At 47.2% G+C, this 142,807-nt stretch overlaps 3 protein-coding genes across 4 annotated transcripts; 1 reads left to right on the forward strand and 2 right to left on the reverse strand.

The window, feature by feature from the left end:
* Positions 1 to 6,681: 6,681 nt before the first annotated feature.
* SOCS7 (suppressor of cytokine signaling 7) lies at positions 6,682 to 62,825 on the reverse strand. Of its 2 annotated transcripts, XM_008012940.3 has the most exons (10): positions 61,651 to 62,825; positions 52,963 to 53,027; positions 49,852 to 49,956; positions 49,303 to 49,404; positions 48,299 to 48,429; positions 46,673 to 46,841; positions 36,545 to 36,673; positions 16,822 to 16,957; positions 16,266 to 16,416; positions 6,682 to 12,760 (listed from the first exon to the last, which is right to left on the reverse strand). In XM_008012940.3, exons 1-9 carry the CDS (start codon positions 62,628 to 62,630, stop codon positions 16,296 to 16,298), a joined length of 1,938 nt encoding a protein of 645 aa, XP_008011131.3. In that variant the 5' UTR covers positions 62,631 to 62,825; the 3' UTR covers positions 6,682 to 12,760; positions 16,266 to 16,295. The 2 variants fall into 2 exon arrangements, with proteins under 2 accessions (XP_008011131.3, XP_008011132.3); XM_008012941.3 differs by lacking the exon at positions 49,303 to 49,404 and having other exon boundaries at positions 61,651 to 62,823.
* Positions 62,826 to 70,766: 7,941 nt separating this feature from the next.
* Positions 70,767 to 89,430, forward strand: GPR179 (G protein-coupled receptor 179). Its single transcript, XM_008012945.3, has 11 exons — positions 70,767 to 71,560; positions 75,178 to 75,286; positions 76,996 to 77,083; positions 77,504 to 77,739; positions 78,581 to 78,649; positions 79,027 to 79,136; positions 79,456 to 79,694; positions 79,876 to 80,014; positions 80,671 to 80,776; positions 81,312 to 81,458; positions 83,149 to 89,430. The coding sequence occupies exons 1-11, from the start codon at positions 70,767 to 70,769 to the stop codon at positions 88,189 to 88,191; spliced, it is 7,080 nt and encodes a 2,359-aa protein (XP_008011136.3). The 3' UTR covers positions 88,192 to 89,430.
* Positions 89,431 to 92,369: 2,939 nt separating this feature from the next.
* Positions 92,370 to 120,009, reverse strand: MRPL45 (mitochondrial ribosomal protein L45). Its single transcript, XM_037993926.2, has 8 exons — positions 119,887 to 120,009; positions 118,521 to 118,698; positions 117,669 to 117,786; positions 111,853 to 111,951; positions 96,807 to 96,855; positions 94,803 to 94,952; positions 93,297 to 93,470; positions 92,370 to 93,081 (listed from the first exon to the last, which is right to left on the reverse strand). Exons 1-8 carry the CDS (start codon positions 119,950 to 119,952, stop codon positions 92,995 to 92,997), a joined length of 921 nt encoding a protein of 306 aa, XP_037849854.1. The 5' UTR covers positions 119,953 to 120,009; the 3' UTR covers positions 92,370 to 92,994.
* Between the last annotated feature and the right edge of the window lie 22,798 nt (positions 120,010 to 142,807).

The raw sequence follows: 142,807 nt of genomic DNA on the forward strand, positions 1-142,807 counted from the left end.
CACACAGGACAGCTGTTGCCAAAGAACTTCCTACCTGTTTCTAAACCTTCTCAATGTCCCCCACGCTCAGCCATTACCATTCCCTCTTACTTTTCTCTCCGAGTATAAACCTAGCTAACCTCTCCCGTTCTCCCATCATCCCTGGATCTGCAGAATAAGGGCCCAGAAATAAAATCAAATTTCTTAGCAGTGCAGGGACCAGGAAGCCAGGCCTTGACACCCACCCCCAACTCTGACCCTGATGAGATGAGAAACCTGGGATGTAAGCCTGGGATGTGAGAAGGGGGTCTGGGTTGAGCTCTCTTTAAATGCAGGGTTTCTGTTAAGTGATAACTCAGCAGGTGGCTCAGTGCAATCTTTGGCCTCTGGACCAAGCTGGCTGACCCTAGATCAGTAGCATCATCCATCCAAGAGCAGCAACAGCTCTATCATCCTCTATGACGCCAGGAGGAAGCAGTCTATAGCCCACCTCTGGAACATCTTGGGTTACCGCTGTGTCACTTCTTTCTTTCTTTTCCCTCCCTCCCTCCTTCCCTCCCTCCCTTCCTTCCTCCACTTCCTTCCTCCCTTCCTTCTTTCCTTTCTTCCTTCCTCCCTTCCTTCCTCCCTCCCTTCCTTCCTCCCCTTCCTTCCTCCCTCCCTCCCTCCCTCCCTCCCTCCCTCCCTTCCTCCCTTCCTTCCTCCCTCCCTCCCTCCCTCCCTCCCTCCCTTCCTCCCTCCCTCCCTCCCTCCCTCCCTCTTTACTTTCTTTTTTTTTTGGACGGAGTCTCACTCTGTCACCCAGGCTGGAGTGCAATGGCATGATCTCAGCTCACTGTAACCTCCACCTCCCGGGTTCAAGCGATTCTCCTGCCTCATCCTCCACACACAGGCATGTGCCACGACGCCCATCTAATTTTTTGTATTTTTTAGTAAAGATGGGTTTTCACCATGTTGACCAGGTTGGTCTCAAACTCTTGACCTCAGGTGATCGACCCGCCTCGGCCTCCCAAAGTGCTGAGATTACAGGCGTGAGCCACTGCGCCCACCTTGTATCACATCTTTCACACTCCTACTCCAACCATGACAATTTCAGTCTCTTGAGAAAGTTTTGCAGAAGACTCACATTTGGGGCTGGGCACTGTAGCTCATGCCTATAATCACAGCACTTTGAGAGGCCAAGGCAGGTGGATCACTTGAGGCCAGGAGTTAGAGACCAGCCCGGCCAACATGACGAAACCCAGCCTGTACTAAAAAATACAAAAATTAGCTGAGTGTGGTGACACATGACACGCGCCTGTCATCCCAGCTACTTTGGAGGCTGAGGCAGGAGAATCACTTGAACCTGGGAGGCAAAAGTTGTAGTAAACTGAGATTGCACCACTGCACTCCAGCCTGGGTGATAAAGTAAAACTCCATCTCAAAAAACAAACAAACAAAGCAAAACAAAAACAGGAAGAAAAAGACTGGCATTTGGTGACTAAAAATCCCCACCTCTAAACAATCCAGTTGTCCAGTGTGAAAGGTAGAGGTCCAGGTTCAAGGACTGGCTGACCAGAGACCAGGGAATATTAGCAACATTCCTGGGGGGCTGATCTCATCTCCTCAACTTATCACCACCTTGGCACGGCCATTCAACTGTGCCAGGCCCTGGGAGTGGGGAGAGAGATGAATAGGACACTATCGCTTGCAGAGGTCACAGTCGGAACAAGCAGGCAGAGATAGATGAACAAATGTCATAAGAGAGGAAAGATCCATTTGTTTGTGGCTAGTGACAATTCCAATTCCACAGAGTGACCCTGGGGCAGGGCCCGAAAGGATGAGTTCAGCAGGTAGAGAGGGTGACAGGTAAGGGTCCTTCAGGCACAGGGTGAACCATGAGGGAAGGCAGAGTGGCAGGAGGAATGCCATGATCACAGACATCAGGTCACACGTGTGGCCAGACTGAAGCCTATGTTGTTAGGGAAGGAGAAACAGCACTGGAAAGCAGATCAAGGGTTAAGATTTCAGTGGGGATTTCTCTTGGTTGAAAGATATCAAAGATTGCAAACTAAAGAAATTACACCATTGGGTGTGGTGGCTCATGCCTGAAATCTCAGCACTTTAGAGGCCAAGGTGGAGGACACTTGAGCCCAGGAGTTCCAGACCAGCCTGGGCAACATAGTGAGACCTCGTCTGTACAAAAAGATTAATTAGCCAGGCATGTTGGCTTGTATCTTTGTCCCAGCTACTCAGAAGGCTGAGATGGGAGGATAGATTGAATCTGGGAGGTTAAGCCTGCAGTGAGCCGAGACTGAGTCACTGTACTCCAACCTGGGCAACACAGTGAGACCTCATAGAAGGACATTTTGAAGGACTAGAGAGGAGAAACAGGAAGTAGGAAGACCAGTTGAAATTGTCCAGGTTCACAAAGGAGAATGCCTAGTGAGGACATGGCAATAGACAGATGTCTGGTGAAATCACAGCTTCAACAGGAATCTGTGCAGCAGAGGTAGCTGCAAAATTCCTCTCAAAAACCCCCTGGGGAGGCGCTCTGTTAGGGATCAGCTAGTACCTCTCCTGAGCTGGAGTCGACTCTTGTGCCTTTGGCTGAGCACCAGTGAAAACAGTTGGTCTTCAGAATCCACGTGGTACAAATATGCACTAGAATCCTTATGTGCGAGATGTTCACACTATGAGAGGCTGGAGGGAACCAAGAGACATAAAACTTACTGTTTCCGTCTCACCTTCAATCAAGGGGACATACAATGGAATGAACGAGGAATCTCTGGCACTATTACTTGCCAAGTGCTTATCATTGAATTCAAGTATGTGTGTGAGGAAACTCCACTGCAGAGATTTGACGGAACAGCCTTTGTGATGAGGAGATGAAGCAGGTAGTTTCAGGTTTTGGAGGTGAAGACAGTGGGAAGGGGTTTTATTTGGGGCCCATTGTTTCCAAAAGAATGCTAGGCTGGACACAGTGGCTCATGCCTGTAATTTCAGTGCTTTGAGAGGCCAAGGGGGGAAAATTGCCTGAGGCCAGCAATTCAAGGCTGGATTGAGCTATGATCGTGACACTGCCCTTCAGCCTGGGCATCATAGCGAGATCCTTTCTCTTCCAAAATAAAAAAAAAGTTTTTAAGTTAGCCAGACATGGTGGCACATGCAGTCCCAGCCACTCAGGCAGCTGAGGCAGGAAGTCAATGCAGCTGGTCACCTAAGAGCTCTGATGGAGCTGCGCAAGGAGATGAGTGTTGTTTTTGTGCCTGCAAACACAACATCCATTCTGCAGCTGATGGATCAAGGAGTAATTTCGACTTTCAAGTCTTATTTATTTTTCTGAGATGGAGTCTCTCTCTGTTGCCCAGGCTGGAGTGCAGCGGCATGATCTCAGCTCCCTGCAACCTCCGCCTCCTGGGTTCAAGCGATTCTCATGTCTCAGCCTCTCAAGTAGCTGGAATTACCGGCATGCATCACCACACCTGGCTAATTTTTGTATTTTTAGTACGGACAGGGTTTCATCGTGTTGCCTAGGCTGATCTTGAACTCCTGATCTCAGGTGATCCACCTGCCTCAGCCTCCCAAAGTGCTGGGATTACGGGCATGAGCCACCGTGCCCAGCCCCAGTTTCTTTTCTTTTTTTTTTTTTTTTTGAGATGGAGTCTTGCTCTGTTGCCTAGGCTGGAGTGTAGTGGTGGTGTGATCCTGGCTCACTGCAACCTCCACCTCTCAGGTTCAAGCGATTCTCCTGCCTCAGCCTCCTGAGTAGCTGGGATTACAGGTGTGTGCCACCACACCCAGGTAATTTTTGCATTTTTAGTAGAGACGGGGTTTCACCATGTTGCCCAGACTGGTCTCGAACTCCTGACCTCAGGTGACCTGCTGACCTTGGCCTCCCAAAGTGCTGGGATCACAGGCATCAGGCACTCCGCCTGGCCCTCAAGTTTTATTATTTAAGAAATACATTATTCCTGGGCGCAGAGGCTCAGGCCTGTAATCCCAACACTTTGGGAGGCCAAGGCGGGCAGATCACGAGGTCAGGAGATCAAGACCATCCTGGCTAACAAACACGGTGAAACTCCGCCTCTACTAAAAATACAAAAAATTACCAGGGCGTGGTGGCAGGCTCCTGTAGTCCCAGCTACTCAGGAGGCTGAGGCAGCAGAATGGCTTGAACCTGGGAGGCAGAGGTTGCAGTGAGCTGAGATCACACCACTGCACTCCAGCCTGGGCGACCGAGTCTCACCCTGTCTCCAAAAAAAAAAAAAAAAAAAAAAAGGAAATACCTTCATAAGGCTACAGCTGCCATAAATAGTGATTCCTCTGATGGATAGGCAATGCAAATTGAAAACCTTTTTTTGGAAAGGACCCACCATTTTAGATGCCATTAAGAATATTCATGTTAGGCGCGGTGGCTCACACCTGTAATCCCAGCATTTTGGGAGACTGAGGCCAGTGGATCGCCTGAGGTCAGGAGTTCAAGACCAGCCTGGCCAACATGGTGAAATCCCGTCTGTACTAAAAATACAATCAGCCGGGCATGGTGGTGCACACCTGTAATCCCAGCTACTCGGGAGGCTGAGGCAGGAGAGTCGCTTGAACCCAGCGGGTGGAGGTTGCAGTGAGCCGAGATCGTGCCATTGCACTCCAGCCTGGGTGACAGAGCGAGACTCCATTTCCAAAAAAAAAAAAAAAAAAAGATCACGCATAATTCATAGAAGGAGGTCACAGTATCAACATGAACAGGAGTTTGAAAGAAGTTAATTCCAACCCACATGGATCACCATGAGGGGTTCAAGACTTCAGTGGAGGAAGTAACTGCAGATGTGGTGGTAACAGCATAACTAGAATTAGAGATGAAGCCTTGAAGATGTGACTGAATTGCTACAATTTTATCATAAAACAGATGGGAGTTGCTTTTTTTAAGGGATGAGACTGGGTCTTGCTATGCTGCCCAGGCTAGCCTTAAACTCCTAGGCCGAAGGGATTCTCCTGCCTTGGACTCCTGAGTAGCTGGGGTACAGGTGCGTACCATCACATCTGTCTGGAGTTACTGCTTATGGATGAGCAAAGAAAGTAGTCTCAAGATAGAATCTACTCCTGGTGAAGATGCTGTAAACTTTGTTGAAATGACAACAAAGAAGAATATTACATAAACCTAATTGATAAAGCAGTAGCAGGATTTGAGAGGGCTGACTCCAATTTCGAAAGGAGTTCTACTGTGTGGAAATGCTATCAAACAGCATCACATGCTACAGAGAAATCTTTTTTGAAAATAAGAGTAAAATTAATGCAGCAAACCTTATTGGTGTCTTAAGAAATCGCCACAATAGGCTGGGCGCAGTGGCTCACGTCTGTAATCCCAGCACTTTGGGAGGCCAAGGTGGGCAGATCACGAGGTCAGGAGATTGAGACCATGCTGGCTAACACAGTGAAACTCTGTCTATACTAAAAATACAAAGACTTAGCCGGGCGTGGTGGCGGACGCCTGTAGTCCCAGTTACTCGGGAGGCTGAGGCAGGAGAACGGTGTGAACCTGGGAGGCGGAGCTTGCAGTGAGCTGAGATCGCGCCACTGCACTCCAGTCTGGGAGACAGATCGAGACTCTGTCTCACAAAAAAAAAGAAAAAGAAATTGCCACAGCCACCCCAGCCTTCAGCAACTGCCACTCTAATCCATCAGCAGCCATCAACATCGTGGTAAGACGCTTCACAAGTGAAAAGATTACAATTTGCTGAAGGCCCAGATGATCGTTAAGTGTTGTTTAGCAATGAAGTATTTTTAAATCATGTACATTATTTTTTAAGATTACACACAACAGCGTAAACATAACCTTTTTTTTTTTTGAGACGGAGTCTTGCTCTGTCGCCCAGGCTGGAGTGCCGTGATCTTGGCTCACTGCAAGCTCCACCTCCCAGGTTCACGCCATTCTCCTGCCTCAGTCTCCCGAGTAGCTGGAACTACAGGCGCCCGCCACCATGCCTGGCTAATTTTTTGTGTTTTTAGTAGAGGCGGGGTTTCACCGTGTTAGCCAGGATGGTCTCGATCTCCTGGCCTTGTGGTCCACCCGCCTCGGCCTCCCAAAAGTGCTGGGATTACAGGCGTGAGCCACCGTGCATGGCCTAACATGACTTTTATATGCACTGGGAAACCAAAAAATTTGTGCAACTTGCTTTATTGTGATGTTCACTTTATTGCGGTTGTCTGGAACAGAACCCACAAAATCCCCGGGATATGCCTATACACAGGTTGTCAACCAGAGGAACAACCTGGTCCTTTTCTCTCCGAAAAGCACAGCTTAAGCAACAGTAGGCTAGAAAGGCGGCAGGAGGGCTATGGGTTAAACTTAGGAAAAATCTTGGTGCCAGCCACGGGGAATACTAGGAATGACTGCTATGGTAAAATATGAACTCTCCCTAGGTAGAGCCCCACGCTACTGCTCACCAAGACAAAAAGGCCACAGGCAGCCCCAGAAAGCTCTCTGGAATGCTCCTGCACTTCCTAGGGAAGGAGAAGGTAGCTCTGAGCAGTAGCCATCAGCCTCAAGGATTTTTCAGCACCTCTAATTCTGACAAGCCTAGTGCTGCGTGCACTCTGCTTGGCTGACATCACGAGGATCACCCATTCCCCGGGGCTGGGTCATCAGATCCTATTGGGGCATATCAGGAGTCACATGAGATGGGAGAGGGAGTGAAAAACACCAACCCAAAGAATATGAAATAATTTCTAAACATTTTTATTTCAAATCTCTTTTCACCCCTCCCCAAAAAGACATGGGTAGGTACAGCAATCATAAAAAGGAGATACAAACACAAGAGTCAAATGTCTCTCGCACTGACACTTACAAAAAACTGGGAATTGTACATGGGGTTTCCAAACAGGACCTGCAGCAGCTACTAATGTCCCTTTACGAGAGTCAAACATGCCTATTAATACAGTATATACAGACACCCCATTCTGGAACTAATCTACAGGGACATCGCTAACCCCGCCCCCTCTATCCCCAGAAAAATACCAAAACACACCCAAAGTGCATTTGTTTTGTTTATATCAAAACCTCTTTCCCTTTCCCCATCCCACCCTCAGACCCCCCACCCCATTTAAGATTGGCCTGCAAGTCTATTTTAACCATTTAGTATTTTTTTATAGTTTATGAAAATAAATTATACAGCAACTATTTTAATAAATTAAGCACAAAAGGAAGGGCAAAAGAGGAAAACTAAATGGGAAGACAAAAGCCAGGCCACGCTTTGGCTTGGAGGTCAGAGGGGGGCTAACGGGGACAGAAGTGGTTGCAGGGGGTGGCTCCCTTTCTGGTGAAAAATTGGCAACCACCCCGAGCCAAGAATGGCACCCCTCTTCATCGAGTTTCTTAAAAACAACCAAAAACGTACAGCAGTGGCTATGCCACAGGCAGCACCAGTTTAGGCATTCCAACAGCCAGCTACCCAAAGTGGCACCTGGACCCTACCTGTCCCTTGGACAAGGTTCTGGGCCTAAGAGTGAGGGGCAGGTCCCCACCCAAGGGAGCACCAGAGATGGAGGAGTGAGACCAGGCTTCTGCTCCACCTGAGCTGGTTAGGGAGCTCAGGACGAAGCTCTGAGCAGGGCAGTGTGGTATGTGATGATCCCAGAGTCTGAGGAAGAGTGTCCTAAGTTCCTCACACTCGATCTCCAGGAGGAACTACGATCACAGTCCAGCTGCAACCAAACATGCCCGTCTTCCCGCTGTGGCCAGCAGCTTTCTGTCTGCCCCTCCAGGCCTCTTGGCATTGAGGAGGAGCGGGTAGGAGAGGGAAAGGGAGCAGTTCCAGGTCCCCTCTAAACCCTCTAGAAATGAAATGGGAGTGAAGCAGGTCATGAACTAAGCATGCAGGGCTGGCTTCCCGGGAGGTAGATGGGAGTGGGACAGGATAGCAGGTGTGGAGAGGACAGGAAGGAAAACAGGAAGAAACTGAGCAACACCTACCAGGAAGGTCAAGAAGCAATGAAAAGGACAAAGACAATATGAAATCTGCATGTAAAGAAAAGTCCTTTTCTGGCAGACTAGAGAATCAACATTTTCAGTACAACTCATTACGCTACTTTCCTAACTGCAGTACCCGAGTCCCCAGTGCCTGTCTCTATGATCCAACCCCCATTTCACTGCTCCCAAGACTTTGCTCTCCATTTTCTCAAGGCCTCCGATTGTTTTGTGCTGAGCGAGAAGGCTCCAATATGAAAGCAGGGTCTACCACGGGGACGTGCAGACTTGACCTTTGTGGCCCAACCATTCTATAGCTATCATGGCGAAGGAGGGGGGCACACTTTTCTTCTTTTTTTTTCTTTTTCTTTTTTTAATAAAAAAGGTTTTACTCCCCAGGAGCAAATAAATCATTTTGAACTACTGATAAACACTGCTGCAGTGAAAAGAAAGATGGCTACATGTATGCAATAGCACAAATTCAGTGGAAGAACAGCTGTGTTGATGATTAGAGATAAAAATCACTTCTCCATTCCCTCCTTTCCCACAAACCAAACCCAGGATTCCCATAGGGAAAATGTCTAACTCAATAGCTCCTCCCTTACATGACAGGGGGCGTGTCATTCTCTTAAAAGTGGAAACAAATGCCAGGTCTCCGCCCAGTGGAGATGCTCTTAACACCCCAACTGGTAGCAAGACTTCTGCAAATGACACACAAACACACACACACACACGCATACGCATATGCACACACACAGACTCAGACCTTCCAGCAGCCATAGAGCTTTATCCCAGTGTCTTGTCCACTAACTTTAGGGCTCCAAAGCTAAGGGAGAGAGGCAGCAGGGAAGGGAAAGCTCTTAACTGAAGGAAAAAGCTCCTCCTCTCCCCACTTTCTGCAGGGAGCAGAGGGCTTCAAGCATGCCATGCTTTCCTGGGAGCCCCGGGGTGAGGACTGACAAGGCTGGATTCCAGGGCACTTCTGGTTCTACTCCCACCACTCACCTCTAGGCCTGGGAACTAGAATTACCCCCACTCCCCAATTCTTCCTGGATGTCTGTTACAAGGGTGTCTGCAGCTATCTCCACACCATCCCCAACCTCAAGGGGGGCTTACATGATTAGCCCAAGTGAAATGTAGGGAAGTGGAAGGAGCAGGAGCCATGCAGGAGCTTCCCTTGGTCACACCTTTCTCCTCAGGGAGGTGGTGCCACCTCCACGGCTCAGGTTCCAGGATGTAACATTCACTTTACCTAGGTAAAGTAAAAGGTGACCAGGCCAAGGTCAGCACCAATGGTTCCAAAGAGCCAGCTGCCACCCACTTATCTAGTGCCCACACCAAAACCCCCACCCGCCTACTCCTATGCTCCTAACATAGCACACAAATTTCAAGTAACAGCAAGTTGTAGCAGTAGTTGTCACTGGCTCACACTGGCTCTCAACCTGAGGAAGGTTACAGTAGATCAGTCATAAACAGGTGAGGGTTATACAGGCACTGAAGCTACTAGTCTCACCCACCCACAACTTAGAAATCAATAGTGGGTCTCTAGATGTAAGCCTTTTCTAATTTGTGACTTGAAAATACAACCAGAAAGGAATTTTTTTTTTTTTTTTGAGATGGAGTCTTGCTCTGTCGCCCAGGCTGGAGCGTAGTGGAACGATCTCAGCTTACTGCGACCTCCGCCTCCTGGGTTCAAATGATTCTCTTGTCTCAGGCTCCCGAGCAGCTGGGACTACAAGTACAGGCCACCATGCCCAGCTTATTTTTGTATGTCAGTAGAGATGGGGTTTCACTATTTGGCCAAGCTGGTCTTGAACTCCCAACCTCGTGATCCGCCCACCTCAGCCTCCCAAAGTGCTGGGATTACAGGCGTGAGCCACTGCGCCCAGACCTAGAAAGGAATACATTTAAATGAGCTCTACACAGCACTGGTGAAGGAGGGGTGGGCCTGGTCGGGAAGGTGAAGGGCAGGTGCTACCCCAGCTGCTGCACCTGTTCCTCTGCTCCATTTACTCTCTGACCAGGCTGCATCCCAGAGAGCTGGTCCAGCCCCATGCCTCCTCCTCATCTTCCTCTAACTGCTCTGTGCAAGGCCACCCATGCAGGCACCAAACACCCACACCTGTCTCCTCTTGCACTGCTGTTTTGCAGCCCACTCCACAGAGGAAGGACTAGGCTGCAGCCAGGGCTGGGACCAGTGCACCGACAGATCACAGACAGTTCAACACAACCCTCCCCAGGAGAAGAAAGGTGGGTGGTGAGGTTGGGTCACACCTCCTCAGTTGGTTTGTTTTGTACCTGAGTGTATGAGTTCTCCAGAAGAAACCCCAGTAACATAAGGTGTGTGCAGGTTCTGCCTCCCTCACATGGCCTGAGCTGACCATAGTGAGGCCCTGGCAATGGGCAGAAGCCTTGCTGACTCCTCTGGGCTTTGGGCTCCACCTAACCAGCATAAACCCTCGGCACTCAGGTCTGCTTGGTGGCTGAGAAGCTTCCATCTAGACAACTGCACTGGAAAGGATTCTTTAACCATGTTGCTCTAATAGGACTGTGCACTGTTTAGTACATGCCATGCAGATTTCTGTTTCCTTGCTTTTGTTCATGTGTTTCTCATCTCACTGTCTGTCCTGCCATTAACTACAACCCAAAACCTCAGAGGCACAGAACTTTCCCAGACCATCTGTTCTACCCTGATCTTATCTACTATAAATGTCTTTAGATGGTCCTTGATTTTCTGCTTGATGTGCAGCAGTCACCTAAAAGCTCCCTTAGGCCACAGATTACGTCTTTTACCTTTTTTTGTTTTCTACAGTATCTAGCACAAAGCCAGGCACACACACACTAAAAAATAATCTTAAAATTATGAGTGGTTGAAAAGGAACAAAAAAAAGAAAGCTCCCAGGCTGCATATCCGCCACCCAAGGATCTCAATGGATTCCAGACTTCAGGCTCTGTATCAGGGTGGCACTTCCTGCAAGATGGCGAGTTATATCACTTGTACTCTCAAGAGGCAACACTCACATGCTAAGCCAATTTCTGGGATCATAATCTTGCTTAATTGGTAATAGTTGGTAATACTACCATGGAAGCCAAGAAAAGAAGAGGTACCATATGACAAATCAGAGGTGGGTTGTGTTTATGGTGCAAAGCTCATCTTGTGGGCCCCCCCTCTATGGTCAGGTAACGGTGCAAGTTTCCTCCCTGTTCAGCTACAAGGAGGAAGACTGGTCATTACATGCAGGACTAAGGAAGAAAGCAGTGCTCCCAGATGAGGTGGTCCTATAAATTACCAAGACACTGGGGCCCCACCCAAACCATCAGGAAGCCACAAACCTGACATTAGTATCTTGTGAGATGAGGCAGCTATAAGCATGGGGAACCCAGAAAGAGTCTCACAGAACACACGCAAAGGAGTCATGAAGACCCAACAGCTCCACTGTTACATCTCAATAGCAAACCTCTCCCCAGAGCAGCTCTACAAGAAAGCAAACTCACAACATCATATGAATTGGCCATGGCCAGCTGCAGAAACCATTAAAGACCATTGGAGTTTTTCTGCCCGCTCCTCCTGAGAGCCAGAAGACAGGCAGCTCTCAAATCGGCACCTGACAGACTTTCCAGTGAGTGGAGACCAGCAAGATCTGATCTGGAAATGTCTGGGTTGCTAGAATGAACACAGGAAAATATAGAAGCCCTTGCTACCTCCCATCTCAGAAGTGGGACAGCAGTGATAAACCTAAAAACATGAGATGCGATGCTCTCCTCTGACCTAAGGAAATCCTGTGAGGGCTGCGTTCTGAGAGCTTTCTCTAGGAAAAGCACAACTGTGGGAGCTGCATTTCTCACCTTCCTCCACATTCCCCCTCATAAGCTGACAGGCACATGGAAGTAACACTGACTCCTAAGTCATGAGTACAGTTTGCCATGAAGAACCTGGAAGCACGCTCCATTAAATTCAGCAGCCCATGATTGGCTCTGAACCGCCCAGGTGATGAGAAACACGATTGCCTTGACAGCCGGCAGAAGCAATAGGGATGCCGTTACCATGACCAGAGTGACATGTACAGTTATCTCAAGGGGGAATGGGTTGAGAGCAGAGAAAGAATGGGTTAACTTCAGGTCATGGAACTTAAGGAATTAAGTAAATGACAACTAGTACAGCTTCCATGAGAGGTGTTTCTGAACTCAGATTCTTAAACCTTAAAAAAGGGTGCAGGAGTCACTACTTCCCCCAGCTAAGGCCAATTGCCAGGTTTTGCCCAATATTCTTTTCGAGACCACCTACCCTCCTTTCTCTCCTGCTCCTACCACAGCTGCCCATGGCAACAAGAAACAGACTCCCCCTCCCTTAGGAACTCTCAGTCCTTTGCAAACCTCAGGCCTTTCCTCCCATCTTCCAGGCCCACGGCACAGACTCTAACTCTGCCTTTGGCACCAGCTGAATGGCCGTCCCGTCCCCTCCTCCCACCCTTTCTTTGGACCTGCTCACACTTCATACCACTTTCAATCTAATGGGCACAAACCCCAGCTGCCTTCAAGGTGAGTTTTCCATACCAAGTAATACAAATATCAAAAACAAAACTTCTGAAAAAGAAACAGTGTTGAGACTTATTCCAGTTTTCCAAGGAGCCCCTCCAGTCCCAAGATGCCCAGGGGTGGGTATGAGGTGCAGCCCCACGCAGAGTACGGTCATGTGCTTCTTCCAAGCCCCAGGGCTGCGTGGGGAACCAAAGTCTCTGAACAGAGAATCCCAACCTTCCCGTTCCTTCACTTTTCCCCTTCTTTTCATGGTAGCTTAATTTGGTTCTTCAAAGCTGGAGCTTGGCAACCAAATGCCTAGGTAAAAAAGGAAAAAAAATTAAAACAGTTAAACAGAATAGAACCAAAACGGAGTGAAAGAACAGCCAGGCACTGGAGGTGGAGCAACACACCTCAAAAGGAGAATGGAGCCTGGAGAGCTGAATGCTTCCACGAGGGCCACATGTGACTAGGGATGCAGCAGTGGCCTTTGTCAGGGGACCTGAGCAGCCTATGACTTGGATGACAAAACAAGGTCCCGAAATAACTAATAAATATATCCTACCACATTGCATAAATTCTCTCTTTCCCTTTCCCTTACCCCTTCATTTCCTACCCACTTTTTCCCTGAGGCTGAATTGCTCTAGGGACTGAAAAGGGAAGTGAGCTCCTGGAGTAATCCCTTTTGAACCTGGCTAGAAAGAGCTCTATATTTCTTTTTTTGTTTTGTTTTGTTTGAGACGGAGTCTCGCTCTGTCACCCAGGCTGGAGTGCAATGGCATGATCTCGGCTCACTGCAATCTCTGCTTCCTGGGTTCAAGCGGTTCTCCTGCCTCAGCCTCCCAAGTAGCTGGACAGGCGTGCGCCACCAAGCCTGGCTAATTTTTGTATTTTTAGTAGAGACAGGGTTTCACCAGGTTGGCCAGGCTGGTCTCAAACTCCTGACCTCGTGATCTGCCCACTTCGGCCTCCCAAACTGCTGGGATTACAGACGTGAGCCACCACGCCTGGCCAGAGAGCTCTATATTTCTGCAGCTTCTGTCAACTCAACAGGGTTGACACAGAATCACAAAGGCCACTGTTGCGTCCACCTTCCAACTTGAGACAGGCACTGTTCTCGCCATTACTCTGTAGCCTGACTCCAAACCCCCTGGCATGAAATTCCACAGGTAACAGCATACATAGACCAAGCAGGCCATTCAGAACTCCCAAATTAAAATCAGTCTGAACAACCAGAAGTCATAAAGACCAAATTTCATACCCTAAAGACCTTTCCCGACGGGGCACAGTGGCTCATGCCTGTAATCCCAGAACTTTGGGAGGCCAAGGTGGGTGGATCACTTGAGTGAGGTCAGGAGTTCGAGACCCACCTGACGAACATGGAGAAACACCATCTCTACTAAAAATACAAAATTAGCTGGGTGTGGTGGTGCACACCTGTAATCCCAGCTACTTGGGAGGCTGAGGTGTGAGAATTGCTTGAACCCAGGAGATGGTGGTTGCAGTGAGCCAAGATCACACCATCGCGCTCCAGCCTGGGCAACAAGAGCAAAACCCCATCTCAAAAAAAAAAAAAAAAGACCTTTCCCTTGGGAAGTGTTACATCCCCCCTTTCCAGGGCTCCTAGGGTCTACAGCAGGAGCAAGTTCAGCATTACGCTTATTCTTTGCCACAGGCATCAATCCTGATGTCACAGCAAAAAAGGATCCTGGGAGTTCAGTTCAAACCTTTGCCAATATATGACTGCCCCCAACACTCAAGACAAATGGCTACCCACTGGCCTGTTCCTGATCATGCCACGTCCCTCTCAGCTGAGGCAGGGCCTTTATACCTCTAGGTCCCCTTGCCCAGAATGTTCTGCTCCAAGGCACTCCCATGGCTGGCTCCTTGATAATCGGGTTTCAGCTGAAATGGTGCCTCCTTGCAAGTCTCTCCCTGACTATCTAAACTTGAGGAGTACCCCACTACTAATCACTAAACTTTACCCAGTTTTATTTTCCTCACAACACTGTACAGTCACCTGAAATTAGCCCATTCATTTATGTTCGTGTTTGTTGCCTGTCTTTCCTTAGAAGGGAAGCTTAGTGAGAATAGGGCCTTTGCTTTGCTCAGCACTCTATTCTCAATGGGTGCCGAACACACACAAATATACAGCTATCTGCTGAATGGAAGCTCTTGAGGAAAAGCATCCCAGTTTTGGACCTCTCTGTTAAAAAGGTTCTTCTAAAGTTGGACTGAAATCTAGTTCCTTGTAACTTACACTCATTTTGGTCCTTGTCCATGTCTCCTTTTGCTGTGATATGGGAAGGCCTTGGAGCAGAGCATTCTGGGCAAGGGGACCTAGAGGTATAAAGGCCCTGCCTCAGCTGGAAAGGGTGTGGCATGATCAGGAACAGGCCGGTGGGGAGCCACTTGTCTTGAGTGTTGGGAGCAGTCATGCACTGGCAAAGGTTTGAACTGAACCCTCAGGATCTCTTTTTGCTGTGACATCAGGATTGTTGCCTGTGGCAAAGAATAAGGGTAATGCTGAACTTCCTCCCCACTGGAACCACAGAGAGGAAGTTAATCACTCTCTTTCTCAGGAAAACCCATCAAATGCATCTTTCAGCTATCCCTCCCTAAAACCTCCATGCTCCCGGTTAATCACATTTCTTTCTAGGCCATTTATTCCTATATGATGAAGTTTGAGCTCTCCAATGCTACAAGGCCCTTCTCTGAATGTGCTCCCTGTTTATGTGGGTTCTTCTATAGCACTGCACCCACAGACGTGGTCCTCTAACTGAATGGCCTAATTACTCTTCAAGGGTAGTCAGGTAGGTGGACCTCCCTAGTGCTCTCTCTACCTCTCAGCCTAATCTCAAGTGCAAAGCCATCATGCAGAGAAATCCACCTAGACACCAGACATTAGATGTTTAGTCACTTCCAAAGGCATACAATTTGCATATAATTGAAGAAATGATGAGACTGTACATCTACTCCAGGATTCACACCGGAAGAAAGCAGTCATTGCACACTGGCAGTCAATCTTGCTTTTCACCACCACCACCAAAGTCACAGCTCCCTGGCAATTGTGTTCCCTACTCAGGAACTTGGCCCCACAATGTTCACTTTAGTGCAATTTAAAAGACTAATTGGAATTCATCTGCACAAACCAGTATTGCAAGATATTTTATGGGGAAATAAATGAGTAGAACTGTGTAATGATGGGAGAAGAGTCTCGTAGATAAATGAATTCCTTAGTTAATTCACTTATTCTCTTCAACAATTTACTTTGTAATGGCCCAAATGGAACTCTAAATAGAAGAGTGGGCTGTTTTTCTTCATCCCCATATTCCAAGCTGTGGGACATGGTGGAGTCTCACTCAAGTGCATGCCTGTTGCAATTAAAGGCATGTTTGTGTTCTCTTTGATGAAGCTTCCTTTCCCTTTAGCTTCCTGCTTTATATGACAATTGTGTGGTATCAGGGAGATCAGCCCAAGTCCGCATGAGAGGAGGCTGCACTCTTCTTTTTATTTTTTTCAATTACCCTCTCCTTGCCAGAGGCCGCACTCTTAGCTACACTTGGGTGTCCCCCTCCTTGCTCACATTCAGTGATTAGCTTGCACATTTCCTGGCAATCTGCTTTCATGTCTGTCTGCTTTTCTCCCAAATGGGGTGTGTGCCCCTTGGGGACTCCACAGCCAGATCTTGTCATTCTATGGGCAAATGCTTGGATCGGGGCTATCCATGTTGGGAGATGCAGGGAGGGGGCCCAAGGCTCAATGCATGATGATGACTGCCCAGTAAGAAATGTGGCTGGGCAGTGAGGCGGAGAGCTCATACCCTTGGTGGCGACCAGCAGGGAGCCCCTCGCTATGTGGAGGGTTCCACCTCTTGCTTCTGTTTGGAAATGAGCTGCGCTTCCTTTAGAGACAGGTATACCTCTTCCTGAGGATCATAGTAGTAGAACTTCCGGATATAAGAGATCAGAGGTCTGTGAAAAACAAATAAGGGATATACACAAAAGGTTTTTATGCAAAATATAAAAGAAGTAACTCCTTTGTTCAACTCTTCTTCATTCCCTACATGGTAAGAGACCTAACACAATTCCCATTTTCTCAGTTATTATAGTTCTGTCTTCCTTACCCTTACCACTTCTACTCTATTCTTCAGAGAGACTGCAGAAGGGAGGCTGACACACACACCTTCCTCCCTCTGGCTGCAACATGACAGTTCTAAAGTTAGGTGCTAAGACACAAGAAATGTGAAAGAATGATGTCTGCAAATATTTTATGCCAGACTCTGCCTGTGAAGGTGGCTTGCAGGCCTCACTGACATTTGTTACCTCCCCACAACCCCCTTACTCATTCCTGTCCCAACCCTAAGAACCCCATTGTACTTAGGCAGTGGGAGATCTGGGATGTGATCTATCCTGACGAGCTGTCGTATCCGGAATCTGCAAAGGTGCTGGAGGGATTTGACATTGCTGAATCGGGACACTGGATAGAGCAGCTGGACAGGAGTTGGTGGCAGTCCTTCAAGAAAGAAAACAAAGGAAAATATTCAGAGAAACAATGGAGCTAACTACCATTTCTTGTATGAAGAGAACCTAGGGAGGGGAAATGGGACTTCTTTATGGTTCATATATGTATTCTGTGCAAAAGCCCCTCCACAAAGGGCTGTTGATTTCCATTTCCAGAAGAACCACCACCACCTTCACACTTAAGGAAGTCTATTCTCTGCCAAAGGCCTCCTTAGCATCACTTTTGTGTGTGTGAGTGGTTTTTTTTTTTTTTTTTTTTGAGACAGAGTTTCGCTTTTTTTTTTTTTGAGACAGAGTCTCACTCTGTCACCCAGGCTGGAGTGCAGTGGCCGGATCTCAGCTCACTGCAAGCTCCGTCTCCCGGGTTTATGCCATTCTCCTGCCTCAGCCTCCCGAGTAGCTGGGACTACAGGCGCCCGCCACCTCGCCTGGCTAGTTTTTTTGGTATTTTTTTTAGTAGAGACGGGGTTTCACCATGTTAGCCAGGATGGTCTCAATTTCCTGACCTCGTGATCCGCCCGTCTCGGCCTCCCAAAGTGCTGGGATTAAGTGCTGGGATTACAGGCTTGAGCCACCGCACCTGGCCTGAGAGTTTTGCTCTTTTTGCCCAGGCTGGAGTGCAATGGCGCGATCTCGGCTCACCGCAACCTCCACCTCCCAGGTTCAAGCGATTCTCCTGCCTCAGCCTCCCGGAGTAGCTGGGATTACAGGTATGTGCCACCACCCCGGCTAATTTTGTATTTTTAGTAGAGACGGGGTTTCTCCATGTTGGTCAGGCTGGTCTTGAACTCCCGACCTCAGGTGATCCACCTGCCTCGGCCTCCCAAAGTGCTGGGATTACAAGCGTGAGCCACCACACCCGGCCTGGTTTTTTTTTTTGGAGACAGGGTCTCGTTCTGTCACCCAGGCTGGAGTGCAGTGGCCCAATCTCAGCTCACTGCAGCCTTGACCTCCCAGACTCAAGAAATCCTCCTGCCTCAGCCTCCTGAGTAGCTGGGACCACAGGTGCATGCCACTGTACCCAGCTAATTTTTGTATTTTTAGTAGAGACGGGGTTTCCCTGTGTTGCCCAGGCTAGTCTCAAACTCCTGGGCTCAAGCAATCCACCTGCCTCGGCCTCTCAAAGTGCTAGAATTATAGGCGTGAGTCACTGTGCCTGGCTCCTAGCATCACTCATAACAGCTGAGAGTCCTGCTCCTTGGAGTAGTCCAATGATGCCAAACTAGAGACACTGCTTGGACCCAAGTGGCCAGTCCCAGGCCTGAGGCTCTTGGGAAGGCCAAGAATCAAAAGGATCCCTGCTGGGAATGGGAGATACTTGTTGGACACATCTACTAGTATCCTGAGAGTGAGGACTCAGAAAAGCCGTTCAGAGGAGTCCCCACCAAATTCCAACTGGTTCAGCAGAGAGGCTGGTAAGTAGAAGGTAACAGCTGGGATCAAAGTTGACAAGCCTATTATTCCCGCTATTACTTCAAGCCAGGACAATCAGGTTTAGCCCCTCTTATACTCACCATCCACAACCCCCACTTCCTGCTTCTGAAATTTTAGGCCAGGAAACCAAAAAAAGATGATGCTTTTAAAAGAACAACCACCACAATAACTTGGGCAAGCTGGGTTTAGTACTACTCAGTGCAAACCTGCCTGCTGATTGATGCCAAATAGACTCAATGGGAGTACCACCTCCTTATGTATTAGCAGGCTATGTGCTGGGGAATCCCACCCCAAAAAGGGCCCCACGCCACAGCACAGAGACATCCAGAATGGCAGGAACACTGGGGTTCAAGGGAACTAAGAATATTTTGCTTTCAATAAACAAAGGGGCTATGGAAGGTAAACAAGATTCTTTGAGAAAGAATCTGAGTTGTAAAACCTGTCAAAGAATTCTCAGCCATTGTCATATCAAAAGACATTCTGTAGACAATTCTGTAGACACAACTGATTGGAAAATAAAATATCTACTATTATTGGGGTTTAAGTTCAAACAGTTTTTTTGTTTATTTGTTTGTTTAAGACGGCATCTTGCTCTTGTTGCCCAGGCTGGAGTGCAGTGGCGTGATTTCGGCTCACTGCAAGCTCCAACTCCTAGGTTCAAGCGATTCTCCTGCCTTAGCCTCCCGAGTAGCTGGGATTACAGGCGCCCACCACCATGCCCAGCTAATATTTGTATTTTTAGTAGAGACGGGGTTTCACCATGTTGGCTAGGTTGGTCTCGAACTCCTGACCTCGGGTGATCCACCTGCCTCAGCCTCCCAAAGTGCTGGGATTACAGGTATGAGCCACCATGCCTGGCCCAGATAGTTTTAAAATTTTGTTTGAAGGCATGAAAACAAAACAAATGAAAGCTTGCACACTGTATCCTAAAGCTTTTTCATGATCACTGACAACAGACTTTCTGGAGGGAAAAAAAAAAAAAGAAATCAAAATATATTATTTTATTGTTACTGAGCAAGTAAGCTCATCTTAAAAACATACTCAGGCTAGGTGCAGTGGCACATGCCTGTAATCCTAGTACTTTGGGAGACAAAGGAGAAAAGATCACTTGAGGCCAGGAACTTGAGGCTACAGTGAGCCAAGATTGCGATGCTGCACTCCAGCCTGGGTAACAGAGCATGACCCTGTCTCTAAAAAAAATAATAGTAATAATGATAACTTATTTAGTCTTTAAAACTATACTTTGAGGCAAACACCACCATCCCCATTTCACATATAAAGAAACTGAGGCCCACTGAGCTTAGAGAACTTGCTGTGGCATGGAGCCAATAAAGTCGGCCTGCCTTGAACACCTGCCCTAAGGAAGAATTATCGGTGGCTCTACCATAGCCGAGAAACCTCTCAGCAGGGTTCTCCAGGAGGGTCTCTAGAGTGCCTATACCTCTGCCCATCTAACAAGGAGGTTGTCCAGGACACAGCACTCTGGTTCATGACCAGCCTCTCCTAGTCCTCTGCCTGGCACTCCCACCCCTTCAAAACTAAGTCTTGTATTTTGAAGCCCTACTGCTCTCCTCCAGCCACATGGTTAGTCCTCTCCATTAAAAGAAAAGAAAAAGAACTCATACGTGAATTTTTCCTTGAATATATTTAACTCAAGCGGTTTTAAGAAATAATTTTGGGTTCAAATGCCTCTTTGAATTTATCCTGTCCCTCACTGGTATTTATATATTCTTTAGTAAATTAAACTATGGCAAACAGAAAGCTTTGGGGGGTTGGCTGTAATATTGGTAAACTCAACATGATGTTTCAGAGATAAAAGTAATTTATATATCTAATAATTTATTCCCAGAGATAACACTGTGCTAAAAGAGATCAGGATAATATACAACATACAATTATCTGATTGTTTGCCTACTTAAATTTTAACGACCACATATACTTGCCTATTTAATCATATTACTTTTAGCCTTTAGGTTTACAAATAGCAATTTGAAACCTGTTAATTTTCTGATATTCTCTGGTGTTTATCTGACCATTTACTGTTTGCCCACAAGCGCAGCAAACGATTAAAACTCTCACATTTAAAGCATGCTAACAGAAGCAGTTAAAAATGGAAAGAATCCAGGATAAGACCCAACTGGGGTTAAAAGAGTAAGGGTAAAGTCGAACATTAATCATCAGTAACTTTCTTCCAGTTCTCATGGGCACAAACCTAGTCTGTAGCCATGCACTATTTTTCATTTGTCTCAACAAAGACCATGTTAGGGGTAAGAAATCTCTTCCAGGTATAAACACCCAAACACCCATGTCTTTCTGCCACACCAAAGGTTTTTCTGTCCCCTGAAGACAGAATCAGATCAGGAATCACATCTGTTTCACATTCCAAGTCTCATTTTCTTAACAGTATAAGTAAAAAGAGAATAAACTAGGGAGTCTAGTTGACTTATATATAATCCTTCAAAAAGAAAAAAATAAGCACAAGGGCAATAGTAAAAGGCGGCCCAGTGCGGTGGCTCACGCCTGTAATCCCAGCACTTTGGGAGGCTGAGGTGGGAGGATTGCTTGAGCCCATGAGTTCAAGATTGGCCTGGGCAACACAGGGAGACCTTACCTCTACAAAAATTAAAATTAAAAAAATTAGCCAGGCATGGTGGTGCACACCTGTGGTCCCAGCTACTCAGGAGGCTGAAGTGGGACGACTGCTTGAGCCCAGGAGGCTGAGGCTGCAGTGAGCTATGATTGCACCACTGCGCTCCAGCCTGGGTTATGGAGTAAGACCCTGTCTACAAAAAAGATATTTAGCTAACAGTGAAGTACTGTTTTTTAATATCCCACTCCTTTCTTCAGCTTGAAACAGCTTAAGAAAAACTAAACAATAGTTTAGTTGAGTAGGAACAGGGGTGAGAGGGCAGAAGATTCACTTTTCCTTATATTCCCTTGGGTACTATTAGACCTTTTTATCACATACACGTTATTTCAAAATTTAAAAAGAAATACATGTTATAACTAAAAAATGAGTTATGCAAGGTTACAGGATATAAGATGAATATGCAAAAAGCAATTAAATTTCTACATTCTAGCTATAAAAAATCCAAAAGTAATTAAAATTAAGAAAGCAATTTACAATAGGATCAAAAACAAATACTAAAAAATAAATTTAACAGAAGAAGTACAAAACTTACATTATGAAAAAATACGGGCCAGGCACAGTGGCTCATACCTATAATTCCAGCACTTTGGGAGGCGGAGGCAGGTGGATGGCTTGAGCCAAAGGGTTAGAGACCAGCCTGGGCAACGTGGTGAGACCACATCTCTACTAAAAATATAAAGATTAGCCGAGCATGGTTGTGTGCGCCTATAGTCCCAGCTACACAGGAGGCTGAAGTGGAGGGCAGATTGAGCCAGGGAGGTAGAGGTTGTAGTGAGCCATGATGGCACCAATGCACACCAGACTGGATGATAGTGGGACAAAAAAAAAACCTGAAAGACAGAAAGAAAGATAAGGAAGGAAGGAAGGAAGGAAGGAAGAAAGGAAGGAAGGAAGGACAAACAAAAGAAAAAATACAAAACATTGTTCAGAGTTTTAAAAAGACCTAAATAAGAAGAAAGACAGCCTATGTCCATGGATCAGAAGACTTAATATTGTTGACATGTCAATACTCCCCAAATTGATGTAGAGACTCAACTCCACACTCTTGCCAACACCAGGGTATTAAAGGGTATTAAAATCTCAGTAGGCTTCTTTGCAGAAATTGACAATCTGATCCTAAAATTCATATGGAAATGCAAGAAATCCAAAATAGCCAAAACCATCTTGAAAAACAACAAAGTTGGAAGACTCACACTTTTCCATCTCAAAACTTACAAAACTATAGGAATCAAGACAGTAATGGCATAAGGATGGACATACAGCTCAATGGAATAGAACTGAGTCTGGAAATTAACCTTCACAGTTACAATCAACTGATTTCAACAAGGATGCCAAGACAATTCAATGGGGAAAGAATATATTTTCAAAAAATGGTGCTAGAACTGAATAAAAAGAGTAAAGTTGGACTCCTTTCTCATGCCATACACAAAAATTCAAGGCTGGGTACAGTGGCTCACACCTGTAATCCCAGCTCTTTGGGCGGCTGAGGTGGGAGGATCACTTGAGGCCAGAAGGCAGAGGTTGCGGTGAGCCAAGATTGTGCCACTGCACTCCAGCCTGGGTGACAGAGAAAGAGACTCACTCTCTCTCTCTCTCTCTCTCTCTCTCTCTCTCTCTCTATATATATATATATATATATATATATACACCAAACAAAAAAAAAGAAAAAACAAAAATTAACTCAAAATGGATAGTAGACCTAATGTAAAAGCTAAAATTTTAAGTCTCCTAGAAGAAAATATAGGCATTAAGCTCCATTGCCTTTGGTTAGGCAAACTTTTCTAAATATAACAAGCAAAAAAAAAAAAAAAAAAAAGAAAACAGGTAAGTAAGAATAGGAACTCATCAAAATCCTCATGCTTCAAAGAATACCATCAAGAAAGTAAAAAGACAACCCACAGAATGGGAGAAAATATTTGTAAATCACATCTGACAAGGGACTTGTATCTAGAATATATAAAGAACTTTATTTATTTATTTATCTATTTTGAGATAAAATAAAAGCTGGAGTGTAGTGGCGTGATCTTGGCTCACTGCAACCTCCACCTCCTGGGCTCAAGCAATCTTCCCATCTCAGTCTTCCAAGTAGCTGGGACAACAGGCATGCATCACCACACTGGGCTAATTTTTAAATTTTTTGTAGAGACAGTGTCTCCCTGTCTTGCCCAGGCAGGTCTTGAGCTCCTGGGCTCAAGCAATCCTCCTGCCCTGGCCTCCCTAAGTACTGGGCTTATAGGCACCATGCCCAGCCTGTGAAGAACTCATAACTCAATAAGAAGACAAACAGCTCAATTACAAAATGAGCAAAGGATGTGAACAGACACACAGTAGCCAATAAGCAGATGAAAAAATGTTAACATCATTAGTCATTAGGGCAATGCAAATCAAAACCACAGTGAAGTACCACTTCATACTCACTAGGATGGCTATATTCAAAAAGATGGACAATAACAAAGTCTTGGGTGCAGCTGTTTTGGGAGTCTGGCATGGGGTTAAACATGGGATTACCATATGACCCAGCAATTTCATGCCTAGGAATATATCCAAGAGAATTGAAAAGATATTCACATAAACAGCTGTACATGAATGTTCAAAGCAGCATTATTTATCTCATAATAGCCAAAAAGTGCAAACGACCTAAAGAATGGAGAAACAAAATGTGGTATATCCAGAGTGGAATGTTACTCAGTCATAAAAAGGAATGCAGTGCTGACACATGCTATGACACTGGTGAACTTTGAAAACATTATGCTAAGTAAAAGAAACAAGACATAAAAATATTGTATTATTCCATTTATGTGAAATGTACCAAATAGTCAAATCCGTAGAAACGGAAAACAGATCAGTGGTTGGTAGGGGCCAGGAGGTAGAGGGAATAGAGAGTAACTGCTAATAGTCTGAGGTTTTCATTTTGGTGTGATAAAAACATTCTAAAATTGACTGTGGTGATTGTTGTACAACTCTGTGAATATACTAAAAACCACTGAATTGCACAGTATTTTTTCTCTTTCTTGAGACACAGTCTTGTTCTGTTGCCCAGGATGAAGTGCAGTGGTGTGTTCTCAGCTCACTGCAACCTCTGCCTCCTGGGTTCAAGCAATTCTCCTGCCTTGGCCTCCTGAGTAGCTAGAACTGGGACTGCAGGTGCTCACCACCGCTCCTAGCTAATTTATGGTTTTTTTTTTTTTTTAATCAAGATGGGGTTTCGCGCCATGTTGCCCAGGCTGGACTTGAACCCTTAGGCTCAAGCAATCTACCTTCCTTGGCTTTGAATGACACATTTTAGATGAGTGAATTGCCTGTTATGTGAATTATATCTCAATAAAATTGTTAGATAAAAGCAAGGAAGGAAGGGAGGGAGACAGGGACAAAGAAATACCCCAACATGAAGAGCCTTCTGCTGGCCAAAGGTGAGACAATACGAGCCTCAATAATTGTAACTGTAATGAATTAAAAGCCATTAAGTGGGCCAGGCACAGTGGTTCACACCTATGCCTATAATCCTAGCACTGTGGGAGGCCGAGGCAGTTGGATGACCTGAGATCAGGAGTTCAAGACCAGCCTGGCCAACATAGCGAAACCCCATCTCTACTAAAAATACAAAAAAATTAGCCAGGCGTGGTGGCACGTGCCTGTAATCTCAGCTACATGGGAGGCTGGGGCAAGAGAATCACTCGAACCCAGGAGTTGGAGGTTGCAGTGAGCCGAGATTGTGCCACTGCACTCTAGCCTGGGTGACAGAGCGAGACTCTGTCTCAAAAACAAAAAAGAAAGAAAGCCATTAAGTATGTTTAATTCCATGAATTTTATATATATTTATATAAAAAATATATATATATTTTTTTGAGACACAGTGTCTCTCTGTCACCTAGGCTAGAGTACAGTGGTGCGATCTCGGCTCACTGCAACCTCTGACTCCTGAGTTCAAGCGATTCTTCTGCCCCTGCCTCCCAAGCAGCTGGGATTATAGGCACATGCCACCATGCCCAGCTAATTTTTTATATTTTTAGTAGAGACAAGGTTTTGCCATATTGGCCAGGCTGGTCTCCAACTCCTGACCTCAGGTGATCCAACTGCCTTGGCCTCCCAAAGTGTTGGATTACAGGCGTGAGTCACTGTACCTGGCTGAATTAATCACATATATATATATATGATAAAAAATATACATATTATTTTTCTTTCTTTTTTTTTTTTTTGAGACCGAGTCTTGCTCTGTTGCCCAGGCTGGAGTGCAGTGGCATGATCTCAGCTCACTGCAAGCTCTGCCTCCCGGGTTCACGCCATTCTCCTGCCTCAGCCTCCCAAGTAGCTGGGACAACAGGCGCCCGCCACCAGGTCCGGCTAATTTTTTGTATTTTTAGTAAAGACTGGGTTTCACCGTGTTAGCCAGGATGGTCTCAATCTCCTGACCTCATGATCTGCCCGCCTCAGCCTCCCAAAGGGCTGGGATTACAGGCATGAGCCACCGTGCCCGGCCATTAATTGTAATTTTTTAAATGATCACCTTCAAAGGATGATAGGGAACCAATTCATTATCTTGAAAATTAGTAAATAAAGAAAAAGAATCAAGCATTTATCCTGCTTTTTCTATATGAATTTGGTAAATAATAGTTGAGGAGAAATGTCTCTAAAAAACTATTCCATCTAATAAATAAAAAGTGATAAAATTAGAGTATCATGATTTTGCAACTCCCAATGAACAGCTGCTAAGATCACAAAAAGAGACACAACCAGATATCATGCGTTTCCTATGGGCATGCCAAATACTACCTATATAATCTTGCTAAAAGGATCAAGCCTCAGTTTTTTTGTTTATTTTTGAGATACAGTCTCATTCTGTTGCCCAGGCTAGAGTGCAGTGGCATGAACATAGCTCAGTGTGGCTTTGACATCATGAACTCAAGCGATTACCCTGCCCCAGCCTCCTGGCTTTTTTTTTTTTTTTTTTTTTTTGAGACACAGCCTCCCTGTTTCGCCCAGGCTGGAATGCTGTGGCGCAATCTTGGCTCATTGCAATCTCCGCCTCCTGGGTTCAGGCAATTCTCCTGCCTCAACCTTCCAAGTAGCTGGGATTACAAGTATGGGTCACCATGCCTGGCTAATTTTTATATTTTTAGTAGAGACGGGGTTTCTCCATGTTGGCCAGGCTGGTCTCAAACTCTTGACCTCAGGTGATCCACCTGCCTCGGCCTCCCAGAGTGCTGGGATTACAGGCCTGAGCCACCGCGCCTAGCCTCGGCTAATTTTTAATTTATTTTTTTGGTAAAGACAGGGTCTTACCATGTTGCCCAGGCAGGTCTTGAACTCCTGGGTTTAAGCGATCCTCCTGCCTCACCTCCCAAAGTGCTGGGATTTTAGGCATGAACTACTATTATATGTTCAGCCAAGCCTGAGTTTGAATCAGACTCCTGCTAATTTGTAAGAAATACAGAAGACAGGACAACATGCTAAACTCCAACAAGAGTATGTAATTAGTAAAATCCAGGGAAATTCTCCAGGTCAAACAGCCCAATTATTCAATAAGTAAATTGTAAGGAAATGAAAGAAAAACCCAAGATTAAGAGATTTAAAAGATACGAAAATTTTTTGTTTTGTTTTGTTTTTTTTGAGACGGAGTCTCGCTCTGTCACCGAGGCTGGAGTGCAGTGGCGGGATCTCGGCTCACTGCAAGCTCCACCTCCCGGGTTTACGCCATTCTCCTGCCTCAGCCTCCCAAGTAGCTGGGACTACAGGCGCCCGCCACCTCGCCCGGCTAGTTTTTTGTATTTTTTAGTAGAGATGGGGTTTCACCGTGTTAGCCAGGATGGTCTCGATCTCCTGACCTCGTGATCCGCCCGTCTCGGCCTCCCGATATGAAAATTTTTTAAAATGAGCAACATCAAACTATAGTGCTCAGGGATACACATTTGGGTGATAAAAGCATTCATGGAAAAATGAAAGGAAGTGATTATTATAAAGACAGTTGTAGAGATTAGTATGGGGAACACGGAAGGATTTCTGGATCGTCTGGAAAAGTTTTGGTTCCTTTGCCTGAGTGGTATTCATCTTATAATAATATTAAACCAGCCAGGCACTGTGGCTCACGCCTGTAATCCCAGCACTTTGGGAGGCCGAGACGGGCGGATCACGAGGTCAGGAGATTGAGACCATCCTGGCTAACACGGTGAAATTCCGTCTCTACTGAAAATACAAAAAAATTAGCCGGGTGTGGTGGCGGGCGCCTGTAGTCCCAGCTACTCGGGAGGCTGAGGCAGGAGAATGGTGTGAACCCAGGAGGCGGAGCTTGCAGTGAGCCGAGATCGCGCCACTGCACTCAAGCCTGGGCAACAAAGCGAGACGCCATCTCAAAAATAATAATAATAATAATAATAATAATAATAATAATAATATTAAACCATGCATATGATTTTTGTGGTTTTCTATTTTATTTAAAAAAAAAAAGAAAGAAAAGAAATTCAGATGAAGTAGTGCTGTCATGCCGCTCCCCCTCCCCAGCGAATCCAAATTGGGTAAGCCTTTGGATTCAATTACCATTTTACAGAAAATTCAGAGGACAGAGAAACATATTAAACGATGCCATGGAGATGCAATAGGTAAACTCCAGACAGAACAATATTTTAAATATATAAATTGCAAGAAAAAAAAGGGAAAAAGAAATGGAGGAAGAAGAACTGCAAATTAAAAAAGAAGTGCTGCCGGGCCTGGTGGATCACACCTGTAATCCCAGCACTTTGGGAGGCTGAGGCAGGTGGATCACAAGGTCAGCAGTTCGAGACCAGCCTGACCAACATGATGAAACCCCATCTCTACTAAAAATACAAAAAATTAGCTGGGCGTGGTGGCGGGCACCTGTAATCCCAGTGACTTGGGAGGCTGAGGCAGGAGAATTGCTTGAAACCAGAAGGCGGAGATTGCAGTGAGCCAAGATTGCGCCACCACATTCTAGCCTGGACAGTAAGAGCAAAACTCCGTCTCAAAAAAAAAAAAAAAAAAAAAGAGCTGGGTGCAGTGGCTCACGCCTGTAATCCCAGCACTTTGGGAGGATGAGGCAGGTGGATCACGAAGTCAGGAGTTCAAGACCAGCCTGACCAACACGGTAAAACCCTATCTCTACTACAAATAAAAAAATTAAGGCCGGGCGCGGTGGCTCACGCCTATAATCCCAGCATTTTGGGAGGCCGAGACGGGCGGATCACGAGGTCAGGAGATCAAGACCATCCTGGCTAACATGGTGAAACCCCGTCTCTACTAAAAATACAAAAAAAAAATTAGCCGGGTGTGGTGGTGGGCGCCTGTAGTCCCAGCACACGGGAGGCTGAGGCAGGAGAATGGCATGAACCCAGGAGGCAGAGCTTGCAGTGAGCCAAGATTGCGCCACTGCACTCCAACCTGGGCGACAGAGCAAGACTCCGTCTCAAAAAAAAAAAAAATTAGCCAGGTGGTGCGTGCCTGTAATCCCAGCTACTCAGGAGGCTGAGGCAGGAGAATCGCTTGAACCCAGGAGGTGGCTGGTTGCAGTGAGCCGAGATCGCACCACTGCACTCCAGCCAGGGTGACAGAGGGAGACTCCATCTCAAAGAAAAAAAAAAGAACCTGGGCATGGTGGTTCATGCCTGTAATCTCAACACTTTGGAAGGCTGAGGAGGGAAGATCACTTGAGCCCAGGAGTTTATGACCAGCCTGCACAACATAGAAACACCTTGTCTCAACAAAAAAATTGAAAAATTAGCCAACCATGGTGGCCCATGACTGTAGTCCTAGCTACTTGGGAGGCTGAGGTGGAAGGATCACTTGAGCCTGGGAGGCCAAGGCATGACTGCACTACTATACTCCAGCCTGAGTGACAGAGATCCTGTCTCAAAACAAAACAAAAGTATATTTAAAAACAAAACACTAGTATGCAATGAAGAAGTGGACAGGTATACAAACTGGGCAGGAGTGGCCATGGGCTGATGGTTGCTGGGGCTGGGTGATGGATACATAGGGTTTATTACACCATTCTGCATACCAAACAAATAAACATAAAGAAGGTAATAATCCAGGAATAAGTCTAGTTTGCAAATACACTCAAGGGAGTCTTACAGTGTTGCTGGAGGGGGTCGTGCAGCCAGAGCAAAGAGGGGAGCCCAATCAGTGGCATGACCCTGTACCTATAAAATAAGGACAAACCACTTACTGGGGAGATGCCCAGAGACACTGGTCACAAATCCCCAGGAAAGGACTCCTGGCTTCCTTCTTTCACAAGCATAAGTGTAATAATCTCTTCTTAGTATGCCTAATACCTCATCAGCAAATGTTTGAGTGTTCTAATATACAAAATAATATAGAGCAGGCTGGGCGCGGTGGCTCACCCCTGTAATCCCAGCACTTTGGGAGGCCGAGGCGGGTGGATCACCTAAGGTCAGGAGTTCGAGACCAGCCTGACCAACCTGGTGAAACCCCGTCTCTAAAAAATACAAAAAATTGCCGGGCGCGGTGGCTTAAGCCTGTAATCCCAGCACTTTGGGAGGCCGAGACGGGCGGATCACAAGGTCAGGAGATCGAGACCATCCTGGCTAACACGGTAAAACCCCGTCTCCACTAAAAAATACAAAAAAAAAAAAACTAGCCGGGCGAGGTGGCAGGCGCCTGTAGTCCCAGCTACTCGGGAGGCTGAGGCAGGAGAATGGCTTAAACCCAGGAGGCGGAGCTTGCAGTGAGCTGAGATTCGGCCACTGCACTCCAGCCTGGGCGACAGAGCGAGACTCCGTCTCAAAAAAAAAAAAACAAAAAAAAAAACCAAAAAATTAGCCGGGCGTGATGGTGGGTGCCTGTAATTCCAGCTACTCAGGAGAATTGCTTGAACCCAGGAGGCAGAGTTTGTGGTGAGCCGAGATTGCGCCACTGCACTCCAGCCTGGGCATAACAAAGCAAGACTCCGTCTCAAAATACTATAGAGCAAAAGAAAGACAGTTCTTGCTCTGGATAACCTGGCAATCAGATAGGTAAGATAAAATAACGACAAAGGGCATCTCAAAGGATATCACAAGGATATCTGAGGGGCAACCCAGAGTATCATTCAACACATATATCTTGAGTACCACCTTTATAGGGCCAGGAGAACACCAGAGATACCACCTTAAACACTTCCTATGCACCTACACCTTAGAGACCACTGAGAAAAGTAACATCTGTTGAGTGCTTACTCTGTGTCAGGCATTGTCTTAAATATTTTACATGAGTTAATTCTTGCATTCCTCAAAACAACCCTATAAGTTATGTACTATAATCATCCCCATTTTACTGTTGAGGAAACTGAGGCAAGAGAGGTTCAGTTCATGCCTAAGATCACAGAGCTAATAACTGGCAGGACTTGGGGTAGCACTCGGTGCTCTGGATCCAGAACCTGTACTTTTTAACCACTATGGTATATAGCAATGGTTCCCAACTGGGTATGATTTTGGCCCCCAGGGACATATGGAGACATAATGTGATTGTCACAGCTTTGGGGGGGTGGGTGAGTGCTCCTGATATTTAGTGGGCAAAAGTTAGGGCTTCCTCCAATACACAGGACAGACCCCACAACAAAAAACTGTCCAGCCTAAACTGTCAATAATGCTGAGCTGAGAAACCCTGATAAACAGGGAAGACATGTCACTGAACAAGTAATTATAAACTTAACAAGCGTTACAAAAGAGGAAGTAACCAATTTCCTTAAAAAGCTGTCCAATTCGGCCGGGTGCGGTGGCTCACGCCTGTAATCCCAGCACTTTGGGAGACCAAAGCAGACAGACCATGAGGTCAAGAGTTCAAGACCAGCCTGGCCAACATGGTGAAACCCCATCTCTACTAAAAATACAAAAATTAGCTGGGCATGGTGGCAGATGCCTATACCATCCGAGTACGGGAGGCTGAGGAAGGAGAAACATTTGAACTTGGGAGGTGGAGGAGGTTGCAGTGAGCCGAGATCATGCCACTACACTCCAGCCTGGGTGACTGGGGGAGACTCCATCTCAAAACAAACAAAAAAGATCTGTCCAACTCAAAGCGTGTTTTTTGTTTTTGTTTTTGTTTAAGATAGGGTCTCGCCGGGCGGATCACGAGGTCAGGAAATCGAGACCATCCTGACTAACGCGGTGAAACCCCGTCTCTACCAAAAAAACACAAAAAACTAGCCGGGCGAGGTGGTGGGCGCCTGTAGTCCCAGCTACTCGGGAGGCTGAGGCAGGAGAATGGTGTAAACCCGGGAGGCGGAGCTTGCAGTGAGCTGAGATCCAGCCACTGCACTCCAGCCTGGGTGACAGAGCGAGACTCCGTCTCAAAAACAAAAAAGAGAAAAGGGTCTCGCTCTGTCACTTAGGCTGGAGTGCCGTGGCGCAATCACAGCTCACTGCGGCCTTGACCTACCAGGCCTAAAAGATCCTCCCACCTCAGCCTCCCAAGCAGCTGGGACCAAAGGCGCATACCACCACGTGTGGCTGTTTTTGTTTTGTTTTGTTTTTGTAGAGATGAGGTCTCTCTTTATTATCCAGGCTAGTCTAGAACTCCTGGGCTCAAACAATCCTTCTACCTCTACCTCCCAAAGTGCTGGGATTACAGATGTGAGACACCAAGTCTGATCAAAGTATGATTTTTTAAAGACATTTTTTGTTCATGAACTTTACAGATGAAGATTCTCTCAATTAAAAAGGGTATGTTTGCTTTTAGCCTGGCTCTAATAGGATCAGAGGTTTTGTGTGAAATCAGTCACACTCTCACTGCTCTCTGGTGTTAGGGGTTTAGTTTTTTTTGTTTTTGTTTTTGTTTTGAGACAGTCTCTGGAGTGCAGCGGCGTGACTTGGCTCACTGCAACCTCCACCTCCCAGGTTCAAGCAATTCTCCTGGCCTTAGCCTCCTGAGTAGCTGGGATTACAGGCGCCTGCCACCATGCCCAGCTAACTTTTGTATTTTTAGTAGACACGGGGTTTCACCATATTGGCCAGGCTGGTCTCAAACTCCTGACCTCGTGATCCAGCCACCTCGGCCTCCCAAAGTGCTGGGACTACAGGTGTGAGCCACTGCGCCCAGCGGGGGTTTAGTTTATAATTGTGAAATGGATGAGGCCAGACTGAGATGTAATCAGTGACCCCAGATCTGCTGGGACCAGGATTCAGTATTACAATAACCCCAAACTTCAAATTTAAAAAAAATTATATATATATTTACATTTAAAAAAAAAAAACAACAACAACAATGAGAAGGGATAAGGTCAAACCAAACTCAGGCACCATTATTTTACCAAGGGTTCCTCCCCCAGATGCTAATTATTCAATTTATTCTATTCTACTTAATTTATCTCTGTTCCTTATTTGTCACCACTCAGAACCTTCCCATTAGTCCTAGCTTTGCAACTCCTGTGATCCCTGGTATCCCTTTGACACCAGTCTTTTTTTTTTTTTTGAAATGGAGTCTCACTCCGTAGCCCAAGATGGAGTGCAGTGGCATGATCTTGGCTCACTGCAACCTCCAATTCCGGGGCTCAAGCAATTCTCATGTCTCAGCCTCCCAAGTAGCTAGGACTACAGGTGTGTGCCACCATGCCCAGCTAATTTTTTGTATTTTAGTAGAGATGGGATTTCACCATATTGCCCAGGGTGGTCTTGAACTCCTGAGCTCAGGCGATCTGCCCACCTTGGCCTCCCAAAGTGTTGGGATTACACGCATGAGGCACCATGCCCAGCCTGACACCAGTCTCAACACCTTCCTACTACATCCAGCTCTGGGAACTGAGCCAGAAAAGCCTGAGATCGCATCCTAGCTCTGCAACTCACTGGACCTCAGTTTCTTTTGCTTTTCCAAAAAGAAAAAAAAAAAAAGGAGACTGTACTGTCCTCTCAAAGGATAACACTTGGTTAAATGGAATAACACCTGGCTCCTTGTAGGTGTTCAGTTTTCATCATTCCAAAGTTTGAACACACAGGATCCTTTCTGAATCGATCAAGTTAAAATCCTTGACGCAGACTAACAGAGCTCAACCTAAATGCTAATACCTACCTCCTTCCTCACCCCAATCCTCTCCTCTAATAAAGTCAAGCTTATATAATGCCTTCCCCTTTATGATAAGCAAAAGAAGGCAGCAAACAGTGGTAAAGGCTTTGTCTTCTTTGGCCCTATCCTCCAAAGTGAGGTCACTTAGGGTTGAGAGGCAACAACTCTGCTTTGCCCTCTCAACTTGATTACAATTTTAAGTCTACACAGATCTTTAACTGGAGCATTTGCACCCTCCTGCCCCCAATAAACATGGTTCTACCTTCTTCAGGTAGTTTCCATAAATGCCAGCAAACTTTCAATCTGATTACTACTACCTCTTCCAATAACAGACTGGTGGGAAATAAAGCCAAGGATTTGTAGTCGGGCCCAGGTTTGAATTTTGGCTTCAGCACTGATCAACTGAGTTAACTTTAGAGTACATAATCTAACTTTTGAGCCTCAGCCTCAGTTTCCTCACTGGCAAAATGAAGTCTTATGTATTATTTTATTTTTAAATTTATTTTATTTTATTTTTTTGGAGACAGAGTCTCCCTCTGTTGCCCAGGCTGAAATGCAATGGCGCAATCGTGGCTCACTGCAACCTCCACCTCCTAGGTTCAAGTGATTCTCCTGCTTCAGCCTGCTAAGTAGCTGGGACTACAGGCACCCGCCACCACGCCTGGCTAATTTTTGTATTTTTAGTAGAGGTGAGGTTTCACCATGTTGGACACATTATTATTATTATTATTATTTTTAGACAGAGTCTTGCTTGGGGGCCCAGGCTAGAGTGTAGTAGCACAATCTCAGCTCACTGCAACCTCAGCCTCCTGGGTTTTAAGCGATTCTCCTGCCTCAGCCGCTGGAGTAGCTAGGATTACAGGCGTGCGCCACCACGCCCAGATAATTTTGTATTTTTAGTAGAGGCAAGGTTTCACCGTGTTGGTCAGGCTGGTCTCGAACTCCTGACCTGAGGTGATCCACCCACCTCGGACTCCCAAAGTGCTGGGATTACAGGCGTGAGCCACCGCGCCAGGCCATATTATTTTAATAGATTGATCTGTATTACCTAACTTTGAGGTTGTTGTAAAAATGTCAATATCTTTAAATAAAGAACCTGGCCAGTACCTGGCATCTAACAGGCACTCAATATTAACAGTGGCAAACACTATACACTCTAGCCCTTAATACAATGCTAAGAATCTTGGTTAAAATATCTGCAGACAGGGTACATTTGTAGAATGAAATAAGCTGTATCTGAGGAGTCCAATATTCCACGAAGTTTCTCAATATTCTACCAGTAGAGTGATGCTCCAGAGTCCAGAATACTCTCTGAGATTTTCCAGACTTGCCCACAGGCAGAGCTGACTACCCTAATTTTGCTGGTCACCGCCACATGCTTTATACTGACTTGAACATGTGCTCTCACCTTTGTCTTCCTTCCTGTCCCCTCTTTGAGACTATGACTTCTCTGAAGGCAGAAATGTAGCTTTTTTTTTTTAATAATAAATTGCAAAATAAATGTTTGTTAAATAAAAACCCCCCAAAAAGCCAAAAACTTTAAAAACTGCTAAGCAGAGTCAACTCCTATATGGAAGGAATCTAACTTTTCCCTTTAAGCAAGTCAACTGCACAAGACCCAACTGTGTTGACAGCACTGAGGCAAAACTAAATGAAGTGAGAATTAATACAGTTCACACCCTGTCATGCCTTATTTAAATCACCAAGATTACAAGAAACATTCCTGTCACCTGGCTCAATCCTGTTCCTAGTCTTCTGCCTGAGGCTCCCCTGAGCTCCTACAGTTTAGACCAATTTCTTGGCATTCTGTTTAAGAATCTTAATTTCATTCAATGGTAAAGCATGAAGTTCTCATTTTAAATTGTTTATTTTTTTGTTTTGTTTTTGTTTTTTTTTTGGGAAGAGTCTGGGCTCTGTCACCCAGGCTGGAGTGCAATGGCGCAATCTCAGCTCACGGCAACCTCCGCTTTCCCAGGTTCAAGCAATTCTCCCTCTTCAGCCTCCCGAGTAGCTGGGATTACAGGCACCCGCCACCACGCCTGGCTAATTTTTGTATTTTTAGTAGAAACGGGGTTTCACCATGTTGGCCAGGCTGTCTCGAACTCCTGACCTCAGGTGATCTGCCCTCCTCAGCCTCCCAAAGTGCTGGGATTACAGGTGTGAGCTACCACCCCATGCCTTTTTTTTTGAGACAGGGTCTCACTGTGTCACCCAGGCTGGAGTGCTGTGGCTTAATCTTGGCTCATTGGAGCCTCTGCCTCCCAGGCTCAAGTGATCCTCCCACCTCAGCCTCCCAAGTAGCTGGGACTACAGATGCCCGGCATCACACCCAGCTAACTTTTGTATATTTTGTAGAGATATGGTTTCACCATGTTGCCCAGCCTGGTCTTGAACTCCTGGACTTGAGCAATCTGCCCGTCTCAGCCTCCCAAAGTACTGGGATTATTATAGTGTGAGCCACCATGCCTGGCTTAAGTTGTTTGTGTCTTACAAGTTCCTCATATTAATGTCCTTGTCGTTTTGTCTTACCAACACTATAAAGGCCGATTGCTCCAAAGAATCCCCTCTTGCCCTCCACAAACTATACAGACACCTCCCTAACTTAGTGGGCAGAAAGACTATACAATCACACCAGCCAGAATAGCAACTGCCCAGTGCTCCCAAATGGAGAGAGGTCTTGTATTCATCAATGGTAGGGACGGCAAGATACAAAACAAATAATTTACTGTTCAGCAGCAAGTTTAGTACAACATGGGCAAACCCACAGCAGATACTTCCTAACAGAGTGCAATGTGCAATTGGATTTGGCCCTTGTTTTTTCTTTTTTGGGGGGAGACAGGGTTTTGTTCTATCACCCAGACTAGAGTGCAGTGGCACTATCACGGCTCAGTGCAGCCTTGACCTCCTGGGCTCAAGTGATCCTCCCATCTCAGCCTCCTAACTAGCTGGAACTACCGGCATGTACCACTATGTCTGGCTAATTTTTTAAAGAGATGGGGGTCTCAAATTCCTGGGCTCAAGCAATCCTCCCACCTTGGCCTCTCAAAGTGCTAGGATTACAGGCATGAGCCACCACGCCTAGCCAGACTGAGCCCTCCTGACACTCGCCCTGCCTTTCTGGTAAACATTCTCTTACCTTTCCCATTCCTATGGGTAGGACCTGAGAGTTCTCACCTTTCTCCTTCACTTATAAATGTTGACATGCCTAGATCAGGGACACCTCCAAATGTCAAATGTTCACATGATGCCTGGACATCAGAGGTGGAAGCAGTTTTCTCATTCACGTGGTCAGAGAAGCAAAGATTCTTCCTCAGTATGCTGAGAGATTAACGTACAAAGGCAGGGGATTAACCACAGGACCAGGAGTGGTGGCTACAACAGCCAGGGGAAAGAAGCTTAACCATGGCCTTTTGTGGGGGTGGTGTTTTTTGATACTAAACTGGATCATACCGAAGTTAAGTTAAATAATTAACAGAAGTACAGCCTTACCTGGAACCCTGGATCTTAAGAAATAGAGAAACTTTCCATTCTTGGAGTGCATAATGGCTCTCTTAATAAACTCTACAACAGATTGACAGCGGTCCTCAAACTTAGGATGACACCACAGGCTGAAGGTTCCTGCCATGGAAAATTAAGAAGTAAAAATTTTAAAACTTACTTTAGAAGATAGGAGAGGCTGGTTTGAATATTTTAACAATGATTCTCACTTTTGGGAGGGCAGTTTGGGGGCAAGCTGGCTCAAAAGTCTCTGAAGCTACCTGTTCCTGCTTATCTCACAGTTAACTGTAAAAAGATGTTGCCTTTTGTAAGACATAAATTAGATCTTACAAAGTTTTTGTTAAGTAAATACAAGTTAAGTACTCCTTATCCGAAATGCTTGAGACCAGAAGTGTTTCAGATTTTGGATTTTTTTCAGATTTTGGAATATTTGCATTATACTTACCCATTGAACATCCCTAATCCAAAACTCTGAAATCCAAAGTGCTCCAATGAGCATTTCCTTTGAGCATCATGTCAGTGTGCAAAAAGTTTCAGACTTTTAAGCATTTTGGATTTCAGTTTAGGGATACTCAACCTTTAATAATTTCAAATCAGAAAAAAAGATATGAAATTTTTCATCAAGTATGAACATTAATCTTTAAATCAGAGACTTCCTCTCTCTCTATATATGTACTTATTATGTATATTAAGTATAGGTACAGTCGTGCATTACTTAATGAGAGGAATATGTTCAGAGAAATGCATCATTAGGCGAACATCAGAGTGGACTTATCCAAACCTAGATGGTGTAGCCTACTACACATCTAGGCTATGTGGTAGAGCCTATTGCTCCTAGGCTACAGACCTGAATAGCATGTTACTGTGCTGAATACTGGAGGCAACTCTAACACAATGGTAAGTATATGAATACTTAAACATATTTATGTTTAAATATGTATCTAAATATGTATCTAAACATATTTAAACATAGAAAAAGTACAGTAAAAATACAGTAATATAATCTTATAGAACTACCGTCATATATGTAGTCTATCATTGACCAAAATGTTGCTAAACAGTGTATGACTGTGTGTGTGTGTACACATATAAGCAGGTCTTTGAATAACATTTTGTTCAGTGTTGTTTCCTTATAACTTTTTTTTTTTTTTTTTAAAGACAGGATCTTGCTCTGTCACCTAGGCTGGAATGCACTGGCGTGATCTTGGCTCACTGCAACCTCCACTTCCTGGGTTCAAGTGATTCTCCTGCCTCAGACTCCTGAGTAGCTGGGATTACAGGCACCTGCCACCACGCCTGGCTAATTTTTGTATTTTTAGTAGAGACGGGGTTTCGTCACATTGGTCAGGCTGGTCTCGAACTCCTGACCTCAAGTGATCCACCTGCCTCGGCCTCCCAAAGTGCTGGGATTACAGGTGTGAGGCACCATGCTTGTTCCCTTATAATGTTGATAAGAAAAAAAAATTGATTTCCGGCCAGGACAACTGTCTGTGTGGAGTTGGCACATCTGCATGGGTTTTCCCTGGGTATGCTGGTTTCCTTCCATATCCCAGAGATGTGTGTGTAAGGTGAAATGGCATGCTAAGCTGTGTCAGTCTGAGTGAGTGTGGGTGTGTGGGTATACACCCCCCGATGGAATGGTGTCCTGTCCAGAGTTGTTCTGCCTTGCATCCTGAACTGCCATGATAGGCTCCGGCCACTTGTGATCCTGAGCTGGAATACTTGGGTAAATGATTATCTAATTTGTTTTCATTAATCTTTCTTACATGTGTGTATAGTTTACATATATTTCACTGTTTAATATTAGAAGTGTTTTGGTCTTTTTTTTTTTTTTGAGATGGAGTCTAGCCCTGTCACCCAGGCTGGAGTACAGTGGCGAGATCTCAGCTCACTGCAAGCTCCGCCTCCCAGGTTCACGCCAATTCTCCTGCCTCAGCCTCCTGAGTAGCTGGGACTACAGGTGCCCGCCACCACGCCTGGCCAATTTTTTGTATTTTTAGTAGAGACGAGGTTTCACCATGTTAGCCAGAATGGTCTTGATCTCTTGACCTTGTGATCTGCCCACCTCAGCCTCCCAAAGTGCTGGGATTACAGGCGTGAGCCACTGTGTCCAGCTGTGTTTTGGTCTTTATGTAGAAGTTTGGTCTTTATTTCAGCCTGACCAACGTGGAGAAACCCCATCTCTACTAAAAATACAAAATTAGCCGAGCGTCGTGGTGCATGCCTGTAATCCCAGCTACTCGGGAGGCTGAGGCAGGAGAATTGCTTGAACCCAGGAGGCAGAGGTTTCGGTAAGCCAAGACTATACCATTGCACTCCAGCCTGGGCAATAAGAGCGAAACTTCATCTTAAAAAAAAAAAATTGGTTTTGTTATGCGTCATTTTGCATAAAGTCAGTTTCTAAGAACCTATTCATGACCTTTAAGTGAGGACTGACTGACTTATGTACGTACACTGATCCTTGAATAATGTCGGGGGGGCATGAACCCAATCCCAATGGCCCAACATCCTCCTCAATCCCACCAAAATAAAAAATCCACATATAACTTTTGACTCCCCAAAAACTTTACTAACAACCTACTGTTGACTGAAAACCTTACCAATAATATAAACAGTTGATTAACATATGTTTTGTATGTGACATGTATTATATACCGTATTCTTACAATTAAGCTAGAAAAAGGAATACTATTAAGAAAATAAGAAAATATATTTACTATTGATTAAATGGAAGTGGATCATCATAAAGTGATCATAAAGTGGATCATCATAAAGGTCTTCATCCTCATTGTCTTCAAACCAAATAGACTGAAGAGGAAGAGGAAGAGGAAGAGAAGTGTGTCTCAGGGTTGGCAGAGGTAGAGAAGGTGGAAGGGGAGGCAGGAGAGGAAGGCACACATAGTATAAATTTATAGAAATGTTATAATTTGTCTAACTTTTTTTGCTTTTTCTATTTTTTAGAAACAGGGTCTCACTCTATCACCCAGGCTGGAGTGCAGTGGTGTGATCACAGCTCGCTGCATCCTCGAACTACTGGGTTTAAGTGATCCTCCTGGCCTAGCCTCCTGCATAGCTGAAGCTATCAGCCCAGGCTGGTCTTGAACTCCTGGCCTCAAGTGATCCTCCTGCCTTGGCCTCCCAACGGCTGGGATTACAGGCATGAGCCTCCACACTCAGGCTTGGTTTTTCATTTCTCTAAAAATGTTTCCATATGGTACCAATTCTTCTTCCACCATTTGCTTTGGTTTTAGTGCCCATATCATCGAAGGGTCCAAGTCTAAAATAGCTCAAAAGCAGTCTCAAATAACCTGAACCCTTCTGCCAGATTGCCTGACATCAATGTTTTCTGGCACTGTTTCTTCTATGTCTTCTTCCTCGTCATCTGGCACTGGCTCAGAAGAACTCATCTCTATCAAGTCATCTTCAGTTAATTCCTCTGATGTGCTGTTCTTGAATTTCTCTAAAATCCCTCTCTTGAAATCTTTCACCCCTTACCTTCTATTTTTGCCATATCTCTTTCATGATTTCCTTGATTGGCTCTGTCACAGATCCTATGAAGTCACACATAATTTCTGGACACAGTTTTCTTCAGCAGGAATTTATTGTTTTCGGCTTGATGGCTTTCACAACTTTTTCTTTTGAGACAGGATCACACTCTGTTGCCCAGGCTGGAGTGCAGTGGCATGATCACCCGCTCACTGCAGTTTTGACCCTCCCAAGTACCTGGGACTAGAGGTATGCATGACCATGCCCAGCTTATTTTTGTATCTTTTGTGGAAATGTGGTTTCACCACATTGCCCAGGCTGATCTCTAACTTCCAGGTTCAAGTGATCTGCCCACCTCGGCCTCCCAAAGTGCTGGGATTACAGGCATGAGCCACTGCACCTGGCCCACAACTTCTTCTATAACAACTACGGCATCTTTTTTTTTTGAGATGGAGTCTCACTCTGTCGCCCAGGCTGGAATGCAGTGAAGCGATTTTGGCTCACTGTAACCTCCACCTCCCAAGTTCGAGCGATTCTCCTGCCTCAGCCTCCCAAGTAGCTGGGATTATAGGCATGCGCCACCAGGCCTGGCTAATTTTTGCATTTTTAGTAGAGACGGGGTTTTGCCACATTGGCCAGGCTGGCCTCACACTCCTAACCTCAGGTGATCCACCCACCTTGGCCTCTCAAAGTGCTGGGATTATAGGCGTTAGCCACTCCACCCGGGCAACTATGGTATCTTCAATGGAGAAATCCTTCCAGACATTCATGATGTTCTATCGGTGTCTTCTTCCACAGCACTTAAAATCCTTTGCATAGAGTACCAAGTGCAATGAGTGTGAAAGGTCCTTATGACCCACCTGATCTAGAGGCTGAATTAGAGACATTGTGTCTAGGGGCAAGCAGACCACTTTGACACCTTCAGTGTTGAACTCATGGGGTTCTGGGTGGCCAGGGGCATTGACCAATATCAAAAGAGCTTTAAAGGCAGTCCCTTACTGGCAAGGTACTTCCTGACTTCAGAGACAAAGCACTGATGAAATGAATCCAGAAAAAAAGGTTCTCATTGTGCATGCCTTCTTGCTGCACAACCAAAAGACTGTAGCTTTATAGGTAAAGGTAGTCCTGATTATTAACCCAATTGCATTTGCACAAAACGAGAGAGTTAGCCTACCCTTTCCTGCCTTAAATTCTGGTTCTTACTTCTCTTCCTTACTAATAAATATCCTTTGTGGCATTTTCTTTCCCCCAGAATAGGGCACTTTCATCTTCATTAAAAACCTGTTCAGGCAGATATCCTTTCTCCTCAATGATTTTCCCCATGGTGTCTGGGAACCTGTCTGCTGCCTCTTGGTCAGTAGAAGCTACGCCTCCCGATTTTTCAAGTCAAATTGTCCTAAAATTATCAAACCATCCATTGCCGGAATTAAATTCTCCATCTCTAGTTCCTTCACTTTCCTCTTGCTTTAAGTTGTCATATAATGACTTTACTTTTTCCTAAATCATATTAATCTATAGGTATGCTTTGCTTTTCTGTTTTCTTTTTTGAGACAGGATCTTGCTCTGTCACCCAGACTGGAGTGCAGTGGAGCAATCATGGCTCACTGCAGCCTTGACCTCCTAAGCTCAAGTAATCCTCTCACTTCATCCCCATGAGTAGCCAGGACCACAGACAGGCATCACCATGCCCAGCTAATTTTTAAATATTTTAGATCTCACTATGTTGCCCAGGCTGGTCTTGAACTCCTGCCCTCAAATGATCCTCCCGACTTAGCCTCCCAAAGTGCTGGGATTACAAGCATGAGCCACTGCACCCGGCCAAGGTATCCATTTCTTATAGTAGCAATCTGGCACCCATATAAAAGCTGCATTTTCACTATGAGATTAAAAAGTATTTCACAATAAATGAAAGCAGAAACAGTGGCTTCACAAACGAATGTCTTTTCCTTTTCTTTCTTTTTTTTTTTTTTTTTTTTGAGACGGAGTTTCGCTCTTGTTGCCCAGGCTGCAGTGCAATGGCATAATCTCGGCTCACCACAACCTCTGCCTCCTGGGTTCAATCAATTCTCCTGCCTCAGCCTCCTGAGTAGCTGGGATTACAGGCATGCGCCACCACATCCGGCTAATTTTCTATTTTTAGTAAAGATGGGGTTTCTCCATGTTGGTCAGGCTGGTCTCGATCTCCCGACCTCATGTGATCCGCCCGCCTTGGCCTCCCAAAGTGTTGGGATTACAGGCGTGAGCCACCACACCCAGCCTTTTTTCTTTTATTACAACAGTCCTTATGCTGAATTCACTTATCTTGAAATAGTGAACCACCACAGCTGCAGACCTCAAACTATGTACAAACTGAGCAATTTTTCTTGTGATGTTCTAACTTTTCTCTGCTTCTTAGGAGAACTTCCAGCAACACTAGTGGCACTAGTGGGTCCTACAGTATTATTCAAGGTTTACTGTATTGCACTAAACACAATGAAAACTATACAAGAACCATGAGAGATCAATTTTTACTGTGATACGCAATTAGCTGGAGAGATAAACGCTCACGTGGTGATGACTAGCGTCACACAGCATTTTAAGCGGATACTTGCAACACTTGAGCTCACCACAGTAGTAACAGGGAGTTGGCTATGAAACATTACAGTAGTACATCCAGTATGTAACAGTTAATTTTATGCAGTTATGATTTAATACCGCACCTTTACATTTGTTTACATTTTCTCTCAACAGTGAATGGTGCCATGTACGGTTTGTGTGCATAAGTTTTGATAAAGTTTTAACTTTTTATAATAGATTTGTATTTATTTCATGGTAGCAAATGTTAAAATAGACTAGTATCCACATATACTTTATTCATTCATAACATACCTTTTTAACTTTTTTGATATTTCAAGGCTAGTTTATCTGTAAGATTTTACAAACTGTCATAAATCTCCTAAATATTTTCCAATGTATTTATTTTTTTAAATCCATGTATAAACAGACCTGCACAGTTCAAACCCAGGTTGTTCAAGGGTCAACTGCATATACTTCTTAGAGACCATATGGAATAGTCGAGGAAAGACAGGAACAGCAGTTTTGTGGGTCTCATTCATTCATGTGTGTGTTGAGTGCAAAAAATAAAAATCTAAGTCTTTCCTTCTTTAACTGTAAAACCCCATGCCAACATATTACAAAGATCCCACCTCAAACTTTAAAATCCCAAATGGAAAAGGGAATCTGAACTCCTATGACTTAAAAAAATAAAACAACAAAAAACTCAAAAAAATGAAGCACCAGATTCCAAAGGAATCACCCACAAAAAAAAAAAAAAAAAAAAAAAAGGGCCAGGCGCAGTGGCTTATACCTGTAATCTCAGCACTTTGGGAGGCAGAGGTGGGCAGAGAGCTTGAGTGCAGGAGTTCAAGATCAACCTGGACAACAGAAAAATCCCTGTCCTGGTCAGGCACGGTGGCTCACGCCAGTAATCCCAACACTTTGGGAGGCTGAGGTGGGCAGATCACCTGAGGTCAGGAGTTCGAGGCCAACCTGGCCAACATGGTGAAACTCTGTCTCTACTAAAAATACAAAAATTAGCCAGGTGTGGTGGCATGCGCCCAGGAGCTACTCAGGAGGCGGAGGCAGGAGAATCGCCCGAACCCAGGAGGCAGAGGTTGCAGTGAGCCGAGATAGTGCCACTGTACTCCCCTGGGCAAGAGAGCGAGACTCTGCCTCAAAAAAAAAAAAAAAAAAAAATTAGTTGGGCATGGTGGCACCCATCTGTAATCCCAACTACTCAGGAGACTGAAGCAGGAGAATCGCTTAACTCAGGAGGTGGAGATTGCAGTGAGCCGAGATCGTGGCACTGCACTCCAGCCTGGGCACAGGGCCAGACCCTCTCTTTAAAAAACAAAACAAAAACAAAACAAAACAAAACACAAAAAAGGGATACTAATCAGTCAAGAGAACTGCAGATTTGAGTCTCTCTACCTACTCTTATAGTATAACTTTAAAAAGACAGAGACAAATGCTCCACTGCAAACTGGTAACTGAAAGGCCCACAAGGTTTCCATTAAAAATTCCAGTTATAGGCCAGGCACTGTGGCTTATGTCTATAATCCCAGCACGTTGGGAGGCCAAGGCAGTAGAATTGCTCCAGTCCAGGAGTTCAAGACCAGCCTGGGCAACACAGTGAGACGGTGTCTCTACTAAAAAAATATTATTTTTTAATTAGCTGGGCATGATGATGCATACCTCTAGTCCCACCTACTAGCAAGGCTGAGATAGGAGGATCACTTGAACCTGGGAGGTTGAGGCTACGATAAGGAGTGATCTCACCACTACACTCCAACTTCCAACTTGGGCAGCAGGGTGAGACCCTGTCTCAAAAAAAAGAAATTCCACTTATTCAAGGAAGCAAAGTCCCTTTAACAAAAAGTAACTGGTGGCCAGGTGCGGTGGCTCACACGTGTCATCCCAGCACTTTGGGAAGCCGAGGCAGGCAGATCACGTGAGGCTAGGAGTCAAGATCAGCGTGGCCAACAAGGCGAAATCCTGTCTCTACTAAAAATATAAAAATTAGTTGGTCGTGGTAGTGCACACCTGTAATCCCAGCTACTTGGGAGGTTGAGGTACAAGAATTGCTTGAACCCGGCCAGGCATGGTGGCTCACTCCTGTAATCCCACCACTTTGGGAGGCCAAGGCAGGTGAATCATGAGGTCAGGAGTTCAAGACCAGCCTGACCAACACAGTGAAACCCAGTCTCTATTAAAAATATAAAAAATTAGCTGGGCGTAGTGGCAGCCGCCTGTAATCCCAGCTACATAGGAGGCTGAGGCAGGAGAATTGCTTGAACCCGGGAGGTGGAGGTTGCAGTGAGCCGAGATCATGCCACTGCACTCCAGTCTGGCGACAGCGAGACTCTGTCTCAAAAAAAAAAAAAGAAATTGCTTGAACCCAGGAGGCGGAGGCTGCAATAAGCCGAGATTGTGCTACTGTACTCCAGCCTGGGTGACAAAGTGAGATTCCATCTCAAAAAAAAAAAAAGGAATCAGAGAACCATTTGAAAGACCTCTCATTCCTGGTATCTTACCTATCAAAAACTTAAAGGTCAAGTATTTATTTATAATTCCCATGGCCTAGTCATTTGAATAGGTTTAACAAAATACTTCACTCTGAAAAGCTTTGCTTCATATTTTGTTTTTTGCTTGTGTATTTTCGTTTTTACAAACAGCAGAACAGGAGGCAGTCCCCCTCACCTACCCCACCTAGTTCATTCCCAGGTCATTGAATTGAAGTTCCTTTCTCTTCATGTTATCTCTAAGGTAGAAGTGGGTACAGAGGAAACCATGGACAAAGCTATGCTGACCTAAACAGCTACTTCCTGCCTTACAAGAGAACCAGGCAGTATGGGCTGAGAGTGGGGAAGATGCTGTGGTGCCTGAAAAGAGGCAGGACAGAGGCTCTTACCTCAGATGCAATGTCTCAGAGCATTCATTTAAGGTTGACCACCATGGGAAGATTGTGAGGGATGGGAAACAAATCCCTGAAACACCCCAAAGATCTCTATGCTTTTTAAGTTTGTAGCATACACAGGTATTTTGACAAAGGATGTATTACCCAGCCTCGGAACCAATGACCATCACAAGTTTCTGGCCCAAGTTAAATATAGAATGTCTCGATACCAAGTCAATCCAGAGAGCTGTGTTTAACAAGTCGGCTTTTAGGTATGACTGGCACATGAAGTACCACCTGATCACAAAGGAAGAGGTACCACTAGGAGGATGGCAGATAGTCTAAAGCATGTTGATCTCACAAACTCTTAGCATTTTAATCAGTATTTCCTAAGAGACTACAACACTGACAAAAAGAGGAAATTATCACCATGCTGCATGGGAGAAAGGGACTATCAGACAAAGAAATTCAGACACACCTGTAATCCCAGCCCTTTGGGAGGCCAAGGCAGGTGGATCACCTGAGGTCAGGAGTTCGAGACCAGCCTGGCCAACATGGTAAAACCCTGTTTGTACTAAAAATACAAAAATTAGCCAAGCGTGGTTGCACAGGCCTGTAATCCCAGCTACATGGGAGGCTGAGGCAGGAGAATCACTTGAACCCAGGAGGCGGAGGTTGCAGTGAGCTGAGATTGTACCACTGCACTCTAGCCTGGGCGACAGAGCGAGACTCCGTCTCAAAAAAAGAGACATTCAGAACAGAACAGTTACAGGATCAACACTAAATTCTCCTCTTTGTATATGTGATTTAACAAAGTATCTCTAGATGATAAGTTTAATTCCAAACAAAGCTTGTGAGAATTTGCCTAATGGTCCTAGGTTCTTTTTTCCTTTTACCTAAAGAGTTTTACTGGCTCAGTTCTTGGCAGCCTCTCCAACAGTTTTGTTCAGGCCCTCCTATTTAGGAGATAAGATGCTGCTGACAAGACTTTTAAATGGAACCCTTACTCTCCCTTCCCTACCCCCTCCATTTCTTCTAGTGACTGAAACAAGTGCCCATATCAATATTCAACTGAGTCTAAGATAATTTTTCCCCTATTCGTAGTTCCATTCCCATGAATCTCTTCCACAAAAAAGTCAGACAGCAAGGGCAGAGCAAAGCAAGTGGGGGAAGAAGGCTCTCTTATCAGCATCTCTTACCTCTGTAGTGCTCCATTCTAGTGTGGTGGGTGATACCCTGCGATCGGAAACTGAGGCTCAGGATGTAACGAGGATCAGAACTGTCTCGTACCAGGAAAGAACCATCTGGTTTCCCTTTCAGCTTCATCTCTGCATCTTCCCAATTCATTGGCCCCCAATACCAACCACACTATCAAAGACAAGAAGCAGTCCGCTAGTTATCAGGACAGAGAAATGTCAAAGTTTTCAGCACAATCTATCTTAACATGGGAGAACCCTCTGCATTCTCTCCAAAACATTTTAATAGGTAAAAGCCACTTACAAGTGTCTCAACCATTAACAATGAACATCACGCTCACTATACTTTTAGCCCTCCAAAGTAACAGAATAATAATTCTGGCCGTGAGCTGTGGCTCATGCCTGTAATTCCAACACTTTGGAAGGCTGAGGTGGACGGATCACTTGAGGTCAGGAGTTCGAGACCAGCCTGGCCAACATGGTGAAACCCCATCTCTACCAAAAATACAAAAATTAGCTGGGTTTGGTGGCACATGCCAGTAATCCCAGCTATTCAGGAGGCTGAGGCAGAAGACTCGCTTGAACCTGGGAGGCGGAGGTTGCAGTGAGCTGGGATTGTACCACCGCACTGCACTCCAGCCTGGGTGACACAGTGAGACTATGTCTCAAAAAAAAAAAAAAAGGCTGGGTGCAGTGGTTTACACCTGTAATCCCAGCACTTTGGGAGGCCAAGGCAGATGGCTCACCTGAGGTCAGGAGTTCGAGACAAGCCTGGCCAACATGGTGAAACCCCATCTCTACTAAAAATACAGTAATTAGCTGGGCATGGTGGTGGGCGTCTGTAATCCCAGCTACTCAGGAGGCTGAGGCAGGAGAATTGCTTGAACCCAGGAGGCAGAGGTTGCAGTAAGCCAAGATCGCACCATTGCACTCCAGCCTGGGCGACAAGAGTGAAACTCAGTCCCAAAAACAAGACAACAACAACAAAAAAAAAAAAAACAACAACAAAGAATAATAATTCTACAATTATGTTACCAAAGACCCTACCAAGAAAAGAAGAGGGAATTGGGTCCGTTAATCAATCAAAATCAGCTTAGACTGTAAACATTTCTCCAACAACCTTTATCATGTCCAAATTTTTTCCCCAAATTCAATTTTATTATATCTCATGGAATTAACAGCAGTAGCACACTGCTTTTGTCACTGTAAAGATGGAAGAAAGTAAACTATTCTTCCTCTAAAAACAATAAATAGGGGCTGGGTATGTGGCTCATGCCTATAATCCTAGAGTTTTGGGAGGCAGAGGCAAGAGGATCACGTTGAGTCCAGGAGTTCAAGACCAGCCTGGGAAAAAGCAAGACCAGTCTCTACAAAAAATATAAATAAGTTTTAGCTGGGCTTGGTCATGCGTGCCTGTAGTCCTAGCTACTTGGGAGGCTGAGGCAGAAGGATCCTTTGGCCCAGGAGTTCGAGGCTACAGTGAGCTATGATTACGCCACCACCCCCTAGCCTGGGCAACAGAGCAAGACCCTGTCTCTAAAAATAAATAAACAAATAAATAAAGGTGTGCCCAGGTACAGAATTTAGCTAATGGGAGAAGTGACCCGCCAGTCCTTAGGTACCACCTACCTTCTCCAACTCTCGAAGGCTGGCTGCAAAGCTGCTCGAGTCAGGCCGATAGAGAGGACACTGGAGGTGCTGTGGGGGTTGGCTGTGCAGGGATTCAGCTGCTCGGATGGGAGCAATCCGGGGAAATGCATCTGCAGGGCAAGAGAGTGGTGGTCACTTGTTTACCCTCACTCCTCCCAACCACAAATAGACCCTCCCCCAAAAACAGAAATGCTAACTGAAGAGGGCAAGGCATTAGAAGCTAAGCTGGAAAGGGTAGAAGCCAAAGCAGTGGGAAAGAGCTGGATGGGCTGGAACAAAAAGCTGTGTGGCCTTGTGTAAGCTGTGAAGGATGGGTGGGGGCAGTTAACCCCAGGAAAGGGGAGGGGAGCTGCTCACTAACCTGACTAAGGTGACTACTTCAGGGGCTTCACCAGCCTACAGCGATTCCAACTTCTCCCACCTCGAAGTGAAGTGCCGATAAGGCAGCCTTGGAAATAGTGACTCGCTTACTTGCCCAGGAAGAGTAATGATTTTGCCAGGCAAGTAGAAAAGAATGCTGATTTCATTCATTTTATTCCTTGGGTACTGGTAGCTGGCAAAGCAGGTGTGGGCTACTGAATGCTTGGTACTTATTTACAAGGCTGCAGTAAATACTAAAAGCTTAGAATAACCACAGAACCTTGAAAACCAGCAACATGTTAAACCTCACTATCCTGAAATTAAGTCAGTTTCTTAAGTGATATCTACTCAAGGATTGTAAAACAGTCTCAGCAGCAAAGAGATGAAAAATTCAGTAGTCTTTTATCCCTAACAAAAATCAGATTGACCTCCATAAAGAAAACGGGTTAGGAAAACCAGTTCTCGGCCTCATTTCCAAGGAGTCTGGTACAGCCAAGGGGAAAAGAGTTAAACTTTCTACTAAGCTATTATTTCCATAAATAGATTTCTCCCATCCTTCTATGGTACAAAGTATCACTCTGTACTCCCAACTCTTACAAGTCTTGCCTCTAAACTAAGCTAACCTGGGGCATGGGGTGGAGGAGGCGGAGGTAGGGGGAAAGACTGCAAGGAAGACCCCATCGGAGCCACAAGGACAGATGTAGGCAGCGTCCCACTGATATCATCTAGAAGAGAGAACAAAAGCAAGAGGTTCAGAAATGTGAGCACAGAATGAGCACGGTGAAGGCAGAGGAGAGGGAGAAGGACTATCAGGCTGCCCTCTGGGGCAGGATGGCCCAACCTTCACCCAGTCTTTTTGGACAGAGGGCAACAATCACCTTACTCTGGTTTGCTTTTGGAAAGCAGGGTAGTAAGGATATTCCTAATGCAGCCCAATAGCAGTGGGTTCAAGGCAAGATAAATGTAAATCGAATTAATATATGCACAGTATTACAGCATGCAGGTGAGACCCATTTAATTGCTTAGGGAGATGACGGAGTACTGAGAAAGAGCTAGGAAATAATTAAGTCATCATCGGAAACACAGAAGCGTGGTCGGCCCCCAGCAAAGAACAAGTCCCTGGAGCTCACCCTCCCACTAGGCAAGAAGGAGGAGAGGGGAAGAAACTATACCTAGGAGGCTGAGGCTTCTTCTTGGAGGAGGAGGGGGAGTTGGAGGGTGTGGAGAGGTCAGGCCCCGCTGAGAAATGTCCACATCCACAAGCGACACAGTTTCACCTGAGGGATTCATGGAGCAAGCAAGTTACAGAAGCGCCTTGCCCAAAGCTGACACAGAAAGCAAAGGGAAGCAAAGGGCAAGCAGGCGAGGCTGGGAATCTGCTGCTCTCAGAAAGCTCAAAACCTAATGCCCCGAGGGCTGAAATCACCCCAACACCAGGAAGTCAATTTTTAAATTCTATCATTAAACGTTGGCCCTGTTAAGGGTCAAGGATTCTTTAGGACAAAACCATGGGACTGACAGTGGAAAACCATCTAATTCTGGTTCCGTCACTGACTTACAACGTACCCTCAAACAAGAGGTCTTCTTTATCCAATGGAACCCACACCATTTATTTTTTCAGAACTGTGTATCAATTTCTGCCTTAGGAAGCAAGCCAAGTGGCTTGTTATATGCCCAAATAGACATGGAAAGCAAGGGCCAGAAAACCTAAGAACTGCACGGTAAGCGGAATACAGATAAAGTTCCCAATGTTAGTCCTAACTTCTTCCTAGAGGGCAGTCCATATCTTAATTTTCCAGAGTATTCACGCATAAGAGAATCTACCTGAATAAGATATCTGTTCTTAATAGCTGAGGCTACAAAGGCCGAAAGTACAATTTATATTCCTAAAAATTAACTACTTTCACAGTCAGACAAAAGTCAAGTAATCTAAGAGGCAGCTTCTCCATAGGAAGTTGGTGGGAGGAGGCACATGGCCTCTCTTCTTCCCAGCATGTCATGCAGTTCTGTTCCCTGCCATATATAAGACTCCTTGCCACCCAACTCTGTCTATTCCCTCTCCACTTGAGTCATGAGAGGATGAAGGGTATTTTATTAATATTAACACAAGCTGATAGCCAGGAATAGGGTTATTTTGGCAGGCCTGATCCACAGGTCAGAACTCAGAATTTCTCTAATTTAGCCCTTAGGGTGTTCCTTCCAACACCTTTTTTTTATTCAGGGCTGAATGAGTCCCTCAGCTAGTATTTTAATGTTTCCCCATTAAGAAAATGAGGTGACCAATATTTACCAAAAGGACAGAAACTGGATTTTCAGAACCTAAATACACAGTTTTTTTTACAAAGGTCTTGAATATTAATTAAGATAAACAGAAAAGCTCTTCCAAAAGTCATCAGTGAGACCCGGTGCAGTGGCTCACGCCTGTAATTCCAACACTTTGGGAGGTCAAGGTGTTCTGATCTGCAAGGCAAATCACTTGCACTCAGGAGTTCAAGACCAGTCTGGGCAACATAGTAAGACCCTGTCTCCACAAAAATAAAAAAATTAGTCAGGTATGGTGGTGCATGCCTGTAGTTCCAGCTATTCTGGAGGCTGAGGTGGGAGGATCATTTGGGTCTAGGAAGTTGAGGCTGCAGTAAGCTGAGACTGCACCACTGCACTCCAGCCTGGGAGACAAAATGAGGCCCTGTGTCAAAAATAAACAAACAAAAGTCATCAGTGGAAGTTCTAGAAAACTGGTACCAGACTCACCACACAGCTTGGTAATTGAGAGGCTGGCTGCCCAGAGCAATGCAATGGGGCCAGGCAAGCGTGTTTCCTGACAGGCCAGAGCAGTCTAGACTGTTGGTAGGGCACTTAACATAAAGGATGTCATTCCAGAGAGCTGAGGCTGACCTGAACCTCAAACCACAAATGTAGGTAGCGTTCCTTTTTTTTTCAGACGGAGTCTCACTCTATCACTCAGGCTGGAGTGCAGTGGCAAAATCTCTGTTCACTACAACCTCAGCCTCTCGGGTGCAAGCGATTCTCCTGCCTCAGCCTCCCGAGTAGTTGGACCACAAGGTATGTGGCACCACGCTCAGCTAATTTTTTGTATTTTTAGTAGAGATGGGGTTTCACACCATGTTGGCCAGGCTAGTCTGAAACTCCTGACCTCAGGTGATCCACTCACTTCAACCTCCCAAAGTGCTGGGATTACAAGCCTAAGCCACTGTGACCACAACCAGTCATGTTCCTTACTTTAAGGAGGAAACAACTATTAACTAGAAAGACATGCTATCACAACATAAGATTTTTAAATTCTGGGCTTGGATAAGAACAGAGACCTCCTTCTCCACTACAGTAGATGTCTATACAGGTACCAATTCACTTGTTTTGATAGTTCACAGCAGTCTACCCAGCTGCAGGTCTCATTGGCCTGCTTAACATTTTCCTGGAAGCATCCATTCCCAAATCATATGTCTTTCAATCACCTTTTTGAGGGACATTATATCCAAAGGAGTTTGAGATTCAGATTTTTTTTAAAGGCTTCTCAGTCACAACCAATGAGAAGTACTCAGTTTCTGAGACACAGGCAGTGTGGCAAAGCCCCACTTTTCTACAGCTTATTCATGCAGGAGCTTCACATGTGACTGACATAATAGAAGGTCTCCATCTCTGAAAAAGCTCCCTACGAAACGAGAAGGCAGTTACCCATCATCCAAAGGAGATTCTACAGTCTTCCTAGTTTAGCAACTGTGTTCCCTGCTGCAAGAGGGCAGACTTAAATTAGATACAATAAAGAAGTCTAACAGCTGCAGGAACTACAAGCCCCTAAAAAGACAAGAGCTCATGTAATCCCCTCTGCCCAAAAAAGTCTTCAAAAATAGACCAGATAATCATGGATCATTTTTATGAGATAACCCATGAACTCCCTTGGAAGCAGAGACAGAAACTGTATGACTTCTAGAGAGTCTTTTATGCACTGTGAGCCCATAAATTTGTAATTCCTAGTTTTAATTTATATGTGATGACCCTGAGCTAAGCACTGTGTAACTGCTAGGGCCACCCAGGTCACCCAATTACCAACAAGCAGCCTTTACCTCCAACTATAAAGCATCCAAAGTCAAGAACACATTCCATACCATAAAAATAGCCTCATCTCAAACCCACTAAGCATGGAATGAAGGAAATAACTGCAGACACGCCTACAGCTCCCTGTGACGCATCTGCAAGTGTTTCCCAACAGGTCTCAGAACACCCCTGTTTTCAGATGTCAGAAGACAGAAAGATATTACCCTTACCTGTGAACAGGGGGCTGAAGGAGACTGGAGAAAAGGCACTTTGAGTTCTTGTCAACCTGGGTTTCCTAGGGAGTGAGAAAGCAGAGAGGGAATAGAGGGGAGAAATGAACACATACGCATTTAAGTCACCACAACACTCAGTTCCAGATGCACTGAAAAATAAAGCAAACCCTAGTCGTTGTCAGCAACACTCTTGTAATAAAGCATAAAATAAAGGGGAAGAAGGAAATAATTAAGGCAATTCCTTAAATAGATTTGGCTACAGAATTCACCAGCCTACAAAGCAATGAGAAATCCCTTTGGAGCTCACCATACCCAGTACATTAAAAGAGTAAAACACCTTGAGTGGTAATTAGCAAGTCCATTTCAAGAGGAAGGAAGTCTGATGCAGAGCTGACTTCCATCTGGGAGCCAAGAAAAAGGCTCTTGACCTGAACAGGCACCAGCTCAGAGCAGATTTTCCCTCTGGGCTTGCCTGTAGGATAGGTCGTTCCAAAGTGAACCAGGGAACAGATTCTGACCTGAGAATAGCACTGTAGGATGCACATGCGGTCTTCAACCTTGAAGACATCTGATTTCCGCACAATTGCCCCAAGGCATGAGTCAAAGCCATCAGCTAGCTACTAAGTGGGCCTCCTCAGATTAGGGGCTCTGCCTAGCACCCAAGAAGAGGGCCCATTCCTCTCTCTGAGCTGCCACTCACACGGCCCTCCCCATGACTTCTTGATGCTGTTCCAGGGAACCAGTCTGAAAACCCAGATCTTTTGGTTAATATACCAAAGATCACTTCTTACCACACTTTCAAGTGGCTTTTCAGCAATAAATGAAAGAAACTCAAAAGACTCCAATGAACACATTATGGTCGGAAGTGTGTTAAACTCAAAAAACTCACCTCAGAATGACTGAACTTGTCGAGGTGATAGAAATATAATATATGCTGGCCGAGCAGTGTCTCACAAGGTCAGGAGATCAAGACCATCCTGACTAACATGGTGAAACCCCATCTCTACTAAAAATACAAAAACTTAGCCAGGCGTGGTGGTGGGCGCCTGTAATCTCAGCTACTCGGGAGGCTGAGGCAGGAGAATGGCATGAACCCGGGAGGTGGAGCTTGCAGTGAGCTGAGATCGCCCCTCTGCACTCCAGCCTGGGCGACAGAGTGAGACTCTGTCTCAAAAAATAAAAATAAAAATAAAAATAAAAAAAAAGAAATATGCTATATGCTGGCTGGGCACGGTGGCTCACACCTGTAATCTCAGCACTTTGGGAGGTCGAGGTGGGCAAATCACAAGGTCAGGAGTTTGAGACCAGCCTGGCCAACATGGTGAAACCCCGTCTCTACTAAAAATACAAAAATTAGCTGGGTGTGGTGGCGTGCACCTGTAATCCCAGCTACTCAGGAGGCTGAGGTAGGAGAACTGCTTGAGCCCGGGAGGTGAAGGTTGCAGTGAACCAAGATCACGCCACTGCACTTCAGCCTGGGTGACAGAGTGAGACTCCATCTCAAAAAAAAAAAAAAAAAAAAAAAGGAAATATGCTATATGCTGATTATGGTAGAGATTATGATGACTATATATAAATTTGTCAAAATGAATAGAGCTGGACACTTAAAAGGGTAAATTTTGCAATATATAAATTATACCTCAGGCCCGGTGCGATGGCTCACACCTGTAATCCCAACACTTTGGGAGGCTGAGGTGGGCAGAATGCTTGAGCCCAGGAATTCGTGACCAGCCTGGGCAACATGGTGAAACTTTGTCTCTACAAAAAATACAAAAATTAGCTGGGCGTGGTGGTAGACACCTCTAGTCCCAGTTACTCAGGAGTGTGAGGTGGGAGGATCACCTGAACCTGGGAAAGTCAAGGCTGCAGTGAGTCATGATTGAGCTGCTGCATTCCAGCCTGGGTGACAGAGTGAGACCCTGTCTAAAAAATAAATAAATAAATAAATAAATAAATAGTATTTATTTATTTATTTATTTTTTATTGTTAACAATAAAACAGACTTAAAGAAAATCCTACCCCAGAATTAAGTGCCTGTCTCCTAGCATTGTAGCTGGCTCACCTTCCAAAAATACTCTTACCCAAAGGTCTAAATAGAACTTAAACTCTTTTCAACTATAAATTGCACCAATAAAGAGGGGCAAAAGCAAAGAAAATCCAAAATGAAATTCTATTTTAAATTATTTGAGTTCAGAAGATGTTTATGCATTTATGTTTTAACATCGATGTCTGAGCTTCTCAGAATTCACTTCAAACAAAATTCTAAAACCATACCATGAAGATCTTATTCAGAAAGAGCTGAAACCCTGGTCCGTCTTTCTCTTGACCTAGCTTTACATTCCCTTGGCAACCTCTTCCATACTTGAGGGGTCTGATGATCACGCTCACTATGAATATTCCACCCACAGCACCCACAGGAGAGGTGGCTACATAAAAATAAGATACGGCCACACAGTTGCTTTGCTCATAAAAGTGGCTCATGACTGCAGCTTAGTTCCAACAATCCAGAGGACTGGAATGCAATGTTAATTCCACTGGACATGAACTTTAGGACTGCTGAAGAGCTTCCAAGCTGATTTTTATTTGATAACTTGTGGGTACAACATTAAACCCAGCAAGTAGAAACCTAAAGCACTGGCCTTTCAAAAGGTTCACACCTCAGCCATTTGGCCGTTTGCCTCTTTTCAAAGGAAGCTGCATTACTCTGCCATCTGCCCATGCTGGGGACGAGTCTCTTCAGTGCCAAGCACTGAAGAACGGCAGGACCCAAATGCACACATCTTGCGGAGGCCTTCTCACTTCAGCTCATCTTCTCCCCCGCCCCCGGCATTTTGAAGAAGAAAAATCATAGTTTCTAGGATCTAGAAAAAGAAAAACATCTGAATCCAGGGAGAGCTGTTCGAGAGTGCCAGAATGGTTTTTCCTGGCAAATAAGGGGGCTTCATAGCTGGATGCTTGGAAAGGTAAAAGGTCTAACGTCTAGGAGGCTAAAAGGCTACTAATAAATAGGCATGCTCCTTTCTCTCTTTGGGAAGACAAGCCTAACTACAAACCCAAAGCAGTATCTGTCTCAAGCGTCCTGAGAGCATTCTAATGGCAGTCATTCATGAAACAACCAATCTAGATGACTATAAAAAAAAAAAACCAACAAAGCAAGGTACTGATTAACATAAAATTGAGGATGGTGGTTACCAGGGGGAGGGATAAGATGTAATTAGAAAGCAACACTCTTCAAAGGTACTGATAACATTCTATTTGTTAAGTTTAGTGAAGGTACCTATGCTTGTATTTTATTATTATTAAAAGACATACACTTTATACATCCCCTTTTGTATACATGAACCATTTGGAATGATAAAAGGCCATTCTAAGCTGACACACTATATTTTGGAGAGCAATATAATGGAATTTCAGATAATATTTTAAACTAACCCTCTATACTACATTCCCATGCTATTTATTCTTCCCCAGATCACCTCAACAAGCATTAGGGTGCAAAGTTATACCCCTGTAACTTTGCCAGTAGGCCACTTTCATCTTAGCAGCAACAAAGACTGGAGGAGTAGGGTGGGATAAAACAGCATTTGGTGGGCTGTGCTTCAGGTGACATAAAAGGAAAGGGCAGACGGCCCTAGGCAAAGGTCTTTGAGACTAGCAGTCCTTTGTGTCAGCTAAGTTACTGCCTATGCTGTAGGTAACAAAAAAAACAGGATGCCTCTGTCCATTTCTACCCTGCAAATTATTAACTGTACTACAACAGATTTATGGGATAAAGAAGTTAAAAGCATTAGATTAGACAGAACAACAACACATAGACATAACCATTGGCCGGTTTTCAAATTCCTTGAAACCTAAAATAAAAACAGTGAAATAATAATAACCTATTTGCCCATAAGTGCCCTGTACTGATGCCCTAAGACTTACACATGTCCTTTTCTAAAGTAACTTCCAAATTAGGATGTCCAAATACCAGATTTTATGGCTCCAATGTACCTCTGCCCCTGCTAAAGCACACAGTGCCAAGACAGCCAGCCTGTGCCATTTCCAACACGTCATAAGCCAGTGTCTGTTCATGTGCTACAGGCACAAAAACCATGTGTTCATTTTTAGTTCCAATACACAGACATCTGTGCAGCAAGGTCAGATCCAAAACTCCATCATAAACCCACTAAAGAACCTATAGAGGGAACTTCCAGGGAAAAGCCAAGAGGCACGGTCCAAGGTCTAAAACCTCAGAAATGATGTTGGCAGAGAGAATGTTAAGGAGTGAGAAGCACGGCACGGGACTCAAATGGACAGAGATTTTTTTTAAGCCCAGGAGTTCATTCTAAAAGAGAGCTGCCAACCGCAACCACTTCATGGAAAAAATAGTTAAAAAGATCAACATTGTGTGGACCCAAAACCCAAACATAAAATCAGAACTTCCTCAACACACCATAAAATCATTTTGCTCTCAGCATGTCATGCTATTACTCAAAAAGACCCCTTTAGACCTGAAGACCCAAGGATACAGTGAAAAAGGTTTCTCACGTCTGCCAGGTCTGTCCACGACAGCAGGGCCCCAAATGGATGCCAAAGCAGCCTGCCTCTCTTTCCAGAATTCTATCTTTCCACCCCCCACCAAATACATAGATAGGAAACCACTACAGAACCGTCCTCCATTTCTCCACCTCACTACCATGAAGATGGCCAGTAATAGCCTCAATTGTTAACTTGGTAAAAAACAAATCTTGAAAAGTGAACAAGGTACCTATTTCCAACCAAGTGTGTATTACATGATGATTCAAAATGGTCAGATCAAATTAGATCTCTCACCAAATCCAAAGGAAGGCAATCAGTTCAACATATGAGAAACAGACATGGGAACTCCACTGGTTTTCCTGAAATAGCAATGCTAGATTACACTGAGGACCACAGGCATCAAGCCCAGCTCTTTGAATTCCAACATATGTGTGTTATAAGCCCTAGCCCAGTTCCCCAGAACAGAAACCTGATTAGTTGCTGGGCCCATTTCTTTCTTTCTTTCTTTTTTTAAAGAGATGGAGTCAGCCGGGCGCGGTGGCTCTAGCCTGTAATCCCAGCACTTTGGGAGGCTGAGGTGGGCAGACTGCCTGAGCTCAGGAGTTCAAGACCAGCCTGGGCAACACGGTGAAATGCAGTCTCTACTAAAATACAAAAAATTAGCCAGGCGTGGTGGCATGCATCTGTAGTCCCAGCTACTCGGGAGGATGAGGCAGAAGAATTGCTTGAACCTGAGAGGCGGAGGTTGTAGTGAGCCAAGATTGGGCCACTGTGCTCCAGCACGGACAACAGAGCGAGACTACGTCTCCCAAAAAAAAAAAAAGAGAGATGGAGTCTGGCTCTGTTGCCCAGGCTGGAGTGCAGTGGCACATCATAGCTCACTGTGCCCTTAAACTCCTGGGCTCAAGTAATCCTCCTGCCTCTGCCTTCCAAGTATTGGGACTACAGGTGCACACTACCACACCCAATTGGTGAACCCATTTCTTACCTCACTTAAAAAGAGTTATCTAAGTTGGCCCGGGGGTGGTGGCTCATGCCTGTAATCCCAGCACTTTGGGAGGCCAAGGCAGGCAGATCACCTGAGGTCAGGAGTTCGGGACCAGTCTGGCCAACATGGCAAAACTCCAGCTCTACTAAAAATTAAAAATTAAAAAATTAGCCGGGCATGATGGTGTGCCCCTATAATCCCAACCACTGGAGAGGCTGACGCAGGAGAACCGCTTGAACCCGGGAGGCGGAGGTTGCAGTAAGCCAAAATTGCACCACTGCACTCCAGCCTAGGCCACAGAGCAAGACTCCACCTCAAAACAAAAAAACAAAACAAAAACAAATCTCTAAACTAACTCATACTACACTGAAGACAATATATCCATGTAGGTCCACTTACTAGACTCAAAAGCAACTAAAAGGAAGTTTTGCTTAATGCTAAAATGTGGGAATTGTTAAACCTTCTAAAATGATTGTAGGAAGGCAGATGTTGAGAATAGCAAAGGGAATTATGCCCAGAGGTTACTGTAAAAGTCCCAAATTGTACAGCAAAGACTGTAGAAGCCCATAATTAACTCCAATCAACAATGAGGACAAAGGCATATACCCTTTGGCAAAAGACTGAAATTTCTCACCACTTCCAGGTCCTACCAATCAAAACAAGAGAAAAGCTAAAAATCCAACCTCATCCTCCCACTATTGCGGACTTAGGAGGTGCAGATCCACAGAAATCACAACTACCCTGGCCAGACTCACCAAGTTTCTCACAGCTGCGAGGCTGCCAGCAAGACTGGCACATAGTAAGCTGTGGAAAAGCTCACAAGCAGCACCAAATCCTAAGCATTAAAAAATTTACCAGCTCAGTCTTATTACTTATCTTCTAAAAAGCACAAACTATTCCATCTAGATTTCTTCTCAACAATCTATTCTTATAAGGACAGGAACAAGACAGTCAACACTCACCCATTTTACAGATAGGGGAAAAAGGGAAGCATGAAGACAACAAATTTGGTCATCTCCCAGCTGATGTTGGAGTTTACATGGAATCTAGACTTTCACATTCTCTATACAGCATGCTGCCTCCAAACAGCAGTCAACTAAACGTTTATACACAAATACCTAGCTCTTCTCCAATTCATCAGAAAAAGCCCTTGGACCAAAAAATGTAATTCTCCAGTGCCCTGAACTAAGCTTCTTTGCAAAGCTACAGCCCAATTTGCTCTGCAGCAGAAATCTGTATTGTGCTTAGTGTGAGGGTTGGTGGCAGAGCAGCCAATGACCATTAAATTCTGCTTCCAAAGGCAAAAAACCGTATAATGTTATATGCCTTTTCCTCTTCCTAATCTGTTAGACGTAGCAGCTAATTTCACGCCACACCTCGTATTTGGCATCTCTGGAATCTCAGATGAACTCCTGGTCAACGTGGAACAAAGGCAAGACAAACCACAAGAAAATTAGCAACCTACCCTGTGTCATTACCCATAGCTTTAATCCCGCCCTCCCCTGCATCTGATGAAAATTTCATCTGCGCTGGTAAGTGGAGCATTGAATAGAGAGCCTACCACAAAAAAGCTGTTTCAGCAGCCACACACCAAGATCTGAACTCCCAGCATGAATTCACTAGGAGGCAAAGGCAGAAACACTGGCCTACCTAAAGGGGCAACACACTGATTTCTTCAGAAAGTTTGGATTTGGCCTGATCTCCAAGACGAGTCCATGGCACAGCTGTTCAGAAAGGGCAAGAAAGCCAAATCCACCCAACATTTTCTTCTTGGAGTACCCAAGTTCCCTTGAAAAGAGAAGTCCATGAATGAGTGGTTCCCAGTCAGGATCAACTGGGGAGCTTTTAAAAAATTCAAACTCTTAGGCTTTTCAAAAAGCTCCCCAAGTGATCCTAGTTCACGGTAAGGTTATCAATTTATACCTGTTCTTTAGCTTTGGTTTATGGCTGTCAGTATGTCTCAAGAATCCATCACGTAAACCACAACAAAACCAATTCCAATCTTTCTGAGAACCCGCTCAAAGAAGTACAAACCACAATGGCAGTTACCACAAGGTAACTCATTTCACTGACACCAAAGTTGACAGCTTTGTAAACCAACGCTACAGATCTAACACTGGATGCCAAAGATCAGTCCACCCCTCAGAAATGCAGGAAAAAAACTCAATGTCTACGTTTGGAATTTTCATCAACTGGCCTAGAACTCATGTACCTGTCTCTACCTTGTCTATATCTTACAGGTACTTAGAATTCTCAAATGGCCTTGAGAGAGCACAAAACTATTTTCTCGAGACAGGTTCTCACTCTGTCACGCAAACTGGAGTACAGTGGCATGATCACTATTCACTGCAACCTCCGCCTCCTGGGCTCAAGTGATCCTCCTCCCTCAGCCTCCCAAGTAGCTGAGACCACTCCCGCCTAATTTTTTATTCATTTTTTGTAGAAATGAGGGATTTTTTTTCTTTTTTTTTTTTTTTGTAGAGATGGGGTTTCACATGTTGCCCAAGCTGGTCTCAAACTCCTGAGCTCAGGTTATCCGCCATCCTCGGCCTCCAAAGTGCTGGGATTACAGATGTGAGCCACTGTGCCTGGTCTATTTTCTATTCTCACAGACAGTGGTCAGCACCCAAATTTGATATGCCAAGTTCATCTAAGGGAACAACCAGGAAAACATTAAAACTTTGAACAGATGTCCAACTGATTGCTGGCCTACAACTGCATTTGAAGATTCTCCCGTCATTTGCATGCATGAGTGTGAAGGGGGGTGCGGTGCTGCTACACAGAATAAGCAAGGCGGTCAAGATGCAACACCAGCTTTTTGCCCCAAAGGCCAAACATTTCCAGCAATCTCCCTTCCAGGGATAATGGCACACAGCCGCCTTGGAAAAACTTAAAAAGCTATGCCAGGGTGGGGATGGGGGGATGGTCTGAAACCATCTTCCAACAAGAGATGCAAACCAGCTGAGAAGTGTCATGGAGTGTGCACTCTTTAAAGAGTGAAAGCTGTTTCCACAATTAGCTCTGACCTTATGCGAGTGTTATCACCTTTGGTACCAAGCCTCTGCCTCCTCCTGAAGACCCTATCTTAAGAACTGTCAGGATCGCGGTAGCAATAGATAAAAAGGGAAACCTAACAAGAAAAGGAAGTTTGTCCGCCAGCCCCCCGCCGGTCTCACCTCCCCGCGTCCAGCTCCCGGCCCGCAGAACCTCCCATGTCTGTCAGGCTCGCAGCTGAAGCAGCCAGCTCTCCAGAAGGCCTCTTGCCGGTCCCATCCCCACCGCCGGAGCCACCGTTGCAGCTCTTGGTGCGAAAGAGGCGACTGAGGCGGATTTTGAAGGAGCCCTTCCGAGAAGGACCCGCGAGTGGCCGGAGGGGCCCGGGAGGAGGCGGGGGCGGGGGAGGTTGCTGCTGCTGCTGCTGCTGCTGCTCCCCTCTACTCAGGCGCCCCAGAGGGACCAAGTCCTGCAGCGGGAAGGGCACCGGAGGTAATTCAGGGCCTGGGGGCTGCAGCAGAAGCCGGCCGCCCCCTCCTCCTCCGCGACCCGGGCTGCTGAGCTCCTCTTCCGAGCAGCTGTTAGTCTCCAGGCTCTCGGCCTCCGATTCCAAGCCCTCCAGGACTAGCAGCGCGTCGCTCGTTTCCGTGGGGTCTTCCCCGGCCTGCGGGGCGACAGCAGGCGGCTGGGGCTGCGGAGGGGGCGGCTGAGGGGGACACGGGCACGGGCAGCAACCCCCACCGACTGTCTTGATCCCCGGCCCTGCCGGCTGCCCGAGCCCCAGAGCCGCCAACTGCGCCTCTAGTCCAGCCGCCGGGCCCCAGGTCCGCTCGAGCGCCAAGCCCGGCGGCAGGGCCTTGGGGTCCAGGGCACAGCGGTGCCGGGGACACAGCAGTTCCGAGGGTCCCGGCTCCGGGGCCGCCTCCACGTCCTCCTCCTCCGGCGGCCGACCCACGTTGCGGAACACCATCAGCTGCGGCGGCCGGGAGCCCCGCGGGCCGGGCCGCGCGAGGAAGGGTGGCGGCGGCGGGCCATGGCCCGGGGGCGGCGGCGGCGGGCCTGGCTCGGGGGCCGCCTCTCCATAGCCAAGGAGGCGGCTCAGGACGCGGTACGAAGCGGCCGCCGCCGCCGCCTCGCCATCCCGGAGCTCGGCCCCCTGCATCGGGGAGAGGGAGGGAGGAGGGCGGGCGGCTGGAAGCCGGGCTGGGGTGGGGACTAGGCCGGGCCCGGCCGGAGCCCCGCCCGCCGCGGCCCCCGGAGCGACAGCGCTAACGGCCGCCGCGGCCTCTGCCTCATAGAGGGGGGCGGGGGACGCGCGGAGCCCAGCGCGAGCCCAGGCCGCGCTCTGCCACCGCCGAGCACCGCCCCCCAAGGCGACGTCACTTCCGGAAGGGCTTAGCCACGCCACTTTCCCCAGGGCGTGCTCGCGCTGGCCTCACGACGAGTGACGTCGCGCGCGCCCCCGGCCGCTATTGGCCATGAACTCTCTGTTGGCTGGCGTTGGTCTCCTTTCCCAGCGCTTGGTTTTCATTTCCTGGGCGCCCAGGCCCAGGCCATCCCATTCGGTAGAATGGGGAGGCCTTGGAAACCATGGTCTGGTCCTGGGAGAGAGCCGCTGGCCTTGGAAGCACATATGGTTCTCCCACCTATGCTGCTTTGCGATGTGTGACCTTGGCTGAGTCATTTCATCATTAATCTGTATCTCCCTCCTGGCACCCAGTGAATGTTTGGGGAATCACTACATGAATCGTGTTCTGGACCCAGTGCTGTACTGATAAATGTGTAACAACCAGCCGTCTGGGGGGAGAAAGGGAATGTATGCACATATATAGGTACATAAATTTGTCGTTAAGTTTTACTGACATAAAGGAGGTGTAGTTCACAATTTTCAAATAATAGCAAATTGGCAAATTCCATATAACTTTCTCACAGAATGCTTTCATTGATTTTTGCCAAACTCTGATATAGGTAGACAAACTGTGATTGCAGTTGACCAAGGAGTGTAATTGTAAACGTGAATGTTGGTTGATACAAGTGAAAAAGACAAAACGTAACCGGATTGTCAATGATGGGAGCAACTTCTTTGCTGAGTCAGAAAACGGTTTCAAATACTGGAAGAATATTTACTCAATTTTTGTGCTATTCATAATGTAACGGGTACAGACAACACATTAAGTTTTTGTTGTTGTTGTTGAGATGGAGTCTTGCTCTGTTGCCCAGGCTGGAGTGCAATGGCGCGATCTTGGCTCACTGCAACCTCTGCCTCCCGGGTTCAAGCAATTCTCCTGTCTCGCTCCAGGTAATTTTTTGTATTCTTAGCAGAGACAGGGTTTCACCATGTTGGCCAAGGTGGTTTTGAACTCCTGACCTTAGGTGATCCACCCGCCTCGGCCTCCCAAAATGCTGGGATTACAGGCATAAGCCACCATGCCCGGCCTTCTTATCTGTTATATAGGGATAAGGATTGCAACTTTGCTTACTTGCTGTTGTGAGGATCAAATAAGGTCAAGCTTTTTGTGTGGAGGAGGTGAGACTGGAGGCAGGGAGCCCACTGAAATAGTCCCAGTGGGAGATATTGAGAAATACAAGGGAAAAGGAGGAAGGATTACCGCAGAACTCAGTGACTTCAATACCTGAGGGTGCATTGAGGGGAAGAGGGTGGAGGGTTGAGCCCTGCAACCAGAGGGACCTTTTCAGAATGGAAGTGTGTTCATAGCCTGTGATTATAATTGTTCATGGTTTCCCAATGTTCCTAGGCTAATGTGTGATCTTGTGATCTGACCCCTGTGTGATCCAACTCCTGCCTCTCTAGCCACATCCCCCGCTAAGCTCCACCTTGTTCTCTCTTCCCTGCATTCCCATCAGCCTTGCGGCAGGCTCCCACACATGTGGGCATTGCATAAGCTATTCCCTTTTCTTGCAAGACTTTTCTCTTTTTGCTTAGTAAACTCCTACTCATCCTTCAGATTGAACTCACTCCTCACTACCTTAGGGAAATCTCCCTGCCTGGGCACTTCCTCCTCCCCAGACTCTGAGATCATTCCTTTGTTGCACTTACTTGCACAGGTGTAATTTGCAATCTGTCTGTGGGGTCAGTTGATTAAAAGCAGTCCTCCCTACTAAACTGTAAATTCTATGAGGGCAGAAGCCATGTTTGCTTTTTGCCCCTTGTGGACTCTCCAGTGCCAAGGACAGTGCCTCAAATTGTTGTTCAACCTTAAGCCCTGTGAGAGGCTCCTGAGACAAATTCTGCACAACAGAATTATCTTTCCTCACACATAAAGAGACAAACTGAAACTCACTGAGTTATTTAGCTAGAGTCACTCAGTTCAAAAGGATGCAGTGAAAATCAAAACCAGTTCTGACTCCAGAGAGTTCATTCTCTTTCCCTGGCTGCCTCTAAGGTGTCACTCAGGTTTCTGAAGAAAAGAAGAGTGATTGAGAGGGGCATGTTTACTCACGTCTGTAATTCCAGCACTTTGGGAGGCCAAGGCAGGTCGTGGATCACTTGAAGCCAGGAGTTTAACGCCAGCCTGGGCAACATAGCAACACTCTGTCTCTACAAAAAAATTTAAAATTAGCCAGGCATGGTGGTGTGCCCAAATGTGGTCTCAGCCACTCAGGAGGCTGAGGCAGGAGGATTGCTTGAACCCAGGAGGTGGAGACTGCAGTGAGCTGAGATAACACCACTGCACGCCAGCCTGGGTGACAGAGCAAGACCCTGTCTCTATATAGATAAATGAATAAAAGAAGAGAAATTGCTATAGAATCACACAACACCTGAGGCCTAAGAAGACTACCCAAGATCTCTAGCTTTCTCTCTGAGAAATTATCTGGCCTCAGAGCCCATTACAAGCTGATTACAGGCAAAGTCCGTGGCTCTTTATCGCCCTCTGCTGTCCAGCTGTTTTCCTGGCCACAGAAGAAGCGGACTATGTCGGTTATCTGGAGTATCTCTACTTGCACAGAGTGCACAAAGGTACAGGGGAACACACCCGAGCTCTTTCCAAGGCAGGGCAAGCCAGGGGGTAGACTTTTCCCATTTCCATAATTGTCCGTTTTGTAGCCCAGATCCTGGAAAAAACATTGAAAGTTAAATTCCAAGCAAAGAAAATGTATCTTTGCATTTGTATGACTTGAATTTGTGTCCGGTTTTTTGTTTGAGACAGAGTTTCATTATTTTGTTGTTGTTGTTTAGATGGAATTTTGCTCTTGTTGACCAGGTTGGAGTGCAATGGCGCTATCTTGGCTCACTGCAACCTCCGCCTCCCAGGTTCAAGCAATTTTCCTGCCTCAACTTCCCAAGTAGCTGGGATTACAGGCATGTGACACCACGCCCAGCTAATTTTGTACTTTTAGTAGAGACACGGTTTCTCCATATCTCTGCCTTGTCTCGAACTCCTGAGCTCATTGATCCGCCTGCCTCAGCCTCCCAAAGTGCTGGGATTACAGGTGTGAGCCACTGCACCCTGCCAAATTTGTGTTTATTGAGCTGACTTTATGTCTAAATATACCTCTTTCACTGAGCACTATAAACGTGGTCCTCAGCCGAGCATGGTGGCTCAAGCCTATAATCCCAGCACTTCGGGAGGCCAAGGTAGGCGGATCACTTGAGCCTGGGAGTTTGTGACCAGGTTGGGCAACAAAGAGACCCAATGTTGTGAGGATGTTGTGAGACCTCGTCTCTACAAAAAATAAAAAAAATTAGTTGGGCGTGGTGGCATGCACCTGTAATCCCAGCTACTTGGGAGGCTGAGGCAGGAGAATCTTGAGCCCGGGAGGCAGAGGTGGAGTGAGCTGTGTTCATGCCACTGCACCCCTGCCTGGATGACAGAGTGAGAGACCCTGTCTCAAAAAAGTAAAAATAGAAAATAAGTTGGGCACAGTGGCTCATGCCTATAATCCCAGCACTTTGGGAAATTGAAGTGCTCAGATCACTTGAGCCCAGGAGTTTGAGACCAGCCAGGGCAACAAGGCAAAACCCCATCTCTATCCCTCGCCAAATATATATATATATATATATTTACCCAGGTATGATGGCATGCACCTGTAGTCTCAGCTACTTGGGAAGCTAAGGTGGAAGGATCCATTAAGTAAGTCCTGGAGGTGGAGGCTGCAGTGAGCTGTGATTGTGCCACTGCACTTTAGTCTAGGTGATAGACGCTCCAGCTTGGGTGACTGAGCAAGACCCTGTCTCAAAAAAAATTAAAAAGTGGTCCCTACAGAGGAGTACTAGTTAAAAACTTTTATGAAGGATGACGTAGAGAATTTAAGGTCTTGGCCAGTCACGGTGGCTCACACCTGTAATCCCAGCACTCTGGGAGGCTGAGGCTGGTGGATCACCTGAGCTCAGGAGTTTGTGACCAGCCTGGTCAACAGGGTGAAACCCAATCTCTACTAAAAAATACAAAAAATTAGCCGGGCATGGGGGTGTGTGCCTGTAATTCCAGCTACTCAGGAGGCTGAGGCAGGAGAATCGCTTGAATCCGCTAGGTGGAGGTTGCAGCGAGCTGAGATCGTGCTGCTGCACTCCAACCTGGGTGACAGAGTGAGACTCCATCTCAAAAAAACAAAGAGAATTTAAAGTCTGGCACAGTGGCTCACACATGTAATCCTAGGGAGGCCAAGGTAGGAGGATCACTTGAGCCTAGGAGTTTGAGACCACCCTAGACAACATAGTGAGACATAGTGAGACCTTGTCTCCATAATTTTTTTTTTTTTTTTTTTTTTGAGATGTTGCGTCTCTCTATTGCCCAGGCCAGAGTGCAGTGGCGCGATCTCAGCTAACTGCAACCTCTGCCTCCTGGGTTCAAGCAGTTTTCTGCCTCAGCCTCCCGAGTAGCTGGAATCACAGGTGTTCACCACCATGCCTGGCTAATTCTTTTATATTTTTAGTAGAGATGGGGTTTCACCATCTTGGCCAGGCTGGATCTTTTTTTCTTTTCTTTTTTTTTTTTTGAGACGGAGTCTTGACCTGTTGCCCAGGCTGGAGTGCAGTGGCGTCATCTCGGCTCACTGCAAGCTCCACCTCCCGGATTCATACCATTCTCCTGCCTCAGCCTCCTGAGTAGCTGGGACTACAGGCGCCCGCCACCACGCCTGGCTAATTTTTTTGTATTTTTAGCAGAGACGGGGTTTCGTTGTGTTAGCCAGATGGTCTCAATCTCCTGACCTCGTGATCCGCCCGCCTCAACCTCCCAAAGTGCTAGGATTACAGGTGTGAGCCACTGTGCCCAGCTTTTTTTTTTTTTAATTAGCCAGGTATGGTGGCACATGCCTGTAGTCCCAGCTACTCAGGAGGCTGAGGTGGGAGGCTCACTTGAGCCTGGGAGGCCGAGGCTGTAGTAAGCCATGATCTCACCACTGCCCTTCAGCCTGGCAATAGAGCGAGACCCTGCCTCAAAACAAAAAAAATGATAAAGAATCCAAGGAATTTCTGAGATTCATTTGGTCATTCAACAATGGGCTAGGTTTGGGGATGCAGTAATAAATGAGACAGACACAATCCCTGCCCCTCTGGACTTTGTGGTTGGTCTAGTTAGTCTTAATCATGCCACTTTCTGAATATATGAGCAAACGCAAATAATTAAACATCTCCGAACCTGTGTTTCATTTGTAAAAATGGGTCAGTAATAATCCCCCCTTGACATGGCTATTGTGGGGAATTAAATGAAAACTTACATGTAAAGGTACTTAATAAATTCTGCAGTGCTATACAAATGTTAGTTAATACATTTTTTCCCAAGAAGCTTTTCATGATAATAACTTAATACATTTTTTCCCAAGAAGTTTTTCATGGTAATAAGTTACTATTGTCTTCACCCAGTGTGTTTTTTTGACCCTCAACTAACAGTAACCAGTAATAAATACCAAGAAATGGAATAAATCACTCTCAGAAAGGCCAAAGAAAGAGCTATGGATGTGCAATACAGGTTTCTGCTCCCAGCAGTACCACTAACTGGCTGGTTGACCTCATGAATGTCACTTTCCCTTCAGTGTTTTAGTTTCCTAATTTGTTTAAAAAAAAAAAAAAAAAACCGTCTGGGCTGTGGGCCCTGCTAGTTTGCCATCATAGAGATTCCCCTGGGGGCTTGTCCTCTAGCCCCCGCTGTCCCCACAGCCTTGGCACTCCCACTCAGGTTGCACAACACAATTGTTCTTTGCAAGGCTGGGCACGGTGGCTCACACCTGTAATCCCCGCACTTTGGGAGGTTGAGGCATGCAGATCACCTGAGTTCAGGTTTCAAGATCAGCCTAGCCAACATGGTGAAACACCATCTCTACTAAAAATACAAAAATTAGCCAAGCGTGGTGGCGCACGCCTGTACTCCCAGCTACTTGGGAGGCTGAGGCAGGAGAATCACTTGAACCTGGGAGGCAGACGTGGCAGTGAGCTGAGATTGTGCCACTGTACTCCAGCCTGGGCAACAGAACAAGACTCTAAGAAAAAAGAATTGTTGTTTGCAGAGGTCAACTGGAAAGCAAGGGACATTTTTGGCAACCACCACTCATCCCTTCCTACATACACTCAATGATCTTGGACATCAAAGGTTCGAGACATTGGGGGTTTGGAGGGGGTTCAAAGGGAAGAAGCCAAGAGATGGCCTGTGCCTGCGGGGCCAGATTGCCTCGTGAAGCAGGAAGCCCATCATTGATGGAAAAGTGATGGGTGGGCAGGCAGGAGCTTTGTTCTGTGGCTTCCCCAAGAATCCATGCCCTTCCGGATCCAAGGAGGCTGGCTCAGACAGCACTGACTCGGGGCCCCCCAGTTACTGTGCCTAGCTGCAGGAAGGAGGTGAGGGGTAAGAAAACAGGAAAAAGCAAGAGAGAGTAGCCACAGTTTTCATGGAGAAAAGGAGAAGGAGCCAGGTGCGGTGGCTCACACTTGTAATCCTAGCACTTTGGGAGGCTGAGGCAGGTGGATCACTTGTCAGGAATTCGAGATCAGCCTGGCCAACATGGTGAAGGCCCCGTCTCCACTAAAAAATACAAAAAAAAAAAAAAAAAAAATTAGCGGAGCATGGTGGCACATGCCTGTAGTCCCAGCTACTCAGGAAGCTGAAGCAGGAGAATCGCTTGAACCCAGGAGGCAGAGGTTGCAGTGAGCCGAGATCACGCCACTGCACTCCAGCTGGGTGGACAAAGAAAGAATCTATCTCAAAAAAAGAAAAAAAAAAAAGGTAGAATGACAAAATGAAGGTTTAAGAAGTAGAGGCAAAACTGTGTTCACTGTCTTCTCCATGCCCACCTCTCTCCCGCCACCATTGCCGCTGTGCTTGTGGTTCAGAAGGAGGCCTGAGTTGTGGGGATGGACACCTGGGTGGAGTCTCCAGCTCTGTCACAAACAACACCACTGTGGTTCTAGGGAAGTCCCTTGACCCCTCTGTAAGGAGGCTTTGTTATAGTCCCTGAGGCTGAGTAATGGTGATGGTGATGGTTTGGGTGGGCAGTGTAGGGGAGTCAGAGCTCTGGGTGTAAGTCTCTGAGTGAGCTGCTTTGTGACCTTGGGTGAGTCTCAGTGTCTGCATCTGTGAAATGGGGATAAGAATATTCACCTTACATGGCTGTGGGGAAGATTCATTCAGATAAAGCACATGAAAAGCACTTTATAAGCTGCCTCAGTCTGTACAAAGACCGATTACGGTACTATTAGGCCGTCTTTCCTACCCTCGGCATCCCCATTCTCAAATCCCAGCGCAGTAGCACGGGGTCGTGGGGGTGCAGGCAGCCAGAGCAGACTGCCAGGAGCTGCAGCTTGGCCCCTTAGTGTGCCTGTTGCAGTTGCTGCCAGGAGCTTGAGTGGAGCAGAGGGGTGGAGAGAGGGGCACAAGCTCATCTGCGGTTGCTATGGCGCCCCATCCTGGATTTGCCCATTTCTCCTAATGGAGCAAAGGGCAGGCAGAGGGAGGGAGAGAGGGAGAAAGAGCACAACTGGTGCCTTCGTCTCCCCTTCCCTCCCATCTCTCTCTCTGGAGCAGATGTGGATGGGGGATGGAGGGAGCCTGGATACTGGATAGGAGGGGAGGAAAGAGTTGGGTGCCAGGATTAAGAGGTTTGAGACAGTGGGCCGCACTGAGAGAGGAGGGGGCAGGGCCCTCATACCTACATCCAGAAGCCAGCTGGTGACGTTAGAGAAGAAAAAAGCAGGCGAGCCAGCACCAGCGTGAGAGGGAGAGGGAGAGAGGAAAAGGGAATGCCAGCATAGGAAGCGTGGAGGCAGACAGACCCCAGACTGCAGCCAGCCTCTGCCTGGGCTCTCCTGAGCCTGGATCCCAGGGTCCTGAGAGCTGTCCCAAGGATGGGCACCAGGGGAGTGGTCATGCCCCCTACTGTGTGGGGGCTGCTGGGCTGCTGTTTCATCTGTGACTGGGCTCTGGGGGGTCTGCGGCCCCCCCGCTCTCTGCCCCCTCTGTCTTCCCAAGTCAAGCCAGGATCTGTGCCCATGAGGGTACCCCCAGAGGGGGCTGAGGCCGCCCTCACTTATCTCTACTCTGGAGATGCCCAGCAGCTGTCACAGGCGAATTGCAGTGAGCGCTATGAAGCGCGTGGGGCAGGAGCCATGCCAGGGCTCCCCCCAATCCTACAGGGAGCAGCAGGCACCCTTGCCCAGGCCGCCAATTTTCTTAACATGCTGCTGCAAGCCAATGACATCCGTGAGTCCAGTGTGGAGGAGGATGTGGAATGGTACCAGGCACTGGTCCGCAGCATGGCCGAGGGGGACCCAAGAGTGTACAGGGCTTTGCTGACCTTTAACCCTCCACCAGGGGCCAGCCACCTACAGCTGGCCCTGCGGGCCACCCGGACTGGGGAGGAAACCATCCTTCAGGACTTGTCTGGGAACTGGGTGCAGGAGGAGAACCCACCTGGGGACCTGGACACCCCTGCCCTGAAGAAACGGGTGTTGACCAATGACCTAGGGAGCCTCGGCAGCCCCAAGTGGCCACGGGCAGATGGATATGTGGGGGACACACAGCAGGTGAGGCTGTCTCCTCCTTTCCTGGAATGCCAGGAGGAACGGCTCCGACCTGGCTGGCTGATCACACTCTCTGCCACCTTCTATGGACTCAAGCCAGACCTAAGCCCAGAGGTCAGGTAAGTGGGTTTGTGCAGGATTTGATGTGTGTGTGGGGATGTAGGAGAAGGAAGTACAGGTCCCCTCAGCTGTGCATGGACCATTTGGCACACACATGTGCATGCCTGGAGGGCACACAGATGTGGGTGTTTGTACTCAGCTGTGTGTACTCACAGTCGGCTCTGGGAATTGGTAACTATTAACACATACAGGTATGAGTGTACATGTGTATAAATCAATCCATATTTATCTGGGTTTATGTGCTTGAGCACATGCAGGAATGTCTGTGAGCCTGTGCATATACAAATAGGTATATATATGTAGCATACATCTATATGCAGGTATACACATGTGTGTAGAGATATGTCAGTATAGCCGGGTGTGGTGGCTCACGCCTGTAATTCCAGCACTTTGGGAGGCCGAGGCGGATGGATCACCTGGAGGTCGGGAGTTCGAGACTAGACTGACCAACATGGAGAAACCCCGTCTCTACTAAAAATACAAAATTAGGCAGATATGGTGGTGCATGCCTGTAATCCCAGCTACTCTGGAGGCTGAGGCAGGAGAACCGCTTGAACCTGAACCCAGGAGGTAGAAGTTGTGGTGAGCCAACATCGCACCATTGCACTCAGTCTGGGCAACAAGAGCAAAACTCTGTCTCAAAAAAAAAAGAAAAGAAAGAGATGTGACAGTATAGACAGGCAGAGGTCTTGGCCCCCCAGGCCTGAGGAGGGAGTGTAAGAGGTAGGAGAGGTCTTGGTGTGGATGACAGTGACAATCTATGCACCAGGCTTGTCAGAGGAGAGCCGGGTGGGCACTCCAGGGGTTTAACCTGCTGCTATCTAGCAATTGAGAGCTGTACAATGAGGCTTCCCAGGAGAAGGAAAACTTTTTTTTTTTTTTTGAGACAGAGTCTCGCTCTGTCACCCAGGCTGTAGTGCAGTGGTGCAACCTCAGCTCACTGCACCTGCAGCCTCCCAGGTTCAGATGACTCTCCTGCCTCAGCCTCCTGAGTAGCTGAGATTACAGGTGCACACCATCACGCTTGGCTAATTTTGTATTTTTAGTAGAGACAGGGTTTCACCATGTTGGCCAGGCTGGTCTCAAACTCCTGACCTCAGGTGATCTGCCTGCCTCAGCCTCCCAAAGTGCTGGGATTACAGGCATGAGCTACCATGCCCAGCGGAAGGAAAACTCTTGAGGGGGCTTGGAATCAAAGCTCTTTCTGCCAAGGAGCTGGCTGAGTCCCCAGGGCCAACTCTTTACACCAAGCAGGCCCTACTATCCTGCCAAGCAGAAGCTTGTGATTCTCCTCCAGTAACTTACCTCCTCCCTCAACCACAGGAAAGAAGGATTGAGGGTCCTATTGGGAAGGGAGCAGCAACTGAGCCCAGGACTGCAGGGCATTCAACAGTCAACACTGCTTCTCCAGCTCTGTGTCCCCATTCATTGTTCCCAGCAGGATTCCCCTCCTGCCAGCATGCAGCCTGGCTCCTTGCCAGCTCAGCCCAGAGCAGAGACTGGGGAGCTGCTGGTCCAGGCAGTGCCAGGTCAGGGCTCCTCAATTTCATATCTCCTTTGCTGTGATCAATTCAGACCTGGCTTGGGCAGAGAGAGGAGATGGTTAACAGCTGAGCTGATCTCTGTGTGTGTGCATGTGTACATGCATGAGGAAGTGTGAAAATCCTCTTCAGAGATCATCATGGCTCCTGCCATGTCTTGACATGTGCCCTCTCTCTACTCCTTGATAGAAACCAGGAAATGATAGGATATCAAAAAGCTAAGGGGTGGAGAGAACAACCTGGTAGAAAGAAAATTGTTGTCCACAGAGACAGTGAACATTCATAATACTGGAGAAATGGAATGCACGCATGCCCTTCGCACACACTGCAGGTGCTGGGCTAAAGTTTGCAAAGACTGCATTGTCCCCAGATCTAGTGCCTGTAGGGGCAGAAAAGTGTGATCCCTTTCCTCACTCATCATAAGGGTCACAACACTCCTATAACGAAAGACAGATTAACAAGAGAAAGGCATGACGAATTTATTTAATCAAAGGTTTTTTTTTCTTTTTTTTTTCCTTTTGTTTGAGACGGAGTCTCTCTCTGTTGGCAGGCTGGAGTGCAGTGCACGATCTCGGCTCACTGCAACCTCCCGGATTCAAGCAATTCTCCGGCCTCAGCCTCCTGAGTATCTGGGACTACAGGTGCATGCCATCATGCCCGGCTAATTTTTGTATTTTCAGTAGAGACGGGGTTTCAGCATGTTGGCCAGGATGGTCTCGATCTCTTGACCTCATGATCCACCTGCCTCGGCCTCCCAAAGTGCTGAGATTACAGGGGTGAGCCACCGCTCCTGGCCGTTTTTTTGTTTCGTTTTGTTTTGTTTTTTTGAGATTGCCTCTCGGTCTGTCACCAGGCTGAAGTGTAGTGGCGCGATCTTGGCTCACTGTAACCTCTGCCTCCTGGGTTCAAGTGATTCTCCTGCCTTAACCTCCCGAGTGGCTGGGATTACAGGCATGAGCTACCACGCCTGGCTAATTTTTGTATTTTTAGTAGAGACAGGCTTTCTCCATGTTGTCCAGGCTGGTCTCGAACTCCTGGCCTCAGGTTATTTACCCACCTTGGCCTCCCAAAGCGCTGGGATTACAGGTGTGAGCCACTGCACCCCGCCTATTTAGCCAAAGTTTTACATGACACAGGAGCCTTCAGAAATGAAGACCCAGTGGCAGAGGCTCAGTGACTTACACATATAATCCCAGCACTTTGGGAGGCCCAGGTGGGAGGATGGCTTGAGTCCAGGAGTTCAAGACCAGCCTGAACAATATAACCAAAACTTGTCTCCACTAAAAATAATTTTTTAAAACTAGCCAGGCATGGTGGCACAAGCCTGCAGTCCCAGCTACTTGGGAGGCTGAGGTGGGAGATCAGCTGAGCCAAGGAGGTGAAGGTTGCAGTGAGCTATGATCATGCCACTGCACTCCAGCCTGGGCAACAGAGCAAGACTGTGTGTCTAAGAAAAAAAGAAAAAATAGACTCAGGGAAAATTGTTCACTGTTATGCTTAGATTCCATGAAGCATGGTCAGCCCTGTAGAACTGTGATTGGACAAAAAAGGCTATGATCTAATGGTGGTAGACTAAGTAGGGAAACTCAGCCAGGCCTCTGTTCAGCTTCCTCTTGGCCTGTCTATGTAGCATCCTTCCTCCCAGGTAGAGGGCAGGATCCCTCTGGAATGAGGGTCATATGACCTACTTACTATCAGTCAAGGCAGGCCAGAGAATTTCTTTATGACCAGCTCCTACACAGAAAGGTAGGGGAAGATGAGAGTCATATTTCTTGGTTTTACATCTCGCTCTGGGGGAGGGGGATTCTAGTGTCTATGACCTGCCTTGGGGAAGGGGAATTCTGGTTTCTAGAACTCACTTCAGTGGGGAGAAAGAGGGATGGGAGACAAGAGGGAAGGAGAAGGTCGGAGATACCTTACTTCTGAGCCCTTCTAATCTCCTTTAGTTCAAAGTCCTCAGCATGCCAAAGTGCCATAATTTGGAGCATCGTTTTCCGGGCCCCAACAACGCCCAGGGACACACATCCACTTTGGCATCCATCACTGTGCCCCTAATTGCCAATTCACTGCCGTAGGGGGCAGGTGCAGATGGACGTAGATCTCCAGAGTGTGGACATCAATCAGTGTGCAAGTGGCCCAGGCTGGTACTCTAACACACACCTGTGTGATCTCAACAGCACCCAGGTAAGGATGAGGAGGATGGGGGGGCACTACTAGAGTCCTGCCTCCCTCCCCTTTTCCCATCACTGCCACCACGCAGCTCCCAGGAGCAGCAGACAAAGCTACCCCAGCATCTCAGGGCTAAGGGGAGTTCCTAGTGATTGGCAGAGGTAAGATACCAGGCTTTTAAAAAGTCAGGTTACCTACAGCCTGCCCCCTCTTCCCCTATTCCCCCTACTCTTGCCCTCACTCCTTTGAAGTTTCAGTGTTCCTTCCTGTCTGCTCTCCTTTCTGGTACTCAGTGCTCCAGGACCCCTCCCCAGGGTGACTTCCTGAGCCTCAGTTACTTATCTCCTTTCCTTCCCCGGGAACACATTCTTCATGTAACACAGCTCTGGGCTCCTCTTGGCCCACAAAGGATGTTCCATTGGTCTGTCTACAAAAGGATATTCCATATTGCTGAAATAAATGGAATTGCTGGTTGGGGTGTAGGAGGAATCTAACCAACCAAGGAGCTCGAAGAGGCCTGGGACCGGTGAATGTGATGGAACCTGGGCCAGATGCAGGTCGATTCAAAGCTATGGGTGCAGGTGACTCACAATGATGGAAAGCACTGGCTGGTAATCATGCAAACCCAGTATTGGGAAACTGGGAGGCCAGTGAATTCACCCACTCCATGGTTACAATCACTGCATGCTTGTTCCTGAGCTGAGCTGAAGCCAGAGCGAGCCCTGTGACCTGCTGGGGCTGGCAGGCATATTGTTCTGTGTGCACAGGTGGTCCTACTGCTCTTCAGGGAACATGTGTCTGCAGCTAGAGGTGGAGGGATGGAAAAGGACTCCCACCATCCAGTTCACTGTTTAACCCAGACACATGCACTTCTCTGGGTGCGTGTTTGTGTAATTGTACAGACTGTGGCAGGAACAGAGTGTAGTTCGGTGGTCCAAGCAAGAGGGGAAGTTGGACCACAGCTTCACAAGCACCACATACTAACCCTACTAGGTGAGGTCAGGGGCTCGATATAGAATCTTCCAAGGTTAACCCCTTCCTTTGCGTCACTGATGTCTGTTCCCAGCCACTCCCTACAATAGATCTGATCTCATTTGCTCATATTCCCTGCCTGGCTCTGAGGTCTGCTCTGTCCCCTGCCGGGCAAACATCAATAGGAGGAGGTGGAATAAAGGCTGGCCTTGGCATCCCACCAGCCTGGCATTAGCCTGGCATTAAGGCTGGGAAAAACAGTCCTGTGCCAAAGCCAGATGGTCCCTGATGAAGGAAGCTGCTCCTCTGTGGGGGCCTTTCCAGTCTATTTGTGTGCCAAAGATGGAAGCTGATGGGGACCCTTTGAAGTAGGATGTAGGCACACAAGGCATGGCTGGGCTCAGAACTTTCCCTACTTCCATCTCCCACAGTACCTTGCCCTAGCAAGAGCTGGGCACTAGGAAATGGGTCTTATGAGGCTCCTGTCACTGCCAGTCTGAACAAAAGGGTGATTTCTCCCTGTGCTCTTTGCTTAGGATCTCTTTGGGAAGAGAGAAAACAGCAGGGGCCAGGTAGGGTTTCCACAGAGGGAAGGCTTCCCAAGAGCTAGAGAGGGCTTCTGGAGGGATTCCCTAGTGTGGACACAAGTCCCATGGATAGGGAGGTAGATGGACCCTCCATCTCTCCCAGGAGGGAAATTTCTTCCAGAGATAGCCCCACATAAACACATACTGTGTTTGTCGTCCCCATAGTGTGTCCCCCTGGAGAGTCAGGGCTTTGTTCTTGGCCGCTACCTCTGCCGCTGCCGACCTGGATTCTACGGGGCAAGCCCCTCTGGGGGTATGTAAGTGTGATGGGGGCCAGACATGCGTTTTACAGGAGAGGCTGGTTGGGTGGGTACATCTGGGGAAGAAAGCCAGATTGGGGTGAGACACTGGGAGGGAACTTGTGGGGCAAGAGCAGAAGGTTGAGAGAGGCAGGAAAGGCAAGCAAGTTGCAGTGTGGGGGTGTCTGCACCTTCTGAGTATGAGCTTATAACATGCAAATATGATGCAAGTTGACCTCTCAAGGAGCCCTAGCCTGGTGTCACCTCTTCCTGGTACTCTTCCATCCCAAGGAAGCACCCATTCCCACTTGTCCCTGGAGCCCCAGATCACAGGAGAACAGGGAGAGGGCTGTGGTGACTAACAGGAGAAAAGGCTGGGATGTCAGGATGCCCTAGCTGGGCCCCTCTCCCTGCACCCATCTTATTCTTTATAGGGTTAGAGGAGAGTGCTTTCCAGACTACCGGGCAATTCGGGTCCCCAGAAGGCAGATCTGGGAGATTGCTGCGGTGCCTGCCATGTCCTGAGGGCTGCACCAGCTGCATGGATGCCACACCGTGCCTGGTGGAAGAGGCCGTGGCTCTGCGGGCTGCCGTGCTGGCCTGCCAGGCCTGCTGCATGCTGGCCATCTTCCTGAGCATGCTGGTCTCCTACCGCTGCCGCCGGAACAAGGCAAGGAAGGCCCTACACCCTCCTGCACACATGTCCGACCCGTCTCAACAGGAGACCTGAGACTACCTAAGACCAGAATTTAGGAGAAATTGGTTCTAATCTTGATTCTAAATATAACTCACTATGTAGCATGATGCAAATGATTTCTCCGCCTTGGACCTGCTTCCTCATCTGTAAAATAAGGGCAATATTATTTGATTCAATAAATGCCAGTTGAGTATCTACTCTAAGCAAAACACTGCCTAGGCTCTAGAGGAAGTGATCTGGGATCGCATGGAGCTCCCAGTTTAATGGAGGAAGCAGACATGTAAATAAAATGACAGCACAGTGAGATGGGGGCAAGGATGGAGGTGGCTGTCAGCTGCCGTGGGAGCGTATAGAAAGTCATTCTGCCTGAGATGGCATGGGAAAGACTTTCTGGATGTGACATGAGCCAGGCTTGAAGGTTAACTGGACACTTACTGGGCCAAGAAGGGGTACCCTGTTCTAGACAAGGGAGCAGCCTGAGGAATGAGGAATGCTTGAGGAATGAATAAGATCCCTTCCAGCTCCAGCAGCCTCTGATTTGAGCCTAGGTCTGCAGCAAGGCCCTAAGTGGGACTGGGAGAAACACAGGGATGTGTGTGTGGGGATGATGTGAAACCTTGGCCTTAGCCATGTTTAGTGCCAGTGGAGTTGAGCCTGGGGTGACAGGGGGCATGGCTATGGGTAGAGAGGGCAGAGCCAGTGTTACAGGGTGAAGCCTTAGCTCAGGGCCACTGAGTTACCCTTCACATAGGCTTGAGAGCCTCTAGAACCATCGTCCAGACTCTGCTCATATGCCTCTCTCCTTGCTTCACAGAGGATCTGGGCATCTGGAGTGGTCCTGCTGGAAACTGTCCTTTTTGGATTCCTGCTGCTTTACTTTCCTGTGAGTCTGTGGCCAGAGGCTGGCCCCACCTTCCAGCATCCCCCACAGCCAAAACCTGGCACCCTCCAAGCCCCAGAACCCTTCCTCTTCTCTGCCCTCTGGAGGGGATTCAGAGACCACAGATTTCCCCTACTCATACCCACAAATGATAAGCTGTATGAGCTCTGGAGCCCCAGGCTTAAAAGAGCTCTGTGACTTGCAGTGTGATTTAGGGCAAGTTACCTAACCTCTTTGACACTTCAGCTGCTCCTCTGCAGAATGAAGGTGGTGATGGATCTATTGCAGAGGTGTTGGGAGGATCCACAGTGTGCTTAGCATAGGCCTGGCCCACAGCAGAAGCACAGTGGAGAGCAGAGATTTTTGCCCCTTCCCACCAGGTCTTCATCCTATACTTCAAGCCCAGTGTATTCCGCTGCATCGCTCTTCGCTGGGTGCGGCTGCTGGGTTTTGCCATTGTCTACGGCACCATCATACTCAAGCTTTACAGGTACGGCCTGGGACAGACTTTGCCCTCATGCTGCTCATCCCAGACCACCCCAGCTCACTCATGGAATGGTGTTTTTCAAAGCCAGACCCTTGCCAGCCCCACTCCCCTATACCCCCAAGGCCAACTCCCATCACCGTAGCTTTGTCCTCCATGTTACTTTTTGCGGGGGTAGCAAGAGGCAGCAAATCACAAAAAGGATGGAAGGACAAGTACCTGTGTGGAGGAGAGGGCAGCAATGGACAGACACCAGGGTGCTGGTGCCCTCTTTGCGGTCCACCCAGGTCTTTGCCATCCACCCTATGTATTCTAACCCTCGCAGAGTGCTGCAGCTCTTTCTGTCTCGAACGGCCCAGCGGAGCGCCCTTCTGAGCAGCAGGCGGCTGCTGCAGCGCCTGGGGCTGCTCCTGCTACCTGTGCTGGGCTTCCTGGCTGTGTGGACCGTGGGTGCCCTGGAGCAAGGCATCCAGCACGCACCTCTGGTGATCCGAAGCCACACTCCCACTGGCCGCCATTTCTATCTCTGTCACCAGGACCGCTGGGACTACATCATGGTTGTGGGTGAGCTGCTTCTGCTGAGCCCAGCCTTCCGCTAGTCCCTGACTCTGTGCCTCAGGGATTCTCTTGTTCTGGTTCTCCTGTCTTTTCCCCAGACCCCTGGCCCAGGCTCCCCCCAGCACATCCTTCAGAGAAAGGGGTGGGATGGCTGCTGAGGCAGTGCCGGCTCTCTCCCTCCCTGCAGCTGAGCTGCTGCTGCTGTGCTGGGGCAGCTTCCTCTGCTATGCCACACGGGCTGTGCTCTCGGCCTTCCACGAGCCACGCTACATGGGCATCGCCCTGCACAATGAGCTGCTGCTTTCCACTGCCTTCCACACGGCGAGGTGAGGACGGACCCACCTACCCACACCCCCTTCCACTCTACCACCACTCCTCACCTCTCACAGGTGAGGTGCCCCCATCCCATGCCATCCTGGCGACACTGCTATGCCTCAGCACTTTGAGGAAGGCCCCCACTTCTGGTTTTCTCCCTACCCCCCAGATGTTCCTTCCGTACTCCATGCCTGGCCCAGGTGAGGAGGCCCCCAACACACAAGAGGAGGAAGAGGACCTTCCTCCTGACTCCTCACCCCTCCCAAAGCACCTCTCCAGCACCCCAACATACCCCTTTCCATGCATGCTCAGTCCTCCCTGCCTTCTCCCCTTACTCCTCAGCCATAAGAGCAGCAGTGTGTCCATAAGGACCAGGCCCTGTGGTGGAGGCAGTTAACCCACAGAGTGGGCCTAAGAGTCTGGAGCACAGGTCCGTGCTATACACAGCCAAAGAAAGTGAGCGGGAGTAGTCTGGGAGGACTTCTTGGAGGTGGGGATTAACAGGATTGAGGTGGGACCTAAATCCTGGAGAGGGCAGGAGAGGACAGAATGCCCCCTCGTCCTAAGGGTATCAGGGCTGGGGCTGGGGTGAAACGCCAGTGAGAAGGCGAAGTGGAAGAGGCCATTCCCACCTGTAGTAATGACCTGCGCCCCCATCCCGCCCCAGGTTTGTGCTGGTTCCCTCCCTGCACCCGGACTGGACCCTCCTCCTCTTCTTCTTCCACACCCACAGCACCGTCACCACCACGCTGGCTCTGATCTTCATCCCTAAGGTGAGGCCCTCCCCTCCTGCCTGTGAGGCGGACCCCATCCCCTCTGTCTGGGGCACTGTGGAGCTGTTGTCCTGCAGCGCCCTCTGCAGGCCAGGGTGAGGACGACAGAAGTTGCTGGGTGAGTGAGCAGAGTGCCAGGGGCCCTAAGCTAGGAGCCGACTTGAGTGGAGACACTCTCTGCTTCCAGTTCCTGGACAAGGGAAAGAAGAGCCAGGGCTGGAGGGGCTCCCTCCTGCAGTTGGAAGGTTAGCACACTCTGAAAATCTACTCAGAAGCAGGTATACAGGGAGAGGTAGGAGAGCTGAAGGACCCGACTAGGAATTGCAGGGTCAGAGACTTGGAACCACCCCGCTCTCTGAGCTAGAGAAGGTCAGGGAGGATGAGGGGAGTAAAACTCTAAAGATCCCCAGAATTCCAAATCAGAGAAGGGGGTGAAGCATCACAAAGTAAGGACGCGTTCTACAAGGCTGGTGAGTGCAGGAGTGGACAGGGACCCAGGGTGAGTCTTTTTCCCACTCGTATGCTCCCGTGCCAGTTCTGGAAGCTGGGGGCTCCTCCCCGAGAGGAGATGGTGGATGAGGTGTGCGAGGATGAGCTGGACCTGCAGCACTCGGGTTCTTACCTCGGCAGCAGCATCACCTCAGCCTGGAGCGAGCGCAGCCTGGACCCTGGAGACATTCGGGTATGTGCCACCCTCCCTGCCTCCTTTCAATGCTAGCTTTTAGCAACAGGGCAGAGGAAGGACTGGGCCCTGCCACCTGGGCTATGTGCCACTGCAAGTCCTCTTCCCTCCAAGACCTGCCCTCTCCCTTCTCCACCACTGGCCTAAACTGATTCCCCTGACTATATTCAAAGGAGGCCACACACACCCAAGTGGGAAGACCCCAAAGCTCCAGAATGAGATCCTGGAGGCTCAGGCCATGTGGCAAGCTAGAGGCAGGGCCGAGAGTGGAGCCCTACTCCCTCACATCCTTCACTCTCACTCAGCAGGGGCATCAGGTCGGTGGCAGACTAAGAAATCCCTCAGCTGGCCGGGCACAGTAGTTCATGCCTATAATCCCAGCATTTTGGGAGGTCGAGGCAGGCGGATCACTTGAGGTCAGGAGTTCAAGACCAACCTGGCCAACATGGCAAAATCTCGTCTCTACTAAAAATACAAAAATTAGTCGGGCATGGTGGTGCATGTCTGTGGTCCCAGCTACTCAGGAGGCAGGATCACTGGAGCCTGCTGAGGTTGCAGTGAGCTGAGATTACACCACTGCACTCCAGCCTGGGTGACAGAGCAAGACTCCGTCTCAAAAAAAAAAAAAAAAAAAAAAATTCCTCAGCCCCCAGCAAAGCAGGCTGGTTGGTGCCTAGGGCACCTAGGGCCAGCTGTGGGGTTGGGTAGTTCAGGTGGCCACCACGATCCCCTTTCCCTGGACCTGACAGGTCTTAGAGAGAGGAAGTTCTTCCTGAGTCTATACTGGAAGAGCATGCTTATTTCAATTTCTGTGCTCAAGGGTATCATTATAGTCACCAGAACCCTAACAAGAGGCTCAGTGGGTAAGATACAAGGAGAGCTGATAATCTAAGCCCATTGTTTTATACAATCCAGAGTCTAGGAACCATTGTGGTGAACCCCTCCACCTCTACTGGGGCCCTCTTCACACCTGACTTGTTTACAGGCTCACAAAGCAGAGTCCTCCGCATCTCCCGAGTCCTTCCTTGTCCCAGCTGCCTCTGCCTGTTTCCCCCTTGTGTCCTCAGCCTCTAAGCTCTGCCTGCCCTGCATCCTGAGACCCCAATCCAGCTGAAGGGCCAGGGAGTATGGAGGGACAGCTCCACCTCGACCCTCACTTTCTGGAACACAAGCCAATCTGTGGCCCCTATGCTGGGTCTGGGGAGAAACCCAGAACAGAAGACTTTTAAAGCCCTGTTCCATCACTTACACCTGAACACTGCACATTTCATACCCACTAGTCTCATCAATCTCATATAATGCTCTTAAGGAAGTTAACACTGGTCACCCAGGTAACATTGCTTTACAGAAGATCCAGAGGCTCAGAGGGAGGGGTCATGAAAACAGCCTCCAGGCACACAGCATATTGAGGGTCCCCAGGCTACTGACTTCTCACCAGACCACAATGCCCCAGAGAAGGGGGTACATCTGAGCCCTCTAAGCTGACTGGATCTGGCTGGGACTCAGGTTGGCAACTGGTCTCACAGGAACAAAGAGGTGAATTCTGAGAGTTTTAGAAGCAGGGATGAGATACAGCTTGATGGAAAGAGATCGCTCAGGGAAAAAGATCTAATTAAGGGCAGACTAACAGACAGCCAGAGGATGGAGAGAGCTCACCTGCAGCCCTGCTTTCCTTCCTGCCACCCCACAGGACGAGCTGAAGAAGCTCTATGCCCAGCTAGAGGTCCATAAAACCAAGGAAATGACTGCAAACAACCCCCACCTGCCCAAAAAGCGAGGCAGCTCACGCCAGGGGCTGGGCCGCTCCTTCATGAGGTACCTGGCGGAATTCCCCGAGGCCCTGGCCAGGCAGCACTCCCGGGACGCAGGCTCCCCGGGCCGTGGCAGCCTGCCCGGCTCCTCCCGCCGCCGGCTCCTCAGCTCCAGCCTCCAGGAACCGGAGGGGACACCGGCTCTGCGCAAGTCCCGCAGCACCTATGACCAGCGCAGGGAGCAGGACCCACCTCTTCTTGACTCACTGCTGAGGAGGAAACTGGCCAAGAAGGCCTCTCGAACAGAGAGCAGGGAGTCGGCGGAGGGGCCCCCTGCCCTGGGCTTCAGGTCAGCCAGCGCCCACAACCTGACGGTGGGAGAGAGGCTACCCAGAGCCCGGCCCGCCTCTCTGCAGAAGTCGCTCAGTGTGGCTGGCTCCAGGGAAAAGGCCTTGCTCATGGCCAGCCAGGCCTACCTGGAGGAGACCTACCGGCAAGCAAAGGAGCGGGAGGAGCGGAAGAAGGCCGACGCGGCAATGGCCAGCCTGGTGCGGAGGCCATCGGCCAGGAGGCTGGAGCGGCCTCGAGGGGCCCCCCTGTCAGCTCCACCTTCCCCTGCCAAGAGCAGCAGCGTGGACAGCCCTCACGCCTCTGGGAGGCTTCATGAGGAGGCTGGGAGAAGGCTGCCTCACCCACCTATCCGGCACCAGGTCTCCACCCCCACCTTGACCCTGTCTGGGACCTGCCTGGGAGAGCCAAGGATGCTATCTCCCACCTCCACCTTGGCGCCAGCTCTGCTGCCGGCTCTAGCTCCAACCCCAGTCCCTGCCCCAGCACCAGTCCCAGTACCCCCTCAAAGCCCCAACTTACTCACCTACATCTGCCCCTGGGAGAACACAGAACTGCCAGTCAAGAAAGAAAATGTGCCCCAGGAAGGCCCCTCAGGGCCAGAGCAAGGCCACCACTCCCCTGCCCCAGCTCGAGCCAGGCTCTGGAGGGCTCTCTCTGTTGCAGTAGAGAAAAGCAAAGCTGGGGAGAATGAGATGGACGCAGAGGACGCACATCACCAGAGGGAAGCTAATGATGCGGACGAAGACAGGCCCAAGATCTTCCCTAAATCCCACAGCCTCAAGGCCCCTGTTCAGCAGGGTTCCATGCGCAGCCTGGGGCTGGCGATTAAAGCTCTGACCCGTTCTCGGAGCACCTACAGAGAGAAGGAGAGAGTGGAGGAGAGTCCCAAGGGGCAGAACAGCGGGACTGTGGGAGAGAGTGTGGGGGCACCCTCTCGATCGCCCAGGCTAGGCCGGCCCAAGGCAGTGAGTAAGCAGGCCGCTCTTGCCCCCTGTGATGATGAGGAGTCCCTCCAGAACCAACAGAATGCTCACACCAGCAGGATGCTCCAAGTCTGTCAACAGGAGGGCAGCAGGGAACAAGAAGACAGAGGCAGGAGGACATCCCAGGGTCTAGGGAAGCAGAAAGCTGAGAGAGCAGGTAAAACAGGGCTTGCCGCGCTGAGGCAAGTTTCCAGGGACAAAAATGTCAAGCAATCAAAGGACGCCCCTGTTGGGTGGCAGGAACTACCCAAAGTTGGCATCCAGTCCCTGGGCAGTGTTGACCACAGGGTGGCAGAGGTATGCCCCTGGGAGGTCACTGAATCAGAAACACGTCAGCCAGATAGTGGCAACAAGGCCGAAATCTGCCCCTGGGAGATGAGTGAAGGAGCCCCTGAGTCGAGGGCACTAAGACAAGACCCAGGTGACTCCCAAGAAAAGAGCGAGGAGGCCCGGGGAAAATCGGAGCCCACGGATGTGGTTCCCATGATGCGGAAAAAGCCAGATAGGCTGGTGAGGGAGCAGGAAGCAGTGTGTCCCTGGGAGAGTGCCGATCAAGGAGGTCTGTGCCCTGGGTCAGCTCCTCAGGACCCTGGCAGAATCAGAGACAAATCTGAGGTTGGGGGCAGTGTGGAGGCCAGGAAGGTGGAGAAGCCTGGGTGGGAAGCTGCTGGCTCAGAAGCTCATACATCTGACATCGCCAAGGCAGAGCTGTGTCCCTGGGAGGCAAGTGAAGGAGGCGAGGATGGGAAACCGGCCCTAGAGGTAGTGAAGGATCTCCCTCAGGAAAAGCAGAAAACCAGGAAAGCAACCTTTTGGAAAGAACAGAAACCGGGTGGAGACTTGGAGTCTCTTTGTCCATGGGAGAGTACAGATTTCCGGGGCCCCTCAGCAGTCTCAATTCAGGCCCCGGGAAGTTCAGAGTGTTCAGGGAGTTTGAGTAGTGGCATTGCTGAAGTGTGTCCATGGGAGGCAGGAGATGCTCCTGCTATCCGGAAAGCAGAGATCTGTCCCTGGGAGCTGGATGATAACGTGATGGGGCAGGAAATGCTGAGTCTGGGGACAGGTGGAGAATCTCTCCAAGAAAAGGAAAAAGCCTCCAGAAAAGGAAGCTTTGGAGAGATGGGGGAACACACTGTGAAAGCAATGCAGAAATTAAGTCAACAGCAGAAGTCAGTGTGTCCCAGGGAAAGCACGGTCCCTGGGCACTCCAGCCCATGTCTAGACAATTCCTCATCCAAAGCTGGTGGCCAATTCCTACGCAATGGAGGAAGCAGAGCAACACAGGTGTGTCCACAGGAAGATCTCAGGCCGGAGGCACAGGAAGCAACACCTGCCAAAGCAGAAATCTGTCCCTGGGAGGTAAATGAAAGAACAAGAGAGGAATGGACATCAGCACAGGCACCAAGAAGAGGAGACTCTCAAAAGGACAAGGAGAAAATGCCTGGAAAATCAGAAATCAAAGATGTCACAGCTTGGGAAAAGTCTGAGGGGCAGATCCAAAAGCAAGAAGCGGTCAGCCCCTGGGAGAATGTGAACCCTGGCAGCTTCTCCCCACAACCACGTCCTCAAGACACAGAGAGACCCCAAACCCTTCTCCAGATGTCAGGCAGTGTGGAAAGCAAAGCTGCCGACATTTGCTCTTTGGATGTGGAGGAAACCCTGACTGCTCGGAAGGCAGAAATCTGTCCCTGGGAGGTGGGTGCTGGAGCGGGGGAGGAAAGAGCTTTGGGAGCTGAGGCCATTAGGATATCTCCAAACGATACAGGAAAGGTTTCTGCAGATCTTGGACCCAGGGAGACGGCTGTTACTGTTCCAGAGAAGCCACAGAAGCCAACCCCAGAGTGGGACATGGCTTGTTCCTGGGGGAGTGTGGGTCCTCTGGATGCTGATGGTCCAAAAGCTGGGTTCCAGGAACTGGACCATATGGGGTGCAGGCCAGGTGAGGTGTGTCCCTGGGAAGCACAGGAAGCTGCTACCAGTGGAAAAGCCAAGATGTGTCCCTGGGAGGTGAATGAAGGAACTACTGGGAAAGGATTGGACCAAGAGACAGGGAGTGAATCAGCAGAGCAGAGGGAGAAAGCTCTAGAAAAGGGGAGACTCACTTCTCTGGGAGAAGATGCATCAAAACGGATGGCAAAACTGTGTCAAGAACAGGAAGCTATTTGCCTTTGGGAGAACAAGAACCTGAGGGAATCCCCTGCTCAGGCACCCAAGATCTCAGACTTGCCCAGCAGCATGAGAAGTGAAGTGGCAGAGGGACATTCCTTGGAAGCAACAGAGAAGGCAGACCTGAGACAAGACCCAAAGGTAGGTTCCTTCCCAGAACACATAACCCAAGAAACAGCTCCAGCTCCAAACGCAGAAGAATTCACCACCGAAGATGGGGAAAAAACAAGCCATGAGCTACAATCTGTCTATACATGGGCGACCACTGCCCCAGCAGTTTCCTTCTCCCACCCAAACAGACAGCGCCCTGACCAACCTAAAGCCAGTTCCCAGAGACTGGTCAGCACTGGGGGCAGGGCCGCTGATGTGTGTCCATGGGATGTTCCTGATGCAGGTGTGTATAAACCTGACAGAAGTGCCAAGGCCGAGACCTGTCCCTGGGAAGTTACTGAAAGAATCCCTGTCAAAGGGGTGTCAAGGCAGGATGGAAAAGGGGACTCTCAAGAAGAGAAAGGCAGAGCCCCAGAAAAATCAGAGCCCAAAGGTGTGCCAGTTCAGAAAAAGCCAGAGATGGCAGACTTCAGGCAGCAGGAGGCTGTGTGTCCCTGGGAGAGTCAACATGGCAAGGATCTGTCCCCACAGCCAGCCCCAGATGCTTCTGACAGCAACAGAGGAAGTTCTGAGGCAGCAGGCAGTGTGGAGACCAGGGTAGTGGAAGTGTGTCTGTGGGAAGTGGAAGAGGCTCCCTCTGCCAAGAAAGCAGAGATCAGCCCTTGGGAGGTGGGTGGAGGAGCAGCAGAGGAAAGGGAACTGGAACGAGAATCACAAGAGCAAGGAGAGATGTTTCTTCAGAAGGCAGGACCTGGAGGGACTGAAGAACACTTCTCAAAAGCAGCAGCAAAGCCCAGAGAGCAGGAGGTAGTCTGCCTTGGGGAAGGCACAGGCTCAGGAGGGCTCTTGCCCCAGTCAGGTGCCCTGGACCCAGAACTCAAAGTCAGCCCCGAAGGAGCAGGCAGCATGGGGAGCAGGATGGCAGAGCTGTGCCAATGGGAAATCACAGATCCAGAAGGAAATAAAATAAAGGGTACCATGGCAGACATCTGTCCTGGGGAGGAAACTGGAGTCCCACCTGAGGAATCTGGCCTCCTAGCTTTAACAGCAATGCAGAGAGATTTTTTCCCCACAGCTCCTGAAAAACCACTATGCCTTTTAGTCCATGGGCCTCTGGATCACTTCTTTCCAGAAAGCAAAATCCCCTGCCCCAAGGTAAGCAGGCCAGCCAGTACTTTCACTCTTGAAGGTGTCAGAGAACTACAAGGACCTTCAGGGCTTGAGCCAAGGACCAGCTTAGCCCCAGAGCCAAGTCTCCAGGAAGCTGAGGCTCAGTCTTCCTCCTTAACTGAAGACTCAGGCCAAGTGGCTTTTGAAGCTCAGTATGAAGAATTCACCCCTCCAACTGTCTATCCTTGGGATTGGGAGTAACAGCCTTATTAGGTGAGATCAAACACAGAGCTAGCTTTCAGGAGCCAAGGCTGTCTCCAAGTCCAAGTGTTCCCAAAGAGCTGAATCAAAGACAGCTTGGCCACTTCCCCTCCTTGAGAAGACCAGAAGTCAACTCATCCCAAAGACAAATTGTATGAAAAGGGTACAACAGCTTGGACCCCAATGGGAAGGCCTATCCTCTCTTTACTGCTAACTTTTCTTCCTGTTCGAGGAAACAAAGACTGGACACTCTGCTTCCAAGGACTCCTCCCATCCACCTATAGTACTCACAACACAAACCACCCAAGTCTGGACACTCACCCACAAAGCCAGTGTTAGGGACGAAAGGAAGTCAGCTGTGCCCAGCCTGCCTTCTCTCACAGGGAGACCCAATTCTCTGAAGTCTATGACGGAGCATTTTTTGAGAAGAAACTAAACCATACAAAGTGTTGGCAACATAGGGATGGTGGACCATAGAAGGCTATAAAGGCCACCATAGGAAGCTGAAGAGCCATTTAATTGAAGCTGAAAGATAAATTGGGGGAAAAGCTAAAATGACTCAAAATAGGTGCCTGAAAATGCATTAAGGACCTTGTCATTTTGACTTTGAATCTCCTGTTTCTGCTTTATTTCTTCTCATACCTGCCTTGCTCGACTGCTGAAGCAGAAACAACTAGGCACACTGACATCCTTACCAACATCTGGCATCCAAAGCAACGTGAGAGAGAAAGAACACAGAAGAAAAGCAATTTCCCCAGGTCCTCCCCACAGTCAAGGGAGCTCTTCCTTCTAGACATCCTTGTGTGCCTCTTGCTAGTTTTTTAGGGGGTCTCCCCCTCTTCCCGCCCCAGCTCTCACCAGTCTCCAGAGCTTGCCTCACTGGCTCATTTGTCTCCCCCTAGCTTTTCAGCGCTGCCATCAACAGGACCCCTCTCTTTTGTCAAAGCAACTGGAGTCAAGGGGAATCTCTGGTTCTGATGCAAGACCCACCCCCCGCCACCCCCACCTCTCCCTGCCCAGGAATCACTTGCTCAATAACAAGAGGCCACATCAATCTCCTTCCAGAGGAGCTCAAGAAAGGTGGTCCTGTACACAGCCAGCACTCTAATTCTTCTGCCCTCTGAAAGAGGAGTGCTATGGGGCAGGTTAGAAGCCTGAGGGGCGGGAAAAGGGCACTGTTGAAGACAAAGCCTTCTTTCTTAGGGAGCTCTTTCTTGGCTTGGCTCTCTTGTCTCCTCAGTTCAGGCTACCCTTGCTTAAGCAGTACTAGATTACAAAGTGCTGAGATTAGATGATAATACCAGAGGAAAATGAGGAAGGAGAAAAACATACAAAGAAGTCCCAAGATTGGCAAAGGGAGGTGGGAGAGCAGGGAAGGGGCAGCTAGAGATGGCAGAGCTGGACAGGGGCACTAAAGATGGTAGTAAGTCACACCCTCTAACAGTACAACAGTACAGACACTGATGTCATTCATGGGGAGAAAAAGATGAAACAGGGAGACCAAATACCCAAAGGGAAAACGAGCCGTTAACATCTAGTCTGTGTATAAATATGCTGGGTGGTTATGGGACTTCACAGAGAAAGTAACAAACTACTCCATTTCTAAAAGGGAACAGAGGAATGGAGTAACCTACTCTCCTCTGGGGACCAGATGTCCTCATTCCCTTACCTAGGGCCCTTATTCTGGGCTTTTAGAGCAGTAATTTAAGTGTGGTGTTGTTCTGGGCTCTGGCTAGTTAGCCTTACAGTTTCTGAGCTAAAGTGGATTTCGCTGTGCACCCCAAAACAATCCCGTTGGGTCTGGTCTAGCTGGAAACAGCAAAGTGGGTTTGCCGCCAAACCCACTCTTGTGAAATAAACCATGGGGAGCGGAAATAAAGAGTGCTTTTTCTTGACGCTGCAGTTGGCTCTAGCTTATTCATAATGATGATTATCTGTTTTAACATTTTTAAACAGTAACAGAAGATAGATAAGGAAAGAACAATGCCTGCTCCAAAGCTCAAGGTAGGGACTTTCGGTTATCTGGCTAATGCTCTGCCAGTGCCCAGGTCAGCGCTGACACTGCAGATGGTCTCTGCCTGGTCCTTCTAGCGAGCCCCTCACATCTGGAGGCCATTTGCTCAGCTGGATTTAATCCCAAGGGGAAATGGAAATTGCACTCATCCTCTGGCTCTCTGGTGGCAGCTACTGCTTAGCTGCTATTTAGGATTAGAGAACCCCGAGATATCCAGGGGAGTGGGATGAAGGTTTATTTGAAGCATTGTTTTTACATATTCAAAGGAATCAATGTATTGTTTGCCCACTAATGTGCTTGTGCTTTTTTTTTTTTCATTTCTTTGCTTCCTTACCCTGCAAGGATTATTTCCCCTTCCTCCATATTCCCTGGCAGTGGGTCCTGCTCAAAGCACGTCCCTTCTCATTTTGCCTTAATCCAGGGCTCAAGCGAATAGGATGTGATCAAACCTCACTTGGGCAGTAATTAAAGTGATGTACACTTTAAGCCAAAAAGGTTGGGACTAAGTAGCATGATGAGAGTGGTTGATGAGAGATACCAGGGCTGTCTCTTCCCTAAGCATATATATCTTTGTTTCCATAGTTAACACTTAACAGGCCGGGCATGGTGACTCACACCTATAATCCCAGCACTTTGGGAGGCCAAGGCAGGTGGATCACCTGAGGTCAGGAGTTTGTGACCACCCTGGCCAACAAGGTGAAACCCTGTCTCTACTAAAAATACAAAATTAGCCAGGTGTGGTGGCGCATGCCTGTAATCCCAGGTACTTTGGGAGGCTGAGGCAGGAGAATCACTTGAACCTGGGAGGCAGAGGCTGTAGTGAGCTGAGATCGCACCATTGCACTCCAGCTGGGGCAACAAGAGCAAAACTCCATCTCAAAAAAAACACAAAAAAACATTTAACAGCTGCTGTGAAAACATCGGTCTTCCTTAGTGAAGCCTGGTTTGCTGCTTTGCTCAGGTAGTAGCTTTATAGAGACTGGAGAGTTAGGTTATTTATCCTTGACCAGATTCCAGTTTCTTTGGACTCTACTCTCAGGACAAGGTCAGTACAGATTAATCTTTACTTTAAGTGACAGATTTCTTCAAAGAAAATTCTACGCTTGAGAAAGAGAAGTATGAGAATTTAGGCCCTATTTTTCTTTTTCTTTCTTTTTTGAGACAGAGTCTCGCTCTGTCGCCCAGGCTGGAGTGCAGTGGCCGGATCTCAGCTCACTGCGAGCTCCGCCTCCCGGGTTCACGCCATTCTCCTGCCTCAGCCTCCGGAGTAGCTGGGACTACAGGCGCCTGCCACCTCGCCCGGCTAGTTTTTTTTTTTGTATTTTTTAGCAGAGACAGGGTTTCACCGTGTTAGCCAGGATGGTCTCGATCTCCTAACCTCATGATCCACCCGTCTCGGCCTCCCAAAGTGCTGGGATTACAGGCGCCTGCCACCGCGCCCGGCCGTAGGCCCTATTTTTCAAGAGGAGCCCACACTGGACTGATAAAAGCAACAGTACTACAAGCTAAGTTTATTGCTGGTACAAAGTAGTTCCTCTGGCTGGGCGGTATAGTGGCTCATGCCTATAATCCCAGCACTTTGGGAGGACGAGGCAGGCAGATCACCTGAGGTAAGGAGTTTGAGACCAGCGTAGCCAACACATAGTGAAACCCCATCTCTATTAAAAAAAAAATACAAAAATTAGCTAGGCATGGTGGTGCATGCCTGTAGTCCCAGCTACTTGGGAAGCTGAGGCAGGAGAATAGCTTGAATCTGGGAGGTGGAGCTTGCAGTGAGCCGAGATCGTGCCACTGCACTCCAGCCTGGGTGACAGAGTAAGACTCCATCTCTAAAAAATAAAACAAAACAAAAACAAAGTGATTTCTCTTGTCACGCTCAGATGACCTAGGACACATGGGCATGTGAGATCCCACACCCTTCTAACAGCCCATCTGGAGCTAAGGAACAAGGACGGGCTGGCCTATTTTCCTCTGCACAGGTTCATACTCTTGTACACTCACCTTCAACACTGGGCTGGAAAGAACAGTCCCCATCTCCAGTGGTGCTAGAAATCAGGGAACCAAATACTGCAGATAAATTTTCCAAATGTAACAATCTCTCCATGGTCCCTCCCTCCCCCAGCGCTTCCTGATACAGCCAATAATTAAGAACACAATCAAAGGCTGAGAGACAAATTATTTTTTTGGATTCATATTTTTCCATAAAATACAAATGCTGATTCATCAGTGAGTCAGTAAATGAAGAAGGGCCTCTTAAATATCTTATAAACACTAATTATTCTTTTCCAGTCTGGATTTCCTTAAAGTCACATCACTCACAAGCAGGCTTATCTTCCACTTCTGCCATTTGAAGGCCGGTCTATGCCCAGCCTGAACCAGGGGAAATGTACAGAACTCACCAAAATTTTACCAACACTCTTTGACAGCGTTTTATTTCAAACTCTGATCCCTGCCCTGTGATTACAAAGAGGATGCTGCTGGTTCTCTCTCTCAGTCCCTGCTGTGGAAAAAACTGGCATCCAATGTTCTCTGAAACATACTGTCTTTCATCTAGACTCAGAAGCTAGACATAAAATTTAAAAAAGAAGAGTGTACATGGCCATGTTATACCTGCCACCTGCTAGGGCCCAGCCATCAGCCATGGTTGCTGAGGATGAGACTACTGAAAAGACCTGAGCAGGATGGGAGAGAACAAAGGTAGTTCTTTCTATAGCATGATGGGAATGGGAGACTTCAAAGCTTCCAGCAGCCTCATCACCCAGGCTTCACCCCAGAAGTCATTTTTGTCATCAGGCTAGCTGAGGCTTCTGGGCCTCTCCTTGTGCCTCTTCATATTCTTCTTCTGGTTTCAGCTGAGGGCCAGGGATCATCACCGTCTGAAAGAGTAGGATGCCAAGTTACCCACCAACCAAGCCTATGGCTAACCCAGAACTTCATCCCCTGCTCCCACCCATCCATCCACCCACCCACCAAGCCTTCCCTTCCCCGGTGGTGCATCACCCCCTCTTGCCACTAGGGAGAGCCCAACAGAGTGGCTTAGCAGACCCCAAGTACTGCCTCAGCTCTCTTTAAACCATGCAAGCCACCTTACCTTAAGGATGGGCTGCTTAGGGGGTGCCCATGGCGGAACGATCTTGCTATGCATTCTCCAGCTTCCATATGGGTTTGTCAACTGCTTTTCGAATACAACATACTCCAGGACATCCTTGGGTACATCTTCCTGTCCATACATCAACCGGCCAAACCGGTCATAGATGGCCAGAGTCTGCAAGGATAAAAGCAAATCTGGCCTCTTAGTTTTTTTGGTGTATGAGTGTGAGTTGTTTGTTTTATTGTCACACAATCTTTTTTTTTTGAAGATGGAGTCTCACTCTGTTGCCTTGGCTGGAGTGCAGTGGTATGAGATTGTCTCACTGCAACCTCTGCCTCCTAGGTTCAAGCGATTCTCCTGCCTCAACCTCCTGAGTAGGTGAGAGTACAGGCACACACTATCATGCCTGGCCAATTTTTCTATTTTTAGTATACACGGGGTTTTGCCATGTTGGCCAGGCTGGTATTAAACTCCTGACCTTGTGATCTGCCCGCTGTGGCCTCCCAAAGTGCTAGGATTACAGGCGTGAGTTACTGTGCCCAGCCAGAAAAAAATCTTTTTTTTCTTTTTTTTTTTGAGATGGAGTCTCGCTCTGTCGCCCGGGCTGGAGTGTAGTGGCCAGATCTCGGCTCACTGCAAGCTCCGCCTCCCGGGTTTACGCCATTCTCCTGCCTCAGCCTCCGGAGTAGCTGGGACCACAGGCGCCCGCCACCTCGCCCGGCTAGTTTTTTGTATTTTTTTTTTAGTAGAGACGGGGTTTCATTGTGTTAGCCAGGATGGTCTCGATCTCCTGACCTCGTGATCCGCCCGTCTCGGCCTCCCAAAGTGCTGGGATTACAGGCTTGAGCCACCGTGCCCGGCCCAGAAAAAATCTTAATGGGTAGAAAAAAATTATCTCGGAATTCTGAATCTAGGACTATCTGATCAACTACTGACACTTTACTCTTACAAGTTCTTTGACAGGGGGCAGGGATGGGGGAAGTCAAGACCAAGAAGGAGTGGGGCACAATGGCTCATGCCTATAGTCCCAGCACTTTAGGAGGCTGAGGTGGGCAGATCACTTGAGCCCAGAAGTCTGAGACCAGCTTGGGCAAAATGACAAGACAGGTCTCTACAAAAAATACTAAGATTAGCCAGGCGTGGTGGCATGCCCCTATAGTCCCCGTTACTTGGAGGCTGAGGTGGGAGGATTGCTTCAGCCCAGGAGGTTGAGGCTGCAGTGAGCCATAATCACATCACTGCACTCCAGCCTGGGTGACAGAATGAGACACTGTCTTGGAGAATAAAAAAAAAAAACAGGAAGGGTGGGAGAGAATATCCTCACACGTCTTAGTAGAGCCAGCATGTAACAGTGGAAAGGCGACAGCAGCACAGCAAGGAAGACAGATCACAGTGTACCTTTTGTTACTGCTTACAGTCCTGGGCAACCACACCCAGCACTCCAGAGGGAGGTGCCCAAGCTCAGTGTAAAGAAAAGCTGGGAGGAAGGCAGACTAGTGCCTCTACCTGCCGGGTGTGCATGCGTACGGTGACCTGGCCGTACACGTTGCCCTGGTTCATCATACTTGAACAGCGAACTTGAACAACATGGGAGGGCTCTAAAGATTCCACGAAGCTCCAGCGGACGGTCTTATATTTGATGTCCCAGGTCATGTCCTAAGGGCAGAGGAGAACAAGTTCAACTGGATTTTTCCCTCCCTTTAAGGAAGCTGGTGCTGCCACACTGCTCTTACTTCCTGCAAGACTACAGCCAACAGGCAGCACATTTCCCACCACATGCTCTCTTGTGCCTGTTTTCTCTTGCACCTTCCCAAGTTTTGATTAAGCTATTGGGCAAGTTCACCTGACAACTCTCTCTTTATCTAAATCACAACTTCAGACCCACCTTCCTCTTTGAGCACCCTTCTCCAAATCAATGAAAACCACATTCCAAACTGCCAGCATGCCCAATACACCATCATCCCTCCCATACACTTTCATAATCTGGCAATTATTGCATGTACTTGTGTTGACTGCATATATATATATTTTTCCCACTCACCTATTAACAATGAAAAGTGGGAATTTTACAGGACTTAAGGGCTAAACTGCTAGGACTGGGGAAGACTTATAGAAACTGAAGTTCTATTGATAGAAACCCAAGGTTCTTTTTTTTTTTTTGAGACGGGAGTCTCGCTCTGTCGCCCAAGCTGAAGCAGTGGCGCGATCTCGGCTCACTGCAAGCTCCACCTCCCAGCTTCACACCATTTTCTTGCCTCAGCCTCCCAAGTAGCTGGGACTACAGGTGCCCGCCACCATGCCCCGCTAATTTATTTGTATTTTCAGTAGAGACGGGGTTTCACCATGTTAGCCAGGATGGTCTCGATCTCCTGACCTTGTGATCCACCTGCTTCAGCCTCCCAAAGTGCTGGGATTACAGGCGTGAGCCACTGCACCCAGCCCCAAGTTCTTATTCTTGAATCTCTAACTGAACTACAAAGTTCTTATCCTTGGGGGTCCCTCTAAGTGCCTCACACTGCTGTTACCACTCAATATAAGCCTCACGAACTCTGGTTAAATCCTTCATGATAGTGCAGGCATATGGAGATGTGGCCTCGTATAGCCCATATCCAAGCCTCAGGATGCTCCTGCAGTGTCATGACTGCTGGTTGAGGGACCTCTTTTATTCACCAGGGCCCTTACCAGAGTCCGTGTCAAGACATTATCATTCAGCTACAAGCAATGAAACTTCAGCCTGTACCTTAAACTTCCTACACTCTCAAAACTGATCCTTCTTAAGAGAAACCAGGCAGGGCATGGTGGGGCTCATGCCTGTAATCCCAGCACTTTGGGAGGCCAAGGTCAGTGGATCACCTGAGGTCGGGAGTTAGAGATCAGCCTGACCAACATGGAGAAAGCCCGTCTCTACTAAAAATACAAAATTAGGCCATGTGCAGTAGCTCAGACCTGTAATCCCAGCACTTTGGGAGGCCAAGGCGGATGGATCGCGAGGTCAGAAGACTGAGACCATCCTGGCTAACATGGTGAAACCCCGTCTCTACTAAAAAGACAAAAAATTAGCTGGGTGTGGTGGCGGGTGCCTGCAGTCCCAGCTACTCAGGAGGCTGAGGCAGGAGAATGGCATGAACCTGGGAGGCGGAGCTTGCAGTGAGCCGAGATCTCGCCACTCCACTCCAGCCTGGGCGACAGGGCAAGACTCTAAACAAACAAATAAATAAATAATAACAAATAAATAATAACAAAATAATAAACAAATAAATAAATAATTAGGTGGGCATGGTGGCGGGCACCTGTAATCCCAGCTACTTGGGAGGCTGAGGCAGAAGAATCACTTGAACCCGGGAGGTGGAGGTTGCGGTGAGCCAACATCACACCATTGCACTCCAGCCTGGGCAACAAGAGCGAAAATCTATCTCAAAAAAAAAACAGAAAAGAAAAGAAAAACCAGAGACGATATCTAGAATCTGTCCACTCAGTCACCCCACAGTTCTAAGGAGGATGAGAACTTACTGGAAAACAGTGTTCAGTTACCAAGGTATGAAGTCGGTCATGGTCTGAGCTACAAAAGAAAACAATAAATATCATTGACTACTGCTCTTATAATACCCTGTATGAAGACTGAAAATGGCCCTGAAAATGGAAAACAATTCATTTTTACAAATGTTTTCGGCACATCTTGTATAAGCCAGGTATATAATATGCTAAATTCTAGGGGCACAAAGACAAACAATAATGTGATTTACCAGAAAACCCTGAGATCTAGTAGCAGAATAAAATTATATTACAAAAAAAAAAATTTTTTTTTAATTATGTTTAAATCTAAGGAGCAGGAGGAAATTTCTCTAAAATTACCATATATCTTTAAGAAGGGTACCCTCACTGGGACATAGGACCTGATTTTTGCTCTAAGCTAGTATGAGCAACAAAGTTCAACACAAGTAACAATCAATAGCTTGTTTTCTCTCCTCTTGCCTCTGACCTAGCATCAGTACCATCTGGCTTGGCCTTATATCTTTTTTTTTTTTTTTTTTTGGAGTCAGAGTCTCACTCTGTTGCCAGGCTGGAGTGCAGTGGCGCGATCTCGGCTCACTGCAACCTCCACCTCCCGGGTTCAAGTGATTCTCCTGCCTCAGCCTCCTGAGTAGCTGGGATTACAGGCGCATGCCATGACGCCCACCTAATTTTTGTATTTTTAGTAAAGATGGGGTTTCACCATGTTGTTGGCCTTGTATCTTACAATCTCATCTTTGAACCTAGTCAAAGATAATCATGTCTTTCCTGGTCCTATTCTCTCTCCTTTATCTTGTTGCTGCCAGAGTGGCCAAGTTATGCTGACTCTATACAGTAATGGTTAGAAAAACACAAAACAGCCGGGCGCAGTGGCTCACACCTGTAATTCTAGCACTTTGGGAGGCCGAGAGGCGCGGATCACAAGGTCAGGAGATCGAGACCATCCTGGCTAACAAGGTGAAACCCCATCTCCACTAAAAATACAAAAAAAAATTAGCTGAGTGTAGTGGCGGGTGCCTATAGTCCCAGCTACTTGGGAGGCTGAGGCAGGAGAAAGGCATGAATCCGGGAGGCAGAGGTTGCGCTGAGCTGAGATTGTGCCACTGCACTCCAGCCTAGGCGACAGAGCAAGACTCCGTCTCAAAAAACAAAAAACAAAAAAAACAAAAAACCCCACAAAACAGACAACAAACCCTAGCTGCTGTAGGTACAAGATTTTAGGAGGGTTCCTAACTGAAGAGTATCAAATCTAAGGCCATAGATTAGCTTCTTTCAGATACATACACGACTTTTCCCCAGTTTACTATGAGCAGTTTAACTCTTTGTCCCCTTTGAAAAATCTTGCTCTCTAAGCCCAGAGTGGGTAAAGGATTAGTTCTAACATGTCTATCTGCTTCCCTTTCATCTCCATTCCTACTAGGAAAGATTCCAAGTCATTTCCTCTACTGTAGGAACAGACTAGACTAGACTGAGCTGTGGTGACAACTACCATGACTGGCACCTCTGAGTGAACTCTTCCTCCTCACTATCCTGGCATAGAAGTCTTCAGTGAAAATAAATAAACTCAATTTTCCATGAGTTCACTTACTGTTTTGCAATAGAATTTACTCTGAAAAGGTAGACATCTGCTTCTGCAACATAACAGACTGAGTTAATGTAAAACTACTCCTACTATAAACATTTTAAAATGTTGGATAAAATGGGCCAGATGCGGTGGCTCACCTCTGTAATCCCAGCACTTTGGGAGGCCAAGGCAGGCATATCATGAGGTCAGGAGATCAAGACCATCCTGGCCAACATGGTGAAACCGTGTCTCTACTAAAAATACAAAAATTAGCCAGGTGCAGTGGTACACGCCTGTAGTCTCAGCTACTCAGGAGGCTGAGGCAGAAGAATCTACTAAAAATACAAAAATTAGCCAGGTGCAGTGGTACACGCCTGTAGTCTCAGCTACTCAGGAGGCTGAGGCAAGAGAATGGCTTGAACCCAGGAGGTGGAGGTTGCAGTGAGCCAAGATCGCGCCACTGCACTCCAGTCTGGCAACAGAGTGAGACTCCATCTCAAAAAGAAGGACATGTTGGATAAAATGTGAAATACACAAATACACTTTTTTTGGTTGGGGGGGATTGCACCACGGCCCTCCAGCCTGGGCGACAGAATGAGACTCTGGGACTACAGGTGCGCGCCACCACACGCAGCTTATTTTTAGTAGAGTTGGGGTATCACCATGTTGGCCAGGTTGGTCTCGAACTCCTGGACTCAAGTGATCTGCCCGCCTCGGCCTCCCAAAGTACTGCAATTATAGGCATGAGCCACCATACCCGGCCAAAAAATAATTTGACAGAAACCACCGCTAAGGAAACCCAGACATTGTAATCATTAGTAAAGACACAAATCAATTGTCCTAAATATGCCCAATGAGCTAAAGGAAACCACGGACAAAGAAGTAACGAAATCAGAAAAACAATGTGTGAACACATTGAGAATATCGCTAAAGAGACAGAAATTATAAAAGGGAACCAAACAAATTATAGAGCTAAAAAGTACAATAAATTTTAAAATTCACTAGAGGGGTTCAACAGCAGATTTGAGCAGGCAAAAATCAGTGAACTTGAGGATAAGGTAATTAAAATTACATAGTCTAAAATGCAAAGAGAAAAAAGAATGAAGAAAAATGAACAAAACCTTGAGGAACCTATGGGACATCATCAAGTATACCAAATACACATCACAGGAGTCCCAGAAAAAGAAGAAAGAAATGGATTGAAAAAAAAATTTGAAGAAATAATGCGGCCAGACACAGTGGCTCACACCTGTAATCCCAGCACTTTGGGAGGCCAAGGCAGGTGGATCACCTGAGGTCAGGAGTTCAAGACCAGCCTGGCCAAGAGGGTGAAACCCTCTCTCTACTAAAAAGTACAAAAATTAGCCGGGTGTGGTGGCAAGCACCTGTAATCCCAGCTACTTGGGAGACTGAGGCAGGAGAATCGCTTGAACCTGGGAGGCAGAGGCTGCAATGAGCCGAGATCAGGCCACTGCACTCCAGCCTGGGCAACAAGAGTAAAGCTCCATCTCAAAAAATAAAATAAAATAAAAATAAAATGCAAAAAAGAAAGAAAGAAATAATGGCCGCAGACATCCCAAATCTGATGAAAGACATTAATATGTACATCCAGGAAGCTAAAAAACCTCCAAGCAAGATAAATTGAAAGAAATCCATACCAAGAAACATTAAAACCGAAGTGTCAAAACCCAAAGACAAAGAATGAATCTTGAAAGCAGCAACAGGCTGGGCATAGCAGCTCATGTCTATTATCCCAACACATTGGGAGGCAGAGGCAAGAGGATCACTTAAGGCCAGGAGTTCGAGATCAGCCTGGGCAACAAAGCAAGACCCCTGTCTCTACAAAAAATTAGGAAAAAAAAAAAAAAATTAGCCAGGTGCTGTAGCACACACCTGTAGTCCCAGCTACTCAGGGGCTAAGGTGGGAAGATCGCTTGAGCCCAGCAGGTTGAGGCTGCAGTGGAGCTATCATTGCACCACTGTGCTCACTCCAGCCTGGCTGATGAAGTGAGAACCTGACAGGAAAAGAAAGAAGGAAAGAAAGAAAGAGAGAGAGAGAGAAAGAGAGAAAGAAAGAAAGACAGGAAAGAAACAAAGGCTAAAGGGGATTCTTCAGGCTAAAATGAAAGGACACCAGAAAGTAACTCAAAACCACAAGAAAAAAACAAAAAACACTAGTAAAAGTAACTACATAGGTAAATATAAAAGCCTGTATTATTGTACTTTTGGTTTGTAATTCCTCATTTTTCATTCTATATGATTTAAAAGGCAAATGCATAAAACAATAATTATGAATTGATGTAATAGGCACCCAAGGTATAAAACTGTAATCTGTGATAATGAAGCAGGAGAGACATAATAAAGTGGGAGAGAGAGACATACAGGAGCAGAGTGTTTGTATATTATTGAAACTAAGTTGATATTATTCAAACTAGGTTGAACTAGCCACCGCGCCTGACCGTGTTTCTCTATTTCTGCAAAAACCACTGTTGGGGACAGGCACGCTGGTTCATGCCTATAATCCCAACACTTTGGGAGGTCGAGGCGGGTGGATCATTTGAGGTCAGGAGTTTGAGACCAGCCTGGCCACTTAATGGGAAAGGACAGTCTCCAATAAATGGTGCTAGAAAAATGAATATTCACACGCAAAAAAAAGCAAAAACATCACATACTTTTCACTACATACAAAAACTAACTCAAAATGGAGCAAAGACCTAAATGTGAGAACTAAAACTATAAAAATCTTAGAGAAAAAGAAAGGGGAAATACTTCATGACACTGGATTTGGCAATGATTTCTTGAATACGACACCAAAAGAAAAAACCCAATATGGTAACAAAAGAAAAAAACTTGATAAACTGGATTTCATCAAAATTACAAACTTTTTTGCATCAAAAGATACTATCAAGAGTGAAAAGATGGCCGGGCGCGGTGGCTCATGCCTGTAATCCCAGCACTTTGGGAGGCCGAGGCAGGTGGATCACCCAAGGTTGGGAGTTCAAGACCAGCCCGGCCAACATGCTGAAACCCTGTCTCTATTAAAAATACAAAAATTAGCCAGGTGTGGTGGCACATGCCTGTAATCCCAGCTACATGGGAGGCTGAGGCAGAATTGCTTGAACCCAGGAGGCAGAGGTTGCAGTGAGCCGAGATCATGCCACTGCACTCCAGCCTGGGCTTCAAGAGCAAAACTCCATCTCTAAAAAAATAATAATAAAAGTGAAAAGTCAAACCATAAAATGGGGGAAAATATTAGCAAAGCATTTATCTGATAAGGGATTAATATCCAAAATAAATAAAGAACTCCTATAACTCAACAATAAAATAACAGTCTAATTTAAAAATAGACCTTTCTGGGCCGGGCGCGGTGGCTCAAGCCTGTAATCCCAGCACTTTGGGAGGCCGAGACGGGTGGATCACGAGGTCAGGAGATCGAGACCATCCTGGCTAACCCGGTGAAACCCCGTCTCTACTAAAAAATACAAAAAACTAGCCGGGCGAGGTGGCGGGCGCCTGTAGTCCCAGCTACTCGGGAGGCTGAGGCAGGAGAATGGCGTAAACCCGGGAGGCGGAGCTTGCAGTGAGCTGAGATCCGGCCACTGCACTCCGGTCTGGGCGACAGAGCGAGACTCCGTCTCAAAAAAAAAAAAAAAAAAAAAATAGACCTTTCTGGGCTGGGTGCAGTGGCTCACGCCTGTAATTCCAGCACTCTGGAAGGCTGAGGCGGGTGGATCATCTGAGGTCAGGATTCGAGACCAGCCTGGCCAACATGGTGAAACCCCGTATCTACTAAAAATACAAAAATTAGCTGGGCATGGTGGTGCATGCCTGTAATGCCAGCTACTCAGGAGCCTGAGGCAGGAGAATCGCTTGAACCCAGGAGGTGGAGGTTGCTATGAGCCAAGATCGTGCCACTGCAGTCCCGCCTGGGTGACAGAGAAAGATTTTATCTCAAAAAAAAAAAAAAAAAAGGAACTGTCTTCAAAGAAGATGTACAAAAGGCCAATAGCACATGAAAAGATGCTCAATGTCACTAGCTATTAGAGAAATACAAAGCAAAACCATAATGAGATACCACACTTCACACCCATGAGGATGCCTATTATAAAAAGAAAAAGGTTGGCCATGGTGGCTCACACCTGTAGTCCTAGCACTTTGGGAGGCTGAAGCAAGAGGACTGCTTGAGCCCAGGAGTTTGAGACCAGCTCGGGCAATACAGTGAGACCCCATTTCATATATATATATATACATATTTATTTTATTTTATTTTATTTTATTTATTTTATTTTTTTTTTTTGAGACGGAGTCTCACTGTATCGCCCAGGCTGGAGTGCAGTGGCCGGTTCTCAGCTCACTGCAAGCTCCGCCTCCCAGGTTTTTACGCCATTCTCCTGCCTCAGCCTCCCGAGTAGCCGGGACTACAGGCGCCCGCCACCTCGCCCGGCTAGTTTTTTGTATTTTTTAGTAGAGACGGGGTTTCACCGTGTTAGCCAGGATGGTCTCGAACTCCTGACCTCGTGATCCGCCCATCTCGGCCTCCCAAAGTGCTGGGATTACAGGCTTGAGCCACCGCGCCCGGCCTATACATATTTTTTTTAAAAGAATAAAAGGGCACGGTGGCTCATGCCTGTAATCCCAGGACTTTGGGAGGCCGAGGCGGGTGGATCATGAGGTCAGGAGATCGAGACCATCCTGGCTAACACGGTAAAACCCCGTCTCTACTAAAAATACAAAAAATTAACTGGGCGTGGTGGCGGACGCCTGTAGTCCCAGCTACTCAGGAGGCTGAGGCAGGAGAATGGCGTGAACCCAAGAGGCAGAGGTTGAAGTGAGCTGAGATCTTGCCACTGCACTCCAGCCTGGGTGACAGAGCAAGACTCCATCTCAAAAAAAAAAAAAAAAAAAAAAGAATAAAAAGGAAAGTAATAGGTATCAGTGAGGATGTAGAGAAACTGGAATCCTTGTGCATTGGTCGTAGGAATGTAAAACAGTGTAGCTGCTATGGAAAACCATATGGTGGTTCCTCAAAAAGTTAGGGTTTTTTCTGAGACAGAGTCTCATTTTGTCACTGAGGCTGGAGTCTAGTGACACAATCTTAGCTCACCACAGCCTCAAAAATCCCTGGGCTCAAGCAATCCTTCTGCCTTAGCACCTCAAATAGCTGGGACTATAGGCATGCGCCACCACGCCTGGCTGATTTTTTTTGTTTTTTTTTTTGAGACGGAGTCTCGCTCTGTCGCCCAGGCTGGAATGCAGTGGCGCAATCTCCACTCACTGCAAGCTCTACCTCCCAGGTTCACGCCATTCTCCTGCCTCAGCCTCCCGTGTAGTTGGGACTACAGGTGCCCGCCACCGTGCCCGGCTAATTTTTGTATTTTTTTTTTTTAGTAGAGACGGGGTTTCACCGTGTTAGCCAGGATGGTCTTGATCTCCTGACCTCGTGATTCGCCCGTCTCAGCCTCCCAAAGTGCTGGGATTACAGGCGTGAGCCACCGCACCTGGCCCCTGGCTGATTTTTTAAATGTTTTTGTAGAGATGGGGGTCTCACTCTGTTGCCCAGAAACAATCCTCCCACTTTGGCCTCCAAAAGTGCTGGATTACAGGTATGAGCCACCCAGCCCCTCAAAAAGTTAAACACAGAGCTACCATGTGATCCAACAACTTCAGTTCTGAGTATATACCCAAATGAATTGAAAGCACGAACTCGAAGAGATACTTGTACACCAACAATCACAGGAGCATTATGCCACAATAAAAAGTGGAAACAACCTGAACGTCCATCACTAGATGAATGGATAAACAAAATGTGGACCGGGCGCGGTGGCTCAAGCCTGTAATTCCAGCACTTTGGGAGGCCGAGATGGGCGGATCACGAGGTCAGGAGATCGAGACCATCCTGGCTAACATGGTGAAACCCCGTCTCTACTAAGAAATACAAAAAACTAGCCGGGCGAGGTGGCGGGCGCCTGTAGTCCCAGCTACTCGGGAGGCTGAGGTCGGAGAATGGCGTGAACCCGGGAGGTGGAGCTTGCAGTGAGCTGAGATCCGGCCACTGCACTCCAGCCTGGGCGACAGAGCGAGACTCCGTCTCAAAAAACAAAACAAAACAAAACAAAATGTGGTGTATATACATACAATGAAATATTATTCAGCCTTAATAAGGAAACACATGTAGCCAGGCATGGTGGCCCACACCTGTAATCCCTGCACTTAGGGAGGCTGAGGCGGGTGGATCACCTGAGGTCAGGAGTTTGAGACCAGTCTGGCCAACATGGTGAACCCCATCTCTACTAAAAATACAAAAATTAGCTGGGTGTGGTGGCAGGCGTCTGTAATCCCAGCTACTTGGGAGGCTGAGGCTGGAGAATCGCTTGAACCCAGGAAGCAGAGGTTGCAGTGACCGGAGATAGAGCCATTGCACTCCAGCCTGGGTGACAAGAGTGAAACTCCATCTCAGAAAATAAATAAGTAAATAAATAAAAATAAGGAGACACATACTACAATATATATGAACACTGAAGACATCATGCTAAGTGAACTAAGCCAATCGCAAAAGGTCAAAAACTGTAAGATTCCACTTATGTGAGATACCTAGATGCCTTTGTCCATTCAGGATGCTATAACAAAAATACCATAAACCAGGTGGCTTATAAACAACATGTATTTCTCACAGTTCTAGAGGCTGGGAAGTCCAAGATCAAGATCAAGGCACTGGCAAATCTGGTGTCTGGTGAGAGCCTGTTCCTCATAGATGGTGACTTCTTGCTGTGTCCTCAATGGGCAGAAGGGGTGCACAAGCTCCCTCGGGTCTTTTTTTTTTTTTTTTTTTTTTGAGACAGAGTCTCCTCGCTCTGTTGCCAGGATGGAGTGCAGTGGTGCAATCTCAGCTCACTGCAAGCAACCTCCACTTCCTGGGTTCAAGCAATTCTCTTGCCTCAGCCTCCTGAGTAACTGGGACTACAGGTACATGCCACCACGCCCAGCTAATTTTTGTGTTTTTAGTAGAGACAGGGTTTCACCATGTTGGCCAGGATGGCCTCAATCTCTTGATCTCGTGATCCACCTGCCTCGGCCTCCCAAAGTGCTGGGATTACAGGTGTGAACCACCACGCCCAGCCCCTCAGGTCTCTTTTATGAGGGCACTATTCCCATTCATGAGGGCTCCACTCTCATGACCTCATCACCTCCCAGAGGTCCTCCCACAGCCTATACCATCACCTTGGGAGTTAGAATTTCGACAAATGAATTTTCAGGAACACAAACATTCAGACTATAGCATCAGGATGGTTAAATTCATAGAGAAAGAAAGTAGACGGCTGGGTGTGGTGGCTCAAGTCTGTAATCCCAGCACTTAGGGAGGCCGAGGTAGGAGAATTACTCGAGGCCAGGAGTTTGAGACCAGCCTGGCTAACATGGTAAAACCCCATCTCTACTAAAAATACCAAATAAATAAATAAATAAATAAATAAAGTAGAATGGAGGTTACCAGGTGATAAGGGAAGAGGGGAATGGGGAATTACTGCTTAGTGGGTACAAAATTTCTGTTTGGGATGAACACAATCTGGAAATGGATAGTGGTAAGAATTGTACAACACTGTGAATGTACTTAATGCCACTGAATTATATACTTCAAAATGATAAAATGGTAAATGTTATATTATATGTATTTTACCACAAATGTGTAAAAGCTATTATTAATCGTATAATTTTTTTTTTTTTTTTTTTTGAGACGGAGTCTCGCTCTGTCGCCCAGTGGTGCAATCTCGGCTCACTGCAAGCTGTGCCTCCCGGGTTCACACCATTCTCCTGCCTCAGCCTCCTGAGTAGCTGGGACTACAGGTGCCCGCCACCGCACCTGGCTAATTTTTTGTATTTTTAGTAGAGACGGGGTTTCACCATGTTAGCCAGGATGGTCTCGATCTCCTGACCTCGTGATCCGCCCGTCTCGGCCTCCCAAAGTGCTAGGATTACAGGCATGAGCCACTGCACCCGGCCCCAATCTTATAATTTTTAAGATAAATGATTGTCTTTGATTTTTCCAAAATATCTATTTGTTAAAATTAAAAAATGCAGGAATACAAAATGACAAGAAAACTGTACCAACACTTTGGGAGGCCAAGGTGAGAGGACTGCTTGAGGCCAGAGTTCGAGACCAGCCTAGGCAACATAGCAAGACCCTGTCTCTACAAAAAATTTAAAAATTAGCCAGGTATGGTGGCATGTACTAAGTCCAGCTACTTGGGAGGCCGAAGTGGGAGGATCACTTGAGCCTGGGAGGTCAAGGCAGCAGTGAGGTGTGATTGCGCCACTGTACTCTAGCCTAAGTGACAGAGCAAGATCCTGTCTCAAAAACCAAAAACACGGCCGGGCGCAATGGCTCACGCCTGTAATCCCAGCACTTTGGGAGACTGAGGCAGATGGATCACCTGAGGTCAGGAGTTCGAGACCAGCCTGACCAATATGGTGAACTGCCATCTCTACTAAAAATACAAAAATCAGCTGGGCGTCATGGCATGCACCTGTAGTCTCAGCTACTCCGGGGGCTGAGACAGGATAATTCCTTGAACCCGGGAGGCAGAGGTTGCAGTGAGCAGAGATCGTAGCACTACACTCCAGCCAGGGCAAGAGAGCAAGACTTCATCTCAAAAACAAAAACAAAAATGACAAGAACTAACTAAAACCCAAAAGAAACCAATAAGACGGCCGGGCACGGTGGCTCAAGCCTGTAATCCCAGCACTTTGGGAGGCCGAGACGGGCGGATCCCGAGGTCAGGAGATCGAGACCATCCTGGCTAACACGGTGAAACCCCATCTTTACTAAAAAATACAAAAAACTAGCCGGGCGATGTGGCGGGTGCCTGTAGTCCCAGCTACTCGGGAGGCTGAGGCAGGAGAATGGCGTAAACCCAGGAGGCGGAGTTTGCAGTGAGCTGAGCTGAGATCTGGCCACTGCACTCCAGCCTGGATGACAGAGCGAGACTCCGTCTCAAAAAAAAAAAAAAAAGAAACAAATAAGACAAGAGAAAATGGACCTATTGAAGACATAGATTTTGAAGTTATCAGACACAGATTTTAAAATAACTGTGATTAGTATGTTCAAGAAATTAGATGACAGAATAGAGAATTTTACCAGAGAACTGGACACACACACACACACACACACACACACAAATCAATGGAAATTCTAAAAGTGAAAAACAGAAAATACATATAAAATTAAAAACTCGATAGGTAGGTTAACAGCAGATTAGCTACAATTTGAAAGAAGACAGGAAGATAGATCAGAGAATATCCAGACTAAAGCTGGAAGGGGAAAAAAAAAGGTTGGAAAAATATAGAAAAGAGCTGAAGACACATTTGGCACATAGTGAAAGATCTAACATATGTGTATTCAGAACTACACAAGGAGACGAGAAAGTGGAGCAGAAGCAACATCTGAAGAGATGAGTTCTGACTGAGAATTTTCCAACACTGACAAAAAAAGCACCCAAAGATTTAAGAAGCAATATGAACCCAGAGCAGGATAAAAGACACATACATGGCCCGGTGTGGTGGCACATGCCTATAATCCCAGCATTTTAGGAGTCTGAGGGGAAGTATCGCTTGAAGCCAGGGATTCAAGACCAGCCTGGGCAACAAGGCCAGACCCTGTCTCTACAAAAAAACTAAAAAATAAATAAATAAAATAAATAAAAATTTAAGAAGACATAGATAAATCATAGTAAACTGCTGAATACTAAAGAGAGAGAAAAAAATCGTTTTTGCTTTTTTTTGTTTTTTGAGATGGAGTTTTGCTCTGTCGCTGAGGCTGGAGTGCAGTGGCACGATCTCAGCTCACTGCAACCTCGGACTCCCGGATTCAAGTGATTCTCCTGCCTCAGCCCCTCCGGAGTAGCTAAGATTACAGGCATGCACCACCACACCTGACTAATTATTGGATTCTTTTTTTTTTTTTTTTGAGATGGAGTCTTGCTCTGTCACCCAGGCTGGAGTGCAATGGCGCGATCTCGGCTCACTGCAACCTCCGCCACCCGGGTTCAAGCAATTCTCCTGCGTCACCTTCCCGTGTAGCTGAGATTACACGCATGCGCCACCACATCTGGCAAATTTTTTAATTATTATTATTAGTAGAGATGGGGTTTCACCATATTAGCCAGGCTGGTTTTGAACTCCTGACCTTGTGATCTGCCAGCCTCAGCCTCCCAAAGCACTGGGATTACAGGCGAGAGCCACCATGCCCAGCCCAAGAGAAAATCTTCAAAGCACACAAAGTCAGCTGGGCACAGTGGCTCACACCTGTAATCCCAGCATTTTGGGAGGCCAAGGTGGGCGGATCACAAAGTCAGGAGTTCGAGACCGGCCTGGCCAATATGGTGAAACTCTGTCTCTACCAAAAATACAAAAATTAGCTGGGCGTGGTAGCGGGCACCTGTAGTTCCAGCTATTCTAGAGGCTGAGGCAGGAGAATCATTTCAAACCGGGAGGCGGAGGTTGCAGTGAGTAAAAATTGTGCTATGCACTCCAGCCTAGGAGACAGAGCAAGACTCTGTCTCGAAAGAAAAAGATAAATAAAAGCACACAAAATAAAAATAAACTTTAACAAAATTTTTTTTTTTTTTTTTTTTTTTTTTAATTTTTTTGAGACGGAGTCTCGCTCTGTCGCCCAGGCTGGAGTGCAGTGGCGCAATCTCGGCTCACTGCAAGCTCCGCCTCCCAGGTTCACGCCATTCTCCTACCTCAGCCTCCCGAGTAGCTGGGACTACAGGCGCCCGCCACTGCGCCCGGCTAATTTTTTTTTTCTGTTTTTTAGTAGAGACGGGGTTTCACCATGATCTCGATCTCCTGACCTTGTGATCCACCCGCCTCGGCCTCCCAAAGTGCTGGGATTACAGGCGTGAGCCACCGCGCCCGGCCTAACAAAATTTTTTTTAAAAAAGTTAATTTCTCCATAGAAACAACAGTAACGCTGAGGAGGGCGGATCACCTGAGGTCAGGAGTTCGAGATCAGCCTGGCCAACATGACAAAACCCCGTCTCTACTAAAACTACAAAAATTGGCCAGGCGCGGTGGCTCACGCCTGTAATTCCAGCACTTTGGGAGGCCAAGACAGGCAGATCACGAGGTCAGGAGATCGAGACCATCCTGTCTTACACGATGAAACCTCATCTCTACTAAAAATACAAAAAATTAGCCAGGCATGGTGGCGGGCGCCTATAATCCCAGCTACTCGGGAGGCTGAGGCAGGAGAATGGTGTGAACCTGGGAGGCAGAGCTTGCAGTGAGCCGAGATCAGGCGACTGCACTCCAGCCTGGGCGACACAGTGAGACTCCGTCTCAAAAAAAAAAAAAATTAGGCCGAGCGCGGTGGCTCATGCCTGTAATCCCAGCACTTTGGGAGGCCAAGGTGGGTGGATTACTTGAGGTCGGGAGTTCAAGACCAGCCTGGCCAACATGGTGAAACCCATCTCTATTAAAAATGCAGAAAATAGTCAGGTGTGGTGGTGCGTGCCTGTAATCCCAGTTACTTGGGAGGGTAAGCAGGAGAACTGCTTGAATCCAGGAGGTAGAGGTTGCAGTGAGCCAAGATCACGTCACTGCACTCCAGCCTGAGCAACAGAACAAGAGTCTATCTCAAAAAACAACAACAACAATGTTTTGAGAAATAAAACAAGGCTGGGCAAAGTGGCTCACATCTGTAATCACAACACTTTGGGAGGCTGAGGCAGGCAGATAACCTGAGGTCAGGAGTTTCAGACCACCTGGCCAACATGGTAAAACCCCATCTGTACTAAAAATACAAAAATTAGCTGGGTGTGGTGGCGTGCACCTGAAATCCCAGTTACTTGGGAGGCTAAGGCAGGAGAATCGCTTGAACCCAGGAGACAGAGGCTGCAGTGAGCCAAGATTGCACCACTACACTCCAGCCTGGGTGACAGAGCCAGACTCCATCTCAAAAAGGGAAAAAAAAAAAAAAAAAATGACCAGCCTCCGTAGTCTGGGCAACGTGGTGAAATCCCATCTCTACAAAAAATATGAAAACTGGCAGGGTGTGGTGGTACACCCCTAGAGTTCCAGCTATTTAGGGAGCTAAGGTGGGAGGATTGCTTGAGTCCCGGAGCTAAGGCTGCAATAAGCGTGATTGCACCACTGCACTCCAGCTTAAGCAACAGAATGAGACAGTCTCAAAACAAGAAACAAAAACAAGAACAGCCTGGGCAACATCGTGAGATCCCATCTCTATTCAAAATAAATAAATTTTTTAAAAGAAATAAAAGTAAAATTAAATAATTAATGGATTTTAGACTACAGGTTTTGGGTCCCACCTGAAGCCCAGCCACAGCAGCCACAGATCAAAGAATGCCAGCAACAGTCCATGGCTAGCACTTAAGATATTCCAGTCTCCTAATATTGATTCTTCATATTCCTAGCAGCCCTAACTTGAATGAATCAAGAAAAAGCTGGGTGGCCAGGCATGGTGGATCATGCCTATAATCTCATCACTGTGGGAGGCCAAGGGAGGAGGATTGCTTGAGCCCAGGAATTTGAGACTCGTCTAGGCAACACAGCAAAACCTTGTCTCTACAAAAAAAAATTTATTTTAATTAGCCGGGTGTGGTGGCAGACGCCGGTGGTCCCAGCTCTACTTGGGGAACTAAGTAGAGTCCCTGAGAGAACCACGTGAGTCCAGGAGGTCAAGGCTGCAGTGAGCCATGATCATGCCACTGCATTCCAGACTGCGCAACAGTGAGACTCCATCTCAATTAAAAAAAAAAAAAAAATGGTGGGGGGGGGGGGCTGGGCGTAGTAGCTCATGCCTGTAATCCTAACACTTTGGGAGACCGAGGCGGGTGGATTGCCTGAGGTCAGGAGTTCGGGACCAGTCTGCCCAACATGGTGAAATCCCGTCTCTACTAAAATACAAAAAAATTAGCTGGACATGGTGGCATATGCCTCCAATCCCAGCTACTTGGGAGGCTGAGGCAGGGGAATTGCTTGAACCAGGGAGGTGGAGGTTGAGCCGAGATTGTGCCATTGCACTCCAGCCTGGGTGACACAGCAAGACTCCATCTCAAAACAAAAAATTAAAAAATAAAAGTGGAGGGAGAGCTGGAAATTTTCACAAGAAATATATTCAAAATAACCAAGGAAAGGGAAATGAAGATACATAAGACAAACACACAAAAAAAATCAGGATGAATTCAGGGATCAGATGGGGTGAAAAAGGCAGCCGTTCTAGCACAAGGTCCCAACACATGCAGATGGAACTGAGACAGACCAAATGGTAGAAATTCCCAGAAGCAGAGAGAGGAGTGAAAGACAGTTTCAGTCACTAATTACTTCCAATATAGGAAGTTCTCTCACTCTAGATATCTTACTTGAAGGCAGAAAACAAATTTGTGCAAAACAAAAACAAACAAAAAACTGTGCCTAAAATAGCTAATTGCTGAGAACAGAATGGGTAAAGATAGGAAGTTCACTTACTTGTTGAGACAAAGGTGAGCTTCAATAAAGATATCCTTAGCTTTTTCAGGGAAGTCCTTTATTTTAAAATTGGCATCATAGTCTTTTATCCTCCGGATTCTGTAAAATGAAGCCTGAGTATTACTTCTAAAGGTCTTCTCACAATTCCATAATTCACAGCTTACACTGAGCTCCATTCATGTCCACCTACTTACTGAATAATTGATTTTTTTTTTTTTTTTGAGACGGAGTCTCGCTCTGTCACCCAGGCTGGAGTGTGGTGGCTCACGCCTGTAATCCCAGCACTTTGGGAGGCCAAAGCAGGCAGATCACTTGAGGTCAGGAGTTTGAGACCAGCCTAATCAACATGGTGAAACACCATCTCTACTAAAAAAATAAAAATATGCTGGGCGTGATGGTGCACACCTGTAATCCCAGCTACTCGGGAGGCTGAGGCACAAGAATCACTTCAACCCGGGAGGCAGAGGTTGCAGTGAGCAGAGATCGCATCACTGCATTTCAGCCTGGGTCACAGAGAGAGACTGCATCTCAAAAAGAAAAAAAAAAAAAAAAAGTAGCTGGGCATGGTGGTGCTGTCTATAATCCCAGCTACTGAGGAGGCTGAGGCAGGAGAATCACTTGAACTTAGAAGGCAGAGGTTGTAGTGATTGTGCCACTGCACTCTGGACTGGGCAACAGAGCGAGACTCCATCTCAAAAAAAAAAGAGTCAGAATAACACTGGGCTTCTTTATTTTGAAATGGAGTCTCGCTCTGTCACCCTGACTGGCGTGCGGTGGCACGATCTCGGCTCACTGCAAGCTCTGCCTCCCTGGTTCACGCCATTCTCCTGCCTCAGTCTCCTCAGTAGCTGGGACTACAGGCACCCACCATCACGCCCAGCTAATTTTCTTTGTATTTTTAGTGGAGACAGGGTTTTACCATATTAGCCAGGATGGTCTCAATCTCCTGACCTCGTGATCCGCCCACCTTGGCCTCCCAAAGTGCTGGGATTACAGGTGTGAGCCACCGTGCCTGGCCTTTTTTTTTTTTTTTTTGAGATGGAGTATCCGTCGCACAGGCTAGAGTGCAGTGGCGCAATCTTGGCTCACTGCAACCTCCGCCTCCTGGGTTCAAGTGATTCTCCTGCCTCAGACTCCCGAGTAGCTCCGATGACAGGCACACACTACCCCGCCCGGCTAATTTTTGTATTTTTAGTAGACACAAGGTTTCACCATGCTGGCCAGGCTGGTCTCAAACTCCTGACCTCATGATTTGCCCACCTCAGCCTCCCAAAGTGCTGGGATTACAGGCCTGAGCCATGGCACCCAGCAACACTGGGCTTCCTAACAGCAACATTAGGAGTTACAAAGACAGGCCAGGTGCAGTGGTTGACGCCTGTAATCCCAGCACTTTGGGAAGCCGAGGCAGGCAGATCATGAGGTCAGGAGATCGAGACCATCCTGGCCAACATGGTGAAACCCCATCTCCACTAAAAATACAAAAAATAAGCCAGGCATGATGACATGTGCCTATAGTTCCAGCTACTTGGGAGACTGAAGCAGGAGAATCACTTGAACCCGGGAGGCAGAGGTTGCAGTGAGCTGAGATCCTGCCACCGCACTCCAGCCTGGGTGACAGAGCAAGACTCCGTCTCAAAAAAAAAAAAAAAAAGAAGTTACAGCCAGGTGGCTCATGCCTGCTATAATCCCAGCACTTTGGGAGGCTGAGGTGGGCAGGTCATAAGGTCAGGAGTTCGAGACCAGCCTGGTCAATATGGTGAAACTCTGTCTCTACTAAAAATACAAAAATTAGCCGAGCATGGTGATGGGCGCCTGTAGTCCCAGCTACTCAGGAGGCTGAGGCGGAAGAATCGCTTGAATCCACGGCAGAGGTTGCACTGGGCGACAGAGCAAGACTCCGTCTCAAAAAAAATAAAAATAAAAATAAGTTACAAAGACAACAGAGCAGCACTTTTATTATTAATTCATTCATTCATTCATTCACTGAGACAGGGTCTCACTCTGTCACCCAGGTTAGAGTACAATGATGCCATCAGGGCTCACTGCAGCCTTGACCTCTGGGGCTCAAGCAATCCTCCCACTTCAGCCTCCCAAGTAACTGGAACTACAAGTGTGCACTACCATGCTTGGCTAATTTTCACTTTTTTTTTAGTTTTTGTAGAGACAAGGTCTCACTGTGTTGCCCAGCTGGTATTCAACTCCTGCTCAAGTGATCCTCCTGCCTCAGCCTCCCAAAGTATTGAGATTACAGGCATGACCCACCACGCCCAGACTTTGAGCAGTACTTTTAATTGAGGAAAAAATTATTTCTATTGCAGAAGTCAATACCTGGGCAAATTATATATGAAGTGGGAGAATAAAAGACTTCTTTTTAGACTTGCAAGATCTCATTTATCCACCATGCAGCCTTTCTCAGGAAGCTGCTAGAAAATGTGCTCCATCAAAGTAATGAAATAAATTATGAAAACATAAAGACATAGGACCCAAGCAACAGGGACTACAACATAAGAGGGAGGCAAGAGGAATATTAGATCCTAAGATGTACAGTTGGCCTTAAGAGCAACTACTCCAGATTGAAACAGGTAAGAAGACTCCAGGAAGGATTTCTTGAAAAAGATGAAATTAATAAAATATTTAACGTTGCATAGCGCAGTGTCTCACACCTGTAATCCCAGTACTTTGGGAGGCTGAGGCATGTAGATAACGAGGTCAGGAGTTTGAGACCAGCCTGGCCGATATGGTGAAACCCCATCTATACTAAAAATACAAAAATATTAGCCAGGCATGGTTGCGAACGCCTGTAGTCCCACCTACTGGGGAGGCTAAGGCAGAAGAATTGCTTGAACCTGGGAGGCAGGGGTTGCAGTGAGCCAAGATCATGCCACTGCACCCCAGCCTGGGCGACAGAGTGAAACTCCCTCTCAAAAAAAAAAATTTAATGTTTTGAATGCACAGAGAGGAAATTACATAACCCACAGTTCCATAAGCAAATGAGCAAATTAAGACACTTCACTTCAGAAAAAAAAAATATTATGCAGGAAAGAAAAAGTATTCATAATGTACTCTATAACTCAGCCGTCAACAGCATTTTCCAAGTTATAACAATGTAAATAGATAATTTGATTAAATTAAAGTGTTAATTTAAGTATGTTAAAGGAATTTATCCCAGGAATGTGAAGTTGGTTTAATATTTGAAAATCAATTAATAAGACCAGGTATGGTACCTCATGCCTGTAATGCCAGCACTTTGGGAGGTCAGGGAGGGTGGATCACCTGAGGTCAAGAGTCCAGGCTGGCTAACATGGTGAAACTCTGTCTCTACTAAAAATGCAAAAATTAGTGGGGTATGGTGGTGCGCACCTGTAGTCTCGCTACTCGGCAGGCTGAGACAGGAGAATCACTTGAACTTGGGAGGCGAAGGCTGCAGTGGCCACGATGGAGTCACTGCACTCCAGCCTGGGCAAAAGAACAAGACTCCATTTCAAAAAACAAAAAAAAAAAGAGCCGGGTACGGTGGCTCACGCCTGTAATCCCAGCACTTTGGGAGGCCAAGACGGGTGGATCACGAGGTCAGGAGATCGAGAGCATCCTGGCTAACACGGTGAAACCCCGTCTCTACTAAAAAATACAAGGCCGGGCGCGGTGGCTCACGCCTGTAATCCCAGCACTTTGGGAGGCCGAGGTGGGCGGATCACGAGGTCAGGAGATCGAGACCATCCTGGCTAACACAGTGAAACCCCATCTCTACTAAAAATACAAAAAATTAGCCGGACATGGTGGCGGGTGCCTGTGGTCCCAGCTACTCGGGAGGCTGAGGCAGGAGAATGGCGTGAACCCAGAAGGCAGAGCTTGCAGTGAGCCAAGATTGTGCCACTGCGCTCCAGCCTGGGTGAGAGCGAGACTCCGTCTCAAAAAAAAAAAAAAAAAAAAAAAAAAACAAAAAAACTAGCTGGGCGAGGTGGCGGGCGCCTGTAGTCCCAGCTACTCGGGAGGCTGAGGCGGGAGAATGGCATAAACCCAGGAGGCGGAGCTTGCACTGAGCTGAGATCCGGCCACTGCACTCCAGCCTGGGCGACAGAGCAAGACTCCGTCCCAAAAAAAAAAAAAGAAAATCAATTAATATGTCATATCAACAAAATAAAGAACAAATATCACATGATCATCTCAATAGACACAAAAAAGCATTTGACAAAATGTGACACCCCTTTATACTCTTTTAACCTCAAAGCCTTGCTTGTACTGTTCTGTTTCCCTAGAATGCTGTTCCTCACCACACTTCTCCATCTGGCTAACTCTAAAAAAATCCCAACTTTTTTTTTTTTTTTTTTTTTTTTTTTTTTTTTTTTTTTTGAGACCATAAGGTGGATCATAAGGTCAGGAGTTCGAGACCAGCCTGGCCAATATGGTGAAACCCTGTCTCTACTAAAAATACAAAATTAGCCGGGCATGGTGGCGCATGCCTGAAATCCCAGCTACTCAGGAGGCTGAGGCAGGAGAATCGCTTGAACCCAGGAGGCGGAGGTTGTGGTGAGCCAAGATTGCGCCATTGCACTCCAGTCTGGGCAACAAGAGCAAAACTCCATCTCAAAAACAAACAAACAAAATCAAATATATGATTAAAAAAGGATTCAACACACTCCAAAGTCAACTCCCTAACTGATATGACAAAAATTACCAATAAACGCAGGGATGCTAAGAATCAGAAGGCCCGCTGGGCGCAGTGGCTAACACCTGCAATCCCAGCACTTTGGGAGGCCGAGACGGGCAGATCACGAGGTCAGGAGATCGAGACCATCCTGGCTAACACAGTGAAACCCCGTCTCTACTAAAAATACAAAAAAAAAAAAAAAAATGAGCCGGGTGTGGTGGCAGGCACCTGTAGTCCCAGTTACTCAGGAGGCTAAGGCAGGAGAATGGTGTGAACCTGGGAGACGGAGCTTGCAGTGAGCTGAGATCACGCCACTGCACTCCAGCCTGGGCAACAGAGCAAGACTCCGTCTCAAAAAAAAAAAAAAAAAAAAGATCAGAGGGCCCACATTATTCTGCATTAAATACAGACTCTACTACAAAGAAGAAAATACCATAATGGGCCGGGCGCAGTGGCTCAAGCCTGTAATCCCAGCACTTTGGGAGGCCGAGACGGGCGGATCACGAGGTCAGGAGATCGAGACCATCCTGGCTAACTCGGTGAAACCCCGTCTCTACCAAAAAATACAAAAAACTAGCCGGGTGAGGTGGCGGGCGCCTGTAGTCCCAGCTACTCGGGAGGCTGAGGCAGGAGAATGGCGTAAACCCGGGAGGCGGAGCTTGCAGTGAGCTGAGATCCGGCCACTGCACTCCAGCCTGGGTGACAAAGCAAGACTCCGTCTCAAAAAAAAAAAAAGAAAATACCATAATGTTATTAAGAGAGTCGGCCGGGCGCGGTGGCTCAAGCCTGTAATCCCAGCACTTTGGGAGGCCGAGACGGGTGGATCACGAGTTCAGGAGATCGAGACCATCCTGGCTAACACGATGAAACCCCGTCTCTACTAAAAAATACAAAAAACTAGCCGGGCGATGTGGCGGACGCCTGTAGTCCCAGCTACTCGGGAGGCTGAGGCAGGAGAATGGCGTGAACCCGGGAGGCGGAGCTTGCAGTGAGCTGAGATCCGGCCACTGCACTCCAGCCTGGGCGATAGAGCGAGACTCCGTCTCAAAAAAAAAAAAAAAAAGAGAGTGATATCCAATCCAATTAACCCAAAAAGATCTCTTTGGGATAAAGTAGCAACAAGAAATTGTTATTCTAATACCAAGTCCCAACTGTGTCAGACACCTACGATATTTTCGAGGCCATAGTCTTCTTCATTCGTTCAGTTCTCTGTATCAGTCCCTCCTTTGAAAGAGATGATATGCGTGCATCACCCTCAGGAGGAACATAGGCATCAAATATACCAGCTGTAATAAGGGAAGAAAAAAATTAAGAAAGCGTTGAAAGATTGAGAAAAACTCATAAAATTGAAGTAATGTACAATTGGGAAGGATTGTGGATATGAAGTAGACTAATGAAACAGACTTCCATGTAGAGAGAACTATGTTACACTAGAAAAAAAACAGAACAAGGCTGGGCGCGGTGGCTCACACCTGTAATCTCAGCACTTTGGGAGGCTGAGGTGGGCAGATCACAAGGTCAGGAGTTCAAGACCAGCCTGGCCAAGATGGTGAAACCCCTTCTCTACTAAAAATACAAAAACTAGCCAGGTACGGTGGCAGGTGCCTATAATCCCAGCTACTTGGAAGGCTGAGGTAGGAGAATCACCTGAACCTGGGGGGCAGAGGTTGCAGTGAGCCGAGATTGTGCCATTGGGTGACAGAATGAGACTCTCTCTCAAAAAAAAAAAAAAAAAAACAAAACAAAAAAAAAAGCCAGAAAGATTTAAGTAAGTCTTCTCTCAGAGCCTCAGTTTCTACTTCCACAAAATGGGGAAATTTCACTCTTGTCTTCTACAGACAGTGTGAAAGTAAGTTCAAAGAACAACTTCATGATATACAGTGTATTTAAGGCTAATCATTATTGAGGTTGAACTGACTTAATGCTTAATTAAATATCATCAATCATAGTCTAAGTCATCCCAAGTTCCAGAAGATCTCTGACAGAAGGATCCCAGGTCAGGGTCCCAGAAATACCTCACCTGTACAGGCCAGATGTATGGGATGGTCCGGTTTTTCTGGAGGAATAACCAATCCTGCTTTCCGGGCATGTTCCATAAATTCTTTTTCTGTTTTAAATTTAGGTTGATAAACAGGAGGTGTGAAACGTTTTTTAGTTCTTACTGGAACTATAGCTGAGGACTGAGTCACCAGAACTGGCTGGAAGGTAAAGGAAAGGTTAGGAACCTAGAAAAAACATCTACTATCTTTTACAAACTCTAAGCAAAGCACTATAGAAAGGGCATATCCAAAGAATGCTTCAGGAACAATTATAAAACAATGAAAAATTGCATTAGGACCTTAATACTTAGGAGTGTCTCCAAATAGAAGACAGTTGGCAACGTTTATTAACATCACATTTACTAAAGGCTTTCCTTTAGAACTTTCCACAGTACAGGACTATGCTAACTCTACGGATACTGAGTTGATTAAAGCAAGTTTCAAAGAACTGATGGTGATAGGGAAACACCAACCCAATACTGAAAAGAGCAGAATACTATTCTTTATTACTTTATTTTTTGAGACAGATCGCTAGCCTGGAGTGCAGTTGCACGATCACAGCTCACTGCAGCCTTGGCCTCCTGGGCTCTAGCTATCCTCCCACCGCAGCCTCCCAAGTAGCTGGGACTACAGGAGTGCACCATCGCACTCGACTAATTTAAACATTTTTGTAAAGACGGGTTCTTACTATGTTGCCCAGGCTCATTTCGAACTCCCGGGCTCAAGCCATCCTTCTGCCTCGGACTTCCAAGTGCTGGGATTACAAGTGTGAACCACCGCGCCTGGCCCTGAATGCTATTCTTAAACTATAAGCAAAGTCCTCTTGTAGGCATCTGCTCCATATTTACTCGAGATATTTTGCTCATTCTATCGGGAGTCTCACTGTAAACTTTATTCTGTCGTTTTAGCACCCAACTGACCAATAAACCCTTGGGAACCTTTTCTCTCTGATCATGAGGTTTGCTCAGACAGGGGCAGTGACAATATGGGACGCCCTCATTTTCGGCTAGTCTTCAACGTAGTTCATTTATAAGAATCGAAGATTACGAAGTCCACCTTCCAGCCCATTACTTGTCTCCCCTTTAACATCTCCTCGCCAGACGGACCCAAATCAGTCCGGAAAAACTTAATCCCCGTTAATTCACTCGCTCTCACGGCCTTGTCTAGGCTCTGCCCATTCGACCACTGAGCTCAGTAGCTGGGTCCTGTCCACCTCGGCCTCTTCCACGGCCTAGGTATGACTCGTATTGTCCCAGCTCACCAAGGACAATTGCACAGAGAGTATTTCCCTCGACTCTGTCCTCCTCTTCTAGCCCCTAGGGTCCTATCGACCCCGTCCCTACCCACCTGCCGAGACCACCAGCCCAAAACCCTCGATAAACGAGACAACCCTTGAGGTATGGGGGCTGCCATCTTGTTCCCGCAAAGGCCGCCGGGAAGGGAGCTGCGAGTGTCGGGTAGGAGAGAAGCCGCATAGGGTGGAGCTAGCACAGGAGTGGAATTTTCCAGGGAGCGCGCCCTCCGCCGTAATGTGGGCAGCGAGGACGCGCACGTGCTCGCGGGAGTGGGGGAGGGTGGAGAAGGGAGGGTGGAGTACGGTCGCGCGTGCGCAGGGAGACGACGTTGGGCGTAGGGTGGAACGCACGGTTGTCACGCGCCAGCAAGAGAGCGCTGGAACGCGAGCTGCGCCTGCGCGCGAGGCTTTCTGGCTGCCGGGGAATAGGCATTGCTGTGTGCTTGGCACATTGCTGTTTATACCATTCTTTAAAAAAGGAAAGGGAGGCCAGGAGCGGTAGCTCACACCTGTAATCCCAGCACTTTGGGAGGCCGAGGCGGGTGGATCACCTGAAGTCAGGAGTTCCAGACCAGCCTGGCCAACATGGCGAAACCCCGTCTCTACTAAAATTACAAAAATTAGCCACATGTGGTGGCACGCACCTGTAGTCCCAGCTGCTCGTGAGACTGAGGCAGGAGAATCGCTTGAAGCCAGGTGGCAGAGGTTGCAGTGAGCCGAGATCGCGCCACTGACTCCAGCCACAGCTAGACTCCGTCTCAAAAAAAAAAGAAAAAGAAAAAGAAAAAAAAAATAGCTGGGCTTGGTGCCGGGCGGCTGTAGTCCGAGCTACTTGGGAGGTTAAGGCAGGAGAATCCCTCGAACACAGGAGGCAGAGGCTGCAGTGATCCGAGGTCGCGCCACTGCACTCCAGCCTGGGTGACAGAGAAAAACTTTATCTCAAAAAACAACAACAAAAAAAATGACTGCTATGTTTACTAAAGCAGAAGACATGTGAATTGACAAAAACATTTGTGATTTGTCATTTCGGAAAAGAGTCACAGAGCAATTACGTAATTTACTTAAGGTTAGATAATAACTGGCACAACTGAGATTCGAATCTAAGCAGTCTAATTCCAGAACCCATGCAGGTAACTGCTACGTGCTGCTTCACGTTCAGTTGTTAAAGGATTCGTGATGTTGGGATCATCCTGGTAAATTCAGTAGTGTAAACGTTGCTGAAAGGCAGACACTTTCCACAACTTAACCGTTGGTTATTATTCTGCCAATTAGAGCTTACAGAGCTCTTATCTACAATATTTTTCGGTAAGTTGGGAGCTACAGGCTGTACATACAAGAAATTTCAGGCTGAAGTAGAATTGCTACAAAGGTCGAAGCAAAGTGCTGGGGACTATCAGAGGAACTGAAGATTGCTTTTGGGTTTGGAGATCATGTTGTTGTTGTCGTTGTTGTTGTTGTTTTGGAGATGGAGTCTCGCTCTCTCACCCAGGCTGGAGCGCAGTGGCACAATTTCGGCTCACTGCAACCTCCGCCTCCCAGGTTCAAGTGATTCTCCTGCCTCGGCCTCCAGAGTAACTGGGATTACAGGTGCATGCCGCCATGCCCGGCTAATTTTTTCTATTTTGGTAGAGGCGAGGTTTCACCATGTTGTCCAGGCTGGTCTCAAACCCCTGAGTTTAGGCAACCTGCCGACCTCAGCCTCCCAAAGTGCAGGGATTACAGGCATGTTTTAAAGCTTGACTTCTCAGTTATATTGTACATTCTTCCATGGTAAGAATTTCCCTACAAGTTCTAGCCACAGTATTGAACCTATAGCACAACACATTAATAGTGACATGAAATTAGGTGCTGTATGTATGTGTTGAAGAGTATGTGGGGCCGTGTGGGGTGGCTCATGCTTGTAATCCCAGCATTTCAAGAGGCGGAGGTGGGTTAGATCCCTTGAGCCCAGGAGTTCGAGACCAGCCTGCCCAACATGGCAAAACCCCATCTCCACAAAAAATAAAAAAAATAGCTGGGCATGGTGGCCCTAGCTACTGGGGAGGCTGAGGTGGGAGGATGGCTTAAGCCCAGGAGGTGGAGGTTGGAGTGAGCCAAGATCCCACCACTGCACTCTAGCCTGGGCAACAAAGCCATTCATTCAGTGCCTACAGAAGCCTAGGGAAACAAGACAAAAATAGAATATATAAGCATTTAAATAAGCTATATCTGATTATTTAACAGACTCCTGTCCATCTACTCTAATCTCTAGAAAATAAAACATTATTATTATTATTATTATTATTATTATTTTGAGACCCAGTTTTGCTCGTTGCCCAGGATGGAGCGTAGTAGCACAATCTAGGCTCACTGCAACCTCTGTCTCTTGGGTTCAAGCGATTCTCCTGCCTCAGCCTCCCAAGTAACTGGGATTACAGACGCCCACCACCATGCCTGGCTAATTTTTTGTATTTTCAGTAGAGATGGGGGGTTTCACCATGTTGGCCAGGATGATCTCAAACTCCTGACCTCAGGTGATCTATACGCCTCGGCCTCTCAAAGTGCTGGGATTACAGGGGTGAGCCACCATGCCCGGCCAAAACATGAATTATTTTTACTGGTATTCCCCACCAGTAAAAATGTGAGGAAACCTTACTCCATGGATGAGAGGTGGTTTTTTTTTTTTTTTTTTTTTTTTTCCTTTTTAGATGGAGTTTCACTTTTATCATCCAGGCTGGAGTGCAATAGCTCGATCTCAGCTCACTGCGACCTCTGCCCTCTGGGTTCAAGTGATTCTCCTGCCTCACTCTCCCTAGTAGCTGGGATTATAGGCACCTGCCACTATGCCCGGCTAATTTTTGTATTTTTAGTAGAGACGGGGTTTCGCCACGTTGCCAGGCTGGTCTCGAACTGCTGACCTCAGGTGATCCACCTGCCTCAGCCTCCCAAAGTGCTGGGATTACAGGTGTGAGCCCCCGTGCCTGGCCGAGATTATTGATTAATGCAGAACATTAATATAACTTATCTTAGATTACTTGCTCCACCATTGAGTTTTATGTTAGCCTCACACAGTAACCAACACATCCCAGATCATCTCTGCCCACCCTCTGATCAGTTTCTCAGTTAACACAAACTTGTTCCATATCAGCCTGGATGAAATAATAATAGGGGAGTCAATATCATTTAATTGCTAAGAGATGAGCTATAAGTGAGTTTTGTTGTTGCTTGATTAGCTACTGTTTTGGTAAATTCATATCTTCCTACCTCATCAGCTTCATGGAAAATTGGGAGCTGGGGGCTGGGGGGGACAGTGGCTCACGCCTGTAATCCCAACACTTTGGGAGGCCGAGGCAGGCAGATCACCTGAGGTCAGGAGCTCGAGACCAACCTGGCCAACATGGAGAAACCCAGTCTCTACTAAAGATACAAAAATTCAGCCGGGCATGGTGGGGGGCACCTGTAATCCCAGCTCCTCGGGAAGCTGAGGCAGGAGATTTGCTTGAACCCAGGAGGTAGAGGTTGCGGTGAGCCGAGATCATGCCATTACACTCACAAGAGCAAAACTCTGTCTAAAAAAAAAAAAGAGAAAAGAAAAGAAAAAGAAAGAAAAGGAAACTGGGAGTTGTCTGCTAGAGAAGTAACACCGAAAGGATATTTCTTTTTTTTTTTTTTTGAGATGAAGTTTCACTCTGTTGCTCAGGCTGGAGTACAGTGGGATAATCTCAGCTCACTGCAGCATCGGCCTCCCAGGTTCAAGTGATTCTCCTACCTCAGCCTCCCAAGTAGCTGGGATTACAGGTGCCCGCCACCAAGCCTGGCTAATTTTCTCTATTTTTAGTAAAGATGGGGTTTCACTATGTTGGTCAGGCTGGTCTCGAACTCCTGACCTCAAGTGATCCACCTGCCCTGTCTTCCTAAAGTTCTGGGATTACAGGCGTGAGCCACCGTGCCCAACCAAAAAGGGTATTTCTTAATCCTACAATCTTGGTAGTTCACATTTCAGAAAAAGCAAGATAAAAAGATCTTGTCATGATGATGGGAGCAAGAGAAGAGAACTCATTGTCCAAGTAGAGGAAGGAATCGATTGTTAGGGGCTCAGTCTTGCAAAGAACAGTCTTGCACATAGTAGACACTCAAATATTTATTTATACAATAAGTAGATGCGAAGAATCCCAGTTAAAATACGATGAGACAGAAGGAAAAGTTGATTTCCTGTTTTTCCCAGTAAAGTGGGTTACTGGAATCCCTTGTTGTCCTACTGAAATTTCTAAATGGAGCCCAAAGAGGGCTGGGTGTGGTGGCTCACGCCTCTAATCCCAGCACTTTTGGAGGCTGAGGCAGGCGGATTGCTTGAGGCCAGGAGTTTGAGACCAGCCTAGCCAACATGGTGAAACCCCATCTCTACTAAAATTACAAAAATTAGCCAGGCGTGGTGGCATGAACCTGTAGTCCCAGCTTCTTGGGAGGCTGAGGCATGAGAATCGTTTGAACCCGGGAGACAGAGGCTGCAGTGAACCAAGATTGTGCCACTGCATTCCAGCCTGGGTGACAGAGTGAGACTCTATCTCAAAAAATAAATAAGTAAAATAAATGGAGCCCAAAGAGGATGAGACTCTCCCCACATAAGCAGTGGAGCACACACTTACATCACTTACATTTTTTCCCCTCCCAGTGGCTGATGACATCAGAGATTGAAACTTAACGAAATTTCGCATAGTAACCTACTTTCTAGGAGAAGCACAGCTGATTTGAACCAGGAAAATTCTTCTGGAGAATTGGGAAGGATCCAATTCTAAACAATATGATACTTGAATTTAAGCAAGTACTAGGCTTGCCATGTGTTTACACTGAACTTCCCTTCCCTAAAGTTAGACTATGGACAGCAAAATAAGTGAATTGTCCAAAATAAGGTGGCGTAGAAGAAACAAGGATCCTGACTTCTTGAGAAATATTTTCAACTGAGCTTTAGTTAGTTAATTAGTTAGCTAGAGATGGGTTCTCACTTTGTCAGCCAGGCTGGGGTGTAGTGGTACCATCATAGCTCACTGCCACCTCAAATTCCTGGGCTCAAGGGATCCTCTTGCTTCAGTCTCCCTAGTAGCTGGGACTACAAGAACATGCCACCATATCCAGCTTTTTTTTTTTTTTTTTTTTTTTTTTAAATTGTAGAGACAAGGTCTTGCCATTTTGCCCAGGCTGTTCTCAAACTCCTGGGCTCAAGCAATCCCCCCCACTCAGTATCCCCAAGTGTGATACTGGCGTGAGCCCCCATGCTCGGCTTCAACTGATCTTTAGGTAGCAATATTAGTAGAGCTTGTTTGTCACTCGAGTTGACTGTATATGGCTTTCACATAGTGAAAGTGGTTAAGAATGCTATAGTGCCTGAGTTTACATCTTAGCTTCACCTTTTTTCCTCACCTATAGAAAGGGGGTTATTGGCCGGACGCGGTGGCTCATGCCTGTAATCCCAGCACTTTGGGAGGCAGAGGCGGGCAGATCACGAGGTCAAGAGGTTGAGACTATCCTGGCCAAGGGTTTAGTTGAAACCCTGTCTCTACTAAAAATACAAAAATTAGCTGGGCATGGTGGCACATTCCTGTAGTCCCAGCTACTCAGGAGGCTGAGGCAGAAGAATCGCTTAAACTTGGGAGGTGGAGGTTGCAGTGAGCGGAGATTGCACCACTGCACTCCAGCTTGGGCGACAGAGGGAGACTCCGTCTCAAAAAAAAAAAAAGAAAAAAAATGCTGGGCACAGTGGCTCACAACTGTAATCCCAACACTTTGGGAGGCCGAAACGGGCAGATCACAAGGTCCAGAGTTCAAGAACAGCCTGGCCAACATGGTGAAACCCCATCTCTACTAAGAATACAAAAATTAGCCAGGTGTGGTGGTGCGTGCTTGTAGTCCCAGCTACTCAGGAGACTGATGCAGGAGAATCTCTTGAACCCATGATGCAGAGGTTGCAGTGAGCCGAGATCGCACCATTGTACTCCAGTCTGGGCGACCAAGCAAGACTCCGTCTCAAAGAAAAAAAAATAATAAGAAGAAAGGAATTGGGTTAAGTAGGATTTAAGTAGAATCGTTATTAACTCATAAAATGAATTCATATATGGTCCCACTCTGGTTAGTTATAATTACTGCTTCCAAGTCCCATCATAGCCCTGAAAAGGATATAAGGAGCCTAGCAGAAACTGGTACGTGTAACTGCTCTTTGTTCTGGACACAGATAACATCTCTGCCGCCAGAGTCCACCCCAGTGTAATGTGCCTAAAGCAAGAGAGTTCCTGCTGGATGAATGAATAAGAAGTCCACAGGAGGCCCTCAATGTTAGCTCTCTTCCCCTAGAGAGCAGTTCTTGCCTTTGTTGAAGCTAAGACCACTGAAATGCAGGTAGCTTCCAAGCCCAAAAGTCATTCCTTATTCCTGTGCTGCAGGTCTTTCTTCTCTTAGCTGCTGTTCTTTCCCATCTATCCTTCCAGTCACCCCTGCTGCTGGGGACAAAACCTTTTCCTTTACCTCTTTCTGCTTGTCCTAGATTCCTTATTCTAAAGACAGGTTTCAGGAGAGATGTTGCTTGCTCACCTTGGCTGAGCCAGAAAAGAAGCGCATGCATCCCATTGCTCAAGCTAGGTCTAGAATTAATCCCTCACCTCTTCTTGCTCCACTTTCACCCCAGATGGCTAAATCAAGCAATAATCCTAAAAGGGAATTTCAGGCTATTTTCAACTCCCCGCATCCCCCACCTCCCACACCATGTTTAGGGAGGAGAGAGCAAAGCCCTTGGATCAGAGTAATCTGTTTCTAACCCACTTCCATTCCTAGGGATTACCTCTCCAAGGGGAGGGAGACAGAAATAAACCTAACAATTTAGTGCTAGAAACTTGGGGAAGAAGCTCCAGGAGTGCCCTTGGAGGGCTGTAGGCATGGGGTTCCAGTAGCCTGGGAACTTCTTTTCCTATGCTGGAGTACCCTGTAAAAGGATCCACAAACTTGAAAAGCAATGCCTAGTGTGGCAAGAATAGGCACTCTATAAATGTGCCTATTGGATGAAAGAATGAAAAATGTATGGATTGTGGGCAGATGAAGGCAGAAACAATTTCCTGGTTATACCTACAACCTTTATGTCCTTGTATGCACACCAATTTATGGCTAAAATCAGTCAAATAACAAATAAGGAAGCGTGATATAGTGGAAAGACCTCGGGATTGGGAGACAGGAGATATGGATTCTAGTACCACCATTGCCAACATTGATTTTCCCTTTGGCCTTTGGCAAATCACTTTGCCCAAAGTCACTTTGTTCTCTGATTACTAATTTTCTCCATTAAAAAAAAAAAGTCTCAGCCAGGCACGGTGGCTCACGCCTGTAATCCTAGCACTTTGGGAGGCCAAGGTGGGTGGATCACAAGGTCAGGAGTTTGAGACCAGCCTGACAAAGATGGTGAAACCCCATCTCAACTAAAAATACAGCTGGGTGTGGTGGCACGTGCCTGTAGTCCCAGCTACTCGGGAGGCTGAGGCAGGAGAATCACTTGAACCCAGGAGGTGGAGGTTGCAGTGAGCCAAGATTGCGCCATTGCACTCCAGCCTGGGTGACAGAGCAATACTCCATCTCAAAAAAATCTCCCTCTAGAGTCCTAAAGGTCTACAGTCCTGTGTTATGTATATTGAGCCCCTATTAATAATGTACAAAGGCCTAAGTTCATTTATATACTGACAATGACTCATTTTGGGGGTCCCTTGTGAACCAAGTGCTTGGCACACATTTTCTCTAGTCTGTATTCCTTCCTCTACCCTTCATGACCCTGCTATACAAAAATCTACCTTCTGGGTGGGCGCGGTGGCTCACGTCTGTAATCCCAGCACTTTGGGAGGCTGAGGTAGGTGGATTGCCTGAGCTCAGGAGTTCAATACCAGCCTGGGCAACATGGTGAAACTAACTACTAAAATGCAAAAAATTAGCTAGGCATGGTGACGTGCATCTATAGTCCCACCTATTCGGAAGGTTGAGGCAGGAGAATTGCTTGAACCCGGGAGGTGGAGGTTGCAGTGAGCCAAGACTGTGCCACCACACTCCAGCCTGGGCAACAGAGCAAGACTCCATCTCAAAAAAAAAAAAAAAAAAAATCTATCTTCCAGCTGACCATTCTTTTGGGATACTCTCCAATGGCTGGGTAAAAGTTTCCTTCTCAGCTCTTTGGGATTGGAACCAGGGAAGCTGTGCGAATGCAGGAAACTTCCACTAGAGGGTACCAAGGCTGCACCGGATCTCAGATTGCAGGGAGGCCTGTGCAAACCCAACAATTCCAGGATGTTTAAATACCTATGTTGAGAGATTCAGAGATCTCTGTTAATTCCTCATTACTGGTGGGAGGCAGGTGAGATATAAAAAACTACATATTGGGTACAACGTACACTACTTGAGTGACTGGTGCACTAAAATCGCAGACTTTACTGCTATACAAATCATCTATGTAACCAAAACCACTTGTACCCCAAAAGCTATTGAAATAAAAAAAAGTTAACTTAAAAAAATTGCTCAGCTGGGTGCAGTGGCTCACGCCTGTAATCCCAGCACTTTGGGAGGCCGAGGCAAGCGGATCATGAACTCAAGAGATCGAGACCATCCTGGCTAACATGGTGAAACCCCGTCTCTACTAAAAATACAAAAAACAAAAATTAGCTGGGCATGGTGGCGGGTGCCTGTAGTCCCAGCTACTAGGGAGACTGAGGCAAGAGAATGGCGTGAACCCGGGAGGTGGAGCTTGCAGTGAGCTGAGATCGTGCCACTCCAGCCTGGGCGACAGCAAGACTCCATCTCAAAAAAAAAAAAAAAAAGAAGGCCGGGTTCGCTGGCTTACGCCTGTAATCCCAATACTTTGGAAGGCCAAGACAGGTGGATCACAAGGTCAGGAGTTCGAGACCAGCCTGGCTAACATGGTGAAACCTCATCTCTACTAAAAATACAAAAAAATTAGTGGGGTGTGGTGGTGGGCGCCTGTTGTCCCAGCTACTCGGGAGGCCGAGGCAGGAGAATGGCATGAACCCAGGTGGTGGAGCTTGCAGTGAGCTGAGATCACGCCATTGCACTTCAGCTTGGGCAACAGAGCAAGACTCCGTCTCAAAAAAAAAAAAAAAAAAAAATTGCTCATTACCTGGTCTGTTCCTTGAAAGGCTTTTAACAAGTCTCTACTACTTAGACATCATTTTGCTTTCTTCATTTTTATTACTTCAAATCAAAGAAAGCTTGGCATAATGAAATTTTTGGGAGCTCTGGCAACTGATGTCTTGCTCCACTATTTCCAAACTTTATTAGCCAATTACTTAAGTCCTCTGCATTTTGGTGCAAACCCATCTGTGGAATGGAGATAATTTCACAGATGGGTACACTGAAATGCAGAGAACTTACCTCATACAGCAGTTGTGAACATAAGTGAAATCATATATGGAAACATGTAATCTGGTAGATTGTAGGTACCTAAAACCGTTTTTGTTTGTTTGTTTGTTTTTCTGAGGAGCTGGAGTCTCGCTGTGTCGCCCAGGCTGGAGTGCAGTGGCCAGATGGATCTCGGCTCACTGCAAGCTCCGCCTCCCGGGTTCATGCCATTCTGCTGCCTCGGCCTCCCAAGTAGCTGGGACTGCAGGCGCCCACCACAATGCCTGGCTAGTTTTTTGTATTTTTTAGTAGAGACGGGGTTTCACCATGTTAGCCAGGATGGTCTTAATCTCCTGACCTCATGATCCACCCGCCTCGGCTTCCCAAAGTGCTGGGATTACAGGCGTGAGCCACCGCACCCAGTGCCTAAAACTGTTTTTGCACTGGCCTATTATAAACTGGGAATTGAGATGTTGAGGAGAGAAAGATGGATTTGCAGCCACTGAGTACCTCCAAACAAGAGATGTGACCTTTTGTCATTTTGAACTTAAGGCTTGCAGGTTTCCAGGTTAGCGCTTCAGGGCACACCCCAGCCTTATCCTTCAGCCGTGTTCTATCATCTGCAGCAGCCCAGCCATGTCGTTCTGCTGTTTTCCCATCCTGGTTTCTCTGGAGGTGAGTTTAGTTTCTACTTCCTACTCACCTCTGGAATGAAAAGTCTCATGTATGATATTCTGCCCTGTGCTTTCTGAAGTGTCACATCTCTACCTAGCTCTGCTCTGCCCTCTTCCTCTCATCTCTCTAACAGCCACTTCTGGGGTGGAATGTGCCATCTGTTTCTGAAACTGAGCAGAAGTTTGGGAAAGGGGGAGGGACAGCCGTGTCCAGGGCTTGCGTGTCAGCAGACACGTTACAGCTGCTGCAGGGCAAACCGGGGTGAAACCACAAGCCAGAGGCTCCAGGGCAGGCAGCCGTGAGGCCCGCCCCTCGGGTTCTCTCTCATCTGTCTCACCCAGAGGTTTCCTGGCAGGAGTGGGAGAGGTTGGTATCAAGTCCTTGAGCCCTGACTCATTCCCTGACCTAGTTGGGTGTTACCCAGTTATCTCCTAAATCTCTCTCCAGGGCCCTCTGTTAGCAACACAACAGTGTCATCCTAGACAGAAGACACAGGAGGAAAGCAGACTACCTGTTTATCTCATTCCCTTCTGAGGGTCCCAACAACAACCAGGAGGTTTACAGGTTACATTAGTTATAAAATGACCAAAATCATCCTATAGAGCTACACTAAGAGATTGGCTACTTTCCAGATTTCTTTTTTTTTTTTGAGATGGAGTCTGGCTCTGTTGCCCAGGCTGGAGTGCAGTGGCCGGATCTCAGCTCACTGCAAGCGCCGCCTCCCGGGTTTACGCCATTCTCCTGCCTCAGCCTCCGGAGTAGCTGGGACTATAGGCGCCCGCCACCTCGCCCGGCTAGTTTTTTGTACTTTTTAGTAGAGGCGGGGTTTCACTGTGTTAGCCAGGATGGTCTCGATCTCCTGACCTCGTGATCCGCCCATCTCGGCCTCCCAAAGTGCTGGGATTACAGGCTTGAGCCACCGTGCCCGGCCTCCAGATTTCTTTATAGAAACAATTATGCTTAACTTTCTCAAAAAAAGAATAAAATCATTATTTTATTTCACTTGGGCAGGGGAAGGGACTGAACACTGAGCCAGGAAGTGACTGGTGATTATCACACAGTGAATCAGGGGCCTATCTAGGGACATAACTCAGGTTTCCTAACCCCACCCCAAATTCCATTCTTTCCCTCAGCTTAGTTACTTATGGACTACAGTAATGTCCTGGGCTTTCTGGACTTTACAAAAGTTCTTGTAATTGTCAAATTCCTGAGGGTTCGATAGGAAACCAATTCTGTGGTGCTTCCGGGCTTCACATGTGTCGCTTTCACAGTTTGTCCTATAGAAAACATGAGATATATATTTGTTGCCTCCTAGATAGGTTGCCAAAAACACTTTAGATGTTATTCTTAGATTCAAAGAAGACCAATGTAGTATGTGATCCTCAGGTTAGATCTCAGAGAGAGAATATTCCATTTTTAAATCATTTGTTGCTGTTCAAGATCCTCATATCTTTGTGAGTCACTGTACCAGTAGATGCTGAAAATTATTTTCTTACCCTCTTTTTATTCAGAGGGCCCCATCTGGGCTGGGTGTGGTGGCTCGCACCTGTAATCCCAGGGCTTTGGGAAGCCAAGGCAGGTGGATTGCTTGAGGCCAGGAGTTTGAGACCAGCCTGGCCAACATGGTGAAACCCTGTCTTTTACTAAAAATACAAAAATTAGCCAGGCATGGTGGCAAACGCCTGTAATTCCAGCTACTCGGGAAACTGAAGCATGAGAATCACTTGAATTTGGGAGTTGGAGATTGCAGTAAACCGAGATCGTGCTACTGCACTCTGTAACAGAGACTCTGTCTCAAAAAAAAGGTCCCGGCCGGGCGCGGTGGCTCAAGCCTGTAATCCCAGCACTTTGGGAGGCCGAGACGGGCAGATCACGAGGTCAGGAGATCGAGAGCATCCTGGCTAACACGGTGAAACCCCGTCTCTACTAAAAAAATACAAAAAAACTAGCCAGGCAAGGTGGCAGGCGCCTGCAGTCCCAGCTACTCGGGAGGCTGAGGCAGGAGAATGGCGTAAACCTGGGAGGCGAAGCTTGCAGTGAGCTGAGATCCGGCCACTGCACTCCAGCCTGGGCGACAGAGCGAGACTCCGTGTCAAAAAAAAAAAAAAAGGTCCCAGTCTCGGCCGGATGCGGTGGCTCACACCTATAATTCCAGCACTTTTGGAGGCTGAGGCGGGCGGATCACCTAAGGTCAGGAGTTCGAGACCAGCCTGACCAACATGGTGAAACCCCATCTCTACTAAAAATACAAAAATTAGCCATGTGTGGTGGCCGGCACCTGTAGTCCCAGCTACACGGGAGGCTGAGGCAAGAGAATTGCTTGAACGTGGGGAGCGGAGGTTGCAGTGAGCCAAGATCATGCCACTGCACTCCAGCCTAGGCAACAGAGCGAGACTCCATCTCAAAAAAAAAAAAAAAAGGTCCCAGTCTCTCCTCAACTAGGGTCATGCTTCCTAAAGACTTAGTTGGTTTCCAAGAAAGCAGATTTTAGTTTTATCCCTTGGCAGAGAAAACAGAGTCATTGCACACAGGCCAGAACATTCTTTCTGCCAGAGCTCCCCATCTGGAAGAAAAGAGAAAGAGTTTCAGAGTTTCCATAAGGGTTGCCTAAAGGGGAGGAAGAAAGAGGGAGCCATAGGGAGGGAAGAAGAAAGTTACAGGGCTGCAATCCCAAGCCTAATAGTCTGAAAAGAAAATCAGATACAGCAAGCCTGAAAACCTGGGTCAGCATTACCACACCTCTCCCCTCTACCTAACCCTTAGTGGGGATTTCTTTTGCTCTTCACTCTTTGATCTTTCACATGTACTTATCTAGCCTACCTGTCCCACCTCAAAATTTTCTTTCCATTCTTTGTTCTTTATGTAGCTCCCCTCCAAATTTGTGCTCTCCCTATAGGTGATTAATAGAGGTTTGAGGTTCCAAGACTAGGTCTTTTTTGGGGTTTTTTGAGATGGACTTTCGCTCTGTTGCCCAGGCTGGAGTGCAGTGGTGTGATCTTGGCTCACTGCAACCTCCGCCTCCTGGGTTCATGCAATTCTCCTGCCTCAGCCTCCTGAGTAGCTGGGGTTACAGACGCGTGCCACCACGCCCAGCTAATTTTTGTACTTTTAATAGAGGTAATTGTATATTTTTAATAGAGGCAGGGTTTCAGCATGTTGGTCAGGCTGCTCTCAAACTCCTTACCTCAAGTGGTCCACCCACCTTGGCCTCTCAAAGTGCTGGGATTACAGGTGTGAACCACCGCACCCAGCCCCAAGACTACTTCTTAATACTTTTTGTTTTGTTTTGTTTTAGAGACAGAGTGTTGCTATATTGCCCAGGCTGGTCTCACACTCCTGGGGTTCAAAATATCTTCCTACCTCAGCCTCCTGAGTAGCTGGAACTACAGGTACTCACCACCATGCCCAGCTCCCAGCTACCTGATTTTCTTTTTTGAGACAGGGTCTTGCTGTGTTGCCCAGGCTGAAGTGCAGTGGCACAATCATAGCACACTATCTCACTGCAGCCTTGACCTCGAGCTCAAGCAATTCTCCTGCCTCATCCTCCCAAGTAGCTGGAACCCGAGGCGCATGCCACCATGCCCAGCTAATCTTTTATATTTTGTAGAGGCAGGGTCTCACTAGGTTGTCCAGGCAGGCCCAACTACTTTTTAATACTTCTCAGAAAAATAGGATCATAGAGTTAGAAGGAACTTTCTCATAACCTGTGATTCTCAGGAGTTTGGTGGGTCCAAGGAGCCCCTGAAATTGGATGTCAATTTTAGTACATGTATGCATCTTTCTGGCAAGAAGGCCCATAGCTTCCATTGGGTTCTCAAAGGGTTCCATGATCATACCTTCCATTCAAATCCCTGCTGTGGACCATACAGTTCAGTGTTTTTCAGAATAAGGCTGGGAACCCAAGTTAATTTTGGAATCTAGGTCATGACTTCCATTTTAAAAAATGAATAATATAGAATAGAAAATATCATTTCACATCACACATAGTAAAGACATTAATTTTTTATTAACTAATTAATATTTGATTCAAAATTCATATTTATAACTTTTTGATGTTACATATATATAAAATCAAAATATCTAACCTCATTCATTTAATGAATTTTTTATTGCATATTTGCCATGCAGCAGATATTGCTGAAATCACTGGGGAATATAAGAATGAATGAGAAATGTTTCTGGTCCACAACAGCTCATATTTGGTAGGAAAGAGAAAAATACACCAAAAATTACAAAAGAACCATAACAGCCACTACAGCAGTAAGCACAAGGTACAAGGTGATGCAAAGGAGGGCATGAAAGACCGTTTTGAGAATTCAGGTGGGGCCACACTGGAGTCGAGTCACACTTGAAATGAGCAGGAATTTGCAGTGAGACACAAACTTCTAGCTAAGGGGCTAGGCATGGTGGCTCACACCTGCAATCCCAGTATTTTGGGAGGCTGAGGCAGGTGGATCACTTGAGTCCAGGAGTTCAAGACCAACTTGGGGAGCATGGCAAAATCCCGTCTCTACAAAAAATACAAAAATCCGCCGGGCATGGTGGCACATGCCTGTAGTCCCAGCTACTCAGGAGGCTGAGGCAGGAGAATCACTTGAACCCGGGAGGCAGAGGTTGCAGTGAGCAGAGATTGCGCCATTGCATTGCAGCCTGGGCAACAGAGCGAGACTCTGTCTCAAAAATAAATAAACAAGTAAATAAATAAATAAATAAATAAAATAAAAATAAAAATTTGGCCAGGCGCAGTGGCTCACACCTGTAATCCCAGCACTTTGGGAGGCTAAGGTGGGTGGATCGCTTGGGGTGAGGAGTTTGAGACCAGTCTGACCAGCATGCTGAAACCCCGTCTCTACTAAAAATACAAAAATTAGGTGGGTCTGGTGGTGGGCGCCTATAATCCCAGCTATTCGAGAGGCTGAGACAGAAGAATCACTTGAACCCAGGAGGCAGAGGTTGCAGTGAGCCGAGATTGCGCCAGTGCACTCCAGCTTGGGCGACAGAGTGAGACTCCCCATCTCAAAACAAACAAAAATCAAACCAAAAAAAAAAAGAAAGAAAGAATATGCCTAATGAGAGATCATATTTTAAAAAGATCTCATAACTTTACCAGGTGAGAAAGAATTTGATGGAGTTTGGAGATATTATTGATGGGGAGGAGAAGACTAATGTAATAAATAATACCTGTTCTCAAACAGGTATAATAAGGCTGACAATGTAAAACTGTCAATGTTCAACTGTTTTGATCTATAAAAATAGCAATAGATGGGGTCTCGTTATGTCACCCAGGTTGGAGTGGCACAATCTCGGCTCACTGCAATCCTCCGCTTTTGGGGTTCAAGTGATTTTGTGCCTCAGCCTCTTGAGTAGCTGGGATTACAGGCGTGTGCCACCATGCCCGGCTAAATTTTGTAGTTTTAGTAGGGATGGGGTTTCACCATGTTGGCCAGGCTGGTCTCCAGCTCCTGACCTCAGGTGATCCACCCACCTTGACCTCTCAAAGTGCTGGGATTACAGGTGTGAGCCACCGCACCCAGCCCTCAATATCTTTCTCAATATGGGACAGTCAGAACCAGTCAATTTAAAATGCAGGGAGACTATTCTCTCTCTGGATCTGACAGCACGTCTTTTCATGAAACTGACTGCATTGGGTTTGGTGAGACCTGAACCCTTTTCACACAAGATACTGTCAAACCAGTCCTATTCCTTCCTGTGCAATTAATTTTTTTTTTTTTTTTTTTTTTTTAGTAGAGATGGGGTTTCTCCATGTTGGTCAGGCTGGTCTTGAACTCCTGACCTCAAGCGTGCCCACCTTGGTCTCCCAAAATGCTCCCAAAAGTGCCTGGCCCATTTAGTTTGGAAAAAAAAAAAAAATCAACTGCGCCAGGTGCAGTGACTCACACCTGTAATCCCAGCACTTTGGGAGGCCAAGGTAGGCAGATCACCTGAGGTTGGGAGTTTGAGACTCGCCTGACCAACAAAGTGAAACCTGGTCTCTACTAAAAATTCAAAAATTAGCCTGACGTGGTAGCACGCTCCTGTAATCCCAGCTACTTAGGAGGCTGAGGCAGGAGAATCGGTTGAACCCAGGAGGTGGAGGTTGCAGTGTGCTGAGATCATGCCATTGCATTCCAGCCTGGGCGACGGAGCAAGACTCCATCTCAAAAAGAAAAAGAAAAAAAAAGAAATACAAACCTCAGCCAGGCACAGTGGTTTACGTCTGTAATCCCAGTACTTTGAGAGGCCGAGGCAGGTGCATCACCTGAGGTCAGGAGTTCAAGACCAGTGTGGCCAACATGGCAAAACCCTGTTGCTACTAAAAAATACAAAAATTAGCTAGGCGTGGTGGCAGGTGCCTGTAATCCCAGCTACTCTGGAAGGCTGAGGCAGAAGAATCGCTTCAACCCCAGAGGTGGAGATTGCAGTGAGCAAGAGTATATCTCTAAAAAAAAAAAAAAGCTGGCACAGTGGTTCACGTCTGTAATTTTAGCACTTTGGGATACCAAGGCGGGCAGATCCCAAGGTCAATAGATAGAGACCATCCTGGCCAACATGGTGAAACCCCACATCTCTACTAAAAATACAAAAAAAAAATAAGCTGGGCGTGGTGTTGTGAGCCTGTAATTCCAGCTACTCGGAGGCTGAGGCAGGAGCATCAGTTGAATCTGGGAGGCGGAGTTTGCAGTGAGCCGACGTCACGCCACTGCACTCCAGCCTGGGCAATAGAGTGAGACTCTTGTCTCAGAAAAAAAGAAAGAAAGAAAGAAAGAAAGAAAGAAATACAAACCTCAACATAGTAAACTTGCTGCCATTCAAGAGCCATTCTCCTCAGTAATAACAATATTGAGCACTAACATGGTTTTATCCTTATTTTTAAATTAAATTATTTTTAGTGTATTTTTGTTGTTGTTGTTGTCGAGACAGAGTCTCACTCTGTCACCCAGGTTGGAGTGCAGTGGCGCCATCTCAGCTCACTGCAAGCTCTGCCTCCCAGGTTCATGCCATTCTCCTGCCTCAGCCTCCTAAGCGGCTGGGACTACAGGCTCCCCTAACACGCCCAGCTAATTTTTTGTATTTTTAGTAGAAATGGGGTTCCACCATGTTACTCATGATGGTCTCTATCTCCTGACCTCGTGATCCACCCTCCTCGGCCTCCCAAAGTGCTGGAATTACAGATGTGAGCCACCGCACCTGGCCAACAAAGTCTTACTTTGTTGTCCAGGCTTGAGTGCAGTGGTGTGATCATGGCTCACTGCAGCCTTGACCACCTGGGCCCAAGCAATCCTCCCACTTCAACCCCTTGAGTAGCTGTGACTACAGACCCATGACACCGTGACCAGTTAATTTTGTAAAAATGTTTTGTGGAGACAGGGTCTCACCATGTTGCCCAGGCTGGTCTGGAGCTCCTGGCCTCAAGGAAACTTCTTGCCTCGGCCTCCCAAAGCACTGGGATTGTAGGCGTGAGCCACCATGCCCAGCCCTAGCACTAATATATTTTAACTCATTTAATCCTTTGGACAATCTTGTGATACAGGTACTATTATTATCCCCATTTCTTTGTCTTTTTCTTTTTTTTTGAGACAGAGTTTCGTTCCTGTTGCCCAGGCCGAAGTGTAATGGGGTGATCTTGGCTCACTGCAACCTCCGCCTCCCGGGTTCATGCTATTCTCCTGCCTCAGCTTCCCAAGTGGCTGGGATTACAGGTGCCCCCCCGACCATGCCCAGCTAATTTTTGTATTTTTAGTAGAGACGAGGTTTCACCATATTGGCTGGGCTGGTCTCAAACTCCTGACCTCAGGTCATCCACCCACCTTGGCCTCCCAAAGTGTTGAGATTACAGGCGTGAGCCACTGAGCCCGGCCTGTTATCCCTATTTCATGAGTGAAGCAACTGAGGTATAGAGCAGTTAAGTAACTTGTGTAAGGTCAAATGGTTAAAAAGTTGCACTGACACTATTTGAACCTAGACAGTAGGTCTCTAGAGCTCACACTCTCAACCCCTACAGACACCTCTCTTAGATTAGTCTACTTAGGTTCATATCAAATTCTAATCTAACGCCAGGCAAAGTAGCTCATGCCTGTAATCCCAGCACTTTGGGAGGCTGAGGCGGCCAGATCACCAGAGGTCAGGAGTTCAAGACCAGCCTGATCAGCATGGTGAAACCCCATCTCTACTAAAAATGCAAAAATTAGCCGGGTGTGGTGGCACACACGTGTAGTCTCAGCTACTTAGGAGGCTGAGGCAGGAGAATCACTTGAACTTGGGAGGTGCAGGTTGCAGTGAGCCAAGATCGCACCACTGCACTCCAGCCTGGGGACTGGGGACAGAGCGAAATTCTATCTCAAAAAAAAAAAAGAAAACACATAAACTAATCTAACTTTCTTAGTGATCCCTACAATAAAATTCAGGCTCTGATCTCTACCCAGAACCCTATTTAATACACAGCCTGTTCTATTAGCAGCTCTGCCATGTAAAATGGCCTGGATCTGGCCGGGCGCGGTGGCTTATGCCTGTAATCCCAGCACTTTGGGAGGCTGAGGTAGGCAGATCACGAGGTCAGGAGATTGAGACCATGCTGGCTAACACGGTGAAACCCCATCTCCACTAAAAATACAAAAAAATTAGCCAGGCGTAGTGGCGGGCGCCTGTAGTCCCACCTACTTGGGAAGCTGAGGCAGGAGAATGGCGTGAACCCGGTGGCGGAGTTTGCAGTGAGCTGAGATCGCGCCACTGCACCCCAGCCTAGGCAACTGAGCGAGACTCTGTCTCAAAAAAAAAAAAAAAAAATTCATAAACATGGCCGGGCACGGTCGCTCACGCCTGTAATCCCAGGACTTTGGGAGGCCAAGGTGGGTGGATCACGAGGTCAGGGGTTCAAGACCAGCCTGGCCAACATGGTGAAACCTCATCTCTACTAAAAATACAAAAATTAGCTGGGCTTGGTGGCGGGCGCCTGTAATCCCAGCTACTAGGGAGGCTGGGGCAGGAGAATCGCTTGAGCCCAGGAGGCAGAGGTTGCAGTGAGCCGAAATCGAGCCATTGCACTCCACCCTGGGTGACAAAAGCAAGACTCTATCTTAAAAAAAAAAAAAAAAAAAAAATCAGAAACACAAAGAAATGAAGCACTTACTGGAGTGTACTCCAATGGCCTGGATCAGTCTTTGGGGTTGGGGGGAAGACATTCCTGGACTGCCTTAGCCTGTGGCAGAGGAGAAAGAATGGGGTGGGATCACAGGCAGAGGAGGGACATCAGTCCAACCCTCTCCCTCTGCAGAGGTGCAGCTTTCCCGTTCTGCTCTCTGGGTGGGTCCTCCCACACAGGAAGGGAGCAGTTGGCTTAGTTGGTCTAATTTTCCCTGGAACTCAGGATACTGTGAAATTTAGGAGGTGCCTGAGGCCATTTTAGGCAAGTTCTATTCAACAAACATTTGTTGAGTCCCAACAATGGGGCAGACACTGTGCTGGATTAGAATAGAACATAAACGTGTCACATGTTGTAAAAATAAAGATAAGCAAGTCAATGGCCAGTTACCTCTATAAGTGTGATAAGAGCCTAGATCCTTACAGACCTGAGTGTTTTGTTTGGAATAAGGGATGGCAAGAGGAGAAAGGAAAAAAGGGAAGTAGGGATAAGGCGCCTATGACTGGGGTTTTTGGTTTCAAGGAAACAATCCAGATCAGGGAAGGAAAGAATAACTGAGTAAGGATTGCTGGCAGAAGGGAGGCGCCTTCAAGAGTATTGAGTTATTCAGCTGCAGGTGAGTCAAATACCTTACCTGTTTATCTGGAATGCTTGAGGGAAGGAAGGTATGAGGGCAAAGAGTAGTCAGGAAACCATTCCAAGATCCATTTTGTGTGTGTGTGTGTGTGTGTGTGTGTGTGTTTAGGGTTGTGTGAAATGCGAATTCCTGCTTTTTCTTGGCAGCTTTTCTGGAAATTGTGATGACAGCTGGTGGTGGGAAAAATCACTGAAATACAGAAATTACTAGTGACCACAGCTTTTTCTCTGCTCCAGTTGACTGGCTATCACCTGAGCCATTCCAGATGGCAGTCTATTATGGATTTTTTTTTTTTTTTTGAAACAGGGTCTCACTCTGTTGCCCAGGCTGGAGTACAGTGGTGCAATCTTGGCTCACTGCTGCCTCCGCCTCCCAGTTCAAGTGATTCTCCTGCCTCAGCCTCCCGAATAGCTGGGATTACAGGTGTGTGCCACTATGCCCAGCTAATTTTTGCATTTTTAATAGAGACAGGGTTAGCCAGGCTGGTCTTGAACCCCTGACCTCAAGTGATCCACCTGCCTCAGCCTCCCAAAGTGTTGGGATTACAGGTGTGAGCCACCACACCTAGCTGGATTCATTTTTTTTTCCCCTCTTGCTCATTTAATAAAGTGAGGGTATTATTGTTTTTCTGTGTTTTTGTGTGTGTGTTTTTTTGAAGTAGGAAGGGAGGAAGAGGCAGGTTCATTTTCCAAGAGCAATTAATGAGCATACCACATTCTCTACATTAACCAGAAAACTTATTGTGGATAAAAAGCCTGGAAAAGAGACCCAGTCAGCAGAGAGATCCACTTTCTCATTTTGGATCTACTCCCACTTACTGTGAGTTTTAGAAGTGCACGATCTAGGCGGGGCATGGTGGCTCACGCCTGTAATCCCAGCACTTTGGGAGGCCAAGGTGGGCAGATCATGAGGTCAGGAGTTTGAGACCAGCCTGGCCAACTTATGAAACCCCGTCTCTACTAAAAATACAAAAAATTAGCCGGGTGTGGTGGCACGCGCCTGTAGTCCCAGCTACTCAGGAGACTGAGGCAGGAGAATCGCTTGAACCCAGGAGGTGGAGGTTGCAGTGAGCAGAGATCTGTGCCATTGTACTCCAGCCTAGGTGACAGAGCAAGACTCCATCTCAAAAAAAAAAAAAAAAAAGGAGTGCAGGATCGCACGGCCTATCTGTATGTCCGGTTTCTCATTTTTGGTGGATGAATAATACATTCTTGTCTCTCAATGACATTGTGAGAAAAGAAAACATTCAAAGTAATTAGGAAAGAGTACTCTGTAGAGATGTTATTGTTTTTAATAATTTCCTTGGCTGTGTTAGAAAAGTAAAAAGGCCACGGATGATATGCCATTTTTACCTTTTTATTAGAAACAGAATCTTGCCACGCTGCCCAGGCTGGTCTCGAACTTGAAGGCAAAAGTATTCTGCCTGCCTTGGCCTCTGGAAGTACTGGGATTACAAGCATGAGCCACCACACCAGGCTGGGAATTTCCTAAACTTTTCAAACTGTGGAGTGCAGCCCTCATTAGCCAAAGCTGATGGAGCTGAGCATAATCATATTTTTCCACAGAAAATTAGTAGAATAAAATAATTTAAGAGCCAGAAAGAACTTTGAAGATGATCTAATCCATTACCTAATTTTACAGATGAAAAAACTGGAACACCAAGGGGTTCTAGACAGATAAAGGATTTGGGTGGCACTGTTGGAAAATCAGAGGATTTTGATAACCATCAAGGGAAAATAATGTTTTTTAATAGTTCTTAATATTTAAACAAAACAGGTGATGGAAACTCATCTGCTCTTGAATGGGCTAAGTTATGTACCACCTGTTAGGGAAGAGCTAAATGGAAACTCAAGCTTTATTTCCCTTTGTCTTATTCCAGTTTATTCTTTGGGTTATATTACATCAGCCCTGGGTTTTCCAGAAAGAGATCATGGGAAAACCAAGTATTAGGAAAGAGTGCCTGTTCTGAGTCAAGGTAACCTGACTTCTGCCACTGGCTCTGCCACTTAGAAGCCACTGAGTGGCACACACTAGGTACTCAATAATTGCTTGATAAACAAGTGAAGACTGGCATAGTGGTACATCTCTGTAGTCCCAACTACTCAGGAGGCTGAGGCAGGAGGATCACTTGAGCCCAGGAGTTTGAGGCCAGCCTGGCCAACATCATGAGACCACGTCTAAAACAAGAAAAATCACATGAAGAGGAAATGTTATTTCTTTTTTCTTTTTTTTCTTTTTTTTTGTTTTTTGAAACGGAGTCTCGCTCTGTCGCCCAGGCTGGAGTGCAGTGGCCGGATCTCAGCTCACTGCAAGCTCTGCCTCCCGGGTTTACGCCATTCTCCTGCCTCAGCCGCCCGTGTAGCTGGGACTACAGGCGCCCACCACCGCACCCGGCTAGTTTTTTGTATTTTTTAGTAGAGACGGGGTTTCACCGTGTTAGCCAGGATGGTCTCGATCTCCTGACCTCGTGATCTGCCCGTCTCGGCCTCCCAAAGTGCTGGGATTACAGGCTTGAGTCACCGTGCCCAGCCAGGAAATGATTTTTCTAAAGAACCAAATTATTAATGATTATGGAAAAGATTTCCCTCCTGTGGGTTGTGGTAAAATGTGAAACTCTGTTGGGGTACTTTTTTTTTTGAGACAGAGTCTTGCTGTGTTGCCCAGGCTGGAGTGCAGTGCAATGGTGCAATCTCGGCTCACTGCAACTTCTGCCTCGCAGTTTCAAGCCATTCTCCTGCCTCAGCCTCAGCCTCCTGAGTAGCTGGGATTACAGGCACATGCCACCACGCCCGGCTAATTTTTGTATTTTTAGTAGAGACGGGGTTTCACTATGTTGGTCCTTGCTGGTCTTGAACTCCTGACCTCGTGATCTGCCCGCCTCGGCCTCCCAAAGTGCTGGTATTACAAGCGTGATCCATTGCACCTGGCCAGATACTTTTTTTTTTTTTTTTTTGAGAGGGAGTTTCACTCTGTCACCCAGGATAGAGTGCTGTGGTGCAATCTCAGCTCACTGCAACCTCCATCTCCCGGGTTCAAGTGATTCTCCTGCCTCAGCCTTCCCAGTAGCTGAGATTACAGGCGCCTGCCACCACGTCTGGCTGGTTTTATTTATTTTTTTTTTGAGATGGAGTCTTGCTCTGTCGCCCAGGCTGGACTGCAGTGGCACGAT

The sequence above is a fragment of the Chlorocebus sabaeus genome, chromosome 16 (genome assembly GCF_047675955.1).
Source record: "Chlorocebus sabaeus isolate Y175 chromosome 16, mChlSab1.0.hap1, whole genome shotgun sequence".
In the NCBI taxonomy this organism is placed as follows: Eukaryota; Metazoa; Chordata; class Mammalia; order Primates; family Cercopithecidae; genus Chlorocebus; species Chlorocebus sabaeus.

Coding starts and splice junctions, on each gene's coding strand:
- SOCS7 (XM_008012940.3), bottom strand. CDS start 62,630: ATGCAGGGGGCCGAGCTCCGGGATGGCGAGGCGGCGGCGGCGGCCGCT. Junction 53,028..61,650: donor CGGGAGCTGGACGCGGGGAG/GTGAGACCGGCG, acceptor CTCACTCCCTAG/GAAACCCAGGTTGACAAGAA. Junction 48,430..49,302: donor TCCTCCACCCCATGCCCCAG/GTTAGCTTAGTT, acceptor CTTGCCCTGCAG/ATGCATTTCCCCGGATTGCT.
- GPR179 (XM_008012945.3), top strand. CDS start 70,767: ATGGGCACCAGGGGAGTGGTCATGCCCCCTACTGTGTGGGGGCTGCTG. Junction 80,015..80,670: donor ACTGCCTTCCACACGGCGAG/GTGAGGACGGAC, acceptor ATCCCGCCCCAG/GTTTGTGCTGGTTCCCTCCC. Junction 81,459..83,148: donor TGGACCCTGGAGACATTCGG/GTATGTGCCACC, acceptor GCCACCCCACAG/GACGAGCTGAAGAAGCTCTA.
- MRPL45 (XM_037993926.2), bottom strand. CDS start 119,952: ATGGCAGCCCCCATACCTCAAGGGTTGTCTCGTTTATCGAGGGTTTTG. Junction 117,787..118,520: donor CATACATCTGGCCTGTACAG/GTGAGGTATTTC, acceptor CCCTTATTACAG/CTGGTATATTTGATGCCTAT. Junction 111,952..117,668: donor ACTATGGCCTCGAAAATATC/GTAGGTGTCTGA, acceptor TTCATTTTACAG/AATCCGGAGGATAAAAGACT.